At 31.6% G+C, this 139,396-nt stretch overlaps 7 protein-coding genes across 15 annotated transcripts; 4 read left to right on the forward strand and 3 right to left on the reverse strand.

The window, feature by feature from the left end:
* Positions 1–5,128: 5,128 nt before the first annotated feature.
* On the forward strand, positions 5,129–75,886 carry LOC131841627 (dendritic arbor reduction protein 1). The gene is made up of 8 exons (XM_059189956.1): positions 5,129–5,258; positions 8,724–8,795; positions 71,986–72,432; positions 72,862–72,963; positions 74,163–74,322; positions 74,638–74,697; positions 74,923–75,161; positions 75,611–75,886. Exons 1-7 carry the CDS (start codon positions 5,208–5,210, stop codon positions 75,111–75,113), a joined length of 1,083 nt encoding a protein of 360 aa, XP_059045939.1. The 5' UTR covers positions 5,129–5,207; the 3' UTR covers positions 75,114–75,161; positions 75,611–75,886.
* Positions 29,365–31,583, reverse strand: LOC131841617 (sodium- and chloride-dependent glycine transporter 2-like). Its single transcript, XM_059189944.1, has one exon. It carries the CDS (start codon positions 31,493–31,495, stop codon positions 29,720–29,722), a length of 1,776 nt encoding a protein of 591 aa, XP_059045927.1. The 5' UTR covers positions 31,496–31,583; the 3' UTR covers positions 29,365–29,719.
* Positions 75,887–82,382: 6,496 nt separating the features above from the next.
* LOC131841893 (uncharacterized) lies at positions 82,383–86,774 on the forward strand. The gene is made up of 7 exons (XM_059190264.1): positions 82,383–82,539; positions 83,301–83,453; positions 84,045–84,175; positions 84,258–84,513; positions 85,127–85,311; positions 85,800–86,001; positions 86,653–86,774. Exons 1-7 carry the CDS (start codon positions 82,383–82,385, stop codon positions 86,772–86,774), a joined length of 1,206 nt encoding a protein of 401 aa, XP_059046247.1.
* A 965-nt stretch (positions 86,775–87,739) lies between these two features.
* Positions 87,740–95,415, reverse strand: LOC131841672 (prostaglandin E synthase 2). Its single transcript, XM_059189995.1, has 5 exons — positions 94,846–95,415; positions 91,276–91,485; positions 90,763–90,965; positions 89,980–90,192; positions 87,740–88,533 (listed from the first exon to the last, which is right to left on the reverse strand). The coding sequence occupies exons 1-5, from the start codon at positions 95,110–95,112 to the stop codon at positions 88,263–88,265; spliced, it is 1,164 nt and encodes a 387-aa protein (XP_059045978.1). The 5' UTR covers positions 95,113–95,415; the 3' UTR covers positions 87,740–88,262.
* A 1,903-nt stretch (positions 95,416–97,318) lies between these two features.
* On the forward strand, positions 97,319–113,446 carry LOC131841460 (ankyrin repeat domain-containing protein 11). Of its 9 annotated transcripts, none has more exons than XM_059189783.1 (17): positions 97,319–97,487; positions 97,597–97,753; positions 97,831–97,986; positions 102,340–102,597; positions 107,547–107,726; positions 108,300–108,498; positions 108,622–108,793; positions 109,229–109,448; positions 109,557–109,705; positions 110,064–110,216; positions 110,733–110,762; positions 110,940–111,000; positions 111,077–111,240; positions 111,372–111,556; positions 111,643–111,751; positions 111,851–112,012; positions 112,386–113,446. In XM_059189783.1, the coding sequence occupies exons 2-17, from the start codon at positions 97,618–97,620 to the stop codon at positions 112,557–112,559; spliced, it is 2,508 nt and encodes an 835-aa protein (XP_059045766.1). In that variant the 5' UTR covers positions 97,319–97,487; positions 97,597–97,617; the 3' UTR covers positions 112,560–113,446. The 9 variants fall into 9 exon arrangements, with proteins under 9 accessions (XP_059045766.1, XP_059045771.1, XP_059045779.1 ...); XM_059189788.1 differs by having other exon boundaries at positions 110,943–111,000; XM_059189796.1 differs by lacking the exon at positions 110,733–110,762.
* Positions 113,447–116,153: 2,707 nt separating this feature from the next.
* Positions 116,154–119,528, reverse strand: LOC131841686 (surfeit locus protein 1). The gene is made up of 5 exons (XM_059190003.1): positions 119,214–119,528; positions 118,867–118,988; positions 118,129–118,323; positions 117,516–117,689; positions 116,154–116,719 (listed from the first exon to the last, which is right to left on the reverse strand). Exons 1-5 carry the CDS (start codon positions 119,406–119,408, stop codon positions 116,503–116,505), a joined length of 903 nt encoding a protein of 300 aa, XP_059045986.1. The 5' UTR covers positions 119,409–119,528; the 3' UTR covers positions 116,154–116,502.
* Positions 119,529–124,385: 4,857 nt separating this feature from the next.
* LOC131841377 (uncharacterized) lies at positions 124,386–134,606 on the forward strand. The gene is made up of 8 exons (XM_059189695.1): positions 124,386–124,452; positions 127,565–127,679; positions 129,432–129,602; positions 130,230–130,527; positions 131,196–131,396; positions 132,040–132,205; positions 132,853–132,980; positions 134,477–134,606. The coding sequence occupies exons 1-8, from the start codon at positions 124,429–124,431 to the stop codon at positions 134,595–134,597; spliced, it is 1,224 nt and encodes a 407-aa protein (XP_059045678.1). The 5' UTR covers positions 124,386–124,428; the 3' UTR covers positions 134,598–134,606.
* The last annotated feature ends 4,790 nt before the right edge of the window (positions 134,607–139,396 follow it).

The raw sequence follows: 139,396 nt of genomic DNA on the forward strand, positions 1-139,396 counted from the left end.
GAACGAGTTATATATGTACACGGTCCCTGTATGAAACCAAGGGAAACAACTAGTTCTATCACACGTCTAGATCACTGCAGTGCAGTGACCAATTTACGATAATAGCTTCGTTAGGTCAAATCAATTCTGTCTTCAGTTAAAAATCACGAATCACGGCGTGGACTACTTTATATCAATATTACCTTCAACCCGTTATTTCGTTTGCCCGGACATGATTGATAGGGATAAAAAACATCTCAAATAATACATTATATTTCATAATATTTATCAATAAAAGCGAAGGCACATACAGACAAAGTCATATACTAACTGTCCAACGATATCTTCTGCCTTTTTTAGGTCAACGATGTTCAGTGAACAAAGCTCTGATTTTCAGCGTCAACCGATTTGAAGGTAAGTAAAATAGTTAACAAAGAAAAAGAGCAATAAAAACAAGTGTCAATTTGTTTAGTAAAATCATAGATAACATAATATTACATAGTAATATGACAGAAAGTAGGAATATAAATCGTAGTATAATTTAATATAATCTGATATTTAATGAACTAAAAGAAATAGAAATAAAATTAATATACCTATGGATAAAAGAAATAAATAATAACAATCATTCAGATGTTGTTCCAACATTTTGTTGCTTGGTAGCGGACGCTGCTAGTGAAAAATTACGATTCAATGAATCTGCATCCTGGAGCTGATGGAATCGCTTGAGTATTATGTATTGTAGCTGATGTGTGTATTAGCAGTGGGATCACAAGAAGAGCATTTAGCAAGATCTACCTTCATCCTCGAATTAACGACTCAGATTGTTGAAAGATGAGCTTTCTTTGACGCACAGGAACATGTTAAAGTTTCTATACATATAAGTTAATATTATTGTATATTGCTAAACGCCTGTTATATTAAAAAAAGCAAATGCAGATAGTTATCATTTATTTTGTTTATTATGTTATTGACATTCGATTTTTTTAATTCATTCTTCATAAAGTTTGCAAGTACCTTTTATGTGATTTTTAAGAATATTAGGATGGACTTAAAGATGTAACTCCATCCTAATTTATCCAAAATATATATGTGCATTATCTGTACCGTCAATAACTTATCTCCGTACCACCGATTAGTGACTGGTAGAAAAAGCCACAAGTCCGTCACATGCACTTTTACCTTTGTATTACGTGCATTAAAATTATATATGTCTAAAATATCCGCTGAGCCATTCAAAAATGGACAGATAGACTGATATACTTTTAAATATGTAATATTAAACATGAATTAACAGAATTGTTTAATAGCTTCATTAGACTACAGAAGATATCTACTTCATTATACCAAGTCCTCTAAATAAATCCCTATATCTTAATTATTCTATTACTTAAAAAATAATTAACATTTAAGTAACAATTAATACAATTTAAAATTACATACTATGTAAAATATCACGGTAAATACTACAAGTAGGTAACACGTCAACTACAAATGCTTTCAAACCGAAATACCTGTCTAATATATTACACTAGAATTTTATCAAAGCATAATTGCTACTTGAAAAATTGCAGGCGACATGTATAAATTAACGAAATTAAATAATACTTACTGCTAGTAATTAATTTCATCGGTAAAATACCACTATGGGAAAAAGTAATTTTATTAAAATTTATGTATTTAATTAGTAGTGTTATGTGGTGTTCATTTCATTCAATAGACATAGATGGCATTGCTTACTCATACACATGTATTATAAGGCAGTTTGTTGAATTGGAAATTTAGTAAGATATCCAAAGCTAGCAATACATGTACTATTTTGTTATATAAATATACATACATACGGCTATACGGCCTCTGCAATGTTTCACTAAACATTTCAATAGATAGATTCTCTGTTAACACTCTAAGGTTTTACACAGTGCGCTTTAATTTTAAACTAGAATTGGATTAGCCCAAAAGTAGTAGTGAATTTTTAGGCTTACTCTAAATGATCCAAATTTCTATTTTTTCTTATTAAGTAGTTAACGTAACTTAAGTTAAGTTGACTAACTTAATAAAAAGAGTAGTAGGGATTGTTTGTTTGTAATGGGGACTAACACAATTATTAGAAGAAGGATCTTTACTATCAATGTATCCTGTAAGCCCGACCCCTACACGGTCCCCCTGGAAACATCGTGGTTAAATACTTGAAATTTGATTTCGTGATATAATTTTCCATCGGTCCAGAATATACTCTTAGAGCATAGCATATGCACCATTCCATTATCATCATATCAAAAGAAAGCGTCCTATAAATATATATTTATAGAAAATAAATTTATGGTGTCTAGTTATGAAAATAAATAAGCGGAAAGTTCACAAGAAATAAATTTAAATTCCCTCAATTGCAAAGCACGGGGTACTACGGACGTTAAAATGAATTTTATGTATGGCATCTTTCTGATTATACGTGAGGGTACCACTTTCCATCCGGCGGGCGGATCGCCATCTTGTTTGACATTCCAAGTCGTATAAAATTTAAGTATTCACATGGTTAGGTAAATATAAAAGCATTATATATAAAAGTGTTTGTACATTCGCACCGATACGTGAACTGCGGCTTGCTTATATTTCATGAATCGATTAGTCTCGTTTTTGATGTTGTACCCATATTACCAACCAATCAGTAGAGCCAAATAATGAAACAGTTATAATTACTCTTCATACGTATCTATTTACTAAAATTTTAATTCAAGAAATCGTAATGTTGCTATAAAAAGGTAATAGTTACTTCTGTATACTATGACGACCTTGGTGGTCCAGCGGCTAGCACGCCGCTTTACTTCCGATGGTCTTGTTTTCACGAATATTGTCTGCTCGGTCTGGGTGTTTTCTACGTATATTACGTATATATTAAAAAAAAACGTAAGTGTTTATATAATTTGCCTAGTAGCCATAACACAAGCTCTCTTTACCGTAGGTCTAGATGGCGCTGTGCTAACTGTCCAATCCAATTTATAGTAATGTACTATAAAAATAATGATTTTATATCAATGAATTTTTTTTTTAATTAAATAAAGGAATAAAATTTAATTGTAATATCGTTTTCAATTCTATTTATAGGGCAATTTACAGGACAGTATTATGTAATAGGTAATATTATCCTGTTGAAAATTTTTCAGATAAGAAAATGTATATATAGAAACAATATGATATAGGAGACTATACATTGTCAGTTGTTCCTAATAATATCCTAATAATATGTTTTACCATTCTTAATTGTTTTACCACCTATGTTACGAATACCTTTTTGTCACTTATTATTTAGATGTTTATACCGGAGACTAGTTGTTAGTGACGAAGGCGGGGCTAGAGCACCCTCCGCAGCCCACCCTCGAAAAATGTCAGGAATGGAAACGGTTGTTCTTGATTTTCTATCCTATTCTTATAATAACACCTTGATCAGTATAAACATGCATGTATTTAATTGTTATGTCATTCAGTAATATTAGATAATTGTTTACTGGTTTTTGTTTAAATCTGTTTAACAGTAGGATATTGTTACCCTTTTTTATATTAAAAATATAAATAATGTTTTTTAATAAAATTATCTTTAATATTATACATTCATTATTTCTAATCACCAGCCTATAAAAAACAGAAACAACTATATAAAAATAATGAAAACAATCTTAATTGCAGTATTGATTTAATCAATTGTAAAATTTGTGATTGTATTAATATTGGTTTGTTTATTTTATATATCCTAACGCTCCCCATACTATTGTTATGCGATGTTGAAATAACGACCTGAGTTTTCTGCTTAGTGTTAAATATTTCAATTTTTTGCGTAACAATAGAACATGTACTAAAAATCTATAATCTATACATCTATATATGTAAATAATATTATTGTATATACATCTATATATGTAAGTAATATTGAAATAACCGTTTTTTATATGAATATAAATATGGTACATACACCAAATAACCACTTTTTAAAATTTTTGTCTGTCTGTCTTTCGATCTGTTTGTTCCGGCTAATCTCTGAAATGGCTGGACCGATTTTAACGGGACTTTTTTTGGCAGGTAGTTGATGTGATAGGGAGTAAACTTAGGCTACTTTTATTTTAGGAAAATAAAGTTAAATTCCACGCGGACGAAGGCAGAAGGTGCAGCTAGTATACTATATTAATAAAAATCAAGTGCTGTATCATTCGGAACGGCTGCGTCTACATTTTTATTATTTGTCAGAATTACTTTTAAATATGTCGTAAGTAATTCAATATATTGAATAATTTAAGAATAGAAGTTCTAATGTTTAAGCAGTAATTGTCTTTAGTTTTTTTTTACAACGGTACAAAGAATTATTTTAATTTACTTGAATAATCTACTCAGGCGCAGTCGGTGCGGACAACTAGTTAATATATAAAACTAAGATGAGTGGACATCGATGCCGATTTTCATTTGTCCGTTGAATGTTACTAATATTATAGAGGCTATAGCATATTTGTGAGTATGGATGAATGAACGAATGTTTAGAACTCTTTCACGGAAAAACTAATGAACAGATTTTGATGAAACTATAGTAATATAGTTTATACATCAGAATACCACATAGGCTGTCAATTTCATGGGGACGAACCCGCGGGCATAGCTAGTAAATAATAATTCGTTATTGTGTCCTCCTTTCTTATTCTATGGCCTTGCACATATGGGATAAAATATTGAAAGTGATGCTTGATATAGTAATTCTAGTGTAATAAGCAAAAACCTTGGGCATGTCAATTGTTACTTGTTTAAGAATTAAGCTCTCTTATATAGATACCTATCGTTATGCAAGATAAAGCTTCAATAGAGAAATAGTACCTACCCGACTTCGAAAGTGTAGATACAGTGAAATTGTCAATAAATATTTAAACAGTACATGTACCGATATAATAATATAATGGAAAAGCCAATACACCTACAATAGAAAATGGCGACAACGTTGCATTAAGTAGGTACAATGAAACAAAACCCTCGTTATCAGTGGCACGGCGCGAGTTCCTAATCACTTTCATAACAACCCCGGCAAGGAGGTCGCGCTGCGGCGCTATCACGCACCGTCGTAGTCGGTCCCGCGCAGTGGGTGCGCGCAGGCGTGTGCCATGAGTGGCTCGTGACTCAGACAGGTCGGACAACGGGCACAGCGAGTGGACGCCGCTGCCACACCACACCACGCCACCCGGCCCCAGCCGGGAATGGAGGCCTGCTGCGCGATCACTGCTGCCGAGGACCTTGTGGGCGACCAGGTACTACCACTCGTTACCAAGTGACATGTGAACACCTTACCCCGTGCCGATCGTGTACCAGTGCGCGTCACCTTCTTTTTAAATCGAGAACACAGTGCTTTTTTGAAAACGTGACTTTCTTTCTATATCGTGCTGTTATTTTGGTTTTGACTCACTTGTGATATGTATGGATTGTTTGGCTGGGATGATCAAATGAAAAAGTGCAAGCACTCATTGATTTGCAAGGAAGTCTGGTTTGTAGCCATTGGAATAGCAGTTTCGCGGAATACGAACATATTTACTTAGCAAAGTAGTAATAAATATATTTTTTCGATAACAAAATCAATATTGACACGCAAAAAGACGCAGTGTCGAACGCTGTTGAGTTACGCCGGGAAATGTGGTAGGTATATATACCTATATACCATGTACCTATATAATATATTTTGATTACTACTATGAAATAACTTTATAGTGCAAAAACTATACTTACAGTGTATTAAGTTCAAGAATTTTTTAAACTTTTGTGAATTATGTACCTATATACAGTTTAAGAAATGATGACCAAATAGATATATTAAAACACTACATTAAACTTCAAGACACTTTGCAATTAAATTACTTACTATTTTTACTTATATTACAATACATAGATACAGATTCACTTTTTATACCATAGTGGAATACAACTTTGGCCTACTAATAGTATCTCTACCATGGTGGCGCGGCAGGTTGATATAGAGCAATTTTATATGAAAACTCAATTCCAATTGTCCTTCACTTATATTCTACTAACAAGGCATATTGTACTTCTCCACTTAACCGTTTCTAATAACTCCTGGGAAACGAATAGGAGTTATGGAATTTTGTAATACTACTTGAAGACCACGTATTTTATATCATAAATATAAACTTTTTATACGTTTTACGTACACATATATAATATATATTTTACTATATCATTTAAATTACTGTACTCTGTAGTACTCGAATAACTGATAACTAAAGCGGGAAGTACATAAATAATTTCCTTATAATAGCAATCAAATTACTTCCATTTGTTCATAAGTTTAAAGTTCTTTTTTCAAATTTTGTTTTCGAATGTGTGTTAGAATGGAAAAGACATCAACGCTTACCGTCGGTGTGCGAACAACGGCTTGAGTGTTAATCATTGTCAAATTTTGTTTATATCACATCAAAATGACTATTATTTCATGTATAAATGTATAGTTAATAAGGATTTAGTTGCCCATAATTATAAAATGAATTATTAAAAAAAGAATGAAATATGAATAACATTATTTTGTTTTTAAAGTAATGCCTCTTATGCATTACTTTAAAAACAAAATAAAAATATAGGTACATAATTTTCTTTCATGAAACAAGTATAAATTCATTACAAAAAGAATTATCAATATTCCAAAATTATATAAACTTAAAAAATTCTCTAATGTTTCACACTCCTATACCTAATTAAAAGCAATATTTGAAATCTACAAATCTATAGCTTACATTACAACTCCATCTTATTGAATAAAAACTTATTACATTTTATTGAATAACAATAATAATATGTAAGAACACACGATGAAAACAATTACAAAAAGAACACTTCACATAAAAGTGCCGAACAAAAAGGCTTAAAGCAATCCCTTACCAATATTACAAGCAAATTGAATAAAAACTGTATATCTGTAGGTAAATCGACATATCAACCTGTAGGAAACTTACCTATTTAATGCTCAATGTGGGCGTTGTTCCGCAATACAACCAATCCTAACATTTAATAGCCCTAAACCTGTGAGACACGGTAACAAAATCATCATAAAATAGACAGAATTAAAGAACATCAGAATAGTGTTAATCAAAGCACAGTTATTGTCCGTTACCCACAAACAGCAAACTATAGTTCGTTGCCTACAAGTCCTACTCCAGCAGTATATAATGTTCAACCGATACTTTATTAGCATATTAACTCAAATATTTTTGAATAACTGTCGACTAACAACTAACGAATGGTAGCTATAATAAAAGATTACAACACAACACACCGTCCATTATTCCGACTCCGAAGAAGAAATAGTTTGCAATTCCACTGTATTTTTATTAGCCAACCGTTGACCGGGAATAACATATACATATTATGCATCGATTTTATTTTCACAATACAAAATATTTTACATGTTACATATACTATAAGAAATATAATTCCATTATATTCAGAAGTTGATAGTTATTATAATTTATTCTAAAATGTAGAATTCTTCTCGTACTCCGTTTCTCCAATATTAATTTGCAGTTCCTTTTTTGGTTGGTATTGCACTACAAAATCTGTAGTGCAATACCTATACCCATAATGTAGTGCAAGACCTCTGTAATAACAACTTAAGAACCATCAGAGATGTTATGTATAGTTATATATACTATTATTATATAAAACTCTCCGTAAATACTTTCATTTTAAATTTATACCTAAAGACGACTAGTCTCTTTAGGTATTAATTTATAATCATGTACGTGTATTATAGTAGTATAGTATAAAAACAAACAATTACGATATCTTATTTTACATTCTTTTATTTTTATATTATAGAGTACATTGTATATTATATATAATTACCTTTACTATAATATTTATTTATGAAATATAAATATTTACCTAATTTTTACAAAGATACTACTTGCAATTTAATATATTCTCCTTTGATAATACTGATCAAAAGCAAAACTTAATCTACGAAGTTTGTACATAACATTATATTTTCAATAATATTAGTCAATATTTCTTTAATACGTCTAAAAAATAAAAAAATGAGATCATATTATTTGTATGAATTAATAAATTTCTATGAATTTTACTACAAAAAATATATATTATATTGGAAACAAACAGAAAGTGAAATTACTCTTGATTTGAATTTTATTTTTAGTATTACCTACGTACATGTAAACACAAACAAATTAGTATAATATTGCTGATAACCACGTGCTTAAAATATGTAATTATATTAGCTACTAATTTACGTGTCATAACATTAAAGTAGGTATGTAATATTAGATAGGTTTGCATTAAATGAACGATGTGGTCATTTGCAATGTAATCAATCAACAATAAAATAGATAATCTGAAACAATCTATATATTACATATATCTATAGAAATAAATATAATTTATGTGTCTGTTTTAATTTCAAATTAAAAGCGTTTTACTAAATGTAAAGTAGCTCAAAATTTTACAAAAAGTTAAATTGCACGCGGAGAAGTCGCAGCTAATGGTAGGTATGCCTTTCCTTTTTTTTGTATAATATTAACAGTGAAGGAGGCATGTTATTATTTGCCATTTTTCAATAGTCATCATAATAGTATTTTTTTAATTAAGCTAAGATTCCGCCGCTTGGCGCCAATCCTTATACATTTTTTAGGTGAGCAATTTAAAAAACATAACTTCTATTCATTGATTTTTTAAATACGTTAATTACGTTGCAGATTGTCCCGGGCGGCGGTCACTGGGGCGCTCCACAGGCCGCCGGCCTTCTTGACTCGTGGTTTCAGATGCAGGTTAGTGACTATAATATATTTTCACGTTATATTTACACTTAATTAGTAAGTAAGATGGCAAAATACCAATGACAATTGTCCCACTTAATATAACAGGCTCAGTTTCACCTAATTCTACCACTAAACTTTACAAATACAGGATATGGCAGTATGTAGAATTACAAAATACGGTAGAACAACTTAGATATATGAGACACGCCATGGGTGTTACACATATTCTGTGATGGCCATGGTGTTAGTTATGTTAATAGGTATGTTACAAATTAGCTTTAGATGAACTGCAATTACTTATTTATTAAAAAGTATACATAATTGGTTGTCACTATTTATTTTCTATACACAAAATATAATATTAGGTAAGAATAATCATTTTTACAAAGAAATATTTTGTTTAAATTGTTTAATCTTACCCACACAATTATCGTCCTATCGTCGTAATTTCGCATACTAATATATACATACGGAGAAGATTAAAAAATACTGACTAAGAATATATTTACCAGTATGGAATAATAAGTAAATGTGCATTGTAGCAGGTCTTCTTGTGTGGCAATCTAGTATATGCCTATTAATAGTAACTATATACGAGACTAATCAAGATGTGTGGGTTGTGCGTTTGATATACAGTTGCTGATTCTACATAACATCCCAGTTGTGGGAACAAACAAGGGATAGTCTGCCTACTACTCTAGTCTACTAGATACTTTATACGAAAACAATTAAATCAGTTTTAGATATGCTATATATTGTTTAAAAAAACTGCTTCAGTAAGATTGTTTGTCAGGGGTATCAAATTATACCTATTAATTCAAATAAAAAATAATTCATGTAGGACATTTTACCCACTTATGAACATTGAGTTTTTGTATTAACATTTATTTCCCTACCGTCCAGTTGAGTATATAGATTCAATTGAAAAGAACTGAATTACTTTTTTTTTATAAGCCAATTTATTTTCACTGCATATTTATATATTTTTTATGTATTATTTTATGTATATCTATGTCTAATACTAAATGAAAATTCCGTGCATGAATAACTATTGCATGCACGTTTGTTATTTAAGTAATCATTTAGTGAGTAATACGCTTTTGTTAATAAATATGATTTAACAGATGTTTTAAATTGATAGAAAGGTAATGCCACCATATCCTTTCGATATCTTATCGTAAAATTTTATACTTATTCCCATAAAAACACATTGAATTTATATTGAAATTATATACATACAAACATAACAAATTAAAATTATATTGTTATCTACGCAAAGTTCACTCCAAATTGCAATAACAAGGGAACAGCATGTCAGCTACAAAACTGCTGTTGAAATATATTATCAGTCGATACGAGCATGTGGAGTTCAGCTTAACTTGACTGATATATAAATGCTGGCTCGGACTTACTACTCAGCTTCAACGTTGGTGATCCACTTTAGGCCCAATAAGCAACTGATAAAGCGGATGTCAATTCTTCAAAATAAAGCTATGTATAGGTCTACTTTATTTAGATAAAGATATTGTTTGTGTAAGAATAAATATGGTACTTATGTGTATGCAATGAATTTTCTCTAAAATTTCCTGTTTGTAAAGCGACAATTTTTTTGCTTAGGTATTCTTAGCTATTTTTCTGAAATAAGTATCATATTCGTATAATGTTATATAAATATTATACGCATGCATATATTAGGTATTATATAACCTAGATGATATATCTATTTATATTAGATAATTCCACATACACGTGTCAAGTTTGCGAAGTATTTATAATTCGCCGTCTTCAATCTTTGTTTACCCTATGTATGACTGGACATGTAGGGAACGTTGTGAGGTGTAAAGTTGTTTATTTATTAACATAGGGTTCCATGTTTCTACCATTTAGTAAATACTCGTATATTGATTTAATATTAAAAAATAGAAAATCACAGGTCCTGCTTAGGATTACCCATAGACAAATTCAACGCATGCTTTAAGAACTGACAACTATGCATGAACAGAATGAAAATGTTGCTGATTGATAAAGCTATGAGTACTTTGAAAAATTATACTTACGTCAATTTTCTTTAATTTGAACCTTACGCCGCTTTGTTAAAGATAATTTAGTATCAAAGACATGTTATTTTGATGAATCGAACACCTAATTTGTATTCTATATGCCATATTGACATTGTCACGTAGAAGCAACATGCGTATTTATTCATGTTGTATCAAATAATAATAATCCGTATCTATTAGATTACCCTGCTTCAGTTAGAAGCAGAATTAGTGTTAGTGTTAAGTTAAAACAAATACTCACGAAACAGTCTGACCGACGCATAAAATGCTTCAAATATTTTAACTCATGAAATAATAATTAAAAATGTCAAAATAATTCTATCAAAAATTTATAAAATTCTCATTGACTACTAAAAACTAATTTGATTCTATCCGAAATTTTATTATATATTAGGTACATAAAATATAGAAAATCAATAAGTCAATAAGTGGGATCATTACAAATTACTATTGCGATCCCATATTTTTATTATTCTGGATATTAAATAAATTTACAGTGAACATACATGGGTTACTATAAAACATCATTGTTGGGGCGCATGCTCCGTGTCGACCATGGGAATGAACAATTTTGAGTAATGTGATAGCATTAAAAGGACTATACTTTTTTAAACTGGGTTCTATATATCGCGTAGCAAGTGTCTTAATTAAATTATCATATGAACTTGAAGTAACACTGAAAGTTATTTTATGCCAAATCTGCAATATAGCCGAGTTTATGTCTCTCACAACACTAATTTCACGACAGTTCTGTACGATAAAATTATATTAATGATAATAATTTAAATTACGTAAGCAGAAAAGAACTATTTAAGTAATTTTACGTAAAACGAATTTAAGTAAAACTGCTAATGAAAGAATGTCGAGGTTTTTTTTCAACAATAATCCATGGGAATCAGCTATTATGGAAGTTTTGGTATGATTGAAACTCAGTCACAGGATTGAGCCCAGCCTACATATCAAAGGAGCGTCATCATATTTCATAACATCTTCTCATTAAGAGAAGGGTTATTTAAGGCATTTAATTATGATATGTTAAAAACAATAATCGCGATCGGGGAGTATTTTATATGTACATGTATAGGTAGTATCCAGAAACAAAGAGCACCTAAGGTAGACGAATATGACCGCCAATAATTTACTATTTAATCGCTGTATTTCTGCTCTCGCTGATAACTGTCGAAATATAAGATATTGAATATTACGAATACAACGAGATAAGATCCTATTATTTCTTTAATATTACGTGTTAACTGCTATTTGCTGTAGTTCAATACTACAAGAGGACGTAACATCTGGTTGGTAGACAATTATCGCTGTATGCTGTGTTGTCGTATTGACTCCTGATTAGTAATGTAGTTTTTTATAATTATCTTTATGCAATAAGTATTCATGGTAGGTATCAGTCATTGGTTTGTGATTGTTGTAATCAATCGATATCTACTTCTTTAATACGTACCGGACTAAAGTACAACCATACTCATGTATCAAAAATTCTGTAGGTATATATTTGCAACTGTGTTGTCAAAAATTTGACATGTCGAGTCGAGTTTATACCGCGGATAGTAAATATAGATGGTAGATATTTTTTGGAGTCGAATATTTATAGTTACAGTCATTAAAATAACTAGTAATTTGTAACACTCAGTCTACTTTGTGTAATACAGTTTCAAAATTAGGACGCTGGGAAGGTAACGTACCTCCCAGATGAATTACCTAATTTAGAGACCTATGTATATGAAACGATATGAAACAATATTAACAGGACTTTAGGAGTAGCATTGTTTATGCTACTTTATTAAGGTTCTCTATATTATTGATCTTTAAACTAGAAGATTTTTCAGCTTTTTTTTCTAAAAGTATATCTTTCATCTTTCATGATCGTAAAAAAATTGTGGTTTGATGATTGTAACCTTCAGTTCACGTACACATTGTAGAGAAATTGTCAATGATATCAAATAAAAATCATTTATTCATTGACGTTCATCAGTGGCTAAACTGTTCTATATTTTAGCTACTGATGAACGTCAAGTTTTAGTGTTAACATATTTCGCTACCTTCCAGTTCATTGTACAATTCAATTGAGAAGATCTGGTAATAAACTCAACTGAATTTCTTTATTTTTAAAAGCCAGTTAGTCCATTGTACTCTTATATAGATGTCTATGTCTAACATTAAATGAAACTCCCGTGCATGTACAACTATTACCATCAACAATAACAACAGCAACAAAATCATATATTAGTAACTATAATATGGAGGATGAATTTATGAGAAGTGATCTATGTCTAGCAGTTACAGATTTAGACGATTGTTATGGTATCTACAGATGTGAGAAATAATAACCAATATTATATGGATTCAAATCTAAATGCATCAAATGTACTCATTATTAGTGGGCATCGCGCATAAATATAAAAATCCAGTGAAGTGTGCAAAGGAAGTCACAAGTTTTGTCGTTATTAACCCGAGGTCGCTCATGCGTATGCCTGCATGTACTGTGATATATAAAAAACATATGTACCTGGTATGGTAAATACATATTTTGATTTACTTTCATGACAGTGATAATAGATTTTTGATATATTAGAAATAAATGATATATCCAAGTATCAAATGCTGCTTTTGACAGTTTCATATTTTGCATAGAGCTAATTTGTTTGAGGTGATGCAACAAACATCCATTAGGGAACTTGTTTCCTTGAATATTATTTCTTTAGATTTAAACTTTGATAATTCTTAAATTATATCTCCTTTTTATATGTGCACTTATTATATTCGAATATAAAATACCCAAATTTATAGCTTTCTAAAGGTTATTGCATAGACAACTCTTTAAAGAGAATGTGAAGTAGACATATTAATTTTAAGTTTTCATGAATACAAATCTTTATAGCCTGCGAAGAATTGAACCCGTAATCATAGTAAGTAAGTTGGAGTGCTAAATTAATAGACTGGAGACTGTCAATAGGTATTAGTGTATCGTGTGATCTATTCCGCCCAATTGTCTAAATATCCAAATATTCAGTTTTATTTGCAAATATTTTCAAGCGCGTTTGTTGAATACAAAAGTTTTTGTATTCAACTACTGGATACGAAAAATAAGATATTACATAATACTAAGTAATAATATGATGTGATATTATTTTGATAGTCATCAAGTTTAGTAATGTAATAATAACGACACATAAATAACAAAGTAAATATTGTTTTTTAAAATTATCTTTGCTATAATGGTACATACTAACTCATCTACTACTAGTAGGAGTAGTTACATTATATGTAATTCAGTGACATTAACTTTAGTAAGTATTAAAAATGTCACTAAATTTATTCCGCGCATTACAAAGGCAAGTAATGCTTTCAGTCTCACTGTCGGTAACGCGTGTAAAATAATATTAAACGCACCATTAGACCCGCGCGCACTGTGACATCGGCCATTGTTTTGTTTCCTATTTTTGTTATTCGATGATTTCCATTTGATTGTCGTGCTTCGATAATGTACCCAATATGATGGTAGGGGATATTTGTCGCTTCAATTTTATGAACAACAAAACTTTATTGTTTTTTAGAATACACGTTGAAATTCTGATTTAAAAATACTTTTATTGATTTTAATTAGTCATTTATTTTATTCTGTATAGGTGTACCGCAAGTTCTCGCACCCTTTTAAATAGTTTTCTATTGATTTAATTTACTCTCATTTTATTCCGATACTAACTTTGTCATGACTGAGTTTATTTTTGTAGACATTTGAAACCATGTTGAAATATAGGTACCTACTAAATTACTTGAGTAGGTATACCTTCAATACCTACTCAAGCAGTTTAATATATTACATTTATAATTCGTACCTGTACATAATCTTACCCCTTTTCCACTTTTCTTATTATTCTGAAATAAATAACTACCTAAAGTACCGCGTTATTGTGATATATACATAAAGGATACATCTTGTAATAAACTCTTATAAGTGATTATTTTATGACATAGTTCTATTTCATGATATAATCAAGTATTATTGAACATATCATTCATCATTATCAGTTACCGTTCAACGTATGTTGATTTTACATCGACGGCGATAGTTTCCCATAGAAATTCATGTGGGATGCCTACTTTTATACGTGTAATTTGTATACATATTAACGTAAAAATTGAAGATCCTAGTTAATAGTAAATTTCAATAATATATTTATTTATTGAAATTGTAATTCAATTATCATGTACAGAATTGATCACATAAAAAACCAAACACCACTGACGGAAAATAATTCAAATATTTTCCGATATGTTTTCACCGGATCATAAAATAGTCATATAGTAATTAATGTAAACGTTACCTATCCTATTCATTAATTTGGATAAATCAGAAATAATTTTTTTATAAAAAAACTGTGTAATACTTTGAAACGATTAATTATATGATTCTACTAGCTGACCCGTGCAACTGCGTCTGCATCACACTTGTCATTATATATAGCCCAATTTACATAATATAGATATTTAAATAAATTAGAGTTTATGGGTTATTCTAATATAATCTATATTACTGTAAAGTTTTATCAAAATCCGTTCAGTAGTTTTTGCGTGAAAGAATAACAAACATCCATACTCACAAATTTTCGAATTAATAATATTAGTAAGATAACTATTAAAATAAAAGTAATGTACACACATGTACATTGCTTTGGAGACTTGATATTAGTAACTAATAGTTTCACCGTATAGGATAAAACCAAATTCTACCAATGAGTTCACCCTCATACGACTAATCAACATTACACACTTCACTGGCTTTACTCAGTTGCGTAAGCGCAAACGTAAATGAGATTCATATGAAGAAGAGGGGGTCAAGTGGGAGGGGGGATGTAGTGACAGGATTCACGGTCCAACTGGCGAGCACAATGATCGTACTCAATACTTGATCGATTATGCTATTATACCTGACTATGTAGATACCTACCATATTATACACCGATTTGTTAACAGTGTTAGCAAACTCAACAATTTTGTGGGGTCTCTAAATTTTTTATAAAGGTAGTTAATAACATTTTAGATACTCTTTCAGAGTTGTCAGCATGGGTAATATTATCACACATATTAATTTATATTGTAGGTAGGTACCACTATCTCATCAGTTTGTAGTATTAAAGAGTAAGATTATTATTCTAGGATAGAACTAACTATAGTACAAATAAATGAAATGAATAGAGTATTATTATAGAAAATATAATATTTCTGCAATTAGAGAACGTAATTAAAAGAACAAACTGTGTATATGTATGTATTGTTTTTTAATTTTTCGATAGCTATTTGGATTGGGATTGGACCTGAAACGTGTCTTTATAGTGAAGGCGGTGCACAACTGCATATAATAAGATATACAATGCATTGTAATGTAATTACTTTAACATATTTTATACTTTTCATATAAGAAATATATTTACTATTTTTTATCAGTGGTCAAATAATTGTCAGGTTTAATTACATGCTTGATTATTGTCATCATACTCAGAATATCGTAAGGCCTAAGATATGTGTTTGCCACAATTATACTATAACAATATTTTTGTCTATAAGCCAGAGAATATTTATATGTATTAAAAAAATATATGTGATATGTATTATCATAAACTAAATAGAAGCAACCCTACAGGTGGTGACACCTGTAAATTGAGTTATGGTATTTTTAACATCAAAATTTAAACGTCGCTGTAATAGTGAATCGATGTTTCGCATTCATTGATAAGTAACGAAATCTGCGAACATACCTTAGGTAAAGATATCGTGTACAAATAAAGCTATAAGTTAGTATTATATATGTCAGTGGAACGTTATCGCTACATACGACTATCAATAAGTAAACTGAAGTTAACCTCGCTTACTTAGAATATCTATCGCACTGAACGCGCCGTAAAACTTAAAGTATTCGCTTATTTGCTATTTGATTCATTGACTGTTATGAAATAGCAAAACTATTACTAAGGCTGTTGCCATAGTTAAATGTCTTTTTTACTCTACAATTGCAATAAAAACTAGAAAATATCTATGTAACAAACTTAAGTAATTATTATTTGCCTAAACGACTCCGATCCATATTAATTTTTTAAGGTATTTTGATTTTTTTTATTCAAACATATCTTTTAATTAATTAATAACACGCAATTTTTTACTTAAAATTGATGTGAATGTATATATATATTTGGACACGCAGTACTTTTTCCCACATGCGTGAAAATTTGTTAATCACTTTGCAAGGTAGTATTTTGGACGTAAGTACCCCGCTTCCAGAAAACACGCACCATACTGAAGTATTGTGTAAAATATTATTTAATGATAAAATTATACATTAACTACAACCTCTTGTTACATGTTACTGACGGAATATGCATCTCTTTTAAACCTGCTATATCTCGTGTACCTTGGAATTAGCTAAAAGTTTTTGTGTAGGTAAACCAACATAGATTAGTACGCGTGGTGGTCATAAAAACATTAATATGTTTATTACATATAACTGTATATTTTTAAATTTAAAAGATATGTTAGTAATGTACAATTTTGTTGTTTGTTAATGGCACAAAGATTTACTATGTTTTAATGAGAACAAGTAGTGAATGAACCAACAAGATATATCTTAGAAAAATATCTAAGCTTGAGTATTACTATAATTTAAAATAACTAGCCAGTAATGAGGTTCGCGTCCTCCGAACATACGGGTAGGTACTTACTGTGTCTCATAATCTTACATCATTGCGTGTGACTCATTTTTAAATTAATTATATTTTACATGAATTTTTGTATCAAATTTAGGAGTAAATCAGAGAATATGTAATTTATATTTCTAGTTCAAGAGCCCATTTTAATATTGATGTTTATAGGTACGTATTCAAATACTATCGATTACGAATGAATGGAATTATTGAAGTGAAAGACGGAGAACTAACAAATATATGTTGACGTATTTAAAGGTTTTGTCAAGTTGAAGGAGTAATGGATTCATAAAATTATTACAACTTTCAGACAAACCTATTTATTAATTAACACTTATTAATTTAATATAAAAAAAAAATTAATAAATCATAGGTCATGAAAAGTTATTACAAAAAACAGAAATCAAAGTATATACCTATTCTCAAAAAAAATCGGATTTCCATTTCATGTAAGTGGTTAAATTGCATAAAAAATACCTATGTACCTATATACCTGACATTTTTCTTTATTCTTTACGGCTAAACCTATATAATATTATCCGAAAAACATATCACCTATTCGTATTTTTTTTATACCATAGTGAGGCAAAGACGCTTTCAGTCCATCTGATGTTAAACTATTATTATTTATAACGGTATAATGTTTCAATATAGTTAATATTTACAATTCTGTTACATGAAACATTACATTAACATGTATATTCAATTTTAAAATGGATAATATATAAAAAAAGCCACTTTGCTATAGCTTGGACTGCAATTTAACTTTATCGTAATGTCGGGTAAATCAATTAGGTCATGCACAATATTATGTAACCACTTAAGTATTTTGTCGCAGTGATATATGTCTAATGCGACCAGGTACCAAAATGTTTACACACACATTAGACATACGTGACTGTACCTAAGTGTTTTTCTAATGTTCTCTCTCTTCAATCACTTTCTTGTTACAGAACTTTCCTTTTGACTAGTTGCTTCCTTTTATTTCTGTATTCAACTAATCGATGATACTTTGTAGAGTTTTTGCACTATTAATATCATGTTTTTAAGATTCCTATGTTTAGAAATTATAAAAATATGTCTGCATAGATAATTTGCTGAATAATATTATACCATTATTTATAGGTTAAGTGTTAGAACCCTTGGGATATTCTTGTGTTATAGTAGTTTAACAAATATCGAAAATCAAACACACAGTTCTATTTTAAGACAATGCAATTGCGGATGTGATGATATGCCCGTGATTTACCGATCTAATAACAATCGAAATAAATGTATGTAACGTTTATTCTTACATTTTTTAGTAACAGATAAATAATTCTTATCCTTATTGTTGCAAACATCATTTAGGTACTTATAAAAGTATATAAATTTAATAAATTTGATTATATAAAACCTAGAAAAGAAATGGTATTCAATGGTAAGGTTTTATACCTTACCATTGAATACCATTTCTATGTACAAAAAACCACCGCATTAAAATTATGTACTGTTATAAAATTCCATTTTCCCATATCTGAAATTAAGACGATGGTAATAACCATTACAATTTACAATAATGAATAAATAACTCAACTGACAAAAGATTAAAAATATATATCATATTTGTGAACGAAGGAATGTATTTATATTAAGCTGTTAAATGTTATTATGGAAAGACGGGTTTTTAAGAAGAAATAGCATAATTGCATGTATCAAAAGTAAAACAGATAACAGAAGAATAAAAACGACAATACAACATTTTCTATATCAAATAATAGATAATAGAAAACATTAGTAATGTACAAAAAGGTGTATCATGCACAATATTATTAATATGTATACATGTAATATGAATGTATTTATAACTAACTTTAGTATCTTAACTAACTTTGTTGTAGATGCAGGATTGCGTACATTTACTTATTTATAAAATATGGTATTCATAACAGTGTTATGATAGGTATAAACCACTCGAGAATATTCAAATAACTTTGGAGTCTTAACTCAATCCATATAACTTAATAGGACTAATCAACTTAAAAGGTAGATAGCTTAATCCAACTCGGGAGACCTTCCATGGCACAAAATCTACCGAGGCAGACAATCTAGGTTAGGGCGACGCGACCCCAAATCGCTCTTGCAACTCTATCGTGCTTCATAAGAATGAGCGAGACAGGAAAGGCTGACCTAGAGTAGCAGGTTGGGAATCCGGAAGGTATGAAGAAACCGGCTTCACGATGCATTTTTCCATTCAATGGAAAGCTCTACGTTTGCGTTGCGGACCGTTGTGATTCCTTTCCGTTTTTTTGGCGGCTTTACAGCTTTAGTTGTTGTGGTCATGCACCTTGCAAAGTGTAAATAATACATATTAAAGAACTGAATCTGTAGTTGAATCTACAGATTCAGTTCTTTAATATGTATGTTGTTAAGTAGGTATTGTTTATTGCGATAATGCATTCATATATAAAATGTTGCACTTCTACAACATTTTGTTTTAAAATGCATTATTATATTTTAAGTATTCATAAGTGTTATATTGAATAGCGTAAAAATAGTTTAGTATATAGTTTTCATAGTGACATTAATGATAACTCGACACATTTATACACATTAATTATTATTTTTATTGTGACACGGTAGGTACTGAAGTGTTGTTGTGTACTAAACGTTATAATGGGAACTTTATATGAATACCATTTGCATTTTACTATATGTACAATGTAAATATTTCTACTACTTGGTACCTTCTTATTATCCGCTTGCTCAGGAAACTCAAGTATTCCTCATATGTAAGTTCTTAATTTATATTTTGCTTTATATATATACATATTTTGCGTAACAAAATTACTGTAATCTCATTTTGTCCAAAAACTATGATCATATGGAAAGTAAACAATATCCAAGAAAGGGGGCTACAGGTTTTTTTTTAGGAAGATAACAATAATATATTTATATTTGTACTATACAATAAAGAGAAAAATTTCACTTAAACATTTACCAATGTGTATACATACAGTAAAGCGACTTTATTGCTAAAAGCATTTTTTTCAAGGGAACCTTAGGGTTATGGATATAATTGTGGAACATATGGGTGACATGTAAATAAAGTATTATTATATGTACTTTAGAATAGATATAATGTGAAGGAAAATAATACTAATCATAGTAAATAATTAATATATGCATAGAAGAAAATACAAACATAGGTATAATAAATATAAATTTGGACATTTAAATATATATACACAAATAAATAGAATCAGATTATTTAAAAGAGCAACACGTAAGTTTCCTGTTCGTTCTTTTTGTTATGAGTCTATAATCTGAAGAAGTACGAGAATAAAAAAGGTTGACTAGTTAAAAATGTTTGTATTAAGTTTATTTAGCTATTAATCTATTATATTTAGATATACTTAAATATGAACAGATTCGATGAATAAAAATCAAACATTGAGTACAGACAGTCGTCGTGGAGATCTTTGGGGGAGGCCTATGTCCAGCAGTGGACGTTTTCCAGGCCGCGATGATGATGATGAGTACAGACAGTCTTTTAGTTTAGTCGCTTAAAAATATCAATAGACTTTGCAGTACTGGTAGTCACAGATAACAGTCCACAACTTGATACCAGCTACAGTAAATGAATAGTGGTAAAATTCAGTGGAATGGAAAGTAGTAGAAAGTAAGAGGTTTCTGGAATAACGTAGGGATAAGGCGTGTGTAGAGGACGAAAAGGAAGGAAGAAAGAGAAAATTTATGACGATTATATATAAGTATATATATTAATATATAGCTATTAATGATCGGAGCTCTGGAATTTAAAAAACATTATAAGGGAATGTTAGGTCACACGTTTCTCTTCGATATAAAATAAGAAGTTACTGATGTTGTATACGAAAATGTAATACTGTAATACGTAATTAAATTTACGCGGGCCGTAAATAATACGTATACAAAGGTTTTGGAGTCGCTCTTTTATATTAAATGAATCTTATATATTAAAACGAGTGTAACGTTGCTAATTGTCATGTCTACTCGTTTATAGTAAAGACCGAAAAGCATATCTAAATCTCTTCTAGTTACTTACATTAGCAGCTCAATGCAATATATTGTACTTTATTTAAATAAATATTAGTGTTATTGTATTATTATGAAAGAAATTAAAGTACACTTGTTTTATTATTCACCGTATTTAAATTTCAAATATAATTTTGATAGTCTAAATTGCAATTGCTTAGGTAATTCGCATGTTATTAGCATAACAAGATTTCTCATAAGCGACAGATCTATCAGCAGATGTATCTGTTGATCTAATACTGAAAAGTAGGTAATTTAATTAATAATATATATCTTTACAGCTGTTACGTCAGTTGGAGTAATCAGAGGTTCTCAACAACTGTCGTAGTAACCGAAATATTTAACAGCACCACGTTTAGCTCCATAATTTTGTATTCAACGTAGCAGAGTGCGAGCCGACAACTCAGGAATTATGTAGGTTGTTATCGGTGTTTACATCACTGGAGAGTCAATAAAAATATGCACAATTTCTTGGTGGCGGCCCGATTAAAACTTACGACCTCACAGTGTAAGTGAAAATAGCAAAGCAGTAAGTCACGACGCTGTAAATCGATACGTTTTTAATATTTTAGTTTTTTATATTTTACTTAATCTTCCTCATATTAGATAAGCAGCGACTTATTAGTTAACATTAGAAAACCCAGATAGACTAAAAGAGGCGACTAACGAACTTTGGTAATACGCTGGTTAATTATTCTAGTTCGCCTAGTCAATTCATCAACTCACCTACATTCACTGCGCTATTCAATAGATCTATTAATTTCGAAATATAATTTAATTAAAGCAAACGTGATAATTTTATCAAACACAAAATCTCAATGTTCAGCTCGAATATAGAGTAGGTAATCTATGTATCTATATTTACCAACTTGTGTAACATGACACTACAGCAGGATTTACACTACTATTTTTATTACAAATTACCTAGTTTACTTTTGTTATTAGATAATATCCAAAATATATAACGTATTATCTTGTAACTAATCATCAACGTTTATGAATTGATCGTGAATAATATTCCATATTATCTAACCAATACCGGGTTATAAAACAAATAATCAGATGGCATGGCATACCTATAAATAAAGTATAAATATTTATATATATTTTTTATTATCACTAAATTTATCACACACCTACTCAGAGAGCTTCATTCTCACATAGGTATATTTTTATTTTCAACCAAGTATGATACCATGTGATCGTTTCGTTAAAGTTTATACATATATTGTTTTTACCGAGGAGGAAAATTGGAATAAAAAGTTTTATATTAAACACTGATAAGTTATTGGTATATACACTAGTCCAGTGATATTAGCCATTAAATTAATTTAATTAAAAAAAAATACTTAGTCATTTGCAACCTATTCAATTCCGGTATGTCACATAGACCGAACATGTTACTCAGTTCATTGGCTGTATGGCGGTAGCATGCGACAGAATCGCGATGTTCAAAGGGCCTATACCCCCTCTCCCCAACCTCCCCTCTTTAATGCTTGCGGCACGTTGGCTGTCCGCTTTCTACCCCGCGGCAGTGAGCACTCGCTACATTCCGGCCGCGGGTCATGTGCCACTGAGTTTGCTTGTGTAGTTCGCGAACGAACTAGTTCGGAAGAGCACTCCCAACGACGAACTACGCAAATTAGTTCGCAGATCTTTAATTCGTTTAATAAAATGCAAGTCAGGAAATAAAACTTATAATACTATCCTAGTTTGACCACCCTACTACCGTTCTCTGATTCGAGTTGGGAGCGAATGAACTAGTTCGCAAAAGAACTGCAGACTAAATTGAGCGATCGCAGTCGCGAACTATTATGCGCAGGTCTACAGCTGAGGCTGGAAGCGACAACGTGTGCACCTAAACTACTTACTTAATTAGCCAAAATCCTCGAACGGTGTAATGCATTCATTACAAATACCATACAGACATATAATGTGCCGATCTGATATACGACTCGTTCAATAAGCTGCTTCGCACGCAATTCTTATTTGAATGTCTAATATTTAAACAGTCAAATATTACAGTATTAATCAGTAATAGCAGTATTATTACTGATTAATACTGTAATATTTGATTATATTTGTCTATAATAAAAGGAAGTTTTGGAATCGATTAAGTATTTTTTTAGTTTATTCATTGCAAACTAAAAATGTATATTAAAAGTTTTATAATATTTTTATGATTTTTATTTTTATTTTTTTATATTACTTATATTATCTATTTATATGTTAAGGAATGAGATTATAATTTTTCATACAATAATATTGTGTATTGTAGTAAGTTAACAGACGTTTTTAGTATCGAAACTAAAATAGAAAATAAAAATATTTCTCTGTTCTTTGAGATAGATATAAATTATTTTATTTCTATACCAATTCCATGCAAGTGTTTGCTGTTCTTTATTGTAGCCCGTAATCTATTAAAGTACCATAGTAATCATTGCCCTAATTTCTCTCCAAATTACTATCCCCATCAAGGACCTATTTGCATACAATCGGGCAGAGAATTTGCAGTTTAGCACATAATATATACACATATTAGGAATTAGGGATAATTGATCATGATTGTTCGACTGCTCCAAGTGTTATTTAATAAATAGCCTAAACATCCAATCTTCAATCAACAGTTTTAAGTAGATATCATTAAGTATTTGGTCCATGCTAATATAATAAAATAATACTAAATTGATATCCCATACAATCTAAGTATTTGTTAAAGGGCAAAGTTAAAATCTAAAAAAAAATTCCTCAAAATTGTTAACATAGCCTCAACAAGATTTTACCTTCAAATTCAACATCAATACTGTAGTAACTTTATTTTCGTCACTGTATTATTCAATGATCATAATAATATGTTAACTACAGAAATGAATTTTATTATTTGAAACCGAGATAAAAATCTGAAGTAGATATTAGTCTAAATAATGACAAATAATAAAAAAGTTCAATACCGTTTTCATACAACTTCCATATATTACAAATATAAACGTGATGAAAAGTCTGCAATAACAATGAACAGATTTTGATAACAAAAACAAATAACAACAAATTGATTAGTTATTAGTCGTTTTGATATACATTATATAATACAATATACAATTATATTTATTATGATAATGAAGATAACAAATAACAATCTGTAACGATTGTAGCATTCTAACAATAAATAGACATATTAAAGAGACGATGTAGTAACTCAGTCTTTCTGAAGTTCTTTTGTGACAAAATAATAAATAAAGTAAACCCGCTCGTCAAATAGTGAGTGTTATATTAAAGGTTGTGACATTCCATGAAATATATCAAATATAAATTAGTTAATTAAAATAATATGAGTGATACATTCAGGTGAATCTAATATTATGTTTGTAAACATTGTCAGATTATCAGGAAATGATTGCTCCGGGGGTATTTAAACAAATATAGCATGGATTTTGTTTCTCGGCTTTTTTCAAAGTAGACAAATATATATATTATTTTTTTATATGGTATGTATTCATATTATACTGCTTACGCTGAAAGAGACACGACTAAGTAACATTTCATCTCAACTCAATAACGAATTGAGATGAGATGTAGATAGTTGTCAAGCAGTCATAACAGCGAATGTACAACTAAACTCTACACAGGTTAGCACAATGTAGGATATCTCGGACCAACCATAGTGATACCATTTGAGCGCTTTTACATTTGAAAATAACTAAATACTCGTAATTTTTCATATAATATTACGGTAAAGCGTATCGGTTGGCCATTTTAAAGTTGTAGAAAATTGACCTGCCCAATTTAAATTCACACCATATGTTAGAGGTGAAAATTTTTATTTTAGTACCGTAGATATTCCTTCGTCGCCCCACTTATCTTGTGTCATCGACTCGGTACCTTTACTCTATTATTTGCGTTTGCCGTTATCTCTTATTGACATGTTCAAACGACTTATCGGTCGAGTCAAGTCTTGAAAACGCTGTTCCTTCTTAGACCACTGGCTTCTTTTGGCCGGTCACCCAAATTATAGCAGAACAAAATAATACTAAGGCAGTACTTTTCTCAGAACAAATTATATTCATCTTTCATCATACATTGTCAATAAATACATTTATGAAGTACAATAATACTGTACTGTGAATAACGTAAAGTGGGTATAATTCTGCACAATTAGGTAAAGTGTGATCAATGGCAACGATTACAACAAAGTGGCAAATTAAGAGCATTGTTTGTTACATTGTATTTGTATGGTGAGTTTTCTTCAACAAAACTCACCGTTAGTCCACGACGAGGTGGGCGCGTGCGACGCGCGGGGAGTGCGAGGAACCTGCGCGCGACGACGAAAGTGATCACGGCTAAATGTAGAGTAGCTATCAACAGAGGAGACACCACATCCGACCTCTGCACTATTGAAACTGCCAAATTTCTGGTCGAATTGCTTATTTCTGACTGATAAATATGTAACGTTGTAGTAGGTTAAAGAAACCTGTAGATATCTTACAGTATCTGCAAGGTAATACTAAATCAACTTATCTTCGTAATAACTACATACATATGTCATTTCATGCAATTCTTTTATCATAATTTTGTGCGAATATCAAGGTATTATGCATTTAACATTAAAGTCATTGCAAAAAATAATTGTGGTATTATAATCACAGGGGACATAATTGTAGGTTTGTATACAAAGGCGTCAACAAGTACTGATTGCGGTGTTGACATATACCTACTTGTATGGTGCAAATGAATTAGTGTCACATCTACGCGCAGATGAGACTTTACCACCCTCACTGTAGCCTACAGCCCACAGACGCTCGAATGGTGGTCAGGTGGACCGCACTCAGTCCGACAGGTTAACGTGCCCGATAAACACAACCGATCGTAATACCGTTTAACTTTTAACAACCTTTTTAGACACTGACGACGTGAAACCAATAATTTAACTTCCCGATATGGTAAACTTTTTAAAAAAAGCACCTAAACAAAGTTGTACAATTGCGGAACACCCATGCCTAAGTCACTTAGGTGTCACAGATACCGACAGCTGTACGCTGAAGGTGTTAAATTCCAAGAGCATGCATTTTGTGATTAAAAGTTACGAAATGCGTCTCTTAAAACCGAGAAGAACTCGTAATTAAATGTGGTTACATCATGAAGTTTATTATCAGGAGAATAAAAAGCGAATTATATCTACTTGCAGTTATTGGTTCACGAATGAAACCGAAATGCTAAGATTTCACAACGTCGAGATAAAGTAACAAACAAGTGGCTGCTTTTGAGTCGAATGTGGTAATGTCGCGGATTGGAGTGGAGTGCTGGTTGGATGGGTGTAACGTCGTGACGTGACAATGGTAGGAATTCACGAGGAGTCGTCGGTAGCGTGGTGCGGTGCAGTAGGTAGTCGGTGTTGACGCGACGCCGCCCGCTGCCACCGCCGCGCGGCGCCGCGCCGCCGCCGCCGCCGCTCGGGCGCCCGCCACCACGCCACCAGCCGGGTCAAACATTCTAAATGTTCCATTTGTATGACGCAATATGCCTCGAACTGGATTTGCACTCGTCTCAGTCTCACCGACACTCGCGCATGTAGCTATGTGTATGATTTAATTGAAATCACTTTTCGCACTGTTAAATTTCTCTACGTTCCATTAGTAGATGATTTAATTTTTGTCGAAACATATCGCTTTTTATTACATAAAATACTACCTACCCATCTGTAATAATTAATCAAATTTATTTTTATAAACATGTTTTCTGAAATATATCTGAACAAAAATAAGAAAGATATTCTTTAGATTGCTCATTACGATAGATTTAAGTAAGAATATACTCAAATATATAAAGGCATCAGCGTTACGCACCTGTTATGTACCAATTAAACTTATCTACCATAAGTAATTTTTGTCACTACTTTTTATGTATACAATACCCAATGTACTAAATTATTAATGAAGTAAGTAGGTAAAGTAACATCTTTAAAATATTCATCTACCGATGAAGAGTTATAATCAAATTCACCAAACTGGCATAAGAATTATGAAGCCGCTTCGTCGTGTATAAGTGCTAATACGTTTATATACTCGTACATCGCCGTATTAATACGAGTGAGTTTTTCATCGGACCGTAATAGAAGACTATCGGATGTGTTGCATAGTAGAAGCGGTCGTTATCCGCAGCGTGCCGGTTACGACACGCCACGGTAGCAGCAGACCAGACTGCATGGCGCGCCACTTTTTTAACATGTCTTTTGCTTCTCAAAAGTTGGCCGTGGGCGGGTCGGAGGGGGGCTGGTGCTCGCTTACTTTCTTTTTTATAGTTTCTGAGGATGTAATAAATTTGATCAGTGCAGCACAACTGTCGTACGTTTAAAAGTTTAGAATTTATACGCAGTGATATCGCGCACTGGAATTCTCTGCTTTTACAATTTACATCCGCATGATGTCATGAGAGAGAATGTCCTCTGAAGTTAGTACAGGCAGAAGATTGTACTTTTGAGTATTTATTATATAAGCTTGTTAAATTAATTCAGTGTGGGAAATTTGTGTGCATTGTTAATTAAGGCACCAAAATAAGGAGATACATATGTATGAACTAAGTAATTCATAAAATTTTGATGTACATAACGTTATTTGTTGACAATACACATACAACACATATTTCACTTTCAATCTTAAATATTCTAACATTCAACTAGAAGCCTAAATAATAAATACAGTAAGTACATGCAATAAGTATACTTTGTTTATTATTAGGAAGTTACATACTCATATCAGCTGTAATAAGTGATGCTTTATTTTTAGTTTTTGTTCTTCAGTTGTCATTTTCTTTCTGAGAATATTAAATGTAGATTTTCTTTAACAATAAAATTTATTCAGATACTGTACGTATTGGAACGTTAAGAGACGTCAAATTGAGTATTTGATGTGTAACAAAACAATTAGGTTTAAGTACTGATTAGCACCTCAGCGGCATTGTGAAAGTCGTAGTACATAATAAGGCTTTGTTGCAGGTAGAAAGAAACCTGACGGAGCTACTAAAGTTAACCTTCCCCCTTACAACATAATGCCTAGATGTCTCTAGTCTCTTATTTATAAACCATTAAATAAATTTGATGGAGCTCGTTATCAATATAAAACTAGAGATATATATACTCGTTTAAAATTATTTGTTTAAATAAGCGTGGAAGTTAATATTCAATATACATATGTAGTAAGTGTAGATATTTTAGTGTAAAAAATATAGATTGCCTTACGTTGCTGATAAATATAGTATTAAAAACTATCTAGGAACTATCCTAGGGATATAATCGTTCATCATTATCATCTTATCAAGCCACTGTCTCTACGACGCGATTTTTTATTTTTATCCCTTTACAATTCATCATTGTCAGAAATTACAATAGTTCTTGTAGATTATGATATTGTTCGCATTCAAGTCTGACACTCCTTCTTTGTCTCTTTTAATTCGCACAAACTAAACTACTAACCAGTGATATACAGTCATAATATCATTAAACATAACATCTATTATACGAAAATAAAAGCATAGAAGTTATATCAAATCAATTTTATAGACTATAATAGAGTCTAACCAACCTAAGAAAACTCATTTCATATTTTATACACATATATATGTTATATATGTACATATACATATGTTATATATATACATATACATATATAGTATATTTTATATGTTGATACGTATGTGTTTGTTTGTTTTCAATATGCAGAGTATGTTGGTACTTATTTATGCAACATGTTTGCTAACTGCACTATTGACATTTATATAGATACATTGTTCAGATATACAAAACTAGCCGGAGATCAATGAGTCACCAATACTTGTCTCGTCGATATTAAATTAATATGTATTATAGCACCAATTTAAATAATATACTCCCAGGTACATATATTTTAATATTTTTGGAGGTGAGTCATACATTGCGTATTACGTAATATCCAATACTAGTTTTCATATAATAGCCATAGGCAATAATAATATACAATGACTCATAATAACAACAACACACGTGGCATCACAAAAATAAACGTTATACTATAAATCTAATGTATTTATAAAAGTTGCCTATAGAAGATGAATACTAGAATAATTACTTCCATAGTTACTGATAACATTCTCTTCTGACATTGGCGGTTCTTTGTCGCATCGATATTCCAGCTTGAAGATGATATTGACGATACATATATTCTTTCGTCATGGCCTGAGCAGTAAACATAGCTCTACTTCTCTGCAGTACCTCACTCCTGGGTCCCCATGTTGGGTCCAACTGTATTACCTCGGTAATATTTTTTCTAAATACTCCAATTAATAATTTTATAACAAATATACACACAATCATTCCTATAGACGCTATTAGTGAATACCATCCTATAGTATCCCCTAAAGTCTCCTTTGAATTATTTTTTTGAATGTAAAGTTCGGTAACGAATACGTAGCCTAAAATGAAACTGGAGGTCATCCAGCCAATTTTCAAATAACTTTTAGGTTGTATGCCTTGCATAAAATGTACGTCTTCAGAAAATCTATCTAGTCCATACCATATAACATAGACAAAACATTCGAGAGAAGCAATAAACACTGGCACAAAGTTAACGAAGCGCCTAAATCCTACAATAATATTCATTCCAACGTGACCAAATAACGGAATAGTAATAAAAAATATAAAAGAGACGCCAATAAAACATATCATTCCAGGATATTTTGCAACTATTTCATATCTCAAGCAAACTATATCCAGTAAGTGGAGAATTAGGATAACATTACTACCTATTCCTAACATAGAGTTACTACTGAAAATTATAATGAGCCAAAATGTTTTATTCTCATACTCATATAAGAGCCTTGTAGTTTTTTCGAAAACTAAAGACAACTGGGATTGCATGATTCTATGAGGAGAAATTTTGTACTCGTATGCGTAAGAGCAGGACATCATAGCAGTTGTACAAACAGCCAGAGTAGTAAACACAGCACTAATCAATACAGTGGTCACTGTGTTAGAGTAACATGGAGCTCGGAAAAAGCTGCCAGCTGCTAAGTTGAATGGAATCCCTGATCCTAAACCCAGGCTATACACAACCTGATAAATCATATGCGGTATACGAAATTTCTGAACGAAAAGGCTAAAATCTGAATCTAAAGCTTCCTCATATTCGATTACCAATCCTTTTTGAACCATTGATCCCATCATCAGTAAACTATATCCGAAAATAGGATACAAAATTAAAATACCTACAATCCACTTGACCGATTTCTGTCTTTTGAAACAACTAAGATACATAATCACACATATTAAGAAAGAGGCCAAACACACACGCCAAGCTACATGAAAATAATTCATGCCCTTCACACCAAGTAAATTATGTTTCCAATATTGATATTCTGGATAAGTTGTATGAAGATAATCACAGTAACTTAGTGGTTGTTTCAATCTTAAACAGTCTTCGTTAACGGTGTGGTTTCGAATTAATATGTTGCAGCTCTGTGTGGTCCAGGGACCGCACACATAATAAGGTATTGGATTCTCAAAGCTTATCAATAAATAGTGGACCATGAAGGAGTTTATAATATGGTTGTAAATTACTACAAAGCATTGCCATATGATGAGGAAGTATCCGATGTGAGATAGACAGGCACGTGCTTTCCACACGTTTATACAGTCTCTAGTTGTAAACTGACTGACTACAAACTCCATGTAGAGCACTGGTATACCGATGAATAAATAACTAAATATATAACCTATTATATATCCAGTTGCTCCGTGAGTGACAGCGGCATTTGGTAACATGATGAAAGTAGGTATTCCTATTATTTGACAAAGGACCGCCATGAGGTAAATACGTCGGGAACTCCAATAATCCTCTATATTACTGATCGGCATATTTAGTTTTCTGAATGATTACTATTCACTTCCACATTATAGAAAACAAATAAGCGATCATAGATTTGAATATATTTGCTTGTATTAAGTCAATCATGGCCAAGTAGAGTTTGTTCTGTTATCATTTTCTTATGACATTGTAGTCGTAAATATAAGTTAGTTTTTTTAATAGATTGTAAATATACGTTCGACCCACCTAATGAAATCAAATTTAACCATCGATAAATTCAAGGATAAAATCAGTGCCCAGTGTGATGCTCATGATACATTCTCATTTCTGAGTACTAAGGTGATACATTGTTTATTAGATAGCGATGTCTAAATGATGTTTTAAACGAATCATAATAGGATTTGCTTTATATAATCCTTCGAGTTTATTGTGTCTGTCCGCGTTAATTTCACTTTTCATCAGTGAAAACTATGTGGGCTTTCAATGAATTAAGGTATAAAGAGGCAGGTTTTAAATCATTACAAGTGGGAACGCATGGTTGTTTTATATTAATTTTCAATAATTCTATGACTACAATAATGCTTTCGAATTGTATTGCATGAAGTACCTCGAGGAGAATAGGCACTGAGGCAGGTGTCTGCTACATAATAAAATTGCTATTGATAAACAACTCGGTGCAGTTTCACTTTATATGTTCCGATAGGTACTAGAGCTGGACCCGTTCGACTCGTACCGTAGGTAATGTTTCCACAAGGCTTTCTTGTTTCACACTAGTTCGGTATGATCATAACACCGATCGCTGATACCCAGTATCACGAACTATAAACGATTCATCTTATTAATTCAGTTCAGAAAAGTTTCAGTAATAAATTTCAATTATTCATATCAACGTTTAAAAATATCCATAACTACCGATAAAATTGAAGGAAGTCTAATTAATAGTGTTTCCTTTTAGAAATCATAATTAATATAAGTAAAAGAATAGTGAGGAAGTTTGATCAGAGTTTAAGAACGAGAACACGAAATAAACCCTACACCAAGCTATTTTAGTATGATTCGAAAATTCCTTTACACCGAGTTATATTACATATGATATATATATAAGTTTCTTCCCCAGTCCTTCATCCTTTTGGAGTATCCAAAGCGATGTACTATAAAATCAGATGAAAACTATAAAATCATATGTTTTCAGACTTATAATTCTCTTGATTTAAAATAAATTGTTCAATACTATTTTATAAAATCATATCGCATTAATTTGTGCATTTTAATGTCAACATTTTTCGTAATTTTGATTGTAGTACGATTTCTTAGAGTTTTATTTATAACAATGAATTGACATCCATACTCTTATTATAAATGCCAAAGCGTGTGTCTGTATGTCTATCTCTTAGTTACCTTTTTACGTCTAAGTAGGAGATCGAATCTCAATTAAATTGATAATGAAGATAGGTTGTGTATCGGAGACATAGTTACTCTATCTTTTACATAAAACTCAGTCTTACATAAAATCATATTTAGTGTATCTATATAACATGAAAAAGTTAAAACTATTTCCATAATACAAATTATGTTCCTTGAGGTCCATTTCATTGAATAAATAGAACATAATTATGTTCAATTTATCCAATGAAATGGATTTCATGTGGATTAATATATACGTATTTAATTTTATTTTTATACTATAGCACGTACATAACTGTAATAGTTACATATACATACAATCTTAATGTACATATTTTGCACATAATACAAGGAAATGCAAAAGTCGTTCAACAAGTGGTTTAAATGTACCTACTATCAGTGAATATTATGCATCTTTTATTTACACAAGCATTTATCTGTTATTTTTATCTAATCGAAGTTTCTGCAATGTTCCAAAGTATAGATAAAGACGAAAACTTACGAGGTTTTTCGCGTAGCCCACCTTTGTTTGTTAACCTACATAACCTATATTTGCTTTAATTTCATTATTTTTAAACTTACACGTTCCCATTTGTGGTGATAAGAGAAAATTATATTGACATAAGTGATAATGTTTATAATAAATTATAATAGAATAATAGAATAAATAACCGAATAAAAAATGCTATATACAGAATAACTAACAAATATACATAATAGAAAAAATATATCAATAAGGAATTTACAGTTATATTTGATTCAACTATTACAGTACAACGACACGTACAATTTGTTAAAACGTAAAATCATTTTGTACAAGTGTGTTCCTGTTTCTTTATTTCTGTGGCCATTTCTTTCAGAATGTCTTGAATTTGACAGAACTTTATAAGTTTTCCAAGAGGAATCGAAAATAGAGATTCGATTTGAATAGTAATGTAAAGGGACTTCAAGCAAAAGGTATAGGTATAAGTATTGATTTAGATTGTAGATCTACTTGTCATAATAAAATATTTAAAGGTAGATTACACTTCTAGATATAATACCATGGCCATTATCAAAGCAGATTCTGATAAAAAATGTTAAGTATTGATAATATTTTTAAGCGCCATTGTCTATCACCATCTATCACTATATGTTTTGGATAAATTGTTACCTAGATTGAACGAATTACAGGTATTTCTATATTAACTAATAGGAGTAATAAAAAATATTAATAACAATGTAACCAAACTGATCTCTCCAGGATATCCAAAATATTATAATATTATATTAACAATTCCCCCGCCAGCTTATATAGCATAACATATTATTCCTTCGAAAAACATAAGTATTTATAGAAATACTATTTATGTAAATAGTCCATGCCGCTTGTAATAGTACAAGTGGTGGTAACTCTCTTTGCAATAGTTTTAGTACAAATATAATCTATATATCTATGTATAATATAAATTCGTTTATCACTCACTTATAGACGGTATCAATACATTCTCAAAGTATTCATCTACTTCATTATATAGAGAATATCTGATTCTCTAATCGTCCTAAACTCACTAATCCAATATTATTATCTAATCTCAAAAACTATTCAAAACTAATTCTATAATAGGGCCTATAATGCTTCAATGTTTAGGCAATTCAGTTTCAATGATAGATAGATAGATTTACAGTTGTTTTATAAACTTGATTGGTATTGTTTTGTAAAACTGTTATTATAAATCAAAATATTGCGCAATTAAATGATAATAATTAATCTTATTAAAAATAGATTTAAAACTTGCTTCCTTATTTTATTTATGTTGCGAACAAATTTTTACCAGCTATTATATACACTGATTTTAAATAAATATAATTAATCGTAAATTACTTATTCATATAGAACATTCTATCCGCTTATGAACGTCAAGTTAGTTAAAAAATATTTCACCAATTAAAGTCAAGTCACTTTTCCTTTTGACCAGTAGGTAGTAGGTACTAGTACTTAATATAAAAAATGGAAAAAACCTAAATATTGTGTACCCATGCGTACACAATATTTAGGTAAAATTAGTTTTGAATAAATATTTCCAGGTGGCATTACTTGTAATGAAGCAGAAGATATTTCTTATTACATATATTATATGTGGTAGTAACAAAGAAAATTGCAGCTGACAGTTGCTACAATTTTCTTATATAAGCCGACTCACTGGAATATATCCCAGGCCAAATATATGGAACTATCTGAAATTAAATAGGTCAGACGTATAGGTAGGTATATACAATTAGCTAGATCAGTGCCAGCTTCTGATCTAACTAAGTTACTGTTCTGACTGAATTTAATTCACGTCAATTTTTTTTAAATTAATATAGATACGATGAGATAAATGTGACGATGTCATCGTCATTTATTTACCTCATTGTACCAAGACCCCAAAAAAAAAGGAAAAATCATCTGGACTAGATGACTGAATATGAAAATATAGCTAGTGACATTTTTATAAATAGGTTTAGGTTATAAAAATGTATGTGTACGTAACTACAAAAATTGAACATTATTAATGCGCTATAAGACTGAGTTTAGTTTAGACCCATACAAACGAGCGGAGTAGTGTGGTGTTATCACGAAGTCTATCTTGCTGTTATACAAACAGTCCAGTTTCGACCAAGACATCTATTGATTTTGACTGATATGGAATCGCATTACCTTATAGATAAAACGGCGATAAATACTTCAAACATTTTGAACTTTAATTTTTGTAAATACAGTCACCTACGTGAAAATTGCTGATTCATTATAAGCGTATAGCAGAAGGAATTTTATTTTAAAAACTATAATATTTATTTGGGGTTTACAAAAATTAATGACCTGATAGAATATATAAACACAAAAAATGTATAAAAAATTACCGAAGAGCAACGTTTTTGGTAATTGTTTTTTAAATTTGGCAACAGGAAAGATTGTAGATACTACTACCTACGTAGTCATTGTATGCTTTTATGTATGTATGTATCTATATACTACAGTTATCAAAATCAATATTAGAATAATATTTATAGTGATTATAAGAATTTTAGTTATACACATAGTACGTATAGAAAAGAATAGAAATATTTTTATTTAGATAATCTTAATCAGACTTTTGAAGTATATTTTTGTATTATTACTCATTCATATATCAGATTTAACACAAGAATTGTGACCAAGAAACTTGCCTATTGTTGATTCAAACAATGTTTTTCAAATTAACAGATTTTATGTGAATACAAAACTATCAAATATAGTTAAATTCACAAGACTTCACAATTTATACTTATTAAATCTTGTGAATTTTATTATTTAGTAACAATTTAGTTACTTGAGTAACAAAATAATCAAATCCAAGTGAACAGAGTACCTACACCAATCCTACAGCGAGGTAGAAAGAAATAATAAAGTAAAGAAGACTTTATCCCTTCCAAAATTAAACAAATTAATCAATTTTATCAACGATACCTCTATTTTGATATGTAGTATAGCTAACCGAGTGAATCCATGCATAAATATTAATATTTAAGGTCTGGATGCACTCAACTAAGATCATTAGCGTGTGCATAGAATTGTATACAGTTTATACTTATATACAATATGTTTGCAAGCTTAGGGTCATTTGGAAATGTCAAAACTAAGTAGTACCTATCTCTACGTTATTCCGATAAATGGTGAGTTGCCAATGTCGACACTCGTTGTAGGAACAAGGTATATATAGTTACTTGTCAACTAGTATTAGCCCGCAATTTTGACTGCATGACGTATCGGTCTAGACTACTTGACGACAACCATTATCATTAATATATTAATTAGCAATAGATATGTCATGTTAATTGATTAAGACGCTAGGATACCAAAATGTATCTAATAAGGAAAGCAACAAACACTATCTACCCTTACAATAATTAATAAAAATGGAAAATATTAAATTAATTTTTGAACAGAGACAGTCGGAATTTAAAACCATTTGTGATTTTAATGGAAATCGCGAAGATACAACAACTACTATTTTTTCTGTGTATGATTTGCTGTACTAATGTTAACCTCAATTTATGGATTCATTACTAATCAATATACAAAGTTAAGCAATATTTATTGAATACGAGTTTTCTGATGGGTCTATCGATTTATTTGATAAGTTATCGTATCTAACTATTTTATGAATGTGTATTTGAAAAAAAATAATACTTATATTTTTTTAGAATAAGACAACTAATTTAAATAATAGTATTAGGTAGAACGTAAGGTGAGTGAATCGGATAGATAAAGGCCCATGTACCTACTTATTGAACGATATTTAATTTTTTTATCATCCGATTATCATAGGGCAGCTGTGCAATATTTAATGTTTTATGAAATAAGCTATCCTATTATCATTACAATACGTACACAATTGATAATAACAAAGTGAAATACCGATTAGTTTTAGTGAGAATATTGAAATCGTGACAACGGATGTATATCGCCATAATAAACCTTAGATTCGATTACAATAAGACTCATTTACATCGTGACTTTATCTCATAAAGTTTTCACTATCGATAATGCTATCCCTTTCTGTCATTGGAGGCGTGATTCGCCACTTGAAACGGTGTACAGCTGCGTGAACTATATCTGTCCCTGTTTAGCATAGTGTCGACCTATGACCTAAAGAATCTATTGTAGTAAATGTGGCCGGGTCGGTTTGTGAATCGATTAATTATCTAAAGTAGCAAAACGAAATTGCTAATAGCGATGCGTTCATCCAGATAGCATTGAATTACCTAGATAATTTTTCATGATCTATTAGTATATATATTTAGCGTACGTAGGGATGCCAACGATTCGAGTATCTGCGTGCAGATATGAGATTTATGGTCGTCAATACAAGGTACCAGGATATCATCAGCTTCGTACAATTTTGTATGAGATTTTGTCCTACGGAAAATTGTGAGTAAATTTTCCATTTTCATGGAAGCATCAATTTTGTATCTTAGTCGAAATACAGTGTGACAACCCTGACCTACCTACCTACTCTCCTGAAAATATCGCATCCAAGCGACGCTGTACGAGGTTATAAATGCGGATGAAAGCAACATATGGGATGTAATTTTCATTGTAGCGGTTTTTTAATTGTGGTAGCCCTGGGTATATGTTATTATATTTTACTATTGACAAACCGGCTTGAGATAGAAGTGGTTTAGTTTACATTTAATCAATTGAATTATTTGAATAGCGTTTTTTGACATTTGTAACTTGATTATTGTATAGGTACGTGAGATAGGAACCTTCGATTGGATACTAGAATGCCCACGCGTGACCTTGATGCTGCCGAGTTAATTTTACTACAAGTACCATACATTATTTTCTAAATTAATATATTGGGAAAATATAGTAAGTACACTCAAATACTATATAGGTATTTCCCGATATCTGTTATACTTGTATCAGTATCAGTAAACTAGCTATTTAAGCAATGTACGGACATATAATATGTAGATATCTATTCCTAAATAAAACCAAGTGAGTAGTTGATTTTTAATATAATATTTTGTGGCCAATAATTACAACATATATGTAGATATAGGTAAACTTATAGATAATTATTTTTTCGAAAAAAAATTACAAGTGGCACCACACTCGCCTACCTATCTTTACAATTAATACAATAATGACGCAAAACAATTAATAAATATTTAAATATAAATATTGCTGGCGCGTCTCGTCGTCTCATAGACTATAGAAAAAATATATGAGTCATACAGTAGGTACGTATGTACATACAGTCAGCTTCATGTAGATCACATCAACATTTATACAATAGTCAATATTATCTTAGAGAGCACGAATACTGTCATCTAATGATTTATATATAAAGCCGACTGTAAAAGTAACATACAAATTAGCTTGGGTAGATATATTTTAATTAAAATATTGATTAAATTTAAATATTAATTCGTTCTCACACGTTTATGGAGAGAAGAAGTTTAACTTTTATCTATACATATAATAAATATGTACATTACGGTATCGCTGTCTGTAAATGGTAGATATATTAGAAAAACTCTTATACTACATTCACATAATTCAAACACCGATATTTAGTTCCAAGTTAAGCAGAGATTGTGTTATGGGTACTCGCAACTGATATTAATACGTAGAAACGTTTTTTTGTAAGTACACATATAACACATAGAAAATACCCAGACCGATACAAACAATCATATTCATGAATACAAATATTTATACCTTGCGGGGAAACAAACCCGCATCATCGGAAGTAAAGCGGTGTGCTATATCGCTAGACTATCGAGGCCGTCATCATATGGTTACCTGTATCACTTATTTGTGCGTATATCTACGTATATGTATATATACGCACAAATAAGTGATACAGGTAACCATATGATAACATAAGTAATATGATCTAAAAATGAGGTTTAAATTTATAGCTGTTTATCTGAGCATTTGTGAGAGCATATTTCAGAAATGGGCATTCCAAATTGAACTTCATTTTCTGTAATATTTTGTGGTACTGTGTTCTATTGGAATTGGCTTTTGGAAATTCGTTTACCACGCTGTACGAAGTCTCAGTCTGAGCTAGTATTACATAAATCCCTATACTTAATACATCTAGTTCAATTCAGATTAGCAGCCCTAGAAACCTCTAATTTCACTCTGTCAAGTGAAACGCCTTTCCAAACATATATAACGACCCGAGGGCTGCCATGTCTAACTCTATAGGTACATTTGAACTAGATGGGCTATACGATCATTGAAAATCTACTTAAGTAAAGCCTTATACGTTTATACGTTTGATTTATTATAGATAAAAGCTTGAAACTTGTAACAATATTCTCGTTTTACTACCATAATTTGCTAATTTGTTACAGTACATTAATAATTTAAAATATTAAATGACACAATTCAAAATAAGGGCGTCTAATGTTGTATCTTGTACCTACTAAATTTTACTTACGGCGTGAAAAATATTCATCATTACATCAACCGTTATTGATTACATTTATAATCCATCTTTTAATGTAATTGTTGACCACCAAATATTTCATGTGGCCGTTTAACATAATATTGATACTTTTCAAATTATCTACGCAATTACGACATGAGGCAAAAGACATAACACCATAGACTACGCAAATGATAAGGCATAAGGTATGCCTCATCTCAATAGACACACTGAGACAGACATAATGACTCGTGGCATAGCACTGTTACGGTTCTTTGCTATTGGTGACACTACCATTTTCCTGTTACAGCTTATTTATAACTCCAGTTACTTAAAAACATGTTGCTTCAGCAAAACGTAAATTTTATTTTGATGACTATTTATAAGAATATAAAGTTTTATTACATACTAGCTGTGTCCGCGACTTCGTCCGCGTGTTATAGTGACCTTAAGCAAATGAAGGGAAAATATTCAATAATCTAATTCATAGTTTCAAACTTCTAGCTTTGAAAATCACAACACTTCCATGCAAACTTTCATCTTTCCCAGTTCAACCTATAATAACTATTTTTTCACATTAAAAAGTCTTGTCCTTTCTCGGTGTCTAGAATATATGTGTACCAAGTTTCATTTAAATCGGTTCAGTGGTTTTGGCGTGAAAGTGAGACAGACAGACAGACAGACTGAGTATCTTTCGTATTTATAATATTAGTAAGGATTAGAAATTGAATTTCTCATTTCCACACATTTATATCCAAGTTATTAAAGCAATGACTTAATATTCTGTTCAAATTGTTAGTGGTCGATGCGGCAACCCAATAAAACTTGGAATTTTATAGTCCTCGCTAAACACCAGTAGCCAGTATGTTTTTATGTCCCATAACAATGACGTACGGTTATTGCGTATCGAATCCGTCGATTTAAAACGATCACCATTCATGAATTCACATGGAAACAATTATTCAGTAATGTCCATAAATGTGGTTTATACGCTAAATTTGAATTATTCCTCTATATGCCACCTTTTTACATGACTTAAATATGTATTTATTTATAACCATTGAGGTATTAAGTACGAACGAACTACATAAGGGATAATACTTCTTTTCTTTCCTTAACTACATTTTTCGTTCACGTATAAAAAGAGGTAAACGTAGTAATTTAATTTCTTCAGTTATTTATTTGCATATCGTAATACAGACCACGGCTTTCTTACTTTATGTAGATATACTTATTTTGACAACAAAAAACGTGACTACACTCGCGCAAAGTATACTGACAACTGGGTATTTTTACTGAATATTTTTTTTTAAATTTGAGTACTTTTTTAATTTAAGGCAATACTCAAAATTAAAAAAAAAACTTTGGCGGGTGACTTCTATACTATTACATTTTTTATACGTATTTACAATGTTAAGTATGTTATAATTGTAATTACTCGACACCCCGATTATATACCCAAATGCACATTTAATCAATTCAGTAGTATACAAATAAACAGGAACAAAAACATACTTAACATATTAGAAATGAAATTCAGTGATTTTATACCATCGTTTGCTGGTGATAACATCACCGTTCAGATCGCTCGCATCATACTTACCTTAAACAAATAATCCCAAGACATTGTTACATAACATAACGAGAAGAAAATATGACCCATTGTCGATCCAGCTAACATAGACTATTATCTTTCCGATGACAAATGAGCTCAAATCTCGGTGTATCACTAACCGACACAGAGACACAGTGCGAATGAACGAAATTATTTATAACCTCCTCCTCCATTGCACCGTCTGAAAGCATTCTGTGAAGCCGTACAACAGACGTATGGTAATGGAAATTATAATGGTTATATATACGTATGCATCATCAAAGTGAAGGGTTAAGCCGATTTAGATCGAACAGATAGCCGAACGCACGTGATGCTAATTCTAAATTTAAATTTGTGTTTGCGTATACTATACATACATACCTACACCATTCAAATTCCAGAAGAATGGAATTCCTTTCTTGAAAGATACATTGCGCTCAATTTTTCTATTTTTACTTTGAAGCATCGTACTTTGTTATTTACAAAATGTATAACGTGTAACGCTAACAAAATGTATCATGAAACTATAGAAATAAATAAAATTAAATAAATAAATGGTCATGTTATTTAGTAACCAAACTGCATTATGTATATTAATTGTTTTGCCTGTGAAATTAAATTATTCGTTTCTATAAAACGTATTGTTAAAAATTAGTCCCCACATTATCTTGCTGATTAATTAACTGTAGGTACTATCTTCATTACTTGCCTAATTGACGACCTCGGTGGTCTAGCGGTCTAGCACACCGCTTTACGACCGATGGTCGCGGGTTCGATTCCTCGCACGGCACAAACATTTGTATTCATGAGTATGATTGTTTGTATCGGTCTGGGTTTTTTCTATGTATAATATGTATGTATTTACAAAAAAAAAATATCTATGTATATGTATCAGTTATCTAGTACCCATAACACAAGCTTTAGCTAGCTTAACTTGGGTCTAGATGGCGCTGTGTGAATTGTCCTGAGGTTATTATTATTATTATTATAATTTACGTAATATGTTGTCTATTATTCTTGTATATATATAAAATAACTACTTTAAACCTTAAGGAAATATCCACTGATTTCATACCGAATTATTTAATACACGCCGTGTGCCTATTATGAAATTAAATTAATTGAGCATCTCAATTGTGACCGGACCGCACACTGCACAATGTAGAAGCACACCGCATAGAAAGTGGTACGGTCCACTGCCCTCCCGTCCTGCCTGAGGGCAGCCGTCCATCTGGGGCTTCTGGGGCACACAAACGATTGAGCGGAACGTGACTAAAGCATCGTACAAGCTTTAATAAAGAAAAAAATGTTTTTTGCATTAATTAGCCATAAATAAACTACAGTACTATGTTAATTTGTTATATATTATGTATTTATTTTATAAGTATATGACAGTGTTAAAAAAAAGTTTTTAGTGTATATGTTACATGATAATTTCGCCAATGATTATTACTCCTTTTACAATCTTAAATATTTTTTATCAGAAAATTTATATATTATTATGAATAAAAATTAGTATAGTTAAATAAATACGATATAATTTACTAACATAAATATGTTATATATTCACTGACAGTTATCCACTGTCATCATCATATTTTTATTGACATCTCCACTACAGCTTATTTCTGTGTTCCGTAGGTGGATCCATATCGATTTGTCCTGTTCGAGTTGGTCATAATCCCACCCATGCAATTCATTAATAATTTTTTGGAGATATTCTTGTATGACTCAGTTCAGTGGTACAACCTGTAATGCGAGTATATTACCTAGAATTTTTTTTCAATACTTTTTTAAAAAAATCACCAGAAGTGACTTTAAATAAAGTAGTTACAGTTTCTATGAAGGTCCGGTAAGAAATAATTAAAATTAAATTTCTAGAATGTTATCTGACCTGTGTGTATAATATTTAAAGAGAGAGGACCTTAGAAAATAATATATGGACTGTGTATAATCAATAAAAACTATCTTATCTTATAAATTTGCAATTAAACAAGATGATTTGAATTTTCATAAAAATTTGTTGATATAGTTTCAGAGTTTATCCGGAACGAACTATATTTGTATTCACTATTAGTTTATATGAAAGGTTCATTTACAATAAAGTAAGTAATTGAAAGAAGTCGACCGGAGCTCATAGACCGAGTTGCGTTATCTGATCGATCTGCGCACCTGTTCGTTCAGCATTAAATCATCATTATTGTTTTTTACCAATTTACTGTTACATCGACCATTTCTACTGTATGATATGGCGCGCTTGAACAGACACCAATGCTAATCACATCTCGGAACGCCATAAACGTAGGTTAGGTATGAACGAAATCTGTCCATAAATCTAGTTAGATCCAAATTGAGATGGAATACCTACTATGTGAATTCTATTCATTATAAACTCTAAAATATGTCATTATTAAATTTATCGGTACCTCTATTTCTGCTATTTCTGCCAAGCTGCTTCCTTTTGTAATCCTTGTTTTAGTTTAAAGTGATCGGATACTGCTAGTTTGCAATGAAAATACAAGCTGTTGCTACCGGCATAATGGCATGGTTCTAAGAAATAACAAAGCATAGGAGGTACTAGGATTATTGATAAATATATATAGGTATATAGATGACGGTTGCCTATTTTGATTAGGTGGTTCATCACTTTGTGTGCCTCTCCAATTACAAAAATAATGTTTAATAAATATGTCTAAGATTTGATTTTGTCCCAAACCCTTGTTATATTATTACTTTTTCAGTGAAATTGACGTTTCGACATGCTATACTCATGTGCACATTACTAGAAGTACTGAAAATTACGAAAACATTAAAGGTCAAAATCATAGTGCGTCAAAATATATATAAACCTGAATACTACAACTGATTGTACATATTTAAATGTTATACAGGTATCCTGTACGCTTTTTATTGAATGTGTTACGTTGACATCAGTGAGCTACAATTCCGCACGTTTATGTAATGTCCGATTTACAGTTTTCCCGTCGCTGTGATTAGTTCTAGATATCCAGCCACAAAACATCGAACTGCTATCTATCAAGCATGCTGCATACTCAGTGCAGGAACGTCATTAAATGTGACCGAAAAGGATTTAGTTGTCTCTTAATAAGGAATGCTTTTGACGACTCAGCTAAATGTCTCTGGAACAGCCAGTAGTCAATACATTTAATAACTAACTAGCTGTCTCTCGCGACGCTGTCCACGTCTAATATGGCCTATTTCGAATGAATAAAGGCTATTTTACTTGTTGATAATATAGCAATACGTACAAAGAATATTAAAAACAACATAGTATTTTTGAGACTGTTCGTTGTAAACAAGCAAACGTGTTAGATACTTTAGAAAAAAAAACAATGTTGTAAATGTTTTATAGAGATAATGTAAAAATGAAAAGAAATTAGTCATTACCATCTACCATAGAACACTAACTTGGAGTGTTCCCATGTATTTATGCATAGAAAAAGTTGTTAGTCTTGTTAGTAACTCGATCTTCTGACATGTTTTAATAACAGATATTCTGTTTATGGATATATAATCAATTGTACAGTAATAACAAATTCTTAAAAGACATAGACGAAAGCGACAACTACATATTGTTGTATTATTTATTCTACTTATTTAACTTAATAATAAATGGTATGTCAACTTATATAATTTCAAGTTTGGGTATGCATTCACAAAAATATGTTTGTGATTAGGTAGCTACACATTAACCTACTAATTTTTAACTTTCAAAATGTAGTAAGTACCTATATAAGTAATTTGATTCAACAAATTTTATCATTTGCTTAAAAATAAAATAAACATGAAATAAAAAGTAATATAAACAGGAAACTAGTATTTTAATTTGCGCTTGTACCCCAGATGATGTCATGTACAGTGGCCGACAAAACGCACATCGACCAACTTAACCTACTTAAGTGTACTTAATATATCAATAACATTTATGACCAACAAGACAATATTTTATTTGCGTTATCCTAATTATGTAAAACGGTAGAAACCTACTCAACGGATTTTAATTATTCTTTTATAATTTAAATGGTGCATTTTCGTGTTCATTCCATATTTGAAACAATATTCAGAATTGCAATACTTTTTACAGAACTACACATAATATTAATATTGAGTTTATTACGATACCCATCTAATTGTAGGTTAAATGGTTGGTAGTAGACAAAAAAAAGTTGAGATAATTGGGCACATATCTTTGAATATTTATCCTTAAATTACTCAACCAAATTGCCATTATTTGCATAAATTGCAATTTCATTATTAAATGCAATTTACGCAAAGAAAATATTCTTTGTATTAATTCCAAATACAATAAATATTTAGACCCAAAACCTATATGTATCATATCTATCTATCATATTATCTATTACAGTCTTATTATTTGACCTGTGTTAACACTATGCTTTAATTAAGTGAAATATGATTTTGAGATATCATTGTCTAACTTTGGGTTATGTTGTATACTATAACGATAATCGGGGGGAAAAGGGATTGTTAATAATGCAGACTTATAATTCTTATGAGGTTCTAACTGACCTGACCTCATTTTATCTTATCATCCTCCATTGGTGCCCCGCCGTAAACCGTTAGCAGAGACGGGTGAACCATACCATTATTATAAATAAAAAATGATAACAATAATCTAACAATTTATAATATGAATTGTTATAGTACGCGACTGTACGAGGCACCGGTCGCGCAGACGCGTGGGCGGCCATCGTTTTCCCATGTCCCGCGACTCACGACCCCGACAGTTAGATCAATACACTAACTCACACATCCATATTGCCGTAAACAGCTGATGGAATCCTAAAGGCATAGTAACAAGCAAATTTAATACGACACGACCAGCGACGACAACATTTTATAATGAAATAGAAAGTTCATTAACAACACATAAATGAAATATCACCTACATGAACCAAATAGCAGTCAGTTCTCTCGGAACATTATGCATGAAATATGTACGTATAACAAATACTAGGAACCTGTCTGGGGTTTGCACGGGTGCAAATATTATAACGAAATCTAGTGATGAAATGAAATTTGGTGACCTTGTACAGATATCTTTGTCTAAATTTTCAGATTCCAATATTATTATTTTTCATTGTACCATTTTCTACAAAAATAGAAAACAAATATGAAGTCATTCTTAAATCATGGCGTGACCAACGGTATTTATTTTATACATTATATATTGAAAAAATACACTTCCTGTCACTCTAATATAAATCACTAACATAAAATAAATCTAATGTAGCTTTTAATGAATAAAACATTTATAATATAGTTTAAGTACTTTCACAGTTCATTCTTTACATACAAAAAAATACAAATCCTTTTTTAATACTGGTTTAGATTTAACTTTTCCTTGTTCATAAAATCCAAAACCTACAAACCCATAACCTAATAGAATGTTTTGTCACTTTCTTTCGCATTAAGAAAATGTGAAAACTATTCAATATCAAAAATATATTTATTAGACATTTAACGATTTTATGATGTTTAAACTTTAACTTTTACAAATAAAAAAATAAGTTTAAATACTGTAAAAAATTGACAGACTGCTGATATTTTGATAGGTTTATTAGGAATGCAGCGCGCATGCAGGCAACCGACATGGCGCGTTTCGTGACTAGGATTACAGAAAGTAATAACTACTTGTCTACTATTCAATATTCCGATAATCTGTAGGCCCAGATAAGATGCTAGTTGAACTACAACTAGACATCTAAATGACTGTGTTGTAATATTATACATTCGTAACGTAAGGAAGTGCTTATTTGTGCAAACTCTGTATTTGACAAGGTGTGCAATATTTTTCGTTGAAGGGCTAAATCTATTTATGTTTATCGATATAAAAGTATACGTGTATTTTATTTTATGACATCGAGGTAGAAATCCTCGATATCATTGTACACAGAAATTATTTAGTTTAATAGATATTAATAAATACAAAAAGATGTCATGAATAGAATATTAATTGCTGTCGCCTTATGTAAATCTTTACGAACGTGATTATAGATGACAGAACATTGTTATAAATCAATACTTATTTACATTTTATTGGACTGGCCCTAATGTTGAGTCAATGAAAACTGTCAAACGAGAAAAAACAGTAAATATGACATAATTGAATTAAAACTTTGAAGAGTTAAAAAGTTTCGTCGCGTCAAATTATACAAAATATTTCGTTTGTCTTTATTAAGCTTATTACGATAAAATAAACATTTCTTTTTATTTATTTGTACGCAATCGTGCTATATTAACGGCATGACAAATATATGATTGCGTGGCAGTATCGTCTCGTGAGAATCAGTTCATTTTACCACTCGAGTAGTGAGAGCTTGGAGAGTTCTCAACAACACTTCAGCTAGTATGTTTACTGAGAGAGGTTTTATACCAAAAGTCAGCAAATGTTTACAAGTTTTTTAATGCGGTTATGTAAAAAATGCGATGAAATCGCGTCTCTTGAAATTTTATAATCGGGTCAGACCACTTTTGTCTTTCATAGACATTCGAGACAGTGTAACGAAAGTGTTAATAAATACTAATTGAGTATCAAGTAGGTAAATGGTAAAACTTACACACTTTAGAGTTACGTGCAGGTTCGCCCATTGTTAAGTTGTAATTTCTGAAAACAAAAGCAAGTTCCTGTTGGGCGTCTAATTCAAATTATATACGGCTTATATTTAATTGCATTTTGTTCCTCATACTAATTATGATATATGAAACAAATGGGCAATGGCCACAAGACATTGCAAGCATAGCAAGCGGAGACTGTATAGTTGGGAATATGGTCTGCCATGAGATGGGACGGATATTTGAGCCCTATCTTCATCCATTTGTAGTATTACTTCTATTCATAAAATATTTTGATAACATGATTTTAGATTAAATGTACTACAATAACTGTTATACATCAACCACATATTTATTGAATTTCGGTTGCCATTTCAAATGTTGTTTTAAATATGTATACAAAGTCACAGAGAGCTTAGCTCCGACTGTCCGTTACCTCCAGCGGTGACATCATCGGATAGTCACGTTAATTCTGAACTCGATAGTCGGCATCGACACTGTACCTTCGCATACCACTTAATTGTTACCATTACAATCTCCACGCAATGAAATAAATAAGACAACAAATAAACGAAAATAATGAACTGTAACAAATAAACAACTTACAACAATTAAAAACTTTTATATCTGCTTCTTACCAACTAATGCTAACAATGAATTAGTAGACGGATATACGTGTTGGTGTGGGGTATATATTTCACTCCTATTAAAAAGTCGATATTACATTATTTTTTTAAAAAAATCCTACGAACTCTCTAGTCGTCTCTAATCTTCAACATTATGGACTTAGAAATTACTATCTCTACAAAGTTTCAACTTAGTTAAATAACTTGGGTAATTGCTTGAAAAATGAATTACACATAAACCGGAAATACGAACAGAAATATAAGGAAAAGTATAATATTTTTATTTAATATGACACAAATACACAAAATACCTATATGTACTATAGATAGACAAACTTAAATATATTTGTAGTTTCAACTCATAATCGAAAGATTTTACAATAAATTAGTGATTTGCCACCAAATATTGTCTATAATGCCGCCGAATTTAAAAGGCCAGCGCGTTATTTATGTAGGCATGCTAATGAGGTACCTATCAATAGCAGATGTTCCGTTATTACATGAACGGCTAACATCGATTCCGCTTCATTCATAAAAATTTCGGGGTCGTACATACTAGCGAGCTGGCTAACGGACGACTGACGGTGTATGCTCAACAGCTTCTAACGATATTAATCTTATCGTGTTTTAATTTATGAGTTCTATTTTATGAGTAAAAAAATAGAAGTATTATAATAATTTCCAAAAATTACATAAGCATTTGCAGGTATGGTACCTTTGCTGGTTTTGGACGCTTTTAAAGATATTTGTTGAATATATGATAGGTAGACAGACGTCTGTGACCTATAAGAATTAATTTTAAGGGGACACAGCTTAATACATCTTTAGCCTATGGGATATAGGTATACCTACTTCCGATGCTCTACGTAAATAAGTATCTACAATTTTTATAACCAGTTTCTTTCGATGACTCCGATAAGATGGTAATTTGAATATGACACAAATTACACACGCTTAACAATAAACTAACTACTAAATCCGCCTAAATTTACTAAAAGCCTCTTAAAGAAATATGTACCGCTTTCTTTTCGAATTTTTTAAAACGTGATTGTACATTATTGTATTTCTATTTTGATCTCGTTTGACACAAAGTTAGTGCGAGTTTCATTATTTAAATTAATGAAGCTTTATATATACGTAAATACTTATAGTAGGTACTCAAGATCTAGGTAAGACTATTACTAAGGTAATAGTAACGATTTTTAATTTTAAAATATGCTGTAAAATTGATTACAACAATAACGCAACAAAAATTAACGCTCGGATAATTAAACATTACACAATGAGTAGTTGTCGTGATTAAGAGATCAGTTAGCAAGCTTGTGTCAGATAGACCGATGGACAGGCCGCGCACGAGTCTGTCACACTCACACCATAACTTTTTTATTTTCAACAATTATAATTGTTGCTACCGAGTAGCAACCCATACAAGTATATTTATATTATAGTCGACATTCCCAGGATGACCAGGATTCCTATTACAACGAATTACGGAATAATTAAATTAGTTTCAATAAATAAATGACAATTGACATTTGGCAATGACCCAGGAGAATAGACCTCCTTTGGAAACTGTAAATGACAAGTCCTAGTGAACTCGTCACAACGGCTTAAGTGACCTGATTTCGTACATATCTTTTAATGCTTCAGGTATCGGAAAATATAATTATTGCTTATATTATTGTATACGTCGACGCCTCATCTATCTATCAACTTAAACAAAGAATAAAAGGCATTCCTCAAGAAGGCAGATCTGAATATGGAATATAAATGTCAACAGTTTTACATTTACCTGTTGACATTTATAGTATTTTTCTATAATATAGGTATTTTTTTCTCCCGGTACGGCTACGTCCGATCATCTCCCCTACATTTCTTTTCCCATTACACCTGACCGCCTTCTATTTCCATTTCGCCATCCGTTGATCGCGTATCCGCATTGTACATATCCACTATCTATATGATTTATGAACTCTCTATAACTTACATAATACTCGCTGTTTTATTGATATGATATTCCTTGCGAATAAATTTATTTGAAAGTGAGTATTCGTTACCAATCCACGAATACATTTTTTACCCAACTCAGATGTCATTTAACATAAAAATTTAAACGACTCTATGAATTTTCTATAATCCAATTATGTTTTTTAATCCGTACTATCTATGTTGTAACTTAATAAAATAAAATATATAAATACTATTCATATTCAGAGATATGTCATCGACCTGTCTCGAGCTTTGTAACCATATCAAATCTCGACTTCCTTTCTTGAGAGGCAAAAATGCACAATTCGTAATAATGACGGAATCGTGCCAAGCTTGCTTACTTGAAAAACCTGATACGATCTATACCAGCGATGTTTCCGGCGGCGCGTGGGCGTCAAGGGTTCGTTTCCCGAGTCGAAACTGTTTGAAAAACTAACTTTGCACACTCTTGCGCGCCTCACTTCCTCTTGACATGCTATCATAATCTTTTAATCTATAAGTATTCCGTTTAGATCATTATTTCCTTATTCAAATGGAACTTTATTATAGAAGCCAGTCAGCACATTTTCGTATGAGGATGGTCATATTTAAGGCTTTTTGGACATTATTATGAGGCGCACCATTCATTGAGACAAGTAACGGGCAAATAGTAATCTCGCGTCTAGGCAGCGCCATTCAATACAGCCATACAATCGCGAGGAAAGTTGATTCTATTTGAAGTGGATCAAATTTATAGACAATTTATACTTTGTTTTTCAAATTTATAAACATTTAGTCACTACAGAGAAAAAGGAACAAAATAAAATTTTAAAATATTGTTACTTATTTACTCATATTAAGTTTTACAAATTAAATTTTGCGTTGATATTTTAGCTCTAAAAGACCTGACAATGTAGCTTCGTAGAAATTAAGTCACGCCAATTCTTTAACTGGTGAATTTTATCCTGCCCTATAGACTGCTGCAAGATATGGTTTCCTACTTGTTATGTCTTACTGCAAGATGTGAAATTGTCAATTAAGTTCTAATTCTTGTTTTATGTTTCATTGTACAACTTGAAATATTTCAATGGTTTCTTTGGAATCGGGTAATGTAAAATTTACTTTGTGTAAAATTGTTGTTTTGGTAATTGTTTCTGTAAAATAATATATTATATTGCAAAGTAATTAACCTTATGCACAATAATTAAAACAATTATGTTGTTCTCAATTTATTAAATAAAATATTTATTCATCGGATAAAGGATAAAATGAATACTGTAATTGTGTATAATTTATACCCATGTATTTATTTTTATTATTTTTAATTTTGTACCTGATTGTACTGTATGCATGTGTGTGTTATTACAGACGCTCTGATTGTACTTGTGTACCTACAGAATAACTTGTTCCTGCGTGTATGTGTGTCTACTTATGTGTGTGTGTGCGAGAGTTACTCAGGTGTGCGCTGTAGTCGCGTGCGGCACATTCCTCCGCGTAGTCATTCATACATACCCGCAAGCGCCCGAGTCTCTTATTTATCTGTGCTCTTTTGTTTTAGAAGCTTTTCTAAACTGTAACCTCTTAAACGAATTATATGGGTATAAAATGCACTCACGCATTTTTTTAGTCTATTCATATACATTTGAAGTAGAACATTATTATTTTATTCATTAATTTCTAACAGTATAAAATTTATTACAGACAAATTGTTTGTAATATTGTACTTAATCACCTTAAAGGTTGTTTGCAATACTTTTTAAATAACTTTTCCCTACCGGCATTCTACGCCTACTATGTGCGTTCCCGATGTACCTTACTTGAAGCTACTATAGATGTAAATTTATCAAATATAAATTTATTTGAAACTTCCTCTGTTCCTACATTGGATAATATAATGAATACATAACGACCAAGGACTAATTTAATATGCGTATACAACTATTATTAACTATTAATAAAAATTATAGAGAACCTCATGTCAGCCCCAATCAGAGCTACAGTAAAGCTGCTACAAATAGAAATGGGCCAAAATACATACGTAATATTTAATCAAGTTCTATGAAATAGCATTATTCATTTTAGTTTTAGTTTTGGTAGTTGAATAGAAAGACAATCTCAAAGAGAGTTTTCCTGAATTCTTCGAGAGGTATATAGTATCTTTACATGGTATAAAACAAAGTCTCTAACACTATTTATTCGCTTAGATTTTTAAACTACGCAACGGATTTTAATGCATTTGCAAATAGTTAAGAGTTAGTCAAGAGCAAATTTTTTATATAAATATACACATAGATATACCTGCGAAATAGGGACGTTCAGCTAATTCAATATAAAAATAAGTATTTATATTATATTTAATTTTGTCGCCATTAGTATGCGTATAAACGCCAACTATTTGTGTAGAGCCAAGCATGTTTAGGTATTTTTATACTTCAGATGACTGTATAGTTATCTAAGGTGGGTATCCACCGTCTCTCTAATAACAACTATATACCGTTCAAATATATGCAACACGTGTGTCGCCTCTAAACAGAACATAATAAGGAAATTAACCGATTGAATCTTTACTGTATACATAGATTTAAAATAAACGAGTTAATTGTGCTTGTACTCCTACCTTCAATTTATCATTTATTGTTAACTAATAGGTAAGGTGTGTGTTTCTTAATAGTACCTATATAGTATAATACAATATATTTGCCAAATATTATTAATTTCTACATACAACTTCCCTCATTTATAGACTGTTTTTCTTTTTATTGTATTTAATTAAATTCCAGTTCTTATACTTTATTACAGAACTTTTAACATACATTTAATATAATTCCAGCTTAAGGTTTCGTGTCTTTCTTTAAGTTATTTGATCGTAGCTTGATGATAATAGATTTTCTATCTCTATGTAAAACAATATTAGTTATAAAAGTATATGTACGATTCGTAATTTTGTATACTTTTACTTTATATTATATATCAAAAATATTGTACATGAACTGCCATTATTCTCAAATCTGATGTTCTGTCTATTCTTTCTTTACATAATTAAATTACTATTTCTTCAGAAAAGCACCGTTTTCCATTGAATATACCATATTAGTGTTATACAGTCATTCGTCCACAAATAATAGGCAAGTAAGGTGACTACAACACAAGACATCACAATGGTCATCGATTTAAATCTTCACAATGCTATATTTTCCGTGTCATTTACATTTTCTAATTCTCTGGTGATGATTAAAATTTGCAATTCTAATTCACTTAAAGATGACTAAGACTCGCGCCATATCGCTGTTCACAATTATTAACATAATTATTTTTACTGTATAATGTCACATTCACCACTTAGCTTCTGTAAAAAAGAACTGTGCATACAAGTAACAGTGATGGCTGAACAGTCATCCCCAACACATTACGTCTATTATCTATATTAATTAGTAGCAGTGACCACGGTTCCACTCAAGTACAATTTCAATGTAAAATATAGCCTATGTGTTATTCTGATGCATAAGCTATATTACTGGAAAGTTTCATCAAAATCCGTTCAGTAGTTTTTGCGTGAAAGAGTAACAAACATCTATACTTCCAAACTTTCGCATTTATAATAATAAAATAATACAAAGTTCTCCGCCGCTCTTGTGTAATAATTCGCTATAATGTCGATAGTAGTTTCATAAATCCATTTAATTTTCGCTGAGGAAGGATTTAGTGTAAATTAATAGAAATAAATTAGGTTTTTTCTCAAATTATTTCTATTAATTTGATAGTAGAATTCATAATTAAAAACACACCGAAAATATATAAGTACATACATACTTCCGTTCCTTATGTAATGGGTAATTTATTCGCATTATGATACATTTTCTCCGAACACCAATCACGGCGCAGGGCGGGCGGGCCAGTGACACCGCCGGTACCGCGCCACCGTCGATCTGCGCGCGCACCTGTATTCATTGCGACCATATATCTAACACAAATAGTACAATGTACTTAATTAACGAAATATATAGCGTGTCCCAAGTAAGTTATGAGACTCGGTGCTCTACTGAAAATATAAAGAATTTGTAATTTTTAAACAAACTACGAAGTTACAAAGCCGAGTGAAAGAGCTAGTGACGTACCAATTCAATTGTATATGAAATACTATTAGTTATAATCATAAAATATACATATATACATAAAATAATATAATATAACACATAAAATATTGTCTGTACAAATACAAATAGCACAATGTACCTACTTAATTAACGAAATATATAGCGTGTCCCGAGTAAGTTACGAGACTCGGTGTTCTACTGAAATTATAATGAATTTGTAATTTTTAAAACGAACCACGAAGTTACAATTTCGAGTAAAAGAGCTAGTGGAATACCAATTAAATTGTCTATGAAATACTATAATTACTATAATCATTTGTCAACATAAATAAAATATTGTCTGCACCCATGAAGTCATATCTTATAATATACTAATATTATAAATACGAAAGTTTGTGAGTATGGTTGAAAAAGTTAAAACTTTACAGTAATATAGCTTATACATCAGAATAACAAATACGCTATATATTGCACTGCTAGTTATTAATAGTTTCTGTTCTTTTTTTTAGAATAAATAAAAGATCAAGTTGAAGTAACCTTTGGCAAAATATTCTTCTCCATAATATGTCACTAATAAAATAAACTTGAAAGTTTCTGAGTGTGGATGAATGGGTTTATGTTTATTACTTTTTTACGCAAAAACTACTGAATGGATTTTAATTAATCTTTAAAATAATATAGCTTATCATTATAGCAATACAGCATCAGAATAACATATAGGCTGTAAATTTCTCGGGTGTAACCGAGGGAACAGCTTGTGTTATATATTTTAGAAGAAATCAATTATAAAAATTACAAATACCTATAAGTATATTTGCCTGTTTTTTTTTTTTTGCTGCATTATAATATTTACTATTAACGATATATCTAGGTACCTACTTATATATATTTGATTTAGTATCAAAGCAATGTGTGTTCTCTCTGATATTAGGTAACACGTGTTTTTTGTTCTTATTAGAACTTTAAAGCTTGCGATGATTAAATGACGAAAAGATAGACATCGGTTTGCGTGACTCATCCTATTACGTCAAGCAGCCTTATTAATATTTATTTCAGTAGGCTTTACCCAACATTTGATGGGTATCTTGCTAATTTGAATTAATCCAATATAATTTGATAAAATTCATCCTGAAGAAAAAGAATATCTTTCGATTGCATTCTTGGTATTGGTAATTGGAAGTAATGATTATATTTATTACGTATCCAACATCTACAAATAAAACAACATTTACAAATTAACTGTATTTAATATTAATAGGTTACGTCGTTAATAATTGTGTATCTATTTTACCTTCGTCTGTATTCCGTATCTACTTATTAATACTGAAATATTATTATTAATAATAAAATAATAAATTCCAAAGTTAATAAGTTCAAGTATGTACTTTCTTTTTCATGGAAACCACACACAGGATTTTTAATAATAGATAAATTATGATAGTTGATATGTACCTATATCACTTGTAATTGATACTTGACAGCTGCAGAGTCCACGATAAAACTAGCGTACCAAGAAATTTTAAGATAAACACGTATCTGTACATATATATGTAAATATGTGTCGTTATATGTATGAGTACCTGCAGTACATACAATAATTATTTATTATTAATAATTATAATTCTTGTTAATATTAACTTAACTGAGGCTTTCATATAAGACTTTACAATTATTAAAAAGCAAATCTAGGTATCCGAAAAGCTTACAACCAAAGAAACAAAACAATTTTTTTATTGATGATCAAATTTATCAGTAATATTTCAACTATCAGCTAGATCCTTCCGAAACTCAGTCTTTCTCTCTCTCTTTTTATTTTGACAATTTTGTGAAAGCATTAATTTAAAAACTCAACGATAGGAAGTAATTTTTAAAATAGGTAAAGTTTAAAAAAGTTATCTAGAATTACATTAATTTATTGTGATTGTTAAATCTTTAATATTTAATTTGCATAATTCCTCGTCTCCGCAATTCTATATTATTTTTAATAAATATAAAAGTGCATATGCTTTAATTTATATTTCACATTTATCTAAAACTGTGTTATTAATAACATATTCCAGTATAGTTCCTAAATTTTAGTGTTTTAATGCTAAAATAACGAGTTTATGACTACGTTTCGTTCTCCATTTATGTGTCGCAAATAACTACCACTAATAACATCATACGACGATATAGTTGCGAGGCTATCATACGCTCGCTACCATTCCTATCCGTAGGCTCACAGTTGGTAACCCTGCTACCCCATACCGCTTTGCTAGTAGTCTACGCTGCCAATCGAAAGTGAACCAAAACTTGTAGCTTGTAGATGTAAATGTCTAATGTATATAATTTACCACCTCTCACCTCCACCACAAGTCCATTCAATTTGCGTTGGACAAGTTATGCGTTTTTTATTGCACTCGACTATAAAACTGTCCGTTCAATTATTATGAGGAATTATTTTAGATATTTATCTTTTCATGCAATACCCATTATAGTAAAAGGTTATATCAGGCGACTATGACTCCGCGTGATAATAAAAATGACACTCGTAAGAATATACAAATAAAATCATGTTTGCAATAGACCGTAGTCTTGGTTATTTATTGAAACTTTTCTATATTCCTATAATATATCATATATATATTATACATTATTATGATAGCACCTGAAACGGTATGCAAAGCGTACATATGTACTTACTTATAAACACTAGACTAAGCATTATTGTAATATTTTATTTACACTGCTTTTGTCTAATTTTGCACCGAATAAGTAGTTAGCTATTAACCAACGATAGCTATTTTAAAAGGAAATACATATAACAACTATCCTATCTACGAACTTGATTATAAGATTGGAACTTTTGAATCGGCTGGCGAAAAATTGGTTATCCCTACTGCAAATAATTTAAAATTACCCTTTATAATACCGATAAAGAAACAACCAAGCAAGTAGTATATATTGCTAATTTACTTATTATAGTAATTTGTAATAGATGTGATGAGCTATATACTACCTAAAACATCACACTTATATTTTATATATATAATCACAAATTTCAGCGTATTACTCTAACTATTGACAGCAATAGGTCCGAAATCCGAGATGTAGCCAGTGTGAGCGTGCTACAATCCATTACAGAACACCACGGCGTAACCAGTGCTGTGAGGGTGAAAGGGGGGCGCGAGGAAACGTGAATCCATTAGCTAATTAGCAACCTACCACCGACCCCCTTCTTTCCAGATTGTTACCACGTCGCGTCTTTCCTTACTAATTGATTATACTAATGTACGCTTGTTTTTAGAATATATAAGAAACCCAATATAATTTCCATCAGATTTTACATTATGTATTATACATTTTACCAGAAATGATTACCGAAATATATATGAATTAAACAAGTAAGTCAGTTAAATAATATCTTAATTAAACAAATATTATTTAACTGACTTACCTTGTAATTAGTACTAGACCAAATATATTTTACTTGTTGAGGATCAATAATCTTAAATTATTTACGAATCTTAATTAAATATGAGTAATATGATTACATAATAATTTAGTGGCCAACTTTCAACTGCTATTCTCAATAAAAAAAACTATTTGTTATTTATTTTAACATACTTCTGTCTCTATTAGCATATTAGAATACATCAATAGTCATATGTGTACATAAATCAATCATAATAATTGACACGTTTCTCTTTTTACTTATAAGGTAAAAGCTCGTAAAATCACACCCTTCCACAGTTGTAAAGTATTGTACCGCAACTCGACCGCCGCGCTATCAAATTAAATAGTGGAAGTAACCCCTGGACGGGAGCATCACGACTATCTAATGAGGTAATGGGGATCCGGCGAGTAGGGTCTGGATGCACGGCGCGCACGCGACCACGACCCTCGTGTTTGTAATAATTTCATTTATACAATAAAACGAAGTCAAATGTGTAAACGACGGCACGTGATAATTGTGACCCTTGGCGCCGGCTCTTAATAACACTATGGGAATGGATCATCCAACACGCTATATAACACGAACCTCAAGACATCCTATGACAATGTAATGTCTTCTTAAAAAATATAAATGTATTAATATCATTACTACAAATTATGTTATTTTAGAAATAATATTATAATCAGTACATAGTAGTATAAATAAAATTAAGTGACTTCTGCTGTCTGTTCGCTTAGGTCTTTTAAACTACGCAATATAATTTAATGCAGTTTTTAGCAATACATAGAATAATTTAAGAGGAAGGTTTACTGTAAGGTTTACAATACATATAGACCCGTGAGTAGTCGGGGCGTATAGCTAGTGAAATAATATATTACAAGCGGTAGGAATATTGCTTTACCTAATTGACGGAGTCAAATTTCATGCCGGGAAACAGTTTTAAAACAGGTTTTCGCTCGTCTGATCATTCTGAGTTAGAACCGTAAAATTACATTGTATTTAATATATAAAGAAAACAAAGTATCTTATAGTGAAAACAGAGATTACAGGCACGAGAAACTATCTATAAATATATACTAATCATTATCTATTTCACTTACTCATTTTTTCTTAATTATCTATGTTATCACTGATTACAAACCGTAATAATTTAATTTGACTAATAACTCCAGTAAAAGATATTATCTTTAACCGAACAAGAACACTGTTGTTTAATATCGACAATAGCAGATAGTCATGACAGTTAATTTATATAGCGATGAGTAACAAGCATTACCGAAAACTCAGCGGGTACAATAAACATTATGGGCGCATTCATTAATAGATGACCGCCGACAAACGGTGCCTTTGGCCCCCACACGCCTCCTCTTTACCCCATTACCCTCCGCTGCCCAGCCTTGCCATCCCCTATCTCCCCATTCGGCCAGGTGTAAAAATGCCCGGTCACGGAAAGACAGACATGCGATGCGGCTAATATGTTTTTATTATTAAAGCTACACATTTTTGGTCCGGCTGCCGCTGGGGGATGACCCATGAATATTTATGCGGTGATTTGTTTATAGCACTGTTACCCTGTTCATATAGGTGGACAGCTTGTGCTTTACTTTGTATGAGGACTCGTATGGATACATATGTCTCGCACGGATACAAGCAATAGATGCCGATATATCATTACTATCTGCTTTTAATTTAGTTAGTAGTTAATTTTTTCTAATTCATCAATTATAATACAGAGAAATGAGTGTACAATGAAAGTCTACTAAAAGTAACTAAATAATAGAAGAAATAGGTATATTTGACACTATAAAACTATTCTTTTGCCGACCAAGAGCATCAAATATTTTATGATTATGTGATTGTATGATTGTAATATATTATGCATCTTTACGATGTATTTTGAAAATATCAATTTAATAAACAGATCTATAATATTATAAAATGAAATTGTATGACACTGGTCTCATGTATAGAAGTTAAAAAACTTTTATTTACTTCCAGTTTGCAAACCAGTAAAGATTTTCGAATGAAATTTATAAAAAATATGTTAAGTAATCATAATAATAGATAACAAAAATAGAGCCAATTTGTTCCGTAACAAAGAATTGTAGTGTATAGGTCATGTTCACAAATATTGCTAAATTTACTATTTATAAAGATACCAAAAATAAATTTCTTAAAATGTAAAATAATGTCATCCTTTTTAAATTATACTTCTTATAAAAAATCTTATATACAAATTTTATATAATTTCTGCATTTTTAAAAATATATGCACAACTGTTAAATGGAAAACTACTGCTATTATATATAGATCCTATAGCAACTTGAACAACAATAAAATATCACGAAGCAGATGATTCAAACGGTTTCTCCATTAACCATGTATCAAATGGTAGGTACAGAAAAGTAGCCTTCTCATTCGCATATTTCATTATGTATACGTAACCATGGTAGAAAACATAATCCTTACTAATATTATAAACCCGAAAGATTCTAAGTATGTATGGATGTTTGTGATACTCTCACGAAAAAACTACTGATCGGATTTTTATGAAATTATACAGTAATAGAGTTTTAGTTCTAGTCCTATGCTAATGAGATACATAATAATAATAATAATCTCAGGACAATTCACACAGCGCCATCTAGACCCGAGTTAAGCTATCTAAAGCTTGTGTTACGGGTACTAGATAACTGATACAAGTACATAGATAATTTTTTTTTCGTAAATACATACATAAATTACATAGAAAACACCCAGACCGATACAAACAATCATACTCATGAATACAAATGTTTGTGCCGTGCGAGGAATCGAACCCGCGACCATCGGACGTAAAGCGGTGTGCTAGACCGCTAGACCACCGAGGTCGTCACGTCATACATACATACATGACATACATACACGTCATACATACATGATATATATATTATATGTATACAGAAAATACCCAGTCCAATGCAAATAATCATAGCTACTTATGAATAATAATGTTTTCACCGCAAGAGGAATCGAAAAATCGACCTTCGAAAATAAATCCGCTAGACCACTAGATAGATGGATGGAACCTTGGAATTCTGAAATATATCATGAATATTCCTACAAAAAATATAAATACGAAAATGCCTTTGTTTATTACTTTTCCACGGATTTAAAAAATATATAATTACTAGCAGTATCTCAGCACCTCGCTTGCTTTTTTTAGATTTAATCTAAAAACATCGGTTCACTCCTGTTCATGTCTAATGAACAGGTACTAAGCAGATAGACAGACAAACTTTCGAATTTATAATATTACTATGGAATGCAATTATATGGTCAATGTTAGACAATTGGTTTATAAACTAGTACAATTAATCATTATCCATATATGTAGGTACCTATTACATAGACTGCATTATAATTTCTATTGATTTACGTTATGTTGCGATTTCCTTGCAGTTTCTTTCCGTTCAAGTACGAATTAGCATGTTATAGCTAATCGATTCTGCTTTAAAAATGATATATGAATAGAGTGTTTATTATATTAACATATCAAACTGGTGTCGCGAAAGTATTTCGACGGCCTCGGTGGTCTAGTGGTTTAGCACACCGCTTTTCTCCCAATGTTCGCGGGTTCGATTCCTCGCACAGTACAAACGTTTGTATTCATGAGTATGATTATTTGTATCGCTCTGGGTATTTTCTATGTAGGTATCTTTCCTATAGTATGTATGTTTTTACAAAAAAAATATATATCTATAATATGTATTAGTATCAGTTGTCTAGTACTGATAACACAAGCTAAGCTTAACTGGGCTAGATGGCTGTGTGTGGATTGTCCTGGGTTATTATTATTATTAAATACAGTGATATTCTACCGACATAGACTTAGTAAAAAGTCTGCTACCTCTAGTTCAACTATTTAAGCCGCAAAGCAACTTGCTTTGTAAGATATATTTCGGTTGAAGATTAAAATTACAGGATAAAAAGCATGACATCATGGGCCTTATATGATAATATGATATTTGTGATGCTGTTCATATACATCTGTATATATGCGATTGCATAAAAAAATCAGTAATGTAGAAAGAAAGACTGAAGGCGTGCAATGAGAACTTTAGCGTCGTGCTGACACGGTCCTCCTAATGTGTCGAGTTATCTTTATGTTCCTATCAGGAAAGAACCGCTTCTTACTTTAACGAGCAGTTTGATTGCTAAACAGATAGTGTCATTATGTTATACCCATGAGTGAGTAAGTACATATTCCAATTGCAGAGTAGAACTAGCAAGCCTGTTTGTAGGGTCTAGTAAACTAATTATGTAATAATTAAATACATATATCTGCTTCTAAACAAATATGTTAAATATGAAAAATCTCAAACAAGATGAAAATTTTAAACGGTTAAATTGAGGAAACCTACGTAATATCTGTGATAAATATTACTTACCTGTACTCTGATCTCCTTTTGTTTTTAGACTTTTATTTAATCATACTATTGAACACAGTTAATTTTATATTAATTATATATATTTTTTATGTTAATAACAAAATATGTTGATATTTTTCAATGTTTAAGCAATCCATATATATGTATATTGATACTAAATTCACTACTATATAAAATAAACAAATTTGTGAACTCATATTTCGTAGGTGAACTAGCAAGTCACCCTCCCGGCCGAACTAACATTTACCAAAAATTATGGGAAAAGCAAACATTACTCGAATTACGGTCTTTTTATTCCTCAATTTATATCGCCGCCGTGGGATTGAATGCGAGTACTATTATTACAATAATATAATGTTTTTATAATGACTCATTCATTTACAAAAGTTGACCTTTTAAGCTATAAATATGAAGGTTTTTATTATACGAAAGAGTTTGGAATGTAATGAATAAGATTTTAAACTTTAGTACTTTTAATTCACAATTAAAAGTAAAAAAAAGTGTGATTTAATATTAAACATTACATTAATCTCTAATACAGAATACAAATTTAATTAACCAATCCTTTTTACTTTTAAATAAGATAATACAGGCTTCTATCCTACATATAAATACTACAATAGAAAAATAATAAAAACACATATTTCAATAAAAAAAACTAAGACATAACCATATTGAGTTGAGAAAGATTTATTTGCAGCCAAAAAGTTCTCTTTCATAATATAAAATATTCTATTTTCCGTTGATGTTCTGATCTCGAAGTTCAATATTGTCTTATCTTCGAATTACTGGCTACCTAATGTTTACTTTTTATACAACAAAAAACTTATTAGTGTATGAATGTTAAAAACTAAATTTGATGCAATTTAGGAAGTTATATTTCGGATAGGTTTGGATTAAAACGTTTCATTTGATTGTGACTATGCTGTTAGTGTATTTAAAAATATGATATAATAATAATAATCTTTGTCAAATAATTCTTACTATCCAATTCGAAGCCCTTAACATTTGATTTCAACGAGCTCAATTCATTTACAAATGACTTATGTAAAACAACGAATACAAATCAATTCCATTCTTGGTAAGGAAATGATTTCCCTCGTACTGAATCAATTTAATAATCACGGAAATCGACATAAAAAGTAATCGTTTAAAGTCTATTTCACATTAAATTGTATTTGCGAGCACGTACAACCCCCAACTCCCACTACGTACGATGGGCGGGTTTGCCTTATCGATCTAAGTCCCGCCCGCCCTCCGCCGCCCTACGCCGCCCTACGAACTCTGCCGGCTCGCCGACACGGGGCCAATGTATGTCGACTGTCTATAAAATGTTATTACTATTAGTTATTGTCCTCATAAGTTTTAGGGGTACCCGATGATGAAAAACGTTACTTAGGTACACTAATAAAGTATGTCTGGCCGTGTCATCAATGTTTTAGTGTCTCCACCTCGTTGGCGAAGTAATGCCTGAGGTATTTCTAATATTCTATACTTTTATTACATTATGATACATTTTTACAATCGATGACATATATATAAATCACTAGCTGCGCCCGCAACATCGTCCGCATGGTTATCAAAAACACTATCGCGATTATCTTTGGAAGCCCTCAAATATTAACAATTTTCCCCGTTTTTGCAACATTTTTCACTGATCCTTCGCTCCTATTGGTCATAGAGTAATGTTATATATCTTAAAGCCTTCCTCGACAAATATTTTTCCCATTCGAACCAGTAGTTCCTAAGATTAGTGCGTTCAAACAAACTCTTCAGCTTTATAATATTCGAATATATTTAGGCAATGGACGGATAATATAAGCATATAAGTATGTATCTAGTTACAGTTAGTAATCTTGTCAATCTGTATCCATTAAAGTAGATGCTTACTAACACCTATCAGTGTTATTTGTATTTTGTACCACAAACATATTAAATAAACTATTTTCTGTATTAACCTACTTTTAAATGATATTACTAGCGCCCAATACTTCACATATCGGATACGCAGTAGACATTGGATCGTAAATTGACAATTGTAATAAAATTTCAATGTGAATTATGCCGATTACCACCACCGATCTTTACTTTAGTCACATAGAAATTGAACTTTACTACTTTACATTAAGTCACAAATGTTAAATGCATTAAAATGTCGTGTGTATTGAAGAATGAGTGGTGGGCGTACAGTTGAATTATGGAAATAGAGCGTCGGCACGAGCTAACACGCTGTTCAAACAATGCCATAACGGGATGGAATGGTAATTTTAATTCTTTTCATATGAGAACATATTATTGAAAAGGTCGCGACTAGTGGGGGTTGTTAAGGCGACGACAATCCATACATCTACATGTCGAAAGGGTTTTTTAAATTTATGTCGAACTCTTTCTTGTACTTATAGAACACCATGTCCTAAATAAAATGAATCCTCGATAGATAGAAAAAAAATGATAAACGACGGAAAAAGTTAAATGGACTGTGTGAAAGATATAGTATAATAACCCCGGATAATTCACACAGCGCCATCTGTGTAGTGCTAAGCTAAGCAGAGCTTGTGTTTTGGATAAGTAAGACAAGTAATGGAAATGCTTACATACTTTTTTTTAATACTTACTTACGATCATACTCATAAACACAAAATCTTTGCGCCATGCAAGGAATTCAACCTGCGACCATCATATAAAAGATATAAATAAAAGAATAATACTACCAAATAATATCAATGGAGCAGGATCACTCTTATACCAGTGGAAAAGGACGTCCTACTGCGCTGACCCCGAATAATACAATATAAGCAAGGCAATGATGACGATGACATTCTATATGTAGAGACAGGAAGGCATCCTGCCTTTACATATAGAAAGAATTGCTGTTACTAATAAGGTTGCTTTATTAGTGTCATATTTAATTGTAAATTTCTTTTATTGTACAAATAAATACAAAATAAGTTATATTAAACGATGCTATATATCTATAAACAATCTGATGCCCAACTGGGAAAGTAACAACTGTTATCAATAGATATAAATACTACTTAATGTATTTGTGCTGATCCTCGGGCTATGGTAATGTATTCATATGAACATTAACTATCATAGTGCAATTCAACCTGGAAAAATTCAAATTATACGTATACACGATCTGATATACAGAATACATAGCGTTAAAAATTTTTTTGATACAATATTATTTGAAAAATATTATATTTGCTGAGGATAACTTCTCCTTAACAGCTAATTAGCACACAGTCCCTGGGGTCGAAGCGACTCTGAATACGTACACGCCATATAGTGACCCCTTTTGGCCTTTTACATCAATTTCCTCAGTTTCCGCTTCTAAATTCATTTAAATAACAGATAAATTATTATGACATTATTTTTTTTATTTTCATTTAAATAACAATCAAATTATTATTATCTTCGATAGTATTCTTTCAGGGAAAAACCTCGTTGAAATCAATAGAAATGTAGCTAAGACTCTAATTATAGCACAGTGGTACGTGCTAACATCTAAACTATTAACCTATTTGAGTGAATGTAGGTCGACAACAAGGGTTACAGTAAATGCACAAACATAATGGCCAATGATGACCGAACTAGAGATGTGAAAATATAATCGTTTATCAAACAAAATCGATAATTATTCTAAAAAATCGTGATTGTTTTGGCGATACGAAAAAATGGGTTATTCAATAATCGTATTTTTTCTACTGACGATTTTTGTTGTGTTATTATAATAATCCAAGTATTCTAAAACAATACCAAGTGATGCCCTGAAGAAATGGAGTTAGAGGTCCAATCAATTGGGTTGTGGGAAAATTATCGAAAATTAATTTAATAAAATATAAATATATATTTAATCGATTAAATTTCTAACTAAAATAATCGATTGTTTAAACAGAATACTACATCCCTAGACTAAAGTGACGGTCTGAACGTCATAAGCAAGCGGCGCGGCGCGGCGCGGTGCGGCGCCGTAACGGCGTCGTCATTGGCCGGCGTCGCACCGCTTTTCAGTGTACGGTGCTATATGCGTCATGCTCATTATCTACAAAACCGCCAATCAGAACACGCTCAATCTTTTTTCTGTGTTAGTTACCTAAACTATTTAGATAAATTTATGTTCTAGGTACATTACTAAATAACATCTTTATCATGAATGGCATAATGCACGTTATATAACATGACTACCATACTTTGTTAAAATAAATTAAAGAGAAAGAACGAAAGATAGAAAATTTTACATTTGCTGGTTGTCCTCACACATCCCGGCATAATGAGCAGAGAGAAAGCAGGCATAAAAAATAGTAAATTGGATTGCACTGTTACTTAGAAACACCTTAGAAACAAAGCTTACCGTATGACGTTCCCGATAAAGTCACGTTATGTAAACGATATTATGACGCCCACGTCAAAGACATTATTTACGTACGTTGATACGTTACCTTATTAAATGATATCTTTGTCGTGGGTAATAAAAGATTAACCAAAAACATTAGGTAATTAGCAATAAAAAAGAAGAGAGAGTTCTAACTAGCAGTATGCGAGATAAAGAAGTTAAGATCTGTAAAAGCGACAATAAGAGAAACTGTGATCATTTATATTTAATAAACACATTTCATGTTTCATTAGAATAAATGTTTCTTTTTAAATAAGCTTACCAAATATACATCTTTATCAATAAAAAAAATTGTAGTTACCACCTATCATTGAAAGAATTAGTCCCTTTAAACACTCGCCGACTGACGCTAAAATTAACAATGCTACGATGTGTCTTCTGAAAGTTTACAGTAAATCATACATACGCTTTAATGCATCTCATTTGTGATATACACTCAATTTAAGTCTACTAGATGCTGAGCACAAGTCACAAACAAATCTAATAATAACAAATGGATTATTACCGTACTCGTGAGAAAGATCTCGTTGCTGTCTCGGTCTATAGTTTCCCACCTGTTTGGGCCCTCAGATCTATAGGGTTTATTGGGTACGATTCAGTTGACAAGTGAAAATGACGCAACAATTTCACACTGCGAACATGTAAATAATCACTGATAATAGATACTTAAAATAATATATATTATAGTATTTATTTACGTAATATCAATTATAAATCAATAAAAATTACTAACGCTTATAGTTTCAAAATAGCAAAGCATTGTAAACAAGACAAGTGTCTACTTAAATAACTAAACCACTCACTAATCAAAATAAATAATATTCAATCTAGTAAGTCGTAATAATATTAGATTTTATCTAGTGCAAGTGCTTTCTTCATCAGAACCTGAACACAGCAGAACCTGTGCAGGTTTTTTAATTTCACAATAGCTGTCTGTTAGGTTGGAAGTATAATCCGACGGATTTAGCTGCCTTCGTAAATGAACCATAGTGAAGCGAGTAAAGCACCGAGCAAGTTGCCCGAGTCAAAGACTATAATTATATCTGTCTGAAATACGCAGAACTGCTCCTCAGAAATTCGGTATCGAACTGTACAATTTTATCTACCAATGTGAGGACTGCGGTCTGGTACTATAACTTTTTTTTAGAAATAAAATTATTCTTTCTATGATAATTGTTTACATGTACATTTTAAATTTAATTTCGCAAATTGTCAGGATTGTTCCATAGTCTTCTTACATATTTTACTCGTATCACAAAGGTAACATCGCAGGATTTGATTTGATCGTAAACAGATCAGGCACGTCACTTCATACCTTGACAACTATTAATCATAATCTTGGTCAAGAACCCATGCTGTTGCTGCTATTGTCTTAAGACCATGCCATAATACTTTTCTAATTATAGGTTTTATGTTTAGACTTTGTTACTTTGTAGGTTTATTATTTAGACATACACTACATCAATAATATACACTATATAAATAATATGCACTGTTGTGCATGTTAATATCATTATTAATACAACATATATTACGTACATACATATACATATATACTGTACGTAATATAATATAAAAACATAAATACATACAAGTATGTATACGAGTATTTCTAGATTTATGTAGCTTTGCATTTATGTACCTACAATTCCTAGTGAACTCCTTTGTAAGATTTAATATTTAATTGTATTTTTATTCTTTTTATATTCTATTATAATGTATATATATATTGTATCGTTGTACAATCTCATTATTTTATGTTTTCTATGTATTCCATATTAAACCCTCATTTATTTAGTGTCATTAACATTAAGAAGACCTACTGACTTCCATACGTGAGGCACAACACGGCACCCGGCACGGTCCACATACATCTACAGCAATATAATCTGTGACGCTGTTGCTTAAGCTCGTCTAGCCACAGTGGAGGAGCCGCTGCGCAATCGTTCGATCCGCAAAGGTCATGGAAGGAATTCGCGCGGTCCAGCGCTCTTGCGACATCAAATATACTGTTCCAAAGAGGTTTCACTTGGTGTTCAGTGCTCGGTGCACGGAGGGTTAAATGGTATCAGTTCATATAATGAGAAGGATTTAATAGCGCAAATGCGTCGTTGTCGCAATGACGCCGATTTTTTTATGAATTTTTATATGTTAATATTATAAAGGTACGAGAATATTATCTTATAGGTAACGGTTGTTGTTGTCATTAATACTTCGTCTGCGTAAAATTTGTACTTCGATCGAATCTTGGAAAAAAAATAGTAGATAGAAGATAATAATATTTTCTCTATACTTGGAGTCTGCACAGCATGTATATTATTTCATTCTTTCCAAAATTCTTATAGTTTAATATACTAAAATGATGAATTTTATATACCCATTTCCGATACAGATTACCATTTTCCTCCTTAAATTTTTCGAGACAAAAAGTTGCCTTAGCCAAGGTCCGACCCGTCTCTATACCGTAATTAATCAAATATAGTGCAATGATTTAAGCATAAAAAACAACAGTCATGCAAACAAACAAAATTACTTTCGCATTAATATTAACATAGATTATTGAGATTTACAAAATATTTCAACGCATTATTAAGTCCGAATATGGATTCCGCGAAAACTTTCACATGAAGTTATATGGGCGTATTTGCAATTTGTGTCAATTAGCTGGTCACCTTTTATAATCTTTCATGTAAAAGTAAGTACCTACAAAATAAGTACATTTCATTAGTGCATGGATGGGTCATGCGATAAAGACTGCCTTTTACAGAAAAGTAAGCAATAGGTAAATCAAACAGAGATAAAACAATGAACTCACTGCTTATCAATATTCTTATTTACATATTTTATCTTATCAGAAAAGGAAATAATCGGAAAACATTAAAGGAATTCGAATATTTACACAAAAACTTTTAGTGCTTAACGGTTACTGCAGTTAGAAACTTTTTTAAGTTCCTAATATAGGTTTATACATAAAACCAAAGCAGTTTTGTTGCATAGTGCATGTAGGTACTTATTACATCTAGACGTTGTGATTAGTCTTTAAAAATCTTGAAATTATTAAATAAGATTCACGAGTTTCTCTGTACAGGTGCACCGCATAAGAACCTTCATCAATAATTTAGTTCAAACGTTTATATCAACAAATGTAAGTTTAATACAATCTATATAATAATAAACATAACCCAGTAACATAATAAATCTTATAATTTATAAACTATTGTTTTCAATACATACATAATATACATGAAAATGTCCAGACCACTACAAACATAACCATGAATGCACTTTACAAAGAATCGAACCGTAGGAAAGACGGTCTCCGTGACTGGTTAAGGAGTCCTACACCAGTCATGGAGACCGTCATTATCGTCATACAATTCAATCAAAATAAATTCTAAGATTGTCACAGTCATCATTATAACATTTGACCCCGTATAAACTAGTTTCGAAGCTCATGACAATAATAATAAATGGGTAGGTAGTTTATAAAGCGTGCGTTAAGAAAGCCCTCGGCTCGTCACCTGCGCGAGGCAGCGTCGAGACGCGAGACGCGCAACGCGTGGGCTTCACCTATTGTATGCTAATACTCTCGACCGAGCACCACTGCGCTCCTCCACAATGCACACAGAAATTATTGGAAATCACACAGTATCAACGTTCAAATCTTGACTGTTCTGACTAATGGTATCACTTGTCATTTTAATACTCCAGAATACAATAATAATAAACCGGGACTATTCACATAGTCCCAAGTTAAACAAAGCCTGCGTTATGTGAACTGGACAACTCATAGCAATATTTAAATACATTCTGTAAATCCATACACCTGAAATAAATAATAATAGTAATATATATCGTAGGAAACAAACCCACGCCCATCAGAAGTAAGTCGGTGTGCTAAACCACTGCACCGCCGAGGGCCTTTAAATAATGCAATACTTACTGATCTACACCTATTATTCTAAAAGATATCTTTTTATTGCAACTTTAACACTTTAACAGATTTTTATTATATCTGTCTATATACTATATAGTGGACTACCCTGAAGCTAAATTACTGAAACATCTTTGAAGGTCTTTACTTTTACTATAGATTAAGTTGCTGTCTTGATATAGAATATAATTATTGTTAAATTATTTGTATACTTAGGCAATTTCTTTTCGAGTAACTTCATTAATAACTCGTTCTATCTATATTGCATATTAGCATAACATGAAAGATAAGAAACTGTATAACCAAATAATATATTATAAATTACATACTACTCGTACCATACTGCTTTGAATATGATTTTAGACATCACTAAATTCGTAAGCTTTATTCTAAAGCCATGAATTGCATTGTCACTTAAGATCCGTGGCCTCTTGAGATTGGCTTTTGTGATCAAAGGATTAACATAATAAATTTCTCGAGGAATTCCTTCGTCCTGTAGGTATGAACTGATTTATTATTGTATATAAGATATATACTAACTTATATTGTATCATTATTTTATTGAAACTACTGTATACTATATGATATAGATACTTTTTAATCCAAAGACACAAATACCATTTCTTTTAAAAGAATACATAAAGTGTATAGTGAAACGTACTCGTAATAAATGATACGTATTAGCAGACTACTTATTTTTCGTGTCGGAAAGTTTTAGTATATAATTTTTGCAATAAATAAAACACTAAATGAGCATGGAACTAGCTCATTAACCCAAAATTGTAATAAATCTCTATGTTGCTGCAAAATATTTCATATGTAGTGTACTACAAAATATATTTGCAGTAGTGGAATAATAGAAAGGAATTTTTAATAATGATAATTAGTAATCAAGTTAACCTTCACGCAGTTCCCCCTGGAAACCATCGTGGATTCCTGGTAAAATGTCACAATGGGCCTGTAACTGACCTGACCTCTTGTTCGTCTTATCATCCTTCACTGGTGCCGCGTCTATTATTAGTGCAGACGGAAACATTATACCATTATCATCCATTGATAAAATTATAGATATCCAGGTGGTATACTAGCAAAATTGTTCTTGTTTCAGACATCTGAGCTAGAGTCGCTGCTGTGCAAGCAGGAGGGCGCCTCGCTAGCGCCCGCCCACATGGACCTGTTCGACGGCGGCACCACGTCCCGCGAGGATGCGTTCCTCCGTCCTGCGCCTGCCCTCTGGGAGGATATCGCTTCATCAATTAGGAATATCGATCCTGAAAATGCAAACATGCTGGCTTCCCTCGGGACCACTCACGTTAAACTCGAAGCAGATGATCCACTGCTCGAAGAATGCGCTACACCGCTACTTAGTCCTTTGGAGATCAAGACGGAAAGACTGTGCGCACCGCCAACGTATGCGCATCCTCAACCCCCCCTGCATCAACCGCCACAGCAACCGGCGCCGCCGTTCGCCAAATATGGACCCAATAGACTTGTCTATATGTCTCCTTTGACACCACCCGGCTCGGACCAAGGCAGTCCAGGAAATTCCATGCAGGTATGGGTAATTTTATTTTGTGATACTATTATAAGAGGTTAACTCAAATGTGATCTGGAGTAGTGTCACAAAATACCTGAGCATATAATTTAAACATCATTTATTCCATAATAGAAGCGAATGCGAATTCTTACGAATCGATGGTACCATCTTCTGCTCAGCGATTATTTTAATTTACAATATGCATCTTGTTTACTTTTTAGCGATGTCACGACATTAACATAAAAGGACATCGAAATAAATACGATTTATGATTCAAATGGTAAGTGGGATGGTCGGCAATATGTAAGTTGTCCTGCATAAATGTAAAATGGATCAGTTTGCAGTTGTAAAATGTGTGTGGTAAAAATTTTTGATATTTAAATCACAGATTTATTGACAGAATTGTAAATAAATTAGAAGAAACAAAATACGAACTATTATTTGCAGGGTGGCCCGCGTCGAACCCCGCCGCCGCCGTACCACCCGCCACCGTTGCTCAGACCTCCCCATGTATCACATCCTGGGCCACATCCTCACCATCATACACAGGTGGGTATAAAAACTACTTTTAAAAGGATTTTTAAAGTCGTGTCAAAATGTTAGGGAAGAACTATATATTATTGTATTCTTCAATTCAATGTTCCATAAGTATTTTTATCAAATGACATACCAAAATCGTTTCACAGTTCAGGCATTTCAAAAACGACGATCTAGCTCAGTGTTTGCATTTTTGAGGCACCTACAACTCAGAAAACTAACCTGGCCATAGAACACGGCCATACGGACATGACTATGAATCATAAAAATACAGTCTGAATTTTAATTATTCATGTTAGCCTAGTTTGAACTCCTCATATTATTGATGTATTGTGTGTAACCGATTGACGAACTGACAATTATTCTTAGTATTTATGTAAGTAGGTCAATAAAAATTCGGCAGAAATTGTATTGCCTTGACTTTTTGTAATAGGAACGTAAGTTTCTTTGTTAGACGCTTTATTAGACTTATTTTTAAGATACCTACTGTCTTTCACAAGTGATACCTACTAGTATACTGGTACTTGACAACTTGAAAGTTTTGGTTGACTGCTACGAGCTTCATATATAATAGCTCCTCTTCTCGACATTTTAATTAACACTACAAAATGGCATGTAATTATTTTCACACCTACTGAAATCAGTTTTTCTATGATCTATACAGTTCAACACAATTTTATCCTGACCAACCTTCATCGACGCTATTCTTTTACGAAATATTTTACAAGACATTAACAGGAACAGTTTGTATCGAAAAAAGAAAAAAATTATACACTTTGCTGGACATCTTTTTCCATTGAACTAATCAAAAATTTAATTCTTGTGCTTTAAAGTGTTTTTAATAAGTATATCTATAATAGGTAACTAGTTAAATTGCTCTAGAACAATTTAGTTATCGTTTTAGGAATTTGTGAATTTTGCGCTTAACAAAATATTTTTTTAATACTCGTAATATTATAAACGCGGAAGTATGGATGGATAGATGGATGAATAAATGAATGTTTGTTACTCTTTTACGCAAAAATTACTGACACGGATTGTAATGAAACTTGACAATAATATAGCCTAATATAGCTCACTTCAGAACAACACATAGACTGTAATTTAAAGATATAATTGAAATTGGAGGAAATATGATAATAAGGATTAAGTGCGATGCAGACAAAGTTGCTAGGATCGCCTAGTAGATATATATCTGTTTTTTCATGCAGCCAATGGCGCAATCGATGCAAATGCACCAGCCGGCACCCGCGCCGCCACCGCCGCATCCGCTGTCGCACGCGCGACTTGGCTCGCCGCCTCAAGTCAAGTACAACCGGAGGAACAACCCAGAGCTGGAGAAACGAAGAGTTCACCACTGCGATTTTATCGGCAAGTGTTGTTTTATTTGAATTTCCATATCTAGATGTTATAAATAAATATCGGTGATTGTATCAGATACAATTTAAAGCAATTATATCTGAGAGCACTGTCTAAGGTCGGACAATTTCTCTTATATTCATAATAAATAAAAGACATTACTTATATATAGCAATTTAACAGCCAAGAACAGTGGTTCAATCTATATAAATGTAGATAATACATACACCACGAGTGCGAGTAATAGATTTATATACATTGACTAAAAACAGTAGCTGCACTTCCTAAAACTTATATATAATCAATAAATTCATGTTTTTACTTCAGGTTGCACAAAGGTGTACACGAAAAGTTCGCATCTAAAGGCGCATCAGAGAATACACACAGGTAAATATAATTGCTGAACATTTTTCAATTCATTATTCTAACTAAATTTGTAATGTTTTAGAAGCCAAAGCGAAATTTTATGAAGCATTGCGATTTCTGTTCTTATAAGTACCTAATATAATATACTTTATTAATGTAATCACTTAGGAAATATAATAATTGAAATTTCTTTTGTTTTTGTTCACACCGAAACTAAATAGGGAACTAATATTTGAATGTCCACAGGAGAGAAACCATATACTTGCCAATGGCCGGAATGTGAATGGAGATTCGCGCGCTCTGACGAGTTGACTCGCCACTACCGCAAGCATACGGGTGCTAAGCCATTCAAGTGTGCTGTATGCGAGCGATCGTTCGCGAGGTCCGACCACCTCGCGCTGCACATGAAGCGGCACCTGCCGAAGACGACCAAATGACACGCGAGGAGGGGCGGTGACCAGCCGCCCGCCTCGCACACCACTCAGGTAATACGCTTTTTACATAAATATGTAGGTGCCACAACAGAAAAAGGACTTTGTTAATACTCATAACATCGCGCAAACTGTCATGACGCACTCGTCATCCTACTGCGGCTGCGCGCCGTGCAATATTCTGCATCTGTGGCGCAATACTTTTGAGCGGGAAAAAAACTAACAACTAAATGGCTTCTGCAGACATTCTTATAACCTATTGTATTTCTGATTGCTAATTATTTTATACTCTTCTACATAACTATATTATATGTGTGCAACTTACTTTTACTTGAATATACTACTTTTATACGACAAAACCTGCATATTAATACAGCCCCTATTATCATACGCTAACAGACTTATATTTTTTTTTAATGAAATGTATTTTATCATTACGATAAGTCTAAGGTACATATATACAAAACTAGTCAAAGTAAATTTATGTGATATTTAATTTTCAGGAAGAATGCAGTGAGAGCATGTTCTTGGAGTGCGAGCTGGACTCAAATCTGATGGACACGTTGTACAGCGTGCTGTGACCGGCACGACCACGTGACGGACTACGGAACACAAGACGCGCCGAGGGGCGCGCTTGCGCACCCACAAACCTATTTATTATACTTACATTTGTAAAGGTTGCTTCCCTTCACAACAAATCTCTTATTATAATTACACAGATTTTATTTAAATATATTAAAGTGACATGATTACTAGCTAAGTGTGTGTACGATATAAAGTCTCGCACGATGTGCTACTGATTAGAATAGACAACATGAAGCAGTCGATGCACTGACAACAATGTTTACTGGATTACGTAACTATATAGTCACCGTAATCAACTAAAATTGATATTGATCTTCTTTATTGTTACATTCTATATGGATCAAATAAATAAAAAATAACGTCGTTATCGTAAACTATTAGAGGGGGTATTTTAACTTTTTACATATAGACATCATAGCCTTTTTATTCTATAGCCGTATTCTCTAACAGTTGGAAATGATATTGGCTAAGACGCAGAATATCTATTGTGTTCTATAAATAGAAACAGGGATTTTTAGTTAATCTCTCTAATTTATTTATTCGGTGTATTGTGCCTAATGCCTAAGAGACATCCATTATGACATCCACGGATGAGATGGAGAGGTGGCACATATATTCATGCTCCATCACCACTGGTTGGATACTTGGTCCATAACGACTGTTAAATTTTAAAGAAAAAAGCAAATTACAGTCCAAAATATATTTGTTAATTACTTGTAAATATTATTTGTACTCAATACATTGCAGTTAGTTATAAGTATCTTTATACCTACTCTTTTCTCAAAATGTAATTTAGTTCATATTGTTGAGAGAAACGTGGTGAACGTTTAATCAGTAATTTACCATACATTATATAAATTTTTGTATAGTTGTTACAAAGTCACAACAATAATTAAAAATATCAGCATTACCAAGGAAATCGCTTTACACTTTTGCTCAACTTATGATACGTGCAATGTTTGCTAAAACCCGTTTCAAAATTCCAGTACGCAAGGATCCTTAGAATATTTATATATATACCTATCAGATTTTATACGAATAAGAATCGTTATGAAATCTAATAAAACTATACTAAAAATTATTCCGACGTAACTTATGAGGTGAGAGTATTCAGTACTAAACTCCGGTCCCAATCTCGGAGCTTCTAGATCTCCTCCTCTTAATTATACTTCCAAACAGTCCTGGTGAAGCCGTATATCAAACTAGCATATTAATTACTTTTTAATATAAATCACAATTGTACGTTCCATAACTTGGGCTTTTTTTATTTTATAAATGTCTAGAATAAATATTTCTTGATCAATAACGTCGAATATATAATCAGATACGGTTGTACATTAAAAAAATTACTAATATTAAGCGAAGCGAGGTAAATTGCGACATTTTTGCTGTCAATACAAAACATTTGGATACATCCTATATTGAGACATGTTTACCCAACAGAAAACAATAGGTTAGAATTTTCACACTGTGAAGAATTGGATACAGATTCTAATTGATAATATATAATAATAGTAGTTTTATGTTTCACTGTGGTTTATGTTTACTTTATTTTAATAAAATATATGCTTAATACTGTAATGTCATATCATTAAAAAAAAAAGAGAAAATATGCAAATCAGTCTTTCTAAAATTTATATTTTTAAAATTAAGAATATTATAAGGAAACTGCTGTGTTTTCCGGTTGAATTAGAGTAAAGTTTTTATAAATTATAAGTACTCTAACTATAAACAAGATTTCAATTAAATCGGTTTAAAAGCGGCGTATAAATATGCCACTTTTAAACATATTAAACTAACACATACCAAAAGCTTATAATTAAAATTTATTATCTCGTAAGACATCATACCCACGCAGGTAGTAGGTATTTCACGTTACATACTGCCTGTACCTCTTATTATTTTTTAGTCAAGAAACATCTGTATTCATCTCTTTGATATTGGGTAGGCGTTCACTGAACAATTGAACTGTATGAATTGTATGTAGTTGAAATTACTAATTATATTTACAAATTGGATTTGTAAAAGAAACAGTGTATGCATTCTTGTACTGGATGTATACCAATAAAAAAAATTGCTCACCACAATAGCAATTGATGTCGGCACTTAAGCCTCGTTACATAAGCTCTAAGTATTCATTAGATATGATTAGTTAATTTATAGTAAGTTATTTAATAAGAGAGCAAGGAATATCCAAGATATTATAGAGTTATCTTCATAATATAAATATAAAATTAGTCGTAGTTAGTAGCTTAATCGTACAGGAGCGTTTTCGAATTATACGACCTGCGTTGGTTTTGTTCAGAATAAAACATACGCACAATGTACTTAGTGCTTATATTCTACATACTGGCTTACTTAAATTGCGTAATTATGAGGCATTTTCAATATAATCTATTTATTCAAACATCACAGGTCATTAAATTCGAATTCGCGGAATTTACACTTTCTAGTCTCATTTTATTACAGATTTTATTATTCCGAAATAACGCGTCACTAACAAGCTTTTGCCTATTATTATACATATTTTATACAGGCTTTCTTTTCAACTAATATGTAATTGAATACAATACTGTAGTAAATGTATATTGTAGTAATACATTAATTCTTATGAAATCTTTAGACAAGTTTAGTAAATGAAAAAAAAATATTCAGCCTTATTGCCTCCGTCCAGAGAATTTTCATAATTAATATGAAATAAATTCGAATTTACCCAGTTTACTATCAATTCGATGGGGACGTATATTTTTATCTTTTAAGCAATTGCCATAGTGTATAGTCATTAGTGTTTGTGCCCTCTGAAATGTATCCATGTGTAAATACCTAATGCTGCCTTATAATGTTTATCATATTCTAAATGCCAATTATGCCTTTGATATCGAATAATTATATCAAGTATAATTTCTTGTTAGAATTTAACTAGCTGGTTAACAAATTATAAATTTTCTATGGACTACGTTTCTGAAAATATTACTTGAAAATTCACCGAAGATGCCTACAATTAAAACTCTATTTAAGACCAGAATATTCATACATTACATTGTCCACAAAAGCCATAAATATCAAACAATATTGAAATGCTGTTTAAATAAAAAAAACTATAACATTATGATATTTTAAGGATGAACAAATAATTAACATTGTTGTTATACTATAATATATTTGCAATTATAACTTTAGCCCGTTTAGAACCAGTTTTTATATTATTATGACTAAGTATGTTTCGTTCTCATAATTATTACAATATTTCTGCCTATTCTAAATATTCGTAACTTTGTGGATATAAATAAATATATACATGACAATTAGTTTCGAGTACCTATAACGTTTATTAATTTAATCTATTTGTATGTGTATTTCCAATCTTGCCACTGTTAGTTGCATTTAGTTTTACCTACTTATCTAACAATAATTATGTGAATTAAAGCCAAACCTAATATGAGTGCTACAATTATTATGTTAATAACATTTTCTAAAGTGGTTCTGTGTTAACCCATACAAGACACACTAACATAAAATTTAAAGACTATGATACCATAGACAATCACACAGTTTAAGGGTTAACGCAGGCACAGTGCAACATTCCATCATCATCAATTAAAATAAAATATAGTGCCTAACTATGTTTATTAATCCTACAACGTTGTCAGTTTGTTATCTATTACTATCAAGTACCACGAAATACTTAGTACTTAAGTGAAATATGAATGTTAAGAATGAGATTTCATTTTGCGTCTATAGTCTTACGCAGGCTCTACGATGTTTTATAGGTATTACCTACAGATATAGTATGGTATATTGTGTGCCTAAATAGTTTATTAATCGGTGTTTATTTCTAAAATGATCGAATATCCTTTTTAGTACTAAAATAATGCCTAATAATCTAAATATATTTGCTTGTGACTATACCATAATCTAGTCTCCAATAAGAACTTGAAAAATTAAGTGAAACATTAGTTTTAACGAACTTTATTCAATTTGCCTATATAACTAAACAGTGCCTCATAACAAATTAATGTTAAAAGTGAACGCTGAAAAAAATACCTAATCGTTAGCTTTAAAGTGTCATTCAGTATCTTTCAATTCAAATAGCGTGTAGAAATAATGAGGTAGTCTACTCTTCGAGTTTCGTAAAGCGGAGTAATTGCCATAAACGTGTCTGTAGATGCCATATTTTTACATAAATAATTTAATTTAGTTATAATATAAAAAGACAGTAGTGGTAAGTTCGACTTTCTGTATAAAACCAAGTATTATACCTCACTCTTTTCTGCTCTTGCTTATTCCTTGTACTTATTGTTTCATTATTAATTTTATGATTGTTTGTAGTACCTTTGCGCGTATTGGTACTCTCTAGTACCTAGTTTAATTAATATGTTGACTAAGTCACAAGATAATTTATTACCAATGACATGTTTTTAAAATCTGTTCATATATATGTACCTACTTTTGTATAGTTAAGTGTATAAACTGGAGATATATATTTTAAAGATATAAATTAATAAATATAATGTTTTTTTATTTAATTTTAAGTGTTTCCAGAAGTGTGATTTACTAACATTTTGTTTTATTTACATATTAAATATGTTATAATTTTAAAAAATTACTCTGCTCGTATTTGTCAGTTAAATATAACATACTGGTTTTATACGTTTTAATATATAAGTACTTATTTACAAAGACGCAGTTTTATGTGTTTTACCTGAAATATCAGCAGAATAGTTACAAAATTCGATATGAAATTGGTCGATAGATTAAAAAATGACTTTTCACAAATTGTAAGTAAATATAGCCCGTCAAGTAAAGTAAATAAAAAAGAAATTTATCTATTACGGTCGGGTTATATATAGTTACCATTATCAGGTCAATTGGCTATGAGATATTTGATACCACGCAATTTTTCCATTTCGCACAAGCAAATAAAGTACGAATCATTTTGTCCATGGTTATTGCAAATCTCTAAATACTTTTTTCTAAATCACGGTGCCATAAAATCAACCAACGTATTCTCAACCAAATCGTCTTTTACCATATTATGTTCTTTATTTAATTCCTATAATCATGGGAAACGTTACACTGTAATACATTCATAATTAATATTAAGGTTTATTTAGATGAGTGTATGAAATAATTCAATATTACTTTAATACAATATAACTATTGTTACATATTAAGAAATTCTCTACAGATGAGAGGTTTTGAACAAAGTGCAAGATTATGTAGTATGAGCAAAGTTACATATCTATTCTTTCTAGAGTAAGTACCAAATATGGGTATCTTGATACTCAAAACATTAAAAAATATATGATCACTGTAAATAGATACTACTATGTCTGTAAAAACCTTGGCATAAAATATGGCTAATAATATATAGAAATTATTAATTAATGTAATCAATTTTCTTCATTCCCTTTATTTTATGTATTAATACATAAATCCGTAGCATAAAAAACATAAAATTGCACCTTGTTGTCGGAGAATACCTAACTTAACTTTATTATTATAAAAACCAAATGTATTGCCATCGATGAGTGTCTACCTATACCTACTTATGTTTTGCAAATTTCACATTTCAGAAGACATTAAATTTAGTCACATTTAGAACGACTATGTTATTTATTAGATCCCAACATTCTTAAATATATAAAAAAAATGTAATTAGATTGAAAGATTCTCAGCTAAGAGGCTAAAATGATTTCAAATATGCCACTATTTTTCTTTAATGTTATAAGAGGCAAATCTTGAGGCATATAAGACGGTAGGAGATTACCGTCGTCAATGAGCCTCGCAACACCAGGGGGGATTGCGGGTGAGTCGCCAGCCTTTTAATAAGAGGGAGTGGTGAGGAGAGAGGAAAAGGAATTAGGACAGAGACAGGTAGGGTAGAAGGATGTCTGTCTGGCACCTCAACTCACCAAATTAAACGTGATAATACGTAACTGTCAGTATTCAGAAAAGATTGACAGACAGGCTTGCACGGACCAAATACCATATTTGGTCCGTGCAAACCCATTCGTAAATCTCCACTTCTAAAATCTCCACAATCAATTAATAATTTTTCTTTGTCATCACAATAATATCACTATGCAATCTCTTTCTATTTAGGTGCCTCAAAGTAGGCACAGGACTTTAAGTATACCTACTGTATTTGAGACAGATTATTAATGTCTCAATTTAGAAGGGTATATTTGATATTCATGTGTGGAATCATTTAAAATGTCAAACTAGCACCGAAGCAACACAAACTGTAAACTCTACCAATAAGAAAACTGACGATATCGTATAAAGTAAACATACATGTTTTCATTCTTAATCTTTCTGATTATACGGATATGAAAGGAGAAACCAAAAGAACATGTATAATGCATAAATATAATGAAATAGGTGTACTATACCTACACAAAAACGTTGTAGTTATTTGCTCAGTGGTAGGTACGTGTGTAAGCGTCATTTTAGTGTAGAAGACGGTAACGACCAAGTCGCTAAATGAAAAACCGTAATATCCCTAACAGTTCACACAAACAAACATACCGTTATCACCCACTTTATATATACATGATTGACATGACCTCTCTCATTTCTGGGCTAGAGGTGTCAGCTTTTGTGGAATTTCGAACAATATGGTGCTACGTTTATAAAGTAGGTTCGACTTAGGAAAAGAGACTTCCTGAAGAATTTGACAGCAGATCAATGATGGCTCATAAAGTGTTTTTGGTTGTGATTGCTACAATTTTTATAACTATTACGGCTGTGTCTATAAACCATGAAAACAATGAAAAAGAACGGTATGGAGACCATATGGACGATAACGATATTGAAGAATATAGTGACAGAAAAGGGAAAATATGTAAGTTATAATCGTACGTTATTGTTTGAAATTATTCTATTATAAAATTGAGTCTTGCGAAACTCATGCTTTGCGAAGCTATACTATTTTACAATGATATACCTATATTATGTTTGCGTTTAAAATAAATGTATTTACAAGTCACTACATTGTATTATATTATGCATACTTAAATAGGTAAAAATTATCAAAATAAAATAAATTATTACGAAAGTACTTTAGTGTGACCTACCTATGCTGCCTACTACCTATACAAAAACTCCTGACGTCAATTTATTCGTTCTTGTATTTATATTTTAATTACTTTTACTCTTTATGTAACTATATACTAGTACACAGTTACAAACAATAGTAGCATTGGGTTATACAATATCCTAAAATGTACGATGTGAATCGAATAGATAATGATCAAGAACTTTATTTCAAAGTTACGATAATTTAAAAGAACAACACGCAAGTTTCTATCTCGTTCTTCTTATGATGAGACAGCTTTCCGAATGAGCTGTAGATTAAAAGAAGGATAACTATGACTATTCAAAAGTGCTTAAGTTTATTTGAATAAATTTTTTATTCTGTTCTGTTCGAATATAGGTAGGTACACCCATACAAAGATACAGCGTAAATCACACAAAAATAGGAATTGTGATTGAAATTAATACTTCAAACGAATAACAAATGTTTATCTGTTCAAATTGTTAACAATATCTATACTATTACCTTTACAGGAAATACTTACTTTTTGTTTCACCGTTCGGTTACAGTGTTTCCTTTCTTTAGCGTCGTACGTTTTGCGAACACTGAATGTTCCAGTACAAATGCCATGAGTGGAACGTGTTTAGCGCGGAGAGAATGCCACAACCTCAACGGTACAATCACGGGCAATTGTGCTTCTAGGAGGGGCAGATGCTGTGTTGGTATGTGCCTATATATTAACAACTTTAAGTAGGGCGATATTAGTGCATCCATTTTCAATGTATGCTGGCGGATCCTCAGGGAAGAGTATAGAATACGTCGATAAGGCCACGTGGAGTTCAGCCTAACAGGTACATAGGGGTCACTAATGCCCATTACTATTATTCCCCTACAATAACAGTTTTACCATCATAGATCTGTCTAAACTTCTACCGACAGTATCTACATCATATAATTTTCTCATTATCCGTTCGCATTCATAATCTTTTCAGAATCTGCCTAAAATTAAACTTTAGACAATCTTAGATATCATGGTTACAAAACATCTACAGCACTTTGTCGTCTCTATTGTTATTATAACGTAAGTGTTCTTTTATTAAAACGATTTGAAAATCTTTTACGAGACCAATTATTTGTAGCTATTCCGTTTTGAAATTGAAAGTTCATACTAATGTACACATTATTGTCTCTAATGGTTAAAAACGCTTATTCCCCTAAAAGATCAATTATTTAATTTTTATTTAATTACTATACTATCCGTCATCTTACCTTCAGTATCTGTTAACCCGAATACGATGTATTAAACTTTTTAGTGGCCAGAGGATGTGGCTCCACCACCAACGTAAACAACACTTACTTTACCAGCCCAGGGTACCCTGCTGCATACCCAGGGGGTGGAGCTTGCAGTATTACTGTTTACAGATGTAACAGCAATATTTGTCAGGTAAGATATTAGATGTAACTAGATAATTTTATAATGGAGTCGTGTTTATCCCATCTTAACATAACCATTTTAACTGTGTTAGCTTCGCATCGACTTCTTGGACATGGTGCTCGCTCAGCCTGATGGCGACGGTAACTGCAATACAGACTCCATAACAATAACAGGCGGGAACACAGTAGTCCCAGTTATTTGCGGGGATAACACAGGCCAAACCCTGTTTGTGGACTTCAACGGAAATACAGCGATTACTATTACCATCACTGCAAGCGCATCTACAACGTTCTCCAGAAGATGGAACATTAAACTTGTACAGCTAGGCTGTGATTGTCCCGGGATAGGTATGTATGTATATTAGGATAACATTTTTAATGGATTAGCATGGCTGGCATACGTAGATGATACAATGAGAGAAGTCAAACCGTAGACCACCATAATAAATTCACCAGTACCACGACAGTTTCCAGTGGAGATCACGTAGAAGTCGACCTGACAGAGTAAGCGCATTAGCCATAATTATGGCCACTAGTCTCAGTTACTAGGAATACTCTCACTACACTTATTAAGACGTGTGTTAACATAGATATGTAGGTCTAAACCCAAGAGACATGACAAATTATCATAGTAAAGGTTTGACCGCTAACTTGGAAAACTCAGAATATCGTTGTCTATGTACATGTGATTATTTTTTAATTGTAAACATATTTTTTAATGTTATAGGGATAGCGCGGTATAATTTGAAATTAAATAAAGCATATTATAATTTACCGCTTACTTAATACAAATAATATAATGGTATCTATTTAATACGTATCTATAGGTAAAACGCAAACCCTATACTCATTAAATATGGACCCCAAATATTCAAAAAGTCAATAATTATACATAATCAGTATAAGTTTGCCAGTACCAAACAGATATGTCCCTCATATATGTACATGTACACCTGTCCAGCTCCAAATGGGTGCTTGCAGTACTACACCGGTACTTCAGGGACAATAAATAGCTTTAATTACGGAACTGGAGCAAATACGGCCCTGAGCGCGTCCCTTGTGACCGGCACTCGACAAATGGTCAACTTGAACTATGGAATTTGCATCCGAATGGAAGCCGGTTATTGTGCCATTCAATATTCTCAGGTAAGAATTCAGCTAGAATTTACATGGATACTGCTTTGCCATTATTTGGGTCGGCGCATGTCTTCTTCCACGGGCCGCTTTCCAGCATCATATCTGAGCTTATACTTCTTTTATGCATATATGTTTCAGATAGTCCATAAATCATTTCATCACTTCTTCCTTTACATACATTTACAATTATCACAAGTAACAGCCATATATTGATGTATCTAATCTACGTTTTCTCCATATACGTGATATGAATATATAGAGAAATAATACGTATATATAGATATAGAAATAATATCCGTATATAAAAAAAATTCTTGTTCTTGTTTCATAAACTCCAACAACATAAATATACATTGCCAATCGCATTCTTATTTTAACTTTATTTTTTGCTTTCTGAATACTATTCCACAAGCTTCAACACAAGGCAAGGTAGTACTAGATATCTTTATTACATATAGGTAGGTGTGTTATATGTAAGTGTAAAAACTAAATTACAGAGTGGCGGTGATGTTTATTCATTTACTGTATCTGGAGACGTGGAGGGCGCAGATAACACTGTCCTCGGGACTGCAATCGGTGCGTCTAACGATGGCGCTTGCACCACAGACTACGTGGTTATCCCAAACCCGACGGTGTCGTCAACAGGCCTCCCGGTAGGCACTGATCGCTTCTGTGGCCTCGGATTTGTCCCCGTACAGAGTAAGTAATTTTCTATTATTAAATATTTTATAAATGTGATTCTGTTTTACTGCGAGACGGTTGAACTCATTTTCATGAAATCTGGTTGTAAGCTGCGTATCGCCTTTAATACAAACCGTTACCAGACATTGTCTGCTTTAGATAATTTTCTTTTTTCTTTTTTTTTTCTCTTGTGGTACGGCATTCACCCCGATTTTAGGGTATTTCGCCAAAAACAAAACGGGGAAACGTCATTAATTTATATCTAGCAACAAAAATTTTGTAGAATAGGGATAAGGATTAGGTTAGGAAATTTCTGTCAGATAATATATTTAAAATCGAAAGTTATTAAAACTGTTTCTTTTTAATGTTATTGGAATGTCAAACATGCTGACGACCTACTTGACGGTAAGTGGTGACCATCGCCTATATCTAGATATATATGTACACGAACAACACTACGGACATCACGTGACACCCATATAATGTGACACCCGTTATACCACTCATGCGTTGCCATTCCAAAGGACTATTTGTCCTGTCATCCCTCTTATCCTGTAATTTCGTTGTCAAATCTGCACTCTACAACTGAAACACAGTTTACAAAGTTTTTTCTCAGGTCCGTTTAAAAATTGCTAATGTAATATAAAATATGCAATTCATTGTTTACAGCTGCTGCCAAACCATTCGTACTTTACGTGGTAACGAACGGTGATGAAGGAGCAACAGCCACAACGTCGCCTGACATCGCAAACAGGGGCTTCTCTCTTTCATATTCAGAAATCGCCTGTTAAACTTTCGCTGGCACTATTATATTTAGGACGGTACTATCATTCTAGATATTTATTGATAAACTGTTATTAATATTAACAAATATACGTGTTATAGTATTTGTGATGTAATAATTACCAAAATTTGAAAACATTGACAATCACACAAAGACATATTATTTCCTATATATTAATAATATTTCTTTTTAAATGTATGTGTAACAAATCATTTGAAAGGGAGACATTAATTTACTTAAGCTATCAAATTTAAAATCACTGTTATTGTTTCTTTTTCGAATTTGTATCATCATCATCATCATTGCCTTGCCTTTATCCCATTATTTGGGGTCGGCGCAGTATGTCATTTTCTTCCACTGATCTCTATCAGTCGTCATATCTAAACATACTCTTCTTTTATTCATATCATCTTTCACACAATCCATCCATCTTTTCTTAGGGCGTCCCCTCCCTTTATATCCATCCACATTCATATTATACACTTTCCATAAGACATGGTCCTCATTCCTCCGCATAACATGCCCATACCATTCTTTTTCGAATTTGTATATTGTACCAATTTTTTCTAACATAATAAATATTTAATATCGGTATTATTCAAGTGTTTATTTTACCTCTACCATAATTTAAAACAATTGAATATAGTCAATATATTCATCATAAAGGTATATTGGATAATGAAGAGACATTATTGTAGTGAAAATAATACTAACTTTCCACCTACATCACTAATTATGTTTGTAACCAACGTGAAAAAGGTCTAATCCACCAATACAATCAATCGAATTTGGTAAAGCTTAGTCTTGTATAAGTTGGCGAAATATTGAATAAACCATATAATAATCGATCAGATTCCAAATATTGACCGACTTCGAATGTATTGTGAAATAAATAAATTGGGATAAAAAAATAGATAATCATATTTGATAAACTATATTATTTCAACAACAAGATAATCACACTTTGAAATAACACTCTAATAAATCTTTGAACTACAAGGAAAATATTTAATAATTTTTTTAATCTTCGCAACATGAGTGATGAATACTTAGAATAAATCACAAAACAATACAACATAGACCGCAGGGATGCCTGCAGGCCTACAAAGGCTACGACTAAAGGCAACACACGCATAACTCATCTCTGAAGGCACGATATTAAAAAAATACTATTTGAGGATAATAATTCATATAAATATTTAAATAATAACAAAGTTTCACTGGTAATTATCCTATACAACTTGTAACAGTCAATATGAATGGAATGATCCTGTCTGAAGGCTCTAAAAACTATGGGATACAGCTTTGAAACCAAATAAAATGTTAAAACGCTTTACATTTTCTAATATACATTAATACGTAAATTTTTTATATACCCAGATATTGAGTATTATATTTGTGTTATTTATTCCCTGTAACATATACCCATAAATCAAAATAATAATCTAATTACTGTGTGAAGCTGGGGCAAACTAATCGTTAATATTAAATACAATTATGCATGAACTGTGGCTGCAACTACCTTGCCCATTTTCCTGCCTATAGTATGCTTTATATCGTCGTACCATTTACCTATGTCGGTGTGATTTCTTAAATCCTGAAAAGCTTGACATCCTTCTATGCTACTCAATACACCGTAAACACTAATATCCGCTAAATTCGGTTGCTCGCCACCTAGGAACCGCGAGCCTTTCTTCTTAACTGCATCAGTCCATTCATTGGCAGCATCATACAATGATTGCCGGACGTCATCTTTGATATTATGCCTGCAAAATAGCAATTTATACATTAATTAAATAATTAGACAATATACAATTTACTAATACAACAAGTTTAACAAAAATATTATTGGTATAGTAGTTATTGGCATAATCATACTGTTAAAAATGTAGGGGTTCCGTTTTATTCAGTTTGTTCAGTCTGTTGTCAATTTTTTTTTTTTATCATTATTACATAGTATAAAACAAAGTCGCTGTCGCTGCCTGTCCCTATGTATGCTTAAATCTTTAAAACTACGCAAAGGATTTTTTTTCAAGAAGATATTTTATATATATGGTACATGTACACCCGTGCGAAGCCGGGGTGAGTAGCTAGTAGATAATAATGGAATGGTGCACCCGCCTGCCGTAACGGTTTACGATGGCAGGGCACCAGAGGAGGATGAGAAGATGAACATGAGGTCATGTTAGTTAGCCCATCATGACAAATTTTCAATGAATTTTAGCAATGGTTTTCCCGGTTATATAAGGATTACAGAGATAAATATTTACCTATACTAGTACATTATTAGTGATAATGTTTTTAGTAAAAAATAATACTCGTAACATATTATAAACAAGTATACAAATATGAAGGAATAGCGATCTCATTAAAGTATCCGGAGGATGTAGAAAAATTATTTTTAACAGAGACATTCGTCATTCATCTTGAACACTATCAGAGGTCATCGAGTACATAAAACGCGGCTGCACCTACTGATAGCGTCTGCAACGCTTTGTTGAATAATATGTTTTAGTTATTTGTTGCAAATATATCTTTACACACAAGCGACTGGTACTGTGCTAGCGGCTGAGCGTACCCTTTCCGACTAACCGTGAATAATTAATGTGCCTGCGACCTAGTTCGTACGTACATTCGTAGAAGTCATCCATTGATTGCAATCAATGGCAAGTCATTTATTAGTATACTAGATTATCCGCAACTTCGTTGGCGACACATTTTCCTCGTTTGTGCAACATTTTTCGTTACAGTTCAACTCCTATTGGTCGTAGTATGATATTATATGGCCCATGACTAAAAGAATTTTCAAATTCTGTTGACTACCACCTCAAATTTTACCTCTATAATATTAGTATAAATGAATAAATAAAGTTATAATGTCCTGAATATAATCGTTAAATTAATAATTACTTCACCCTTTATTTTTTTCATTGCTGTATTTAAGGCATATTTTTGCCTTCTCAAAAGTTTATGATTTTAATAAATAGCAGCGACCCGTCCCGGCTTCATTACAAATGTTAGAATTTCTCGGCTTGTTCTATACTACAACACACTTGCATTATTATACATATAAACCTTCCTCTTGAATTAGTCAAGTATTTTTAAAAACTGCATTAAACTCCGTTCAGTAATTTAAAAGGTATGAGCAAAGAGATAGCGGCAGCAACTTTGGTTTATACTATGTACAGATAAATATGTTGTCTATTAATTACCTAGCCTTTAGTCTCTTAGCTATGATCCACATAGCTGTAGCTCCACCATACACCATTACTGCACATTCCCAGCTAGGGAACGATTGTCTCCAGCCACCTGCCTCCTCGAACCACTTGAATGTCTCGAGAGCTTCACTAGCAGTACGGTATACATTTGGTGACAGTGTGTGAACAAGCACCCGATCAGCCCACTGACGCCATTCACGTTCTTCACTACAATTTAATAAATGTATTCATATTACATTTCTCCGAAACCGAAATGTCTTACACAGAGTATGTTAGTTGTGGTTGAACATGACACCATATTCTGCATCTAAATATATATAAGGCATAAGTATTCAAAATTTTTAACAAATTTCAATAAAAACAAATTAAGCATAGTTCATTAATTCATAATTTAAGAGCTGTGCTCTAGTCTGTGGAGCTCCCACTATTTTCCACGATCTAGTAGTCTTTTTACAGCTAAAAAGACTGCTAGAAGATCGTGGAAAATGGCTATGAAAATGATACGACACGACAGTCTAAGATTGTTAAATAAATATGCCACATGTACACAAACAGAAGAAATATGGACAAGTCCAAGTAGATCATTCTCTATTGTACAACTAAGTTGGAGGATAGTAACAGGGACTAGTGGTCCCATTGCTAGCTCTGTTCCTTGTCAAGGTTGGTCTCTGGAAGCCTTCGTCGTTAAATCCTCAACATCACCAGAACTTAACGTATATTGTGACAATAAAACAATAAATAATAAAGGCTATCTATTTCTTTTTTGTTAATACTTACTTCTCAGCCGCTTTTTCACGTTCATCGGGCACAGTAGTGTTGTGCATAATAAAGTACTTGTTGGTAATGTCTGTTGTGTTTTTCCCAGCATCATTGAGGTACGTAGTAACCGGATAAAATTTGGCTACTTCTCGTAATTGAGACGACTTATCCTGTAAATACGTCTCCAGCACAGAAATTATAGCCGTACTGTCTAATAATTGCTGAAACAATTATTTATTTCAATTATAATAAAGACCAACATTTTATATTGCTAATTTTCAAATTGACTGTTTTACATACAATGGTTAATACTTTGTTAAACTCACTTAGGTATAAAATGAAAATAACCAGTAAAGTGAAAGAAGGATTTCCTTCACTTTCAAAAACCCTTCCTAAATACAAAAACTGCTTAAATTTCACGACTAAAGGTGCTAATAAAATTATTTTTCGATATACCTTGACCTTTAAAACAACCCAATTTTTAATCCAGTATCCAGTATAAGCTAACATAGAACAACAATGGAAACACACCTGATACCCGCCATCCACCTTTGCCAACACAATGGGCACTTTTTTGTAAGTTGACCATTTAATATCTTGCCGAAGGACAGCATCGACTTCAACAATATCATAACTGATACCCCGAGAGTCAAGATATGCGCGAACTTTGCAACAAAATGGACATGTTCTATATTGGAAAAGGACCAATTGTAGATTACTGGTGTCAGCGTCGTTTATTATCTGTAACAAACATTATATCTTATAAGACTATACAACATTAGACAATATGAATATATTCATAGAGAAAGCGGTTCAAAATAAAAAAAAATATATTGAACTGAAGTGATATGCATTTCAGTTACTCATACAAGTTGTTTTTTTTTTGTTCATTTTTCTTCCCTACCTGTTCATTACATACATATGTATCTACTAATGTATTATATTGTATTTTATTTGATATTTTCTGTTTTTATAATATAGATAAATAATGCATTAATCAGTACAATTATAATAAGAAAAATCAAATCACATAGTAAATTAGACATACAAATTCACCATACAACTTTAAGGGACATATATTTTAGAGCACTTGTACTTTGACTTGTACTTTATATAAAATAGACTTTTAAAAGCCTTATTTGTTACAACAAACAACTTTAATAAAACAAGGTTAAGTTAAAGTATTAGTAATAACCAAACATCCATATTAAATCATGAACATTCAAAAATTCAATGGTAACTAGCCAGACAGACATATAATATAAATAGTCTGAGCACATACATATTTTTATCACAATACATTACTAAATAAGAGAGACATTAAAATAGAATTATACATAATTAACATGAACTCTTATAAATCTTGATATTAACTTATAATAAAAAATATATTCTTAATATAGCAATTTACCACACAGCAAATAGCCATGAAAATAATACAATTTAAGTCATATAACGCATAATGGAGCTTTTTATACCAGTTCAGTCAATTAAGCTATGACAGTCGCAAATAGTAAATCAGTCAATACCATATTCATATCTCCTTAATATTGCAATTTACCGCACAGCAAATCGCCGTGAAAAGCATATAATTTAAGTCGTATAACGCAGGAAGGAGCTTTTTATATCAATCCAGTCAATTAAACTATGTCAGTCGCGAAAAGTAAATCAGTCAATAATATATGTCTCTTTAATATTGCAATTTACCGCTCAGCAAATCGCCATGAAAACCATACAATGTAGGTCGTATAACTCATGAAGGAGCTTTTTATACCAGTCCAGACGATTTAGCTATATTAGTCAGGAAGAGGAAATCAGTCAATAATTTAATATTGCAATTTACCGCTCAGCAAATCGCCATGAAAACCATACAATATAGGTCGTATAACGCATGAAGTAGCTTTTTATACCAGTCCAGTGAATTAAGCTATGTCTGTCGCGAAGAGGAAATCAGTCAATAACTTTTTATTGCAATTTACCGCACAGCAAATCGCCTTGAAAAGTATAGAATGTAGGTCGTATAACGCATAAAGGAGCTTTTTATACCAGTCTAGTCAATCAAGCTGTCAGTCTTGAAGAAAAAATTAGGAGTAAGAACTAGTATTATATAAATACCCGCACAGCTGTAATCTCAGATGGAGTAACTGATATTGTTGCTGTGAAAGCATCATGGGTTGTGACCACGTTTTGGCAAATACGCCAGGCAACGAATGAGACTACCAGCACCTCTAATTAATTTGTTATTGTCTCTAATAAGTATGAATCTTTTACATATTGTTAATCGCAATTTTTTTTTAATGCTGTCAAATTTTATTGCAATGTGAAGTTTTTAAAGCAGATGGGAAACTACAATGATTTATAGAAGTATACCTAAATCAGTATTTTTAATAATTTGTAATAAATTACATTAGGTCACTAATGTAAAGTAATTTATTACAAACTACTATATTATGTTAGACTGTTATGCAAGCACACTGTAGATATAATTTTAAAGATAGAAAATGCATCTTCGCAGATCCTACAAGAAGTGAATAACAAGAATTAATTATTTCATATTCACTAACAAATACTTCAATAAATGGCATCTCTTATCTTGGAATTATTAAGAAAAAAGGAGTGTGTAGTATTAGGATAACAGTGTACCACTTCTCAAAATATCATTGTAATAATAATGTGAGAGAACATGAAATACATCCTTGTAGTGAGTGATAACAACCAGAGCAAATAAAATGTTTGCAACATTGTAATCAATATTATAGGTACTACTAATCAGTTGCAAGAATTATATAAATCAAACTTCATAAATTATATTCCTTATCTTCCAATTTGCTCCACTTAATGGGATTGCACTGATAAAATAAGGTTTTAATTTTATAATATAATAATAATAATTATACAACAAATTTATGGACACAACCTTTATTTACATTTTTGTAGAATAGTACTATACTATACAACAATAACAATATTTTAAATCGGGAAGATGGTTATAGGCAACTTATTCTGGAATGCAGTAAATGTTTGATTAAACAACAATCATTACTGCAAAATGTCTTACATGTACTTATAAAGTAATATAGTGTCAAGATGAGTATAGAATGAATTGCTGTGCTACCAACAAACCAGCATATGTGAAAGAAAACTATTATTTCTGCCAATAATCTACTTTTTATTTGCTGTTCAGTTTAACCATGATCATGGATGTTGCAACATTGCTCAAGTATCAGGAATTGAATACGATAATAATGAAACATGGTAAGATCCCATAATTATTTAACATTACATAAGACATCTTTAGGTTAAAACTAGATAGAAAACTTTTAGATTCATAAGTACAACTGTTTGTATTGCTCTGTGTGTTTTCTATATGTATGAAATGTATTTAAGTATAACTATCATTTATATATTTATTATAGGTTTATTATTATTATTATTATATCTCTATTTTTAGATATTACTTTTCGTTACCTCAGCTCAGGCCATCGTAATATCGATCCCCATTTGAATTGGACAGGGGATCGATCGGAGGGCGCCCGAGGGCGCCGGTGTGGAGCGCAAGGATGCGCAATATTGTGTGTTTGAGGTCGTCGTCTTCGCCGGCGAGGACAGAGTCGTGTGTGTGTAAAAGTGTGGTTGGGGTGGAACGGGTGGGGCCGTGAAGAGGTTTCCTGCCGTTATGGGGTCGTCGGGGTCAATGAGAACGTGCCTCGGGCGACGTTGTCGCGTATGTCGGATATTACTCCTCGGTGCATAGTCAACCGCACTGACTATAAACGGGTTAGGGTGGAATTGGGCAGAGTCAAAGAAGCTATATGATAGTATTGTATATATATAGTGTTAATATCAAGATTTATAAGTACTTACATGTTGTCAGATATATTTAACACATATTTTTACTTTTGTCTGTAGTGGACATATTAACACCATATTATATGTTGTCAATACTTACTTTCGGATTAAGCATGACATAAGGAATTTAGCAGTAATAATTACAAGGGAACAGATGTGATTAGTAAAATTAAATTTATATAGTTTGCCACTTGACAAGCTTGCCAAAAGTGGATTAATTAAAAACATTGATATTAAATTGAAAATTCTTACCTTATAATGAGGTTTGTAGAGTGGTGCTGTTTTCAAAAATGGATACTCTTCATTGTCTACTGGTGCCAAACTCTTCTTAGCATTTATTTTATAATGTGTATAACCTCCATAACCCGCTCCAACGAGAATTCCAACACTGGCGCTTACAACTGTTAACTTCACAGTTGACCTTGGTACACGACTCTTAGATGAATAAAACAATTTAGCATTTGCTTTTATAGATGGAATAATTACTTTACGAAGTATTGTGAAGGTTGAATGCCACATTTTATTTCGACATTAGTAAAATGTATTAACCATATAATAATAGAGTGTTCGCTCCCGGTCTTCTCGAATCAAATTGTCTATAGAAAGTTGAAATTAATTCACGATAATAATAAACTATTAATAAACAATAATAAGTAATTAATGAAATGTTATGATGAAATTAATAACTATATTTTATTTTTTGGTTAACTTTTACTACCTGGAAACTTATATATATATATATATATATATATATTATGAAACAGAATATAGACTAATACCGACATATAGATGACAATCGGATACTAGGAATACGAAAAAAATTTTACGAATCTAAGTATGAAATTTCTTCCGGGTACAGATAAAAAACTTGATCACGGTGTCCCCTACGCCAGGTAAGTATTAGATAAAAAACTAAAATTACTTGTATTCTGTGCAATTTAAAAAAATACAAGGACATTAGGTATTCATATACACATACATATATATTTGTTGACTTTGACCGTTTAAAAAATATTGTGTGCCAATATTTTTTATACGGCCAAAATCAACAAATATACATATATGTTTTTAAAAAAGCATTATTTTACAACAATGTTCAATGTGGTAGTTTTTACTGTATTTTTAACAGAAAAGTTTTGACTGACATATAAATATAAGAAAGCTTATAAATACATGCGTTAAAAAAACATGTAATATTAAGATCTATAGTTTTTTACATCCAAATCAAAAAGATTTTGCATCACGCGTTTGCATAATAAAATTGTGAACCCATAACAAACTTCTCTTTAAATATTATAAATTAACAATAATAAATCGTTTTGGTTCTGATTGGATTTCTTAGACCACCTTATGAATTTATTATAGACAGGAAATGAGAAGGACTCATAGAATCAAACTTTCTCAAGAAATGGTGGTTCTGTTCACTGTTCAGTGGTGTAATTGCAGAAAATATAGGTAATTATTACAAACACCTATGTTACCTAAAAACATTTCTTTCTCAAACTATATAGAGACATGCAAATAATTGTAGTTTAACTACTATTTGATTAGTTATAGAATTTCTATACTTACTCTATGGTGTGTTGTGTATTCTGTGGTTTGGTTATATTATTATTGATGACGTCATACAATACTTCAATAACAATAATCAATATTATCGCGAGGTATCATCTATCGCTTATTGACAACACAGAAAGAATAGATACAATGAAAAAACGATTGCAGTCCTTGACAGATAGTTGGCACTTATTGGCACGCTGAATATTGTACATGAAAATCATGTATTAGTAGTGAAAAAATATACTAAATAATAACAATAATAATAAATATGTGTCTTCATTATTATTGTTGTTATAATTATAATTTTGGTTGGTAAACCAACTGTCTTTTTCTTCCGATTTTTAAACCTGGCATTATCGATACATTTCATTAGAATCTGAACTGACAAACTTTTCAGAGAATAGAAGTTCTATTGTACTTCTGTACTACATAGATAGGGGGGGAAGGGGTTATTAGTAATGTGGACTCATGACCTATTTACTAGCAATGTACCATGTCAAGTTGACCTCCACGCGGTTCCCCCTGGAAACCATCGTGATAAATTCCTCGTGAATTTGTCACCACGGGCTAACTAACCTGACCTCATGCTCATCTTATCATCCTCCACTGGTGCCCCGCCAGCGTAAACTGTTAGCGCAGGCGGGTGCACAATTCCATTATCATCCACATAAAAAAAATCGATGAACAAAACTATCGATATTGTTATCGTTAGTGAGCTACGTTTCTTTACACAGTTAGACACCTTTGTGACTGACACTGGTTCAGCGCGGTTTCGTATCTGTAGAAAGACGCGTGTAAGCTTCGTAAAAAGAATTAGTGCGAGTGTAACATTAATTACACTCGCTGTATACACAATAGTAAAGAAACTGTACAGTTTGGCCAAGAAACGAAATTGCAACGACCTGTAGAGCCTTAGGGACTAATTTGACATACACACACTACATACACATTATATGTACATGCACAATTCAATTTTCCAGTTCCAATTTGTTTGTCTAATTCTCTATAAATACTAGCAGTATAGCTGTTATGTTACTATTATTGACTTAGTTACCGACAGACACAGTACATACCTACTACCAATAATCAATAGTACCTATCTTAATTACTTTGTTTACTAGATCTGTGGTGAGCAGACAATATTTAAGTGAAGTGTATTCTGTGGAGTAGTTTAGTCTATGGCTTATTGAAGCTAGGTATTTTCTTGAAATGTTACAATTTGTTGGAATTTGTGAAAATATATTACTCTAAATTTGTCTCCAAGGCTTGTGGTGCTAACAGCAAACGGAACCTTTTAGTGCGGTAATACAAACTTGTTTGTCATTTCAAGAAAGGTAAATATCTACTCGCGTCATTGTATTAACTATTGGCGCGTTAATAGGTCCGTACGCTTTTTCTTATGCGTTTTGGTGCGTGGCGTCAAATAGTATATTTTATTATTAGGGGAGTGGTTATGCCAGAAGGATGCCGTCGTCGTCGCGGTCGAGGGGCTCCGGGCGCGGGCCGGACGGCGCGCCACGGGCCCAAGTCATAGCGCCCATGTCGGAGCGGCAACAGCTGGCTCTAGTGATGCAAATATCATCACAAGATGTTCCTCCAGGTCAGTCTCTATTTCTTTATAGCATAATTCTATTTACAATTGCAGTTATATTGACCTGTCGCCATCTTCCTCCTTAGCCGCTCCGACACCAGCAGAAGAGAGGAAGCGCACTAGACAACAGCGTAACGAGCGAGGTGAGACTCCCCTTCATGTGGCAGCTATCAAAGGGGATCATGATCAAGTAAAAAAGCTTCTCGACCAGGGTCAAAATCCAGATGTTCCAGATTTTGCTGGTAAGTATTTTATAGGTATAGTTATTGTAAATTACTCTTGTTTAAAATGCCCGTTTATAGTTATTTTGTGACTATGCACAGATATCATAATGCAGTTATAAAGGTAAACCATATTTCAGACAGCAATGACTTATCCTTGTTTAAAGTGTGTATATCACATTTAGAACATTCAAGTATGTAATGTTGTTTATGATAAAATGTTCACTAGTTGTGTGGCCTGTTGATGTGATGTTAGGTATGCCCAGTTAAGCATGTATTTTAATTCTGCACATATTCTGTGTAATAATGTGTGTTTTATATGTACAATTTTAGCTATGTGGTTTTATTTTATTTTCAACAATATCTTTAGTAGATTTATTTAAATTTAAATATATGTATAATTGCACCTATTCCAAAATATGGTACTTCAGGTATTAGTACTTAAAAATACCATAAAAACTAACACCTTTTTTTTTTTAAAGAAAAATGTAAAATACATTTTTAACTATATAAAATTACAATTTGTTATAAAATAATTGTTTTCATGGCTCACAAAAACCACTTACTCTCTCCGATCTATTGCCATCATATTAAGAGAGAGAACAAACCCAACAGCACACACATACACAGGTATATTTTTACAAGAACAAAGGAAATGTCTTGATGCCGATGCTGCTATTGTGTTATTTAGTGTAAAAGGGTTGATCAACTATTTTATGCAATATCTTAATTTGTATCTAACTTTAAAAAATTCAATCAGATCTTTTATATGTTAGTTATTTTTTAATGTATGTCATGTGAAATATCATAATAAATAATTCTCTTTATAACAAGAAAAATATTTGTTATCTATTGGCTGCTTGTTACCTAAATCAATTTTTCCTTTATATGTTACCAAGTAAACATTTTTAAACAAATCTTAAAATTCTATCTAACAACCAGTAATATTCCATGAAGTGTAATGCTTCCTTGATATACATATTTCAATAATAGAATTTATCTGTGAATATGAAAGTCTGATACGCATGACATAAAATAATTGATTGGCCCCAATACATGTTACTGGTCAGTTGCGAGTTGAGGGTTACATATGATTAATATTGGTCAATGATAAATTGGCTACTAGTTAACTACAATGTAATAGGAACTGGCTATAGCTATAATAAGTGAATATAGATATAGTTTTAACTCTTTCAGCTGTAAATATACTTAACAATAATAATACTCAGTGTAATTTCATATGCATGTGTTAGTATGAATAATAATTAATGAGTATTAATAATGTAATAATATTACATAAATTGTCCCTTAATTTTTAACTTCAAGTGTTGTTTTTTTTAATGTTATTAAAACAATTATCAAGTGCCACTAATAGACCTTGCATGCAGCCCAATTAATTAGTTTGGGATAGAATATTATTTATTTTCTATAGTATTGGTAAATATAGGACTTCAGTATATTATGATAATTATATTTAGAGTTAATTTCTATTAACTAATATTAGTGTATCTAAGTACATAATTATTGGTATTGGTGGATGATGAGATAAGGATTTTATTTACTATAACTATCCTGGCAAAAAAGTTATTTAAAATTTTATTTCAAGTATTCCTTGACTTATCAAAGGTTTTCGCCTTGTTTCCCTAGTTGTCACATACAGCAGATTAGAAATAAAATTCACATTGTCTCCATCATATGGAGCATTATAACATTATGCCCATGAATTGACACTGATTTAAGGATAGCATCGAGATGAATTCCTGTGTTGTGTGCCATATAGTTTACACTTGGGATGTAATTGCGCAATAGCATTATTTGTACTTTTTTTCAAACAACGTACTTTTTTACTTTCTCCCTTATTAGATATTATTAATACATGCATTAACATAAATAATTTTATAATAAAAAACTATTTATCTCTCCCAACACGTTAACTAGGTTTCACTAACAATAATAATGAGCTGACTGGTGCTATCAAGTTGAAATGGTCATGCCATAAAAATGTTTATAAATATTTTAAATAGATCTCTTAAATATTAGACTTTCTCAATATTAATGTTCTTTGTAACTACTATAATAATATATCAAATTATTGAGTACTTTATAATGCGCTCAAATCTACATATGCACAATTTTTTAATTACCAGTACTATAACATTTTTTGTTGAATAATAGGAGTATGTAATTTTGGTTAGTTTTTCGATATGGCTTTGTATAAATATCGCTAATTTGTGGTTGTGGCGGTGGCGGTTATTAAAAAAATATATTTGTGTATCATTGTCATTGACGTCTGTCATTTGGGGTTAATGATTAAAAAAATAGTTTAAATATATTATTTATTTATAATATTACTTTTGTAATATCCTTCTACCTACCTATCTGCATTCCATATTATCTATTACAATGTCAAGTTTTTATATTCCTTGAAGCGCAACAGTTGCTTTGTTCCCCTTGGTGACTTTTACAATATGCTGGGGGATGAAAGGAGTGGTGGCATAATTATATATTGTTACTTAATAATATTATTAGGATTTAGTATTTATAGTTTATGAAAAAAATTACAAGTAGTAAAAAGTATAATCATTATTACATAGTATAAAACAAAGTCCCTATATATGCTTAAATCTTTTAAACTACGCAACGGATTTTGAAATGTTTTTTTAATAGGTAGAGTGATTCAAGAGGAAGGTTTATATGTATAATACTTGTACAGCCGGGCGAAGCCGGTGCGAGAAGCTAGTTTAATAATAAATTAATATCATTGTAAAGGCAAATTTGAGATAGTTTCATAAACAGTTAGTGTTTATTGGGGTTTCTTAATTATGTTATTGCATTTTGAAAAAAGAAATTACAGTATAAATATAATATTTAAATACATGTTCTTTAATAAGTGAACACTATCACAAAAAAATTAGATGTCTAAACATATATTTTGATGATAACTCTCTATATTTAATAATATATAAAATATAATTAAATATAGAGAATATAATATAATGAATATAGATTGCAAACATGAATATACTAATATATAGACTACTAATGCTGGCAAAATAAACTATTAGTAGTTTAAATATTCCTTAACCTTATTAAAGATGAATGAAATGTTTATTTCCTTATAACAGGTTCCGCAATGGGAGCAGATTTTTTAAAGTAGATCTATGAATTTTGTTAAAATTACAAACTTTTGTTAAATATTATATCTGTGTATTTTAGACTTAACAAATGTAAAATGTCAATATTTATTTCTACAAAGTCTCTGATACAGTTACAGTATTTAAAGGCATATATATATATATAATATGAAGATATAATTCTAACGACTTAGTCGTTTTAGAGACATTATAAAAACAATTTTTAACAAAATATAAATTAAATATACGCATTGTTTAGGATAGTTACCTTTTATACCCCACAATAATCACTGCTATTTAAACCGATCTGATTTTTAAAGGTAATAACATCTTTATCTTTTTTTTACTAAATATATGACTGTATACAGGGTATTATAATAGACAAATAAAATAAACGTGTTTAAAATATATTTCGGTGTCCTAGTTAGACTCGTATTACAATCATTGATTTTCTTGAAATACTAAAAAACAGATTTCGACTGTAACTTTTTTAAATATGTCCATATTCTTAATAATTTATAGTACTCACTATTATTAATTCGAACGTGTTTTTATATGTCTTAGACCTTTACAGGATTAAATGGTTGAATACGTCTTTATGAAATTTGACTTTAAAGTATAGACAGGCTATTTTTATTATAAAAAAAATGGGAAGTTGTAGGTAACTGTTAGTGTAATATGAGTATAATACATTGTACTTTTTGTGATCTCCTTTTAACTATTTTATTGCTTATTTACTCATAATAATCGGATAAAGGCCCGTTATAAAATACGAACCGACAGTGCGCGACCCTGTCTACCACTTGACCTATTTAATAAGTCTTTTCAGAGCTCAGTGGCCAAATGGATGTCTTTTAGTCCTCAAGTTTATTTGCCTGTCTATGAGACGCGCTTTATAAACGAAATGCTCTAAGGCATCATTGAAATGTATAGAAAATGTAGTCTATATTGAAATAGTAACATTAGATATAGATACAAACCACATTTCATATAGATACCCTAATGATTAACTGGAGCTTAGAAATTATAGTTACTTTAGCATAAGTTAATAGTATTAAATCATAAATACATATATTTTAACATTATTGTACTTCTTTAAGATTTATTTTGCTCATTACGTATTGTATGCTTTTTAACAAGTAATGATAGAAACTTAGTCTGTGTGTATTATGGTCGACATCAATTACGAGGCCGATCCTAAGAATTTATTATAGATGTGTGTATCTATAAAAAACCTTAGGATGGACCCCACTTCATGAGGCGTGCAGCTACGGTTGGCACCCTGTCGTTATAGTACTCGTTAATGGGGGAGCCAACGTCAATGCGAAGGGTTTGGACGACGATACTCCGCTGCACGACGCCGCCACCTCTGGAAACCTTAAAATGGTGAAATTCCTCATTGAACATGGGGCTGATCCAATGGTCAAGAATAAAAAAGGAAAAATGCCGTCAGATTACGCAGCACCACACATCTATGAATATTTGGAGACACTTAAAGGTATGTTGTACTTTACCGCAATACGGGAATAATTATGCAGGCTGTTCAACGACTTCACTAGCCTTACATTGTTGATTATGTAATTTAGTTTTAATGATGTCGCCAATATATATATATATATAGATATATATTAAGAGACCACTTAGGTGATCTACTTGTACTTTAAAAGATCTCTATGAATGTCATGAATATATAAGTTGCTTACTTTTAAGCCAATACTACTGAACCAATTTACTACTGAAGTAGTTGTCTATATTTACATAATAGTGGAGCTTTGACAAATTTAAGATAAAAGGTAACATTTAGTTGGGAATACAGTTCACAATATGAAAACGTCTTGTCATATATGAAGGAGGTGAACAATTATTATGTGTTACTATTATAGTAGTAGGTATTAATATCAACAAGTCGCCCGTAAATTACTATGTTATAGTCATTTACCACACCTGCCGGACAGTTCGCTCATCCGTAGTTTATTAAATTTATTAATTTTAATAGAAGACATTTATATAATTAACTATAGATTTGTATCACTAATTGTTTAAAATCATCACACTAGATAACCATAACAATATCATATTTCGACACACACTACTAAATAAATACACGTTGTTTCATCATTCATATCCATTTTACATGTATGTTATTACAGTATTTATTAAGGTATTTATTATAAGAACTACAATCATTAAGAAGTAAGTTAATGGAAATAGTCATAGTTTTAGAGTTCAAACAGTAGAGAAATTAATGTATTCATTATTCTATGGAGGAACAAATGGAAATTTGTATCATAGACGAATTCTATTTATATTTAAAGTTGCACATACTTTTCTGACTTTAGTTTTGGTACCGCACAATGACATTCTATTGTTTTTGTCAGCCCCAAAACAAGTCTATAAAATCTCTGTTGCACTTCCGTACACTAAGATTGTTGAATAAATCTAGTAGATACAACTTATGATTTTATTCTAAGCTAATACACATTACTGGTATATAAAATTATTAAAAAATTCGTAATATGTATTTATTGCGTTTATGAATAGCATATTTTAGATTTACGGATATTTTATGTAGTTAATCTTTTGCATATCACCCAGCACGGTCAGCCGTATGTATGCCATCTATATGAATATGATCAGGAGGCTCCCTCTAGTCACATAGGATGTTGAAGTTTGCCCTAAACCTTCAACTGTAATAATGTATTGTTTTATTTGACTTATGACCATGGCTTACAATTTCATATGTGAATATTTTATCGTTTTATACTTTACACTACTGTTCAGTACAATAACACTTGACGTTTAATTTCTTTTATTTACTTTTTATTCATGTTACTTTAGCGTTATAATTTGTATTTATTTATATTATTTGTGTAGTTTTCGGTTTTTGTAGTGGAAGGAATATCGAAGCGATTATATTATTATATATTAAGGCACACATTAAAATGATATCCATGCATAGTATCTCTATATAATTTCTGATAACAGTGTATTGTGTTAATTAAATAAATAAAATAAACACGTTATGATGTCGTCTAGAGGGCGCCATATTGAAATTAATGTGACGTCACATGATCTATACTCAGCGTAGAATTCTTTTGTTTAGTAATATGGTGTAAGTTAGAGAATAATTTTAAACTCAATACCTGGTTGTTCATTATACCTACTTCAAATCGCTTTCAACCAATACCTAACGGAGAAAATCATAACCATTTTTATTTCTCTGTAGTCGAGTAAGAAACAACACGAGTATACGGATTTTATAACCATAATAGAACTTACAGAAATATATATCGTAAAATGTTGTGTAACTTACAACATACATAAATATATTATAATGTAAAAACTTGACGTTCATAAGCGGCTAAAATGTCCTACATGAATAAATGATTTTTGAATTTGAATTTGAATTAAATTAAGGTCGCTCGCAATGGAAGTAGTAAAAAAACTTAATGCTTAAAAATTATAACAAATTTAACTTGAATCAAAACTACCAAGATAAAATATCATTATCAATCGATGCATCGTAAATTTTCTCCAGAAAAAAAGGACATTTGACAATCCTTCGAGACAATACTATTGATCTTTGTGTGAAACGGAACGTATAATTGTGTTTTGTGCTCTGCGTACTGTGAACAACGTGCGAGAGTGAGCGTCTGTTTACAGCGTTGCCAACACAACCACAACGTGTTGCCGCATGTGCCGTTCCATTCCTTTATTTTTAATGGATCATGCGAAATGTATTTCTACTTTAATATATAAAACCACTTTTATTTACACTACTACAGTGCATTATTTAAATTTAGTTACAGTTATTTTGTACATACCTTATTTAATAAATATTTTAAAAATAGTTTGACGCATAATAACTTTTAACAATAATGAAACGGCATAGGTTGTAACGAAACGGCATAGGGTGTGTTGCCGTCTGTCGATTACTGTCGAATGATAGATGATGGCTGCTCCACCCTAACGCCAACTTCGTTACGGTCTTACGGGCCGAATAGCGTAATTTTGTTGTGAAAAATATCTTCAACGCTGGCTAAAAAAAGCAATATAGTGTCCCACGACGTGAAATGCAAAGGAGGGCGCTCTCCCACAATAAAGGCGAGTTAAATAGTAAACCTATACTTTTTATTTTTAATAGTCATAAAAATTTCTCTGAATGCCGCACACTTTTCACGTCCCTTGTCTAAAGCTAATAATGACCTACCTGACGTGACAATGTGATTATTTAGACCGTGGAATTAAACTGAATAGCTTCGTTAGTATAATTTAATTACAAGAATTTAATATGCTTATGAATATGTGTACAATTTTAATTACATTTGTATTGCCAAAAAGTAATTACGATAGATATCCCACTACTATGAACTATATATATTTTTATATGTGTCGGAACTACAGCTGATTCTAATGAATCCATATAGATTATGCACGTATTTTATTTTAATACAAAATGTTTATTCTAATTAACTATTACAGTTATAATGATGTAATTACTTTGTTTCTGATGGATATATTTAGAATTCATTCAGTCCTAACCTCCATAAATTCAGTTTATTATAACCAATAACATAACCATTTTACAGGTATATATTGTTTTAAATTTTAGTCTCAAATTACTTTTATAGCTGTTCACAAAGGAAATGTTGACTTAAATTATACCTCCAACATCTCTATTTTTAGATTCCCTAATTACATGCCAGGAATCATTATCATTACAAAAACTGACAATTGAAATTATTAGTGATTTATTTAATTCATTATTTGTTCCACATAAGAAAGATACATATGGAAAGGAAGTGATACTGGTGTTTGTGAAAATGAAAACAATGTACATTTTACAGCCATTTACATTTTTCTTTCTTTTTAAAATGTGCATTCAGAAATAATATTAATTTGTGACATATATGTGTCTATATGTTATACAAGTTGTATATAAAATACATAATAACATTTTAACTGTTTCTAGGTCTAGTGTGTGGTGGTGTGTTATATTGGTGACAGTATATAATATTGATATAGTGTCATCATAAGAATGCACTAGCATCCGACCACTAGGCATGCGTCTTTCCTCATAAGAAAAGATAAATATTCCACAATACTTCATTAGGTCTGTAATTTATTACTATGATGTTTTCTAATACTGCTGAAATATAATAATTTCAACTCATTGTGGAACAATGCTCTAAGTGCAATTTTGTATTCACTAACTGTTTACTTTTTGTATTCATGTTTTCACTTATGGATAAAAGTAATTCTGTATAAATAATTGTTATTTAGTGTGATTCACAATAGTTGTTATGCTATAAATGTTGTTATTTGCCTTTTTTTGCCATACATAATTCATGGAGTTGCATAGCTTCATGATATTATAATTTGCTTTATGTTATAATAAGATGTCATGTTAAGCTTTCTTCTTCCTATGAACTTGAATACACATCAACTTTCTTCAAGAAATGTGTTGTATTTGTATTTATAATTTCTTGGTAGTTATACCGTTTAGTTTGATCACTTGTTTACATGTTAATTATATTGGAAATCAAGTAAACATTATTTCAATCTAGAATATTTATTACGTGTGTAAGATTGTCACTATTCAAATGAAATGTGAGACATGATTTTTGTAGATTGAATAACTTTTCCTTGAATTTGACAATTTTTTATACTGGAAAAGGCAAACAAACTGAGAGTCCACCTGGTGGAAATCAGTATCTGTTTCCAGTCAAAACAGTGATTATTTTGCCTTGTATTTATGATTTTATATAATTATTTATTGCTCACATACACAGGTAACAAATGGTAAAGAAACTTTATGTTGGAGAACACATTTAGTCATACAACTGTAAACAGTCTCTTACCGACAATTTAAATATATGTTAGCACTGATGTATCTATGTTTATTTTAAAGGATTTGGTATGCTAGTTACACTACCGGCTACAGAGATATATTACACTAGTCCTCATGAATGACACATAATGTGGGGCACCACTAGCATCACAGCTTATCATATGATGTCTGTAACCTGTTCATGTCTGTAGACAACAGACCACTTTCTGTTATGATAAATGGTATGTCAAAATTGTAGGAATGGGTTGGCCATAAAGTTTGTAATATTAGTTCAAATAAATTAAAATAAAAAACAATACAATACACCAGGTGGTTAGGTTTTTAAACCGTAACGTTTAGGTAATGCAAAATTATATCATTTGAGTCTAAAATATAAAAAAAACTCTGTTATCACTGTCACACGTATGAGAAAAATAATGTATTAGTCCCTCATTTTAGTGAACCATTTTTTTAAAAGAATTATCATAATAACATTATCGTTGAGCGATCATCAGATTTTTTGCCTTTTCAAAAAAACAAATATATCTAGTAAATTTGTTACTGTTCCAACAAACTTAGTTATTCTAAGTAAAATACCTACCTTTATGTAATCACAGATAATAACGTTAGATCGTCACACGTCAGTCGCACAAGGGATGACAGCTCCAAGAAGGGTTGCAATGCTAGTGGTAACAGCGATTCTAGTAAACGAAGCAACATGGATGGCCTAGCGCAGGCTGATTTTGAAGGCAAGGAAGCCATTTCGCAGGAGAAGGGGGGTACCACAGATAGGGATGGTAAGAATTTTATTAATGTTCTAAATTATTGCTAAAATACTGAAATGAAAACATGTTCAGTATAGTTCATAATACTAAGAATGGGTTTTATTAATTATGCAGTTCACATCTTTAAAGCTGCTATTTACAAAATATCAAAACAGTGTATATATTAAATAAATACAGAGTACCTGTTCTCTCTAGACCCCTTTCCCTTCTATTGGGATGCCTGACGTCCAAAAGATGATCTATTCATATACATACATTAAAAAATAGATAATTTAAAATCTTTATTTTGGGAAAATATTAATAAAATTCTAAAAAAAAGTATATATAAATATTTTAACGGTAACTATCTGATGGCCTACATACAAATGTGACTTATGACATTTGTATACCCACATGAACAGCGCCACGGACATCATATGTTATGCTTCCAATTTATTATATGTATGTATATGTAATTTCTCACCCTTGAACAGAAACACAACTTACAAACCAAGTATCTTGACAGCTGAAATATCATCCACCAAGATATCTTGGTACAGTCTACCTCGGTAAAATGTAATATACTAACATTGTCAACTGTGTTAGATGGCGCCCAACTTAGCAGTGGCGTGGTGTCGTCCACGCAAGATGAATCTAGCAGTAGCACAAAGAGGCCATATACAGAAGAATCGCAAGAAAGTGAAACGGTTGATGATGATGTATCCAAAAGAAAAAAACGGAAAGAGAACGAAGAAAAGGAGCCAATGGCAAAACCAGCTCCTGTAGCGCGAGGTGGACCCGGACGGTGAGTGTAAAAATTAATTATTAATTTAATTAAATATTTTTTGCAATAACTATCTTTCATTCTTATTTCTATTTCTAACATTTTGTGATATAAGCATATAACATATAATAATATTGTTTTCAGAGTTCTTACTGGTAGTAAGCCTCCGGGTCCAGCTAGCAAAACAGGGGCAACTCCACTGGGTAAAAGCAGTGGACAAAACAAAGGAGGTAATTCCTCCGGAAAAAGTGGACAACAGGCGCAGGGGAAAGGGAGCGGCGCGGGATCAAAAAACAACTCGCAGGGTTCTCACCAGGTAAAAACAATTATTTTTTACCTGTTTATTTTGAAATCTGATTTGGTGGCATCTGGAGACTGTCACTGAACATTTTAGTACAAGTACTATTAAAGTCATATAAAGGTGTAATCTAAACTATGTAATCTATCTAGGAGACTGGGGTTTCGTTACCCTATAATGTTTTTTTTATACCGATTTGAATAATGCTGATACTAAATTTTAAATTAAGTTTATTGCCGTTGCTTGTATGACGAACGCGCTTACCATCTTGTGGATTGTAAGCTTAAAATAAAATATTGTAATTTCCAAATATGATTTTTAAATAAATTTTTAAATAAAAAAAATATTCATTATGAAAATTAGTAATAATATTAATTTTAAGCATAAACACTTTTAGGTTGTATTTATAACTAATAAACATTGTAACACTTATATTATTTATTTACAACTAAGGGCAAATCGTCTGGCAGTTCAAAGGCATCTAGTTCGCAAGCAAGTAAACAGGACAGAAAAAGTCCTGTTGCTAGTCCAAAGTCTCATCCGGGGAAAGACAATGCGGATGGCGATGAAGAGTCGAAGCATGAATCAGCGGCCCCAAAAGTTCCACCTTTAAAGATTGTAATTCCTGGTGGTGCAGGTGGTTCAAGCAGCCGGAACGAACAAGAAGGAGAAGGTATTATCAAAATAATATTAACTAATATTTGGAATAAACGCACCTAAAAAGTCTGAAGCGGTATATTATATAAAGTAACATTAGTGTCATTGAGTTGCATGTGTGCAGGTGGTTCAGGAACAAGAGGCGGCGGCAAGGGGCGTGGCAGTGTATCAACATTGCCATATGTCATCCCTTGCACCAGTGCTGATACAGGGCAGACATCCGACAGCTCTGACGGCAACTCTGACGACAAGAGGGTTCCTGATACCGGAAAGGTATATGTTATTCAAATATAGTTTTTATAATCAAAACTAAATTGATAATAATTAAAACCCCTTTACTAATAAGAATGGTTTTCATAACATACCACATTTGAACCATAATCTAATTTGGCAATCTAATCTCAAATACGGTATACTATGTATGAAGCTTGTATTTTGTTAGTAAAGTGGTTAATATAACGTATACTAATTTACTAAAATTAACACATCCTATAGTTTACTCCAGATAGCCTGTAGTAGAGATTTCGTACCCTAATGTATTTACTGGATAATCGCGAAAGGTTTCATCATTTACCGACATAGCTTTCATGAAACATTATGAGTTTATTGAAGAAATATTTTTCCTCCCAAGGCTGGGCAAAGAGTCCTGCGTTCGCACAGGACAAATGATGGGGAGAAGGACAAGGAGAGGACGTCCCCTCAGACAGGGACAGATAACCGCTCCGGATCAGGACACAATCAGTCTTCTTTGCATTCCAACAAGAGCCCGTCAGCGTCGGGCTCTGTAAGTTGTTTTTTAGATTTACCATGTATTAGGGTTAGATGAAGTACCTAAGGCCCGGTCTACACGACACAGACTTGTTTATTGCATAGACAAGTCTGTTATTATACATGTATTGGAAGTAATGTATACTAATGGTAAATAAAACCAATGAATAATTAAACTTTTGGTAAAATTATATATTATTATGAGTGCCAGTGCCAGACTTGTCATGTACCTGTAGAAATTAAATAATTAACAACTAAACAATTGATTTAGGATTGTCCGATATTAACATTGTGTGTTTTTATATGAAACCAATATTGCTAATAAGTCAAAATTTTGGCAAGCTTGAAATTAGTAATCCACTGTAATGAATTGATAACAATCACATTTCTCTCCTTATTTTCTCACCATTTACTTGTTAAACTTTAAAAATAACATGGATAGATGTGTATTTCATGAAAGTTTGTGTCATGGGGACCTGCCTTCATATCTTCTTGATATTAAATTTGATGTAATTGTAACTTACTGCTGCAGAGGTATGATGGTGGCAAAAGAAATGCTCGAGTAAGTTTTTTTCAGATTTAATCAAGTGTTGCAAAATGTTATCTATGTGTTAAATGTATCTGTTAAAGCATGATTCGCTCGATAACCTTATTTTTACTATCGTCTATTTATTAGGGCTACTTTCAGGCTGTCAATTTTATTTGAAATACTGTCATATTTATTGAAAACTTATTGTTGAAGGGGCACGACGCCGACCATGGTTCAACTTCATCAGGCGGTCATAGCAGATCTGAATCAGGTAAGATATATTGTAGTTTATATAAACAACCATACTAAGTGCATTATAATAATAAGTACTTTATTTTATGTATCAGCTAGTGGTACTGTGGAACTGCATCCTCGTAAAAGGAAAATTAAAGCATCTAGAGATAGTCATTCACGAGATGCTTCAAAAAATGATACGGCGGAAACCAGCACTACTGCACATAATGTGACTCACGCGAACCCCTACCAGATGTATATTCACATACGTAAACAGGTAATAATATATACTTAATCCTTTTATCCTTATTTAAAAAAAGTATTTTTTGCTTTAATTAACTGCACATTGTGCTTAAAAGTTTATATTTGTATTATGCAACAAAAAATAAATATTCAAATGTTTTGTAGATTGATCGACGCCAGAAAGGTTTGTTCCCGGTGAAGCCAAAGCCGCCAAAGGATTTCAACAAGTATCTAATGAATAGGTGCACATATACCCTTCAGAGTAACGTTAATCCTGAGCCTCCGATAGAAATACCTATAAATTTACCACCGCAAATGATCAATGAGTTTATGACTCAGGAAAAAGAAAGGTATATTTTAAATTTTATATAATATTTTTAAACATGTTTACACTGTGTATATGTGAATTTTGAGAACTATCCTAACTCATTTTTAGAACCCGTCTACGTATTCAACATCTAGTCGAAAAGGAAAAACTTGTACTGGCGGTCGAACAAGAAATACTTCGCGTTCATGGGCGCGCCGAACGCGCTGTGGCTAATCAGGTAGTATATACGTTTACTATACGTATATTTTAAATACGGTATATTTGTACTAATAATTAAAACAAAAAAACTACATATCTGCATTGTTTGATGTGGCAGGCTCTTCCTTTTTCTGTGTGCACAATGCTGCGGGACAACGAAGTCTACAATGTATTGGCTCCAGAACAGGAGGAGAAACGCAACGCGCAGCGTTCCCGGTGTAACGGTAGACAAATTAATTCCTGGTTGCAAGAAGTTGACGACAAATGGGAAAAAATCAAAGTAATTGTTTTTTAATTGTATTATTTTAACTTTTTCTATCGACCCTGTTTATTTTAAAGTAATTACGTAAGTGAACCCCAGATGGATGTTGATATGATGGTAGGCTCGCTCCCTACGGCGTTGGATTGAAATATGCTTAGTTAAATATAGGCACGTAAAGTGTTATGATCGTATATAATATATATCTCTATATGCAGATCAAGGAATATTTATTACCATAAGTTATCTGAAAAATACCTAAACCTACAATCTAACCTCATACGGAAGCCGGTAAAAGACAAGATATCTGCATAACCAATCAAGTCAAACATTGTTATCACATTCTTCTCGCAAAACTTTTTCTTTTAACATTAACATTGTGTCTCATTAATAGGAGGGGATGCTTCGGCGTCAGCACACGGAAGCAGAAACCTTACACGCAGTACAAACGATGGGTTGGGAATGGAAGCTGAAGGAATTAGGCATATGTGATTATAAGGCGACGCCTAAAATTGATTCGACTCATGTACCACAAATACACGTGTCGAATTTTGACTTGCCCGCTTGAATTTTGAGTTCAGATTGCCTGTGTTTATGTAACGTCAGTCTAGATGGTAATTTAGGCTGACATAACTATTTTTATGTTAAGTAGGTAGTTTGTCGTTCTAATTCTCGTTATAACGCTAATTGGTAATGCGACTCAAGCGGAGCTACAAAATTGGATTTTTGAAAACAAATTCTCGATATTTGTCGAACCTTGTATGATTCTCCCGCGCCACACCTCTCGGAAACTTATGACCCTACACTAGTAGATGCTACTGTTTAATATATTATTTTATGAGTTGAAAAACGAGTCATTTGTTCTCGAGGGTGGACATTATATTAGTAAATGTAATTATTTTGACATTTCGTGAATTAATTTGTATAGTTATGATTTAATTTGTTATATATATAACTTGTAGGATAGCTTAGCTATACCGTATGACTTTCTTTACCGTTCAAAAAAGGTAAGAGTAACTCCTAAGTATATGCAGTATATTATTATAAGCGTACGCTGCATATCCTGTATGTATTCTGTCTACAATAATTATTAATAAAAAATACCGTTGGCAATATTTTGGTTTTCGATAAACAGAAATGAAATATATTAATTAATAATATTTAAACGTTGAATTCGTTTACCAACATGTAATTACAATAAAAAGAGATTTTCAGGATTCCATTAGCAATCGAATCGTCTTCACTTCACTATTATGCCATGATTTCCCGACGGTTAAAAAAGTCACCCAGTATAAGGAATAATTAATTATAGTTTTGACTTATTTTTAAGAATTTAATTTCTCGCATGTTTTATGAAGCGAACATTTCATATTGAAGCACTACTTTTCTAGATGGTATAGACGAACTAGCTACATTATTTCTAAACTAATATATTAATCATGTCGTGTTTATAAAGCAGCAGTAACTAGGGATTGGTTCTCGGCGCAATTGGTAAGAATTGTTGTTTGAAACAGATTGAACATGATAGCTCTACTTATTTATTCACTATAAATAGTTTACATAATTTATAGGATAGAAATTTAAAGTACCATATTGTTAAATTTAGTTTAATTAGAATTATAATTGATATACATCATAAATGGATTTACATATGTATGTATATGCAACAGTTCTTGATAGTTCAAAATTATAGAATTATTTCAGTCTGAAACTGTCAGACGTAAATACACGCTGTCAAAGTATCAATTCAATCTGTTTCAAATAGGCATTATATGCATTTGACATAAATAATGCTGTACTAGGTTTAAAGTATTTACTGTTTCTTACAAGCTCGCGTAAGAGATGACTATTCGCCTAATTGCTTTAAATGTATTTTTGTCATGTTTATTGGATTATAATTTAGGAGCATTCGCTACCGAAGACTCAAAATCTGCTTTACTGTCTATGTTCAAAAATAAACAATACAATGCTCTGAATTATAAAACCTGTTGCACGTAAATGTATCAGTAAAAAGTTTCATCCATATTTACATATTTTGCTTTTTTTCTTTCCAATTTTTTTTTGTAACTGTCATTTTAATATTATTGTTGATTAAATGAAACGAGTTGCATGATTAAATGTTAGAGTCGTTTTGATGTTAGACCACTTATATATAATCATTTATGTACACTGTAAATTATGTAATTGTGTTTTTAACATGAAAATTGACAGATGATGCAGACCCTACGAGACGGTAGTGAGCGCTTTTAACGAAATCCGCAATTTCATATTTATAAGTAACTAATCAAATGTTCTATATATGATTTGGTATAATATAATGAAAGAAAACAGGGATTTAATATTAGGCACACCAAGTTATGTAGTAGTACTTACAGTTTAATTAATTAAATATAACTTTTGGACATGCAGTAATAGAAATGAGCTAATCTATATACATGTAATAAAACTGTAAAGGTCGAATGTCTGTACATAGAAAAAAAACTGCCTTAATTGTTAGAAGTAAAAGAACCAGATTGTTTAAAAAAAAGCTATCTCTCTTTGTACGGGGTAATCTCCGAATCTTTTAGACCGATTTAAAATATATTTTGCATGGTAGTCCTTACATCCCCTGACAACATTATAAGGTTCTATGTTCTTGCAATATAATTGAGGTTTCGTATCTTAAAATTGTAGTAGTATCAATAAAAATTTGAATCTTGCTATTTGTTATTTAGTAATCGTGTCGGTCGAGTTCACTACGGAGGTTAAAAATGTTAAACGAAGTAATAACAAATATCACACTGTCGAAGTCGAGGGCATAAGCTAGTACTTATATAATTTAAATTTGTAATTAAAAAATAAATCATTTTACTTTACACAATGTATAATTATAATCGTACTCTATACCATTACATAATAGAATTTTATTGTCTATTCTAAAATAAATCCTGTGCCCAATTCTGTGTGGCCTATATTCGAATATTTTTAATTATTGACTTATATTTCTGTGATATTTATGATTCGCATCTGTCCTTGACTTATCATTTATATATTATATTATATCGACGATTTGGAAACTTGAATTTTAAATAATAATTACAACTTTATACCATACAATATAAATTTAAAATATAACAATTATACAATCAGAAGAAAATTTTATAGCTTTATAGCGTAATTATTGACCTCGCCTATTCTCTGTTTATTTACTATGGTGTTTGTTATGTCCAATTACATCAAAGAAAATTGATATTTATCTTATTTGTAATTTCCAAATCATCGATTTCATTTATAATGAACAATTTTGTAAATCTATATTAGTTGAGTTATGCTCTCAATTAATAATTATATGGAATTGTAACCGTTTAATTTTTATTAACTATAATATAACTTTAACCAATCACTACAGATCTCAATTAAAACTTGTTGTTTTATTTACACAGTGGTTCTCCAGAAACACGACGCTTACCTTTTAGTATACCAGCCACCTACCTACCTGAGGAAAGGGTTTGATTGTAATGGGTGTTAGTATAGTTTTGCCTAATTGTTATGCATTGCTAACACTCCATACAGGGGGGAAAGTTTGTTTGGATTGTTAATATCGTGGCTTGACCCCACTGCTAGCAATGTACAATGTCAGGTTGACGTCCACGTGGTTTCCCCTAGAAACCATCTTGAGAGATTCCTGGTAACCCCTAGAAACCCTCTTGAGAAATTCCTGGCAGATTTGCCCGATTGGTTGATTGACCTGATATTCATCCTATGATCCTCCACTAATGCCCCGCCAGCCTAAATCAAAGGAAGCCTAAAGATTCCTCTGAAAGCCATCGTGATTAAAATACGACGAATGTGCAAAGATTGATTAACTGGCTTGAGTAGAGGAAGTCTGCGTACATGAAAATCAATAGCGTGGTTTATAAATAAGCGAAGAAACAAGAAAATAAAAGCCACTTTATACTGTTTATGATCCTCAATAATTAATTCTTTATTGCACACATTTAACAAATGTATATTATTAATGCATAACTATTATTTCTACTCTTAATCCAAAGCGTTTATTTGCTCAAAACATAGAAATGTTCTATTATTTTCAACTCTGAATCACAACATACAATAAATTACATTCTTAGAAATGACTTGTAGAATTTAACATTCTTGTCTACAAAGAAATATAATTATAACATAGATAAAACTGAAAATGAACTAGTAACAAATTATCACTGTTCTGCACTCCATTTCCGCTGAGTACAGCTTTTAGTTGTTTTTTGTAAAATAAGTTAGATATATAGTGATATTAAAATATATAAAGTACACCTTTTCAAATTGCTGCGTTGGCATATGTTAAAATGATTTAAGGGATGCGCCAAACAGTACCGGCCATCTTTCTAAAATCTAATCGACTAAAATTCATCGTATAGGTTATAATAATGAAACCTACTACAATTAGGAGTGTAATATTTTTGAACAAGAGCTACTATTATTTAAAATGCATTATAAATTACATTTTTACGTCTTATGGATATGACAGTACGTTATAACAATGGTAACTTCCTGATGAAATAGCGATGCCACATGAAGGCTGTTAATCCACTAAGTGAATACCAAGTGACAATGTATGATAAATGTTCATTTCTTAAATTAACTCTAGTTTGGTTAGGAATTGGCCAGCCTGATGGGGGATCCAGCACGCCGCGAGCATCCAACCACACTGGCGAACATCCAATATGATTACCCATTTGTTCTAAATCTCTGAAAACAAAACACTATATTACATATATTATTGTATTTTAGATAAAAAAGGATAACAATTAATTGGGTACAAACATTTATAATATTCCTGAACAACTCACATAGCGTAAACTAATTCCAAGGTAAGCAAGGTGTTATGGGTATTAGAAACCTACCTGATATAAATATTTAGATACATTTATTTTGTAAATTCAAATATAATATACACAGAAAAAATCATATACATACAATAATACTCACTAATACAAATGTACCTACTGTGCGAGGAATCGAACCCGCGACCATCTGAAGTACTGGGGTGTGATATACCGTTAAACCACAGAGGCCATCAAAGTTTTTAAGTGATAGTATATTCAAGTCATCCTTTAACGATAATTGCAGTAAGTGTGATAAGTGAATTACAATAATAGACAGTTTGCCACTAAACATTAATTAATTTTTATCAAACTGAGCTACTACCGAAGTTTCCAGTTTAATTGTTTACAGTAGTAATACATTTAATGTAATTTAATAGATGTAAAATACCAGACTTCAACGACCTGGCATAAGCTGGAATATCTAAGGCTGGTTTCTCAACGAAGAATCACTTCTCACGTCATTTTACATGATCAATAAATCTGTTTATAGCCTGGAAGACCGATTGTATAATTAAAAGGAAAAAAATGTATTGTACATTTACTTTGAATAATGACAAACATTCCTCTAAATTATACTTAATTTTAATGATTAAAAAAAGTATAATAATAAAACCTAAGTTCATCACTTAGATACTAAAAAAAATATTACAAAGGCATACCTAGTGTACCAAGCATTTTTCTGTGGATTATTTTTGGGCATGAATGGTGGTCGCTTTTCAGTTAATCTTACAACACCAACGATTTCCACAGGCCCTTTGACAAATGACGAAAGCCGCTTCTCCCTGGGCTTCTGGCTTTGGGGAATCCATCCCCGATTAATTAATATTATTTCCCTAAATGATAAGACTTAAATGAGAATATATCTGAATAATAAAGATATTTAAGAAAAATTTATATCTGTATTTCTAAAAAAAATTTAACGACTAATCAAATCAAAACAAAAACAAATTAATTCCTGTAGAGTTACGAATATAAAATTTTTGATATTAATGTTTCTCCCCGCCATCCTCCATCCCATACCATTCAGTATATAAATTCTAATTCTTATTGTTTACATTGAGTACTAATGCATTTTAGAACAACAAAATCAATAATATTTTAATTAAAAATTAGAATAAGATGACAGTTTATATATGCATTACCTAATAACTCTAAAACAGTGCATGACTCTAAACTTATATTACATATGTTACATTATATAGGTTATATTTAAATTATAAAGGATATCATGATTGATCATCACTATGTATACTTTAAATAAAGATTACTTACCCATTTTCTTGTAATTTAAATGGTGTTATAACTAGCCAACCCTGGTTCTTTTTAGGGTCAGAAAGTAGTGAATTAGATGGTGAATGTGCATCATTTTCAATTAATGCCCGAGGTCCTATACAAAATTCTTTATCATGTAAAAATTCACCTTGCACCTTTACTGGCATATACTCCATTTCTTGTAATTTTTCAAAACTGTAAAACAATTGAATATTCAGTGTCCTAGAAAGATGTTAAACTAAAAGTGAGAAAATATTAGATCAGTAAATTTCAGATGACTATTATTTACAGAAGTAATGTGTAAAATTAATTTAATATCAATAATAAGACAGTCGTCAGAAGCTGTATGTATAAAATGCAAATATCTTAAATTACATAACATATTTTTTACGCAATTTCTAAATAGTTGTTGAAGCCTCCTTTTAAGCATAAAAAAGCCCATGTCAGGAGGCTCCATTCATCCATAGAATTGATACCTTGTATCAACTTTGTGTCACATTTGTGGCCTTGTGTATACAAAATGAGAGGGTTCTTAATAAGGTTGTATTTTTTATTACCCTAGAACTCCTGTAATTTATTACTTGTCAGGTTAGCATTTTATAGTTCTTTTTTAACTTTAATGTATTTAATTAACAATAATATCCATTAGCATTAGTATCGTAGACATTTGCAATCATCACAAAAAATAATTTTGTTATTTACAAAATATAAAACTATTTTATAAATAATAGAACTTACTCTAAAGGAATATTGTTTGGACTAGCATTGGTTTTTGCTTGCATAATATCTATTAGTTCTAACTTCCACCGCAAACGGTACACCTGCCAGCAACCCAAGCCCAAGGAAGTCACTGGAATCATCTGAAATGTTTTATTTTTTAATTATTGTTAAATATTAATTAATGTAATTACAAATTATACTGTAAAATAAATTAACATCAAGTTTTTATTTTTATAAAAAAAAATATTATTAGTAATTAATAAGTATAAGTATATATTGTTGTTGTTAATATAAAATTACCATTAATAATAAATGTTTGTATTTGTTTGTGTGTTAAATAAAATTAATCAATGTTCTTAGCATACCAATAGTATCCATTTCAAAACTTCAACAGACTCTTTTTTCTTTTTCAGTCTTTGAGACCTCAGCAAATTAGCTACATCGTTATTTGATTTCCTCACTTTCTGTAGAAATATATTCTTCGGACTGTTGTTACTAAAAACGTGTAGTAACCCAAAATTGTGGGTCATTTTACATAAATTCCTAAGCATAACCGACATTTTAGATAGAATGTAATTTTCAAAATTAAAATAATTTATATTAAAAAAGTAACATATAGTTTTAAATTAAATATTCATACAACAGTCATCAACAAGAAAAACATTACAGAAATACAAATGAGTGAGATAGATTCATAGACTACAGACATTACAGATATAGATATATCAGACAGGTACAGGAGTGGAGAACTTTGACAGTAATGTCATTCCGTGGATTAGTCCAAAAATATCTCAGAATGAGAACTACCATAGTATACAGATTATATATTAACTAAACTCTGTATATTTATATTTATCTCATTTTTACTTATCGAGGTACTAACGAGTTATAAGAGATCGTAGATATAAATGTCAAAAATATCAACGGCGGAATTACTTCGTTTACATTATCATGAAGTACGAAACAATTCACAGCATTGGAAAATTTCTTCTTGTTTAATATACGAAAAGTACTATCGTCTTATTTATCAACTTATTAAAATATGATCATGTAGGTATATACAAATCCTTTTTGTTCGAGTATTTTAATACGACTTATCAAGGTAACTTTTGACCCAAAAGAATCTTCCAGCTAATTTTCTTTCCTTTATAGCTCTTTGCAACTCTGCATATTGTCTTATACTGCACAGTCGCCAGTTTATGTGGTGGATAATATTGTATGTATTATTATGTAATATTATATTATCTGTGGTATTATGTTTGTATGTCGGTTCTTTATGTGCAGAAAGCTATTGCATCTACTCTATAACTATGTAAAATAAATCGATGCAAAGAAGAGTAAAATAAAATCATATATTTTTCTTATGTAAAAAAATTAACAACTCAAATTTATGCAACACTTTTTAAAGGTAAAAAAAGTGCTTTTTAAGTGGCCAGCAATATACTATGAAGTCCACTACACTGTAGCTACTTTGTCCTAAGTATGGCTATTCAAAGAGGCAATGCTGCCAGTGTCTTATGTACACAGCCTCGATGTCCCTTGCCTTGAGGTGTCGTGTTTGGATTACAATGACTGTTTTTTGACATAAAGTCTTACTTATATTTCGATTTAGTATTAAAATATGTGTTCGATTAAATTACAGGAATCATTAAACATGTTCATATAGTGTCATCATTACAAAACAGTTATGATAATTTTAACAAATGGATCAGCATGGAAACCATAACAAAATCTTAATAATGTATGATAATAGCCAAACTCTATAATTGATTATCATTAAATTAATATGAATTCGCATAGACAGCATTATTACCGCGCGGTGACCACTGACCTCACACCGCACACCACATGTATCATTTTACTAATAAACAATAAATACTCACAACGGGACGTATCTTTTATATAATCATCCCCGTTTATCATTAACATTATCATTATTATTTTATCACTATCAACCGGTTGTAGAGCTCATCCCCTACAATTGATATGTAATCTAATTGATTAGCTAGATTGACTGAGTCGTCAGGACACAACTATAAGGTTATAGAATTTTAATATATAGAATGCACCTAGTTACTTGCACCGAACGAGTCATTTTTTAAGACTTAAGTACGCTAATGTGGGCGCGTGGGCTATCCTCCTCCATTGGTAACCGATATGGTTGATTACCAATGGAGGAGGATAGTAAAATAAATCCAAGGATTACAATTAGTATTTTTTTTTAATTGATGTTCATTGAAAGCCCGCCTACGCTATATATTCTGCCATAATGCCTACTACATGTAGAGGGATGGGTTGTTAGTAATGTGGACTAATAGCTCCATTGCCAGTATTGCTCGTATTTATATTATTATATTATTACATTTCTTATGAATTTGTCACGATGCGCTAACTGACCTGACCTCGTTCTCCTCTTATTATTCTCTACTGGTGCCCCGCCAGCGCAAACCGTTAGTACCGGGAGATGCACAATTCAAATTCAAATTAAAAATATCTTTATTCATGTAGGTCTATTACAGCCTCAGTTCGGAATGATTTCCGAGATGAGAAGAACTGAAAAGAAACTCAGCACGTTTTTTTTTAATGATGTAAATATTTACAATTATACCATTTTATTTAAATTTAAATTTGGGAGAATAGAGTGACCACCAGCATATGCTATATAAAAAAAAATCAAAAAATCTAATCAGTGTTCGCAATCTGAAGCAGACCAGCACCCACAAGCAGCACCCTTTCACGAGTATGACGGATGAGCTAGCCATCATTGCACTCAACCATATTAGAGGGAGCACATCGATCCGGCCCACCACGCCGCCACAAGTTTGAACTTTATAGCGAGCATGACTGTTTCAAGTTACTCCACTACGTCATTTATATTATTTACAGCATAAACTGTACAAATCACAGTTTTCACCCATTACAATATTTAATTTACATTATTTAAATTACAATATGTAATTAAATGTAATTAAAAAAGTAACTAGATGGTAACCGCGACTTCTCCTGGTTTTTTTTTATGATTCTTTATATATGTAGATGGATATTGTGGTTATCAGAAACATCCATGAAAAGTTTTATATATCAAGTGGAGGTATTGATGCGGACATCATGCGGTCCTACTATAAAATTATAACTGCAGACCTTATAGTATAAAACAAAATAGTCGCTGTTGTCTGTTCGCTTTTATATTTTAAATTAAGCAACAGATTTGAATGCAGTTTTAGCAATAGATAGAGAGATTCAAAAGGAATTTTATATGTAGATCTAATGCATGAGTCTTGTAGTACAGAACAAACAGAGAAAATCAAAGATTTTTAATGCATCCATGCGAAGCCAGGACAGGTGCCTGATTTGTATATAAAATTTTCACACTTTTTTAGCAGGTTTAGAATATTCATTTTTTTTAAAGCGAGTCATAGTTTATTTAATACATTTTATTGTGAAGATACATAGGTATGCTGAGAATAAAAGTATATCTCTAATCAGTAATAAATTTATGTAGGTATATATGTACCTAGAATGAAATGATATCTATACTATAACAATAGTTGATTGATTACATTCAGGTGTAACTACAGGTGTTTCGACATATTATTGGATTAAAATGTAATGTGGCTTATGCGTTGGCACTTAGCAGACACGTAGTCGAATGTAGATATATGTATTTACACTATTTAACGGACTTCGCGATGTAACCATACGATGATAATAATTAATGTGTTACATTTTGTTATCGATAAGAAAATATCGATTTATATATTATCATTTGAAACTGCATTAAGCTATTAATGTATCCATACAACGTAATACAGCAATAATACACATTTGTCTACAAATATATTAAAATATTAATACAGTTTGACACATTGACATAAAAATATGACCACTGTTAGTTACATCATGATAGTAGGTACAACTGTACAATATTTGTTTTACAGCGGCAAAACGCGTTTAATGTCGATTAGAGACGTAAAGTAGGCCATCCTGTGCTATATTTTATTACTTATCGTTTATTATTTCATCTGTCTATTTCTTGTTAAATTGTGTTGAAATAATAACTTAACTATTAACGCAGTTTTCTCTTAAACTTTATATTACATCGATAAGATAAGAATGAATAAAAATGGCTCAAACGGAGCAGAATTGGGTAAACTGGGAAGAGCGAGGTAGATAAAATGGAATGGGTCATGAAATCCTGTCCGACCCAAAAGGGGCCTGTAACTGCTGGTCACACGCCTTATGAAATTGAAAAGTAAAGATAATAATATATATTTATTCAAGAAAATAAAAGTATTATAATTTAATATGCACAATTATGACAGTACTCACTTACCCCAAATACAAGCAATTTTTTAAAATATGACAACATAGTTGACCTTACTAATAGCGTAGCAGATAAATGAATTTAAAAATAAACAAGACTACTGAGTTCAAGGTCATCACCGGTCAAAGCGCTTAAAAATTGACGAGCGCGGCAAGACTCATGACGCTGGCAATGTGATTATTGTCGCATTGCTTTGAGACTGTTGTTTCATAATATTGTCTTCATAACACCCGAACATCTGCCTCCGAGCACCCTGCATATTCCAATGCATGAATATTTACCATATTCCTGCATTGAAATATGGGAAAGCCCTCAACAGTCTGCGTACCCAGGTGGGCCGCTGCAGTACAACTTGCTAAAATAGGTAACGCTACCCAGGAGGCTTTCGACTGCGGGGCTCTGTTTCAAAACATGTTCCATCTCCTGTCATACTCTTTGAACCCAGTGTTTTGCACTAAGGAAGACAAGACGACCGATTGTGCCGTTGGATTTGCTAAGTTCTGGTCTAAACATATTTAGGTTAACTATTAACATGAAATGAAGTACTGACTACTAATAAGACTGTCTGATGATTATACGAATATTAAAAAAAACATTAATACGCATCGCGCTACGTTACGTTGCCCCATTGATGCATGATAATTTCCCTATTTTATTTTTATCTAATTTTTTCCGGGGTAATTAACATTTAGTAATTCAGTGTTGACATATAAATCTCTCTCCTTTATGCAAAATACATATCTAATAATAACTAATCAATCTAAACGTATCGAACAGTACTTTAGTAACAGCTTGTATACCTACTTACAACATAATTTAATACATGACCAATTCATGTATTAAATTATGGTCATAATTAGAGGGAGGGGGGAAGGATTTATTAGTAATGTGTACTGATGACTGTATTACTAGTAAAGTATCATATCAGGTTGACCTGAAAGTCGGCTTAGAAAAACCATCGTGAATTACTGGTGAATTTACCACGATAACTTACCTGACCAGAACGATAGGATGAGCATGACTCATCATTGTATCATCACCTCCACGGTGCCCCTCCAGCGTAAACCATTAGTGTAGGCAGGTGAACTACCATAATGGTGTAAAAAACAAGAATTTACTAAATGTTTCTCAAAATGTATGGCAACTATTCTGTACAAAACTATCGATATGAACTGATGTCTATTATTGTCGATGCATCACTAGTGGCCCGTGAGTTGATTTCATTTGGGCGATAAGCAGCACAGCAACAGGTCGACATGTCTGCAGCCGCAGGAGTTACGGTCTGTTCCTTATTAATATTTTTATGTATAATTATTGAGTTCTACTCATCTATATTTTATGTTAATCAGATGAATATTTGGCAAAATATTTAAACTATTTTTATTTAATAGAAAATGAGTAACATATTGTTATATCTGATATTCTAATCTTATGTCTATGCGAAGGTAGCTACGCGACATTTTTTTTTTATATTATGGCGATAAGTACTTTCATTTATTTACCGTTTATGTACATCTAATTGGTTGGGCTCTGTTTATAATTTATTAGTATATATATAAATAATTCGTTCCATATGGATAGGTATCGGCGGCAACTTACCTAGCAGCCTGGAACAAAATTATAATCAATTTTTAGTTGCTGGTATGTTGTGCGTAGTTATAATTCATATTACTATTTTTTTTTTATGTATGCAGCAATATCTACACATATAAATAAAATTGGAGTGTCTATTTTTATATTGAAATAACCGTTTTTTCCTACATGCATATGAATATAAATACGATACATACACCAAAACAGCATTTTTTATAATTTTTGTTTGTCTGTCTGTTTGTTCCGGCTAATCTCTGAAATGGCTGAAACCGATTTTGACGGGACTCTTCACGCACTTGCACGCGGACGAATTCGCGGGAACAACTAGTAACAAATATAAGTTAACTAGCTGTACCCACGACTTCGTCCGCGCAAAATAGTGACTTTGACCAAATAATGAAAAAGATATTTAATGACCTAATCCAATAATCCTTTTTGCTTCAAAACACGTCCATACATAACTAACATACATATTTAAAAATGTCAATATTTCCATATAAACATTTAACTCTCCTTTAAATTCTTTACAACACATTTTCTTTATTTATATTTAATCGTCAGCCTAAAAATCAGTTGCAAGCTTTGAAAATGGCAATATATCCATACAACCTTGCACCTACCCTTTCAATCCCCTTACAAGCCTTTTCCACATAAAAGTACCCTATATCCATTCTCAGGGTGTAGATTATGTGATCCAAATTTCATTTAAATCGGTTCAGTAGTTTTGGCGTGTAAGCGAGATCGAGAGTGACGTATGTAATAAATAAATCCAAAAAAGCCAATGAAATTTCAGGTTCATCATTCTAGCTTAAAAAGTCATGAATTTACATAAAACTTAGATCCCCTATTTTATTTTACACCCTTAAGGGTAAAATTATTACAAACTTTGCATGTCATATTTATTCATATTTAATCACCAACCTAAAATATAAGTTTTAGCTTCTAGTTTTAAAAATAACGATTCTTACGTACAACATTGCATGTACCCTTTCAACCCCTTACAACCCTTCTATCGCATTCAAAAGTAGCCTATGTCCTTTCTCAGGGTCTAGACTAACTGTGTACCAAATTTCATTTAAATCGGTTCAGTAGTTTTGGCGTGTAAGTGAGACTGACAGACAGACAGAGTTACTTTCACAGTTATAATATTAGTAAGGTATTTAATAAACTAACTCAAAAAGCCATTAAAAAAGTATCATCATTCTAACTTCAATAATGTCGAATTTACATAAAAACCTTCTACCCCTATTTTATTTTACCCCCTTAAGGGTATTTTTTTACAAACTTTGAATGTCATATTCGTTTATATTTAATCAACAGCCTAAAAAATAAGTTTCAAACTTCTGGCTTCAAAAATGTCGAATTTACATAAAAACTTTCATCCCCTATTTTATTTTACCCCCTTAAGGGTAATATTCTTCCAAATTTTGATGGTCTATTTATTTATATTTAATCAACAGACTCAAAAATAAGCTTCACGCTTTTGGCTTCAAACATGACGAATTTACATAAAAACTCTCACCCCCTATTTTATTTTACACCCCTAATGGTAAAATTTTTACAAATTTACTTAAAATGTCATATTTATTTATATTTAATCAATAGCCTCAAAAATAAGTTTCAAGCTTCAAAAATGACGATTCTTCTATACAATCTTTTATTCAACCAATTTCAACCCCTTACAACCCTATTTTAGCATTAAAAAGCCTATGTCCTTTCTCAGGGTTTAGACTAACTATGTACCAAATTTCATTTAAATCCGTTCAGTAGTTTTGGCGTGAAAGCGAGGCAGGCAGACAGACAGAGTTACTTTCGCATTTATAATATTATAGTAAGGAAGTAAGGATATATGACCTTGAATATATCACACGGAGCGTTTTTTTATATGATTAATCTTTTGCTGCAGTGATGGTTTAGTTTAGTCATTAAAACTGTCTCTGTTTGATGTTTGAAGAATAATGTAAAAATATACTCGATGGTAAAATAGGACTACCTATATTAAATCAGTTACAACACTAATACCTCATTCTGCTAATGATGCGAAGTTATACCTAATAGTTATTTACCGCAATTATTTAAGAAATTTGTTTTATTCATTAAATTTGGCAAAGAAATCTAACCATGAAATTTGCCCTTTAACATTTTATCATTAAATTTGCTCTCTTAACAATCAAACCTTATAGAATATGAGGCATGGCCCCACGTTGTGATACACTGCTATACAACGTCCACCTGGATCGATACATCGACATCTAAGGGGACCTTGGTGGCATAACAGTTTAGTACACCGACTTATTTTCCAACGAACCCTGATGGTTCGATATTCACTTACTGCAGTGCCTATGATTTTCTTTAATATCCATGGTTATACGTGTATGTTGTTATTGGTACTTATATTAAAACAATTAGGCGTATCTATCAATTATCTGGTACCTGTAATAGATCAGGACTGTATTTTTGGCACCAAATGCAATCAAAACGCTGTATTGAATATTATTTGTTACTATTATTATTAATCGGTATCCAATAGCAGTAGTTATTACCGTGTCTTAAATCTCATGTCTTTCACCTAAAATTGGTTCCTAATTTATGGCGATTCTCTACGTTGCAGCCGTTTTATTCCTTTGAATACCGTTATTGAATTATAATATAACTTGATATTTATCATATAACGCAAATTATGTCGGTAACATTTCTCAAGTCACTACGTCACAACTGTCACAAGTGACCACATCAATCCTATGTAGCTACTTCTGTCTAATATTTTTGATTTGTAAACCTTTTTGTTCTGTTCGGTAGTGGTGGCAGTGGTTGGTGCATATCAACGATATAAAACAGCTATGGGCGGCGCAACCGACGTACCTCATTTCTCAGGCCGTCTATATATTAGCTGGTTTAATCACACTTCTCCACGGTAAGATCTAAAAGTTATTACTCTAAGTAATTCTTATATAATCAACAATACAGTCGTGAGTAGTATTGTGGATGTTATACGATAACATGATGTCCTTAGTGCTGTTCATGTGTATATGCGTATTACAATTACATAAAATGCATCTTTATTATAGACGCGAAATAGGTAAACTGCCAATTTCGTGAAAATAATCAAAATATGAGTTCAAGCAGCGCGATCTCTTGTTCATTTTTAGTATAAAATTTCAAAATATGTTTCCTCATTTTCAATTTGTGTCTTTAAAGTGTAAAGTTTGTTTAAAAACCTTGGTTTTGGTCGGAGACTATATGGTTATGCAGATGGCAAACAAACATACATATAACTCTCTTAACATCTTAGTTATCCAGAAATGCTATATCTGCATTTCTGGACAACACAAATTTTTTTAACGTACAAATAAAAACATCGTATTTAGAACAAGGCGGGTTTGCGTTTACATTATGAATTTATTTATGACAGGCGTATGGGGGAAGCATATTTTGACCCGTATTTACCATATTCAGTGTTTGTAAAATGTCAATAATACAAATGTAACTAAAGTCTGTATAGGATATATAAGAAAATTATCATCAGTAACAGTAAAATTCTAACAATTATGTTTCGGGTTACATTACGCTTGTAAAATCACAAGCGTAATGTAACCCGCAACATAATTGTTAGAATTTTGTCTCTGCGCGGCAATCTCAGAAACTAATTGTGTCTGGTTTTCACTAATATTATTGTAATAATCAGAATATGAAACTATTTGGTTAAAATTTACAAACAGAGAAGTTGTTAGGGTACGAGGACGCTGGTTCATAATAAATTGATTATTAACTTCACTCTAAATTTCTCGACCAAATGTTACTAATGTTTACTAACTTAGTAATCGCAGACATCTAGTAGCAACTATATTTTATGTTTTCGTTACGCGATATATGTAACAATTCCGCACGGGTTTCAATTACATACTCGAACCTATTTCTTTCGCAATCGATTAGCGTTTCGTCCTGTGTATGCTGATTTTGTAACTGTTGAAGATTTTTAATGATACATTAAAACATAATCATTCAAATTTAATATGTTAATCCAACGTAACAATAAAGTTAATACGTGGTGGGCCGGGACTGTGGTGCTAGCTCTAATATGGTTGAGTGGTAAAGAGAGAGGTAAAAGAGAATTGTAAGTAATGTGGTTATCAATCCATCAATCAATCAGGTTGAACTACATGCGTATTTGACACAATGAGCTAACTGATCTGACTTCATGCTCATCGTATCATAGTCCACTAGTCTCCCGCCAATGTGAACCGTTAACGCAGGCGGGTGCACCATTCCATAGTTATCCAATAAAGAAAAACTGGCAGTGAAATGATGTCTGGCTCATCCGTTATACTAATACATAAAATGCAATAACATATGCCCGTGGTCACTATACTCTCCCTAATTGAATTTAAAAATGAATTTATATCTTTGGTTTCAAGCATATTTGAAAGGAATAAGAGCTGTGTTTCCTGTCAGATTCACATGCGCCGTCAGTTCGGAGAGCTTTCAAGCTAAAAAATAGCTTGAAAGCTCTCCGAACTGACGGCGTATGTGACACATCCTAAAAGTCTTTAATAAATCTACATGAATAACGATATTTTGATTTCATTTCATTATTGATAAGACACCTTAGGTTGCGTCATTACCTATGTGTTCAATGAATAATTATGTTTTCTCTTTCCTGATAAAGCTTTCAGAAAAGGAGGTAGATGGCCGTATTTCTGGTTGGCGACCGTGCTACATGGTCAATACGCAGATAATTTTTGGCACTTTGTTGTGCCCGAGTATGATAATTTCTGGCATTCGCAAACACCCATCATATTCCTGGGGGCTCGAACTCCACTTCATATAATATTGTTGTGTAAGTATCACTATCCTAAGAATATCCTTCAATTCTTGTCCCTGACGGGTCTAGGTAGCGAACTCTGAAAAGGGCGAGCACAATAGATCTATGTAGGTCGCAGTGCTACAGGTGCTACACATCTGACAATAGCCCAAACAACCCAATAAAAAAAAAAAAAGTATCACTATTGTAAATACTCAACCAAATACACAATAATTACTATAAAATTTACTGTTTATAACCAAACAACCATGTAGTTAATATAAGTTTAAGAACAAAATTTTGCAGATCATATTTTTTCTCTCGCATTGATTGTTAGTTCTAAAGAGTAATATCATGATATCGTTACACTGACCATAAGGATCCTAGTAAGATTACCGGGTATTAATTATATCATCAGTCATACACTAACATGAGGTTTCTAGCTCAGGCCAATTAAACAATATATGTACCTACTATACTATCTATCTACTAGACTGCTAAGTAATCACGGTAGGGAAAAAATATTTTTGTATTAATATTTTTTCCCTTGACGTTCACAAGCGACTAAAATGTTTCACATGAGTAATATCGTGATTTTTGATTTGATTTAATGAATTTAAATAATCATCCCTTAATTTAATGTTTGTTAATCACAATTTACAGACCCAGCGTTCATATACCACGCTGCGTATGCCGTATCGAAATTGAATCTACCTAGATACGCAGAGCCTTTTGCCGTCGGCTTGGTGACCGTCCTCATCGATATACCCTATGACATCGTGGCCGTTAAGTTCGTGCATTGGACCTGGCACGATACGGACCCAAACATCTTCGACCGTCACTATTGGGTGCCATGGAACTCGTACTACTTCCACGCGACTTTCGCAGCCAGTTTGTTCTTCTTCTTTAATGTTAGCAGACGATGGCTTGCACCTAAAGTAGCGCAGTGGGAATCGGCTGGGTTAGTATATCTCTTATTCTTGTCTTATTGTTGAAGGAATTAATTAGTTTGACGGCTTCATAAACCAGTGCTAAATGGTTTACTGCGTCACTTCCGATGGTTACGAGTTCGATTCCTCGCACAATGTAAATGTTTGTGTACATAAGTATGATTGTTTGTTATGTTCTGGAAAAGTGTATTATAGATATATTTACAAAAAATGAATTTAATACTTTTTTTTGTAATCCTGTTATGGATTACTTGTTAAAAATGCAATAATAACTATTAAAATGCCGTAACTAATAACAGTATTCGTAACGTAACTAATATACATAATGATCTATAATATAATCCGTTATAAAGTGGATTAGTAGTAGTAGTAGTAGGACAAGTAGACAATAATATAGATCTAAATAACGAATCGTGACATTTTGCTGATAAAATGTTTATGAACTAACGATTAATTTAGTTTATATCGGTTTTCTTCCATCACTAGAAACTTATGTAGGTATACATATGTTTAAATATGCAAACAAAATTTACAAAACAAACACTAAGTCGTCCGGAATGATAATGCATGATTGGTGTTCATGACACATGATGTTCTTCATCTATATAGGCTACGATTACCTAAGTCCTGAAGGTTGGCCCTGCCTATGTTAAACTGTTTAACCTTTTTCTGTTTTTAGGAAATCGGTGGAGTGGAAGTCTCTGGCGGTCGCTACCCTGTTGGGTATGCCAGGCGGCGTGCTGATGTTCATACCAATCTACCATCCATTGCACGATGTGTTCGGTATTCATTCGGAAGTCACATTTTTCCTCCTCTTCTCTATATTTACCGTGATCATCTTGCACGGCTTGCTATCTGATAGAGAGAAGACTAAAACAAGGTGAGTCGTTATAATTGTATAGTTGTGATTATTAAAGACAGCTATGTTAATTTAATAAAACATAGTCCAAATACTGAGTACATACCTATTCCTTTATTAAACAATATTTTACAAAAATGAACAGTATCCTGTTTATTTATTGTATTAAGTAAGCTTTTCGCAACTTTATGTTTAAGCAACTTACCTCCTAATTTACAATCTTATTGAAACACTTCATACGTCTCACCACAATTATAATTGAAATTAAAATAAATAACTTTTTTATTATATTTATAGATGCCCTATGTCTATCATCCCGCCACTTAGAATTCATTACTGAAAAAACTCTTTCAGTAAATGCTGAGGTTTTAATGCTGAAAACAGTATTTTGTATATGTATTTTATTTTAGTTCAACAGTAAAAATTATAATTTTGTGAAAAACAGTATAATGCTGTTTAAAACAGTATAGTTGGCAACCCTACGTATAAGGGTACCACGACTTCACATTATGACGGTCATATATTACGGATATACCTAGATCATAGATACCACTCCTTCGGTACCATCAGTTCGTCTTCCAGTTAAATTAACATTCCACTTAGGTACATAAAAAAATCAGCGCAAGATGACAAGTAATAATATAAATTGTTTAATCTTCTCCAGATTAAGTACGACCGATTACATCCTTATTCTGCAACTGGTTGTCCATTATGCTATCTACTGGGTGTTCGTAGTTTTCTTCCACCCCGAGAGGGAATGGTCACTTGGATTACACGAGCCTGTAGGGCCTTGCAATGAAGTCGCCACACTCACTACACCGTTTGGTCAAGTAAGTAGTGCTGTAGCTACTTGTCTAGAGCCATGTCTCCTTTTTATTTACATAACTAATATATACTAATTACCCGCCTCCTGTAGAATAAAAAAAAAGTATAAACTATACCTATACAATTTATATTGTCAATAAATACTATATACTGTGTCGTAATAAGTATCCATAACACCTGTTATTATAAATTCGAAAGCGTGCCCGTCGGTCGGTTTGATACTTTTAATTTTATTAACACCCCTTGAGCCGTTACTGCTAAACGGCTGAGCGGATTTTAATAAAATTAAAAATGACGACAGATTGTATTCCAAGGACGAACATTAGCTATTTTTATCTCAAAAAGCAGACGAAGTCGCATGTTACAATTAGTATGAAAATAATTACTATTATAATTTATAGTAACGTAATTTACTTATTATATTCACCCTCTCCTTTTGATCTGACCTGTTTAACTGTATTGCTGATGCTAGATTGCTAGATTTAATTTAAAATTTAAAGTAGGTAACTGATAATGTCACTCTCATTGTCTCATTTCGATAAATTCATGAGGTATCTACCTATATGTTATTGACTTTGCTAATTATGTATTAAATGATATGTATAAATTGTATAAGCTGGTGATTACCTAAATAAATAATGATTTCATCCAGACTCTGCTGAAGCGCAAGTACTTCTGTCCGGAAAATTACGACGAGGGTTACTTCAACTTCCATTGCGTTGGCGGACAGAAACCAGCTAACGGCCTCAGCTGGTACGTCGTGTGCGGAACTCCATTCGCGTGAGTATACTATTATATCCCTATTTAAAAATAGGGGTTGATATATGATGATTAGAGCGTGCAAAAATTAGAGTTGTGTGTATTTTTTAATGCAACATTAAAAATAAACAAAAAAAAAATTCGTATATGAAAAATAGATATTAGCTGATTCTCAGACCTACTGATTATGCTTAAAAATTTCATAAAAATCGAGCAAGCCGTTTCGGAGGAATATGGTAACTAATATTGTGACACGAGAATTTTATACGTAAGATGTACATAGATGTGAGGACTTTTTATGACGTCCACGTCAACTAGCAACTTACTTCAATTCAATAATTAAGTAATTACAGTAACATTTTTTAAGTTATCTTTTCTTTTGACACCATATATAACGTACCGATATATTATTTAATCTGTTATGTACCAGAAAACTGTAGGTATAGTACCTACAGTTTTCCATTTTAAGTACTATTCGCTGATCGTACGATGTTTACACACATTAATTTACTAAAAAGACAATAAATTAGTAAATATGAATAAATAAATACCTACTCACAACATAACGTATCTTTTATTTAATCATGCCCGTATATCACAACATTATAATCGTAATTAAATAATAATCGTAAAAAAGGTAACTAGATAATCGTAAATAAATTGTAATTAAAAGAATATTGAATTTAATAGGTTAAGTTTTATAGTATATTTCCGAATATTTATATTTTCAATACAAATTTAAATTAAAAGTGATATTGGATACATATTTAATATCGCTTTACATTTATTTTTGCGTAAGATCCCAATCTTATTGTGTTATTCAATCAGAGCAGTAGGTAGTTACATTATCCATTCTAATACAAAATGACCTTGATTTAAAATTAGGTTGAGCTAAAATTGTACTGCGTGCTTTAAACTGTCTCTTTCCTTCCTTAATTGAGATATGTGAATAATTAGGAGAATATATACAAAATAAGTTAACAACGCAATGACTTTTCGATATTGTTGGATCGATCCGTATTCAGAGTTATATGATATTAGACTTAATTGGTTAGTCTTTTAGTAGGTTAATAGCTTAAACGTCTAGAGCTGAAACCCCTTATGAAAGGGCTAGTTTTATTTGTTAATTTTTTCGGATATCCAATGCTGTTGACCACAGCTGGCCCTTACAGCTTTACTGGACGATGAGACGGATTGTGTTGTCATAGTTACCTTTATACGTAACACAAATAAACATTTTGTTTGCCTACGTACCTACGCTATTTTGCAAGTTATTTGTGTTTCATGCATGTAAGAGAAAAAGAACGACAAAGCGTACTAGCAATACGTCTGTTTTAAATTAATAACAGGAATGATATTTTATAAAGGTTTTTAATACTCAGCTTATATTATATACCTGTATTAAACCAAGAGTAACCATTCTAACCTCTGTCTCACAGCATAATAACATACAAATTAAACTTAGTTATAATAATAGTGTCAAACTTATAATAATCTGATATCTATTTTAATTGCAGAAACCGAGCTGAGTACATAACTGTCCTTTCAACAATCCTGGTAGTGGCGTTTGGAGTGTTTTATGGACTCTACTTCAAGACGCAACCAGTGCCGTCAAATAAGAAAATTAAAACCAAATAATAATAAAAGAAGGTAGTGGCTAAATAAATTTAATAAAAGATACTGAAATTTTTTGTTACAATTATTTTTTATTTTATTCATGTTGTTTTAAACGATTTACATTGCCTCTCTGATTTGATTTTAGAGACGTATGTATACCGTTTTACCTGCTTATTCAAAAAAGGTTAAACAAGAAAAGGAATGAGTAGGTTTTTTTATTTAGTATTTAGGAGCTTTGTATGATTGTTTGTATCATGAATCTTTTTAATACATTACTATTTTTGTCAGTTTTGCTACATAATAATGTTAGTTTTATTTTTTCTAAACCAACAACTATCTCTAATGAATCCTTATTAAAATATTTTAAGTAAATCATGAAAATCAAGAGAAGTTAGTATATAGTACCTAGTCGTACTTAGCAGTGCTACTCACTGTTTATACCATGTTATTCATACTGATTCGACCAAGTGATTAACGTGGTGATAATAATGATAATAACAAAACTGTTCGAAATACTCAGTTATTACCGCATACATTGTAAGTTATACTATAGATAAGATATAGAACATAGTTATACCTACTTAATCTACATACAGTCGACTCAGTATTCTCGAAGTAATAAATGATAAATTTCTTAATTTTTTATCTTAGGTTATCTTATTTGGTATTGGTCATTGTGAGTGCGGACAATGTTTGCAAGGATACGAACCCCAGACCTCTGGTCTTAATACATACATAGTTATTACAAGTATATTCCTTGTTTCGAAAAACAACGATGAGAATGTTAATGTATTCACAACCTTATTACACTTATTATTTAAAGTGTATAGTTATATAAGTATGTTATATTCTGTCATTTTTTATAGTAGACATATATTTGAATTTATATGAAATTATATGTGTGATAACATCAGTGCTATTTTTTGTTCGCGTCTTAATATATTCGTCATTAATCTCTCTCAAATAAAGTCCTTCGAATACCGTATTATTTGCCATTAACTATGAAACGAGAATAAGACACAACAATGTACGCGAACAAGGTATCCTAGTGAGATAGGTTCAGGGTCATATGGCCGTCGCGGGTGAACGTAATCGTCGTCATTCATCTGAATTAGGCCCCACTAGATGAAGCCCCATTGTCATCCCCTGGCTACCCTGAATCTGCTACGCCTAGTCAGAATTAGCGCCGAACGCACAAATATTAGTCCCAGTTCTAGATCGCCAAGATCTCTTCAGTCATCGTCCACATTTAGGGCACGTAGTTTTACTGCAGAGGAACAGTTGCCTTGCTTGAATTGAAACAGCTTGCCATCCATTACAGTGTAACAATGTACATGTCAAATTAACATTAATTTAATTTGTTAAAAAAGGCTCAACGAAATTAAATAATTAAAAACCCATTTTATTAGCACAATATTATTTAATCACTTCCAATGATATGTTCGTTCCAACATACAATCACAATAACATCCCTTACCGGCTAAATCACTACACATAATATTTAGTGCCAATATTTTTATACCTTGGGTACTGATTAATAGACATCAATGACAATAAGTCAGTAGTCATACATATAATTGTAGGAATACATATAGGGCGTAATATAGGTGCCCACTGACTTCATACAACGTGTAATAGAAACAGTATAACAATCCGCCGATGGTATTCAAAAATAAATAAAGATAGCTCTAAAGTTGAACACAGTCCTTTAGACAAAAAATATTTGATTAATTCAGTAAGCAGAGGCAAAAATGTTTTCGATTTTTGAAGGTCTTAATAATTATATCAGTTCAGGCAACAATCCCATAGGCAATTTTCGTATTCTTTTATGCAACCTTATGTTGTTCAATACGACCATTACAATACACACGTCTATGACATGGTCCCATTCTTGAAAAGTTCAAGAAGTTAAGAATACAATCTCTGCATTTCGAATTGATATACAATTTCAATTCTACATTGTATAAAAGATTTTTGACAACAATATATAGCGTTTTAAATCTAACATTTATAATTAAGTGCGCCAATATCGGCGACGAGATTAAAGGACGGGGTCAACTTTTTTATGTCAAGTCGGGGACACCATGTTAAAAAATATATAATAAAATATTGGATTTTATATTTACGACAATATTTTTTATACCCAGATCTTTTATATTTATCACACCCAAATCTCGTTTAAATGGCCTACACAGGCCCCTGTAAACTGTGGCAATATCGAAGCAGATCACTTCCTACATCACTGCGTGTCACAAAATCAAGATTCAAGAAATTCAGTCGATTTCTCGGAGTGTGTTGAACCAATTTTATCCCTAACATAGCTGCACCAATATTGCCCTGATTTATACACAATAAATATTTGTTATAGAGCTGACACAGTCAAGGTATCTGTGACCCAATATTTTTTTAATCTGTTCTAACATTGCTTATAAATAATAACTTCGTAAAAGTTCCACGCTATATTTGTTTAGATTCAGATCATAAACTTCAGATATGAAAAAACAATTTGTGACATAAAACAGTTGACTGACCCCAAACATACAGATTGGTACCTACTAATGTAAAAACAAATGAGCGCTTATAGATATAGGTCAGGCGTAAAAAAAATAGCGAAAAGTTTATATTAAAATCTAATTACCCCCTTTTTCGAAAATATGTATGCATATTTCGAAATGACATTACTTTTATTCTAAGGTACGATTAATAATAAAATTTAATGCAAAGAAAATCATGCTTCACTTCTTTCCGATGACCACTCCAATAGTTTTGTATATATTTAACAAATGTGATGTCAATTAACACACATTAATTTTATATTTATAATTGTGATTGTAAAGTAACCTTGCCAATTCGTCAAAACCTCATATTTCAACGATATTTTTTATAAACTGTCATTTCATCCCATTACAATGTATCCCTCCCTTCACAGTCTTAGCTACGGCATAGTAAATACGTTTAAGTATGAATATATTAATCAGTAAGTAATATAAGTACATAGTAACAATTATTCTAATTACTTATATTTAAAATTCTCAACTCTCATTTGCGCTTTACTTGTTGGTGAGCTACTTATAACTACTCGTAGCCACTTGACGACATCAATTCTATACTATGTGTAAACAGACATCCATTACAAACTAGTAACATGTTGCAATTGGGATTCTGTTATATTTCTAGGTACTACAGATACTAACTCAAGGTATATAGGCAAGCAATCTAATTACTTATAATTCGTATCTTTATTTTCCACTGAATATAATTTTGTTTAATTATGGACAATAATAATAATGTATAACAAGCGTTCATGACATCATTTTCGGAAGGGAATCAGACATCGGGATCAAATTGAATCGGTCAGAACATCAATTTAAAATTCATTTATACCATTGAGAACCATAAAAAAGTATGTTTCTGTTGTGTCAAATTACAAAGTTAATTAAAATAAGTGACTACTATTAATAATAGATATTTTCTCCAGTATTCATGTCAAACACAATTACTGCAAAAACTAAAAATAATGGCCACATTCAACAATATTGTGCGGACAAAAGTGTATACTTTATAAATATTAAACAGTACATATAGTAAGTAGGTACTTCATAAGTACATATATATTTAATGCTTACTATATAATGCGTTTTACATAAAATTTTAGAGCTTATCGCTCGCACCTATTACAAAACTCAATGCTAAGCTAAATTTAAGTAAATAGACGACACAACAACATTTGTTTGAAATAAGATGAGATAAATACAGAAAAAGTAATGTAAAAACGTCTAAACAGGAAAATGTTTAAAGTGAAAAAATCTTTCACAGAATATGAAACGTAAAATATGTTAGCATTAATTAGTAATAATATCATGGCAACGCAATGGAATTGGATTGAGGTCCCCATACAATAATTATAAGGTAATCTTGATTTCAGATATTGTTAAGAGAGATGTAGTTTATATTTTGTTTTGTCGCATCATAGAGCTTGATTCGGTAGCTCTACTGGAATAATGTAAATAGCGCAATAACTGAAAAGTACTTAATATACCATTATACCTTAATTAAACAGCTGTGCGTGAGTTTCAATTAAAAAAATATTAACAATTTTATTTTTACTCACTTACAGAATTTTATATAAATTATTCATAAAAATCCTAATCTATAAAAATGTCACAACTTAAAATTACAATTTATGTAAAAAAATAACAACAAAAGTTTAAACGTCTTTCACCATACACGTGCAATATATATTCCCAAATTATATTGCACTATTCTTTGAATAAACATTTTTTTAACAACTGTTATGATTCTACAATAAAGGTAGCCTATTCGGAATGCTAAATATTAAAAACGAAAATATTTTCTCAACAAAACAGCTCTCATAGAGGTAATAACTAAATAAATGTAATATAAATAAATAAAATTTTATATTTAAGGAAAATCATGAGCACAACATACTGTACTAAAACATTTTATAACAGATCTAATTGTTGATTTCAGTGACTTAATTTATCTTTTCCATTTTTAACCACACCAACGGTAATGAAGCTCACAGCCAATACCAAAATAAAATATACAAAAATATCCAATATATTTAATATTTATATTTAGTAAATAAAACTATTTACCTATTTGTTGGTTTACCTTTTTCAATTTAACTTTCATTTTTAAATTAACGTTAACTGCCTTGCAGTTAAGTGGTCACTTTTTTTTAGTTCTTGGTATGTTAAATTTTAGGTTTTATTTTGCATATAAGTCCTGCTTAGATTCCACGCGATGTAGCGTGTTTCTTCTTTACTCAATTATCCATAAAACTACATGGCCAACAT

Source organism: Achroia grisella, unplaced genomic scaffold (genome assembly GCF_030625045.1).
Source record: "Achroia grisella isolate CSIRO2021 unplaced genomic scaffold, CSIRO_AGI_Agris_v1 utg1064, whole genome shotgun sequence".
NCBI classification, from domain to species: Eukaryota; Metazoa; Arthropoda; class Insecta; order Lepidoptera; family Pyralidae; genus Achroia; species Achroia grisella.

Excerpts from the sequence above, each read along its gene's own strand:
- LOC131841627 (XM_059189956.1), top strand. The coding sequence starts at position 5,208 with ATGGAGGCCTGCTGCGCGATCACTGCTGCCGAGGACCTTGTGGGCGAC. Across the intron at positions 72,433-72,861 it reads GTCCAGGAAATTCCATGCAG|GGTGGCCCGCGTCGAACCCC; the intron begins GTATGGGTAATT and ends TATTATTTGCAG. Across the intron at positions 74,323-74,637 it reads TCACCACTGCGATTTTATCG|GTTGCACAAAGGTGTACACG; the intron begins GCAAGTGTTGTT and ends TTTTTACTTCAG.
- LOC131841617 (XM_059189944.1), bottom strand. The coding sequence starts at position 31,495 with ATGCCGATCAGTAATATAGAGGATTATTGGAGTTCCCGACGTATTTAC.
- LOC131841893 (XM_059190264.1), top strand. The coding sequence starts at position 82,383 with ATGATGGCTCATAAAGTGTTTTTGGTTGTGATTGCTACAATTTTTATA. Across the intron at positions 84,176-84,257 it reads GTAACAGCAATATTTGTCAG|CTTCGCATCGACTTCTTGGA; the intron begins GTAAGATATTAG and ends TAACTGTGTTAG. Across the intron at positions 86,002-86,652 it reads CGGATTTGTCCCCGTACAGA|CTGCTGCCAAACCATTCGTA; the intron begins GTAAGTAATTTT and ends CATTGTTTACAG.
- LOC131841672 (XM_059189995.1), bottom strand. The coding sequence starts at position 95,112 with ATGTGGCATTCAACCTTCACAATACTTCGTAAAGTAATTATTCCATCT. Across the intron at positions 90,193-90,762 it reads CGTGAAAAAGCGGCTGAGAA|TGAAGAACGTGAATGGCGTC; the intron begins GTAAGTATTAAC and ends ATTAAATTGTAG. Across the intron at positions 88,534-89,979 it reads GCTAAGAGACTAAAGGCTAG|GCATAATATCAAAGATGACG; the intron begins GTAATTAATAGA and ends GCTATTTTGCAG.
- LOC131841460 (XM_059189783.1), top strand. The coding sequence starts at position 97,618 with ATGCCGTCGTCGTCGCGGTCGAGGGGCTCCGGGCGCGGGCCGGACGGC. Across the intron at positions 108,499-108,621 it reads GCGCGAGGTGGACCCGGACG|AGTTCTTACTGGTAGTAAGC; the intron begins GTGAGTGTAAAA and ends TATTGTTTTCAG. Across the intron at positions 111,752-111,850 it reads AACGCGCTGTGGCTAATCAG|GCTCTTCCTTTTTCTGTGTG; the intron begins GTAGTATATACG and ends TTGATGTGGCAG.
- LOC131841686 (XM_059190003.1), bottom strand. The coding sequence starts at position 119,408 with ATGTCGGTTATGCTTAGGAATTTATGTAAAATGACCCACAATTTTGGG. Across the intron at positions 118,989-119,213 it reads TTTTGAAATGGATACTATTG|ATGATTCCAGTGACTTCCTT; the intron begins GTATGCTAAGAA and ends AAAACATTTCAG. Across the intron at positions 117,690-118,128 it reads TTTAAATTACAAGAAAATGG|GGAAATAATATTAATTAATC; the intron begins GTAAGTAATCTT and ends CTTATCATTTAG.
- LOC131841377 (XM_059189695.1), top strand. The coding sequence starts at position 124,429 with ATGTCTGCAGCCGCAGGAGTTACG. Across the intron at positions 124,453-127,564 it reads CTGCAGCCGCAGGAGTTACG|TGGTGGCAGTGGTTGGTGCA; the intron begins GTCTGTTCCTTA and ends TCTGTTCGGTAG. Across the intron at positions 129,603-130,229 it reads ACTTCATATAATATTGTTGT|ACCCAGCGTTCATATACCAC; the intron begins GTAAGTATCACT and ends CACAATTTACAG.